General features: G+C 34.0%; 2 protein-coding genes and 1 non-coding gene across 3 annotated transcripts; 2 read left to right on the top strand and 1 right to left on the bottom strand.

Annotated features, from left to right (window-relative positions):
• The first annotated feature begins 1,180 nt into the window (after positions 1 to 1,180).
• LOC126779096 (NAD kinase 2, mitochondrial) lies at positions 1,181 to 35,842 on the top strand. Its single transcript, XM_050502933.1, has 11 exons — positions 1,181 to 1,457; positions 14,726 to 14,858; positions 15,319 to 15,483; positions 16,816 to 16,917; positions 17,463 to 17,571; positions 20,851 to 20,960; positions 21,309 to 21,429; positions 21,922 to 22,055; positions 29,863 to 30,002; positions 31,285 to 31,410; positions 33,207 to 35,842. The coding sequence occupies exons 1-11, from the start codon at positions 1,409 to 1,411 to the stop codon at positions 33,323 to 33,325; spliced, it is 1,308 nt and encodes a 435-aa protein (XP_050358890.1). The 5' UTR covers positions 1,181 to 1,408; the 3' UTR covers positions 33,326 to 35,842.
• On the top strand, positions 9,046 to 9,150 carry LOC126779325 (U6 spliceosomal RNA). The gene has a single exon (XR_007670300.1). It is a non-coding gene; the product is annotated as a U6 spliceosomal RNA (small nuclear RNA).
• A 1,037-nt stretch (positions 35,843 to 36,879) lies between the features above and the next one.
• On the bottom strand, positions 36,880 to 92,478 carry LOC126779098 (uncharacterized). Its single transcript, XM_050502936.1, has 10 exons — positions 92,153 to 92,478; positions 61,203 to 61,280; positions 57,281 to 57,431; positions 55,517 to 55,658; positions 42,720 to 42,898; positions 41,641 to 41,719; positions 40,399 to 40,541; positions 39,603 to 39,759; positions 38,728 to 38,862; positions 36,880 to 38,414 (listed from the first exon to the last, which is right to left on the bottom strand). Exons 2-10 carry the CDS (start codon positions 61,270 to 61,272, stop codon positions 38,217 to 38,219), a joined length of 1,254 nt encoding a protein of 417 aa, XP_050358893.1. The 5' UTR covers positions 61,273 to 61,280; positions 92,153 to 92,478; the 3' UTR covers positions 36,880 to 38,216.
• Positions 92,479 to 103,455: the final 10,977 nt, after the last annotated feature.

Below are 103,455 nucleotides of genomic sequence, written 5' to 3'. Positions count from 1 at the left end.
GAACTAATTTCAAACTAAATATCTATAAAATTACTTTCTTATCACATCTGTTTTGCATTTAAATAGAAAATTATAGATAGTGTGGAGCCTACGGCTATCTCTAGTCATAAATATCATATTTTCTTTAATATTTAAGCTAAAAAAGTATAATATCGATTTTTAGAAAATATTTATTATTTTTCTATACAATTAAATGAATTAATGAACGTAGAGAAATAACTTCGACGAGCCGGTTGACGTGATGCTTGCTATTCACGCCGCAAGTTGTGGGTTCGATTCCCACCCAGGACAGCTATTTGTGTGCATGAACACGTCTGTTTGTCCTGAGTCCGTGTGTTATTATCTGTATAAGTATGTATTTACAAAAGAAAAATAGTATATGTAGTATATCAATTGTCTGGTTTCCATAGTAACTTCAAGCTCTGTACAAGCTTAATTTGGGATCAGATGGCTGTATGTGAAAAATATCCCAGAATATTATTATTATTAACTTTTAGAAGGTTCATTTTGCTATAAACAATCATTCTCACTGGTGCTTGTGTTACTTCAAATTCTAAACGATTTGACCGATTAAGGGCATATTCATAGCATGTTTGTTTTTTCTATTAAAGTATATGCTTTTATACCGTTGCGTTACGTGTGCCACTTGGTGAACTGGATGGTAGGGTTTGCAGGTACCACTAATTTAACACGAATTATACCGCCAAACATCAATTGTTGTGGTTCGTTTAGAAGGGTGAGTCAGCCAGTGTAATTATAGGCACAAGAAAATATAACATCTTAATTCCTGAGGTTGAAATTAAGAAATATTGTCGGTCAGGTAGCCCGTCACGTCCGTATTACGTCATTAAAGTAGGTAAAAATTAATTTCAAAAAATAATCCCATGGGCATTGTATTCGTGTGGCATTGTACGAAGTATTAGACTAGACTATTATAGACTATTATATTGTTTGCCTTTAACGAACCTTAGCCTGTTATATATAAATATAACTAACAACTTCGTAATTATCCGACTTCATGATAAGCACATGTGACTTTGATGAAATTTTAATATTCGTGTAGCGCTGTGTTAAAAAAATGGTAATGGAGCTTTTAGCTTAGACTTTAGAACGAAAAATATCTGTCAAAGTCAAAATGATTACTTATTAATCTGTAGGTACTAGGTATTCTGTTGGAATTAATTCGCTATCATATTTCACAAGGTCGTGCAAAATATTTTAGGTTTTATAAAAGTTTATCACACACTTTATTATCAATAATAACTGATTAATTATATCTGGAAATAATTTATCTGTCGGTCACGCCTCTAATTGACAGTTCATTCACAGTGGTGAAGGCGTGTACATGTATATTGGAGTAGTGAAAAACTTATATTTATATATTATTTACGTTTAGAAAGTGTTTAAAATGTCAGTGTTAAATAATTTTACAGTGTCAATAGCTAAGGGCATCAGACGTAAGTATATATATTTATTTTTTTAATATAAATATTTTTTGTTGAACAAAATAACACTTGTGATTACGGTAAATCTGCAAAATTTTCGTACATGTACATTCCGGCTTAATTTTTTTTCAATTTATAATATAAAATATGTATAATAATTATTTTTGTATAAATGGACAGAAATTATGTTTACCTTTGTAGTGTTAATTAGATTATTGATAAAATAAAAATTTGTATACATTTTAAAATTTAGATAATAAACGAAACATATTTATGAAATACCAGTATCATTGTGTAAGTAATTTAAAGAGCTAAATAAAAAATATATTAGATTATATTTGTAAACATTATTTCTACAAGGTGAAATTTATTTATCTGTTAAGTATACTTTAAACATTAGCAAGCAATGTTTGAAACACTGCTCAAATAGCATAGATAAACGCCAGGAAACAACAAAAAAAATATGTTTGAAACAAAACAAAAAAAAAACGTCATCAAGAAGCTAATATTTTAAAAACAATTTTTATTTACCTTTAAAATAAATTATAAATTGATGTATCAAATTATTCTAGAAATATTCAGTGCTATATAAAATTGTATAACAGTACGGAAATATATATCTAGCTGCTATCTTTTGTCTACTTTGAATGTGCAAAAGGTTTTATTTGTAACTTTGGAATAAACATGATATAAATTGAGAAATGTATTATATCTTAATGTTTTATTTTTGTCCATATAAGCTAAATAAGTGTAAGTCATTTCATAAAGTATGAATATTAAATCATTTATACAATATTTTTGACAAATAATAATGAAATTAGTCTTTAAATTAATCAATTAACCTTTTAACTTTGAAATTCATATGTTAATTGCATAATATCTTAAAGAAGGACATTATCAAGATCATTCTATTTATTATTATGTCCATGTTATCTTTCCGCATATAGATAATAAACCAAAATGGCTATAATTACCATAATATTATGATAATTAGTTGATTACTTTGCTACTCCTAGGGTTAAGGTTGAAACAATACTTCTAATACTCACGATTATGCTACGAATGTCTTTATATTACAATTTTTTTTTTGTTTATAATAAGAAGGTAGAAGTACAAATGGGTCTCCAGATAGTTTGTAACACAATATATATGAATATAAATACTGCAAGTCCATTGAATTGTATACAAAATAAGGATCAATCAATTTTTGTGTACCTACTATGACATCATAAGAACAATTATTACAAAACAACAATTAAAAAAATCTGTTAAAAATTAAATTTTTCCATACTATATATCCATGGTCTACTTATTAGATTGTAATATGTGACTATCTCTTTATTTATAAATTGCTATAACAATAAATTGGAAAGAGTTCCTTATTTTCTAAATCTAGAATGAAATCAAAACAAAACATTGGTCAGTTATGAGTAAGGCCATAGGTCAGTACGGTTACACATGTTTTTAAACTATGCATGTTATAATTGCACATGTTTAATAACTATATATAAAAGAACAAACACTTTAGATAACACTGTTTATTATAGAATCATGAATAGATGAATCAATATTATTCTCACTTAATAATAACTTGCTAGTCTAAAATTAACTACCATATTTTCCACTTAGATTTTTTAAAATTAAAATAGGTCGGCAGAGTGACAAATAGGCCCAATGATAAGTGATCCTCTGTCCATAGACATAGACAATTTAATAGATATTAACCATCTCATACATAGCCAATACCATACCGACCATATTCTTTACTGGTGGTAGGGCTTTGTGCAAGCTCGTCTGGGTAGGTACCACCCACTCATCAGATATTCTACCGCAAAACAGCAATACTTGATATTGCTGTGTTCCGGTTTGAAGGGTGAGTGAGCCAGTGTAATTACAGGCACAAGGGACATAAAATCTTAGTTCCCAAGGTTGGTGGCGCATTGGATATGTAAGCGATGGTTGACATTTCTTACAATGCCAATGTCTAAGAGCGTTGGTGACCACTTACCATCAGGTGGCCCATATGCTCGTCCGCCTTCCTATTCTATAAAAAAAAAAAAAAAATTCTACCAATCTTGGAACTATTATTTATGTTCCCTGTGCCTGTTTCATTTCACTGTCTGCTGAATCCGGAAATAGACAGCTAAACAAAGATTTATATAATATTACTATGAATAATATATAGCTCAGTGTTTTCTCAAGCTAGTATATATAGTTGAAGAGCCTTACGGAATATGCTCCGATTTTTAGCGAAATAATCGGTCATTACTTATATGTGTGGCTGCATTATTTATTTAAAGATAAACTTAATGAATGCGATGCTATCTAATAATTAAGGTCCCACATAGCTTCGTGAATATCACGAGAAACAGCGCGACCACGAATGTGAATTGTTGCCGAACGTGTTCAGGCCTTTCACGCGTCTTGTTTTTCGTTATGAGTCGTATATGTGCACGCTTGAAGAGTTCTCAGGATTTTTTATATATATTGTACTAACTCTTTTGATAGCCGTATGTAAATAAAGCCAAATCAGCTTCGAGAAGTTTTTGCGTTTGTTATAGTGTACCGTTAGCGGATAAATAAATAAACAAATACTTTTTTATTTCGTATTTTTCATCCGATAAATCATGTTAATGTTTCTTCAATACCCTGAAATTACTTTTCCTCTTCAACAGTATGTAGATACACATTTCTCCATTACTCTACAGTTGTCATTGAGTTTTTCTCAACTACTGCCATTAAACCAGTCATATTTATTTATCTGTGTGCTGTATAGATGATTCTAAACTGCTTGTATGATTTTACTCGAAAATCTATGCTAATATATAAAGATGAGTTTGTTTGTTTGAACGTGTTTATTAAAGAATCTAGCACCACCATAAAAAAATATGCGTTATGTAGCCTATTTATTGAGAAAGGTAGGCTATATAACAGCTATATACAGCTACGGTCCACGAGATAGCTAGTAATATATAATATAATCAGTATCTTCTACTCTCTTAAAACATAAAAAAACCTGTTTCATAATTTTTAGTTCATTCCACTGCATCATTAATTATATTTTTATTAAAACAGTTGCTGATAAAATTAAGCTGCTGTCTAATTATAGAATAGAAATAAACAAAGATGTGATAAAAATAATATATTTAATTATTTTTAAGAGATAGTAAGAATTAAATATAATTACATATATGTCTTTGTAAAATGAGCAATGTTGCATAATCTTGAACTATATTTTACTTTAGTATGTTTAAGATAAACTTTTTTTTTTAAATAAACCGGAAAGCAAATGACTCTACTCTACCTGAAGTCGAGAAGTCGGGATGGCCCAGTGGTAAGAACGCGCGATGAACGTGGGTTCTAACCCGGGCAAGCACCTCTGAATTTTCATGTGCTTAATTTCTGTTTATAATTCATCTCGTGCTTTTTGGTGAAGGAAAACATCGTGAGGAAACCTGCATGCGTCTAATTTCATCGAAATTCTGCCAAATGTGTATTCCACCAACCCGCATTAAAGCAGCGTGGTGGAATAAGCTCCAAACCTTCTCCTCAAAAAGGGAGAGAAGGCCTTAGCCCAGCAGGGGGACATTTACAGGCTGTTGCTTACTTTACTACCTGAAGTGGTAGTGGAGCCCAAATACTTTATTACAGGTATACACGCAGTGACTTAGCTAGGTGGACAAGGACCCCGGTCCATAAGGAAAGAATGGAGCCCTCACCCCCTCTATCCGCGTAGCTTAAACTTATATTGTGCTTCAAAATTATGGATAGGAACAAGAATAGGAAATAGTGAGTTCAACTTATCCCTAGTAGGCTAAATCCATACGTCGTCTCTATGAGGGGTAAAAATTTATGTGTTTAATAGAAGAAAATGGGAGTAAATAAACAATGCACATGACAATACAGAATATTTATTATACAGATGATATCAATAAAGGGAAATAAAACGATTTTGGAAAAAAAAATTGAAAATTCTTTGGAGGACTTACTGAGATTTTTCTACATTAATTGTTGATGTTTAGTAAAGATTACAGGAAGTTCAACAAAAAAACCTCAAAACAGTTTGTTTGGTAATGATGGTATGGTATGGTAGAGAGTAAAGTTCGTCGGTAATCCTATACTAATACTGTTATAAAATCAATATTAATTCATAATAACATATTATAGTTTATATAGTAGCTCATTTGTCAATTTGAACTTGAGTTCTTCTCCTCTTTCTTGAGTAGAAAAACGTTCTTTATTTTTCGTTGTCGATCAAGTTGAGAGTTATTATAGATTATATACGGTTACTGTTGTGCTGCAACCTGTATCATGCGTTTTGTCATCGGAATTTTTTAGGGGAAATGAGTTCTAGCAGAATATGGTGCCAGATGGATGAATTTGCGGAATAGAAATAATTATTGGTGATACTTGATGGAATAAGGCTGCTAGTAGGGAATTACGAATCACAACGTTCAGCGACACACCTAGCGTCAACTATTATAATGCGTCCCAGACCCCAGAAAGTTGAAAACATCGAAAACATCGCAAATATCATAAATGAGAACTGATGCAAGGCAAGGGCGAATGAAAACTTGACTAAAAAGTTGATGGGTGGAATTGTCGAATTAATATCACGACTGTCAAGCACGTGAGATTATCGCTTATGGCAAACTAACTACCAAATAACTGAAATAACGATAACAAACAGCACATACTTATAGAGGACGCTTGGTGCATGTGCTAAAAATTATAAAAGGGATTCTGTTATTGTTGATATTCATTTAAAAACATTAGAAAAAGAAAAAAAAATCTTAAGATTTTTCAATGCTGAGGTTAGTGGGCACCCTGAGCTCCAGGGCCCTGGTGCACTGCACCACCTAGCCCTACGATAGCTACGTCACTGCATACACGGATCCCCTAGGGCTTTCTTTCCCTCTGGCTCTCTCATTTGTTATAAAACTAAAGTCCCTGCTGTGCTACAGCCTTCTCTTCCTTTGAAGAAATGATAGTCAAGTCAAGAGAGGTAATCGTTCTCTCTGTTTAATCATACAGCTATAAACATGCAATTCCGATACATTCCGATACATTTACGAATACTAACTAGGATAAACATTTTAAAAGGATTGTAAACAGTGGAGAAAATAAAATAATTGCTAAATTGCCACAAGTTTATTTATTTTTTCCAATGTTTTGAACGAACAAAAAAAATAAAATAAAGTAGAGTAACAGCCTGTGAATGTCCCACTGCTGGGCTAAGGCCTTCTCTCCATTTTTGAGGAGAAGGTATGGAGCTTATTCCACCACGCTGCTCTAAAGCGGGTTGGTGGAATACACATGTGGCAGAATTTCAGTGAAATTAGACACATGCAGATTTCCTCACAATGTATTCCTTCGCCGTAAAGCACGAGATGAATTATAATAACAAATTAAGCACATGAAAACTCAGTGGTGCTTGCCCGGGTTTGAACCCTCGATCATCGGCTAAGATTTACGCGTTCTTACCACTGGGCCGTCTCGGTTATAAAAAAATGTATGTAAATATAAGCGTGATTGTCACGTGCATATGTTTGTATCATGTGGTTATATAATTTATTAATGACGACTTGTACATTACGTAATAGTAGCAAAAAATAATTGAATATAATTTGATAAGAAATCGTTACACACATTCGCGAAATCATTTAAATTCCACCTAGATACTTCTGCTTTAGATAATATAACTGTTGATAAACAAATTTTTTTAGATAAAATAGTTTTTGACGTAATGATTTACGTGCGAAATGTACGAGGTCTCTGGGTTTAGGAGGCCCCGAGTGCGACTTACCTCCGAGGTGACCAGGGTGAAGATGTGGCACCCTTTAAATTAAGTAATTTTTTTTATAGATTATTTGTATGGTTATCAATACTAATATTATAAATGTGAAAGTAACTCTGCCTGTCTGTTATGCTTTCACGGCTAGAACACTGAACCGATTTTGATGAAATTTGATATGAAACAAGTTGAAGCTCAAGGAAGGACACATGCTACTTTTTTCCTTAGGCAGGTATGCCTAACACGTTGGCGAAGCCGCAACCGAAAACTAGTTATATAGAAAGCGATTAAAATTCGAACTGATTTTCCGATATTTGGTCTACTGATCATTTTAAGTATACTGCACTACCGCAGACCTAAATGGCGCCACCAAGTATGACGTCACTTTCAGTTGTGCTTTTAAGTGTTATCGCATCTTCTAAGATAGGTAAACTTGTAAAAAATCTTCCGATATATAAAATAAAATATTTAGAATAGCTTAGCCTAATTAATTCGCTCCATTAAAAAGAAGATATTTTTTTAAATATTATTTTAAATTACCGAATATATGAATGACTCATTTCTTTAAAGTTTTATAAGTGGTTAAAAATCTAGTTTTAATTTAGTTGGTACAATACACATGTGGCAGTGTTTCAATTTCAGTGAACTTAGACACAGTGAACATAAAACAGAGATGGCCCAGTGGTAAAATCGCGTGTATCTTAACCGATGATCGTGGGTTCAAACCCGGGCAAGCGTCACTGAATTTTCATGTGGTTAATTAGTAATTATAATTCATCTCGTGCTTGACGGGGAAGGAAAACATCGTGAGGAAACCTGCATGTGTGTCTAATTTCACTGAAATTCTTATAAACTAATGGGACGGCAATCCGACACGAGCGGAAAGAGTTCAGGCGCAGGACCAACTGCTTTACGTGCTTTCCGAGGCACGGGAGTGCACACACTTCGAACTTCCAGACTCCGGACTGCTACTGAGAATTTTCGACAGAAAAACTCAATAACTTTTTATTGGTTCGACCTGGGATTTGCACCCAGGACCTCCGGGTCTGCGGCCATACATGTAGCAACTAGACCAACGAGGCAGTCTACGAATATTCAAGCTATGAATATTCGGGTATTTGCTGTGTTTATTTGACCTTTGCAATCAATTATGATTAACGCTGATATTGCATAGATTAGATAAAACGACCACCTGAAGCGCAGTATCTTATATTATTCGCTATCTTAAAGAACAAGTTGACGTCGAGTTGTTTACAATATTTCAAAACGAGGAAGTCTTTGTTTAAGTAGGAAGCTTTATATTATTTTACAATAGAAAATAAACGGCACAAAAGGCGAGTTTATTGCTAAAACTAAAATGCATTTCAGAAAGATCTTTTGTAAAGCGGCGGTTCCTGAACTATTAAAGATTGGTACCATATGATTTCATGGCTACTTCTCTTTAGACTCTATGAATGTTATGTGTTATATAAATATATATAATCAGATATTCTACGATAAAACAGCAGTACTTGGTATTGTTGTGTTCCGGTTTGAAGGGTGAGTGAGTCAGTGTAATTACAGGCACAAGGGACATAACATCTTAGTTCCCAAGGTTCGTGGCGCATTGGCGACGTAAGCGGTGGTTAACATTTCTTACAACGCAAATGTCTATGGGCGTTGGTGACCACTAAATTTATCATTAGGTGGCCCATAAGCTCGTCAGCCTACTACACTATATATTATATAGTGTAGTAGGCGGTATATAAAAATAAAAATATATAAAAATAAAAATTAAGTTGTTGAAAAGAATAGGTTTCTAAGTTTGATTTTTAAGTTAGTAAGTTATCTTGTTTGTACTCAATACAGAGAAGATTAGGATGGCCCCTGCGCAAGGATGACACGCAAAATCGTGAAGCGTTCCACATTTTTTGATAAATATTAATTTGGTTAAGAAACATAATTATTTGTTATAAAGAACTTTCTACTGGTATGGTCGTTAGGGTAGGGTTTTATGTAAGCTCACCTACCTGGGGTATTACCTACCCGGTACTACCCGCTCATCATATTCTACCGCTAAAAACAGCAATCTTTAGTATTGTTTTATTTACATTATTTAACTACATTCACAATTGACTTAACTTAGTTCCCAAGTAAGAGTTAGTTTGTCAAGTTGGTGCGTCGACGATGTAAGGAATGGTATATTTCTTTCAGGGCAATTTTTGGGTGGTAGTGATCACTTTCCATCTGGTAGCATTTTTGTCAGCCTACCCACCTATCTAAAAAATAATACTCAAAAAAATCTTATTATTTACGTAGCTATTGCATAAAGCGGATACGTGACTTATTTTCTAATGAAATGACCCAAATAAATATGATATAATGTTTAGCACTAAAAGTAAATATGTAACATTAAGCAATAATACGATAAATCGTTAGTTAATTGATAGACGATAGAATTACTTATTTATTCTCAATTACTTTTTAATCCGTTTAAAAAAAAGGGAATTTAGAAAAAAAAACATACATATGGCATGCTTAAATTATTCTAGAAAATATTTTATTATATAAAATGTATCGTTACCGTGTTGCCCGAGAGAGCCTACTGCAATCGAGGAGGAGCAAAGGGTACCGTATATTATGTATTAAAACCGTTCTTGATGAATTTTGTATTGTTTATTATACAACACTATTCCTCTAAAATACTTATATCGACATTAATTTCACTTCCTGTTCATAATCAAAATACATAATGGCAAATGTCATTTTAATTTAGCTTTTCATTAATAGATGGCGTTAGATATATTTTACATCGCGCTATAATATTGTTTTTTTGTAAGTACTTAATAAGTTTCAGCCAATTTATAATGAGAGAGAATAATTACACTATTGACCATATACACATATATTTGACCAGCAGTACATACTCGGTGGTTTTATTTTAAAGTCTCACAGTACCAATACTACCGGGTAACCACAAATGCTTCCAAAGTTCCGATACTTCGCCGATATTCAAAACAACATTTTTTCGCGATTCCCTAATGAATAATACCATAGATTATTAAAGATCTCGATTCTTGACCAATGATATCGCATTGATTCAATTTCAAATCTATTTATTTGCTATATATAGTATGCTTTATGATCTGAACGTAATAAAAGGTATTTGATTAATATAAAACAATCTACTGGTTGTAGAGCTTTGTGCGAACTCGTCAGGGTACCACCCACTCATCAGATATTCTACCGCTAAACAGTACTTGTTATTGTTTTGTTCCGGTTTGAAGGGTGAGTGAGCCAGTGTAATTACAAGCACAAGGGACATAACATCTTAGTTCCCAAGGTTGGCGGCGCATTGGTGATGTTAGCGATGGTCCATATACTCGTCCGCCTTTCTTACCTATAAAAAAAAATCAAAAATTTGTTTGAATTAAAAGCAGTCGTGATATGCGCTTCGTTTAATGCCATACAGTTTCAACTGCGTGTATAATTTGCGATTATGATAATGTTGATTTAAATTGTACGTCCATATAGATAGGTTATCTCTCTTTTATTTAAAATATTCGCAACGAATTCAGCCAAATAATTTTATTTTTTTATCCGTCTTCAAAAATGTAGGTTTTCCATACGACCCGTATGTATTTTTGTATGTTCGAATGTCTGTACAATGACTTATCTGAAAGATACCGATTATAAAATGCATAATTTTAGGAAAGGTTATAGTATGTACAATAATTTGGAAATTAGCAATGTTTACTTCCATGCCTCGTAAAGCAAGTGTAGTCGTCCTGAACTTTTTCCATTAGTTTAGGATTTTTTGTTACTTAATCTCATAATAAATTGCGAGAACTTCCGTGATATGACGTAGTCTTGACCGAATTCGGCGCCAGCTATTTACATAAGCAATAACAATGTCATAATTCAGTCTATGCTTTGAGAGTTTCTCGACGGAAAGGTCTTCCTTAATTAAAAAATATTTAAATAGTATAATAATAAATGTTATCAGCCTAGGCGTTCCCGTGACTTCTGCAATTATTTTATTGGTCCACGCCGGCATGTTATCAGGCAAATGTCCCAAAGCTGGGTAGAGGCCTCTTTTTCTGATAGAGTTACGCATGTAACGGATTTCATCCGTCAGAAGCTCATGTTTAGCGTTATAGTACCTAGATTTTCTGCATATCATCATAATATTAACGATAAATTATTTCGTTATCGTAAATATTATGAGGATAAATAGAAATTCCGCGATAATTTTAAACGCGTTTTACGTGTTATCGATATTTCTATCGTATTTTTTTTTGCTTGTACGAAATTAAAAGCTCGTAAATAATCGACAGCTGGGCAAACGCTTGATGGCTCGAAGATGTTATTGGCCCGACCCAGGATTGAAATCTGGGTTTAACTCAGTATATGCCTTATAACCAATGAGCCAGTATAAAGAGTCAATACTGGTAAATATAAAACAACGCAATTCACCAACTTGACGCATTATTAAGCGTTATCTCTGTACTCGTGCAGAAAACTGAATCACATGCGTTATTTGCTTTAACGAAACAGATAAAAACGAATCCTCTACGTGTTAATTGATAAAAAAAGATTAATATCGACCCAATAAATGCATGATATGTTTATCTCAACTTGGTAATTTTCCAATGATTACTATATTTAGCGGGCACCGGAAAGAATTGGTTCGCACGAACAGACCGGACAAAGGGCAGAGGGTACGCGATAAACACTGGAATTGTTCGGAAAGCAATCGAAGAGAAACTTCGTGAAGCGGTTTCGTCCTTTTACTTAACGAACATATAATATGTACAATTTTATATGCATTACTTAATTCGTTTTTTTTTAATTTAGTTAAATTTCAGATGATTTTAAAATAACAGTATGCTACAAAAAAGTAAGTAACCTCTTTTAATGTAAGCTGGTCCAACAAACTAGTTGTTTTAAGCCTTTTAAAGAGTTAATTATAATAACAGCGGATCAAGATTATTTGGGCCTGATGTTAAAAACATTTCATATGGCACCAGTTGTTTGTCTAAGGATTAGGAAGAGATATAAAATTGATTAGTAAATAATAGGCAATAAAATGATTTTATTCATAACAAACAAATATGAAAAGAAAAAAATATATTTCTTTCTCTCTCTTTTAAACCTAATTTTTAATGATTGATAATTTTATCCGCGGCATCTAACCCTCGTACTTAAGTGTTAGTCAATCATTGGAAAATTTTATTGATAATGATTTGTTAACATTTGATATTTGTGAAATTTATTTTGTACTGTTTGTTTCCATAAAAATACAAATAAATATTATGACTTTTTAGAGCCGTGATATCTCAGTGAAAAGAATTGATGTATTTTTACCCAAGATCACGGGTTCAAACCGAGTATTAATTTGCATAATTTGTAATATGCTATAGAGAATCCTCGTTAAATGAAAACGTCGGAGTTGCATGTGTTGGACGAAAATTAACATGTATACCGACCAGCACTGGAGCAACATGATGAAAGAACCTTCAGACTTTCGTAAACAGCTTTCGCCCAAAAGTGGGAAAAATAAATGTATTAAAATGACGTTTAATATATCTATGAAACGTATCACGTTTTAAATTACCGAAGAATTTATATTTATCGTCATAGTGTACACGATAAGCTTTGTTTACGACGAAGCGAAATATGTTTGTATTGTTGTTTTCGTCAATTAATTACGATTGGAAACTTTATACGACCATTACCGTTGACCGTGCCCTCAATTAATGAAACTTGTCAAATGAATTACATTGCTCAAATAAATATCCCTTATTCAATACAAGAACATCTCATCTCTAAATCATTTTAAAACTTAGCCAAGATTTTTAATTATATCAGCCATGAACTAAATCTCAGCCATATTTTACAGTTATAGAACTGAAGTTCCAGCTTTTGTCATTAAGTAACAATATGTTAATGTCTTGATTGATTCTCTGTTTCTATCAACACGATTCCGCAGCTTCTCCGATCCGTGCCGAGGACGGCCATCGCAGTGGTTTTAGTGGGTAAGAATCCCACATAACCTGGTCCCCAGTATGGCTCCTCATCCCCCCCTCTATAGGAGCTGGTTAAATTTTTTCAAAAAAAATCTCTTGTTATTTTGGAGTTTTGAAATTTTGGAGCTTCTTCAACCAGTCTTCTCCATCGAGTGTGGATTGGTCATTGTCGATTTGTATGTACATTTTTTTGAAATTATTACAAACTATCAGGTGTGTTACGAAGCACTGGGAGAGGGTGTCATATAATTTATTATTAAGCATCATATGCGAAATAGTACCACAAAATTAAAGAGTATTTTTTCTTAGCACAGTACAGTACAGAAACATTTCATCCTGTTGTATGTTATTATTAGCAAAAATTAGCAGAATGTAGTCCTGCCTGTGCGATATACCAATTTTATGGCGATCGGTTTAACGATATTCCATTCGATGTTTTGCAACGCCATCTAGCGGTGTGTTACAACTAGGGAATAGTCTAAAAACTTTAGACTAAGAAAAAAATACACATATTGTCAACTTTCATGTTGATCAGTCAAACGAATTCTAATTAATCTCAAATATATATACCAATATCCCTATTAATATGTATAGATATATCAATTGTGGGTATATATTTGAATTTCTACATAAATAAAAATACTTTTATAAATATTAAAATATTCATTTTTATGATGATCATCATGAAATAATCTTGATTAATTCTATAGATTATGAACTAGTGAAAAATACTTTATCAGATATTATTATCCGACTTTGAAATGTCATAGGAATTTGTTTTGAAATGAAATTTATATTTTAGATAAGTATTATATTTAATGATCGTTTAAAAAGTAATCAATAACAAAATGTCTTATGTCCAACGAGGATGCTATGTAGTTATGACAACTATCTATTAGCTTAACATCGAACTAAATCTATTAGCTTAACTTGTCGAAAATTTACTGTACTAATTAAGTATCATTTTTACTGGATTAAATGGGAGCAGCAAACAATTATACTCATATTTTTATTACAATACGACGAGCCGTTTGGCGTGGTTGGTAGGTACCTGCCTTTCACGCCGAAGGTTGTGGGTTCGATTCCCACCCAGGACAGACATTTGTGTGCATGAACATGTCTGTTTGTCCCGAGTCTGGGTGTAATTATCTATATAAGTATGTATTTACAAAAGAAAAGTAGTATATGTAATATATCAGTTGTCTGGTTTCCATGGCACAAGCTCTGCTTAATTTGGGATCAGATGGCCGTGTGTGAATAAAGTCCCAGGATATTATTATTTATACTGATAGATGTTGTTGTATTGCGGTAGAATATTTGATGTATGGTAATTATCCAGACGGGCTTGTACAAAGCCCTAATAAACCTCCACCATAAAAAATAAAGATAAAATTTAGGATAAATCATTGCTTTAAAAAATGTTACGTTACATTACAATACCTTTTGTTGCATAATTAAACGCCGTAAATTATTTCTAGGTCTTCGTCAAAGTAAGGAGCTGTGCGACCGGGGCTCGGGTCTCACACGAAAGCAGCACGGCTCTAATGAACATCGTCTGAAGATGCAGAAATGTCTCATCGTCTCCAAAGTGACCAGATATGAATATGAAAAGTATAATTTATCATAAAGAAATTTAAACTGTTGATATGTATAATTAGTTTTTATTAGTAAATTAAAAAGTGCATCACGTATTTCCCACCACTGGTAATAAACTGTCCTATTAAATTGTGCCAGGCTAATCTGGACTCTAATATGGGTCGGGGGTAGTATCACATGCGGCAGAATTTCTGTGTTATGTAAGTTTCCTCTCGATGTTTTCCTTTACTGTCAAGCATAAGATGAATTATAAATAAAAATTAAGATCATGATAACGGATCTACGTGTTCTATCCACTGGGCCATCTTGTATGACATTTCCTCTTTATACTTGTTTTTATTAAAAACCTTACAAAACATTTTTGCTTTGTGAAATATGTTTACACATTTAAAACGTAACAGTTGATTCAAGTTGTTACTGATTTTCAAAAAAAAATTTACAATTTTCTACTTACAGTTACAAAATTCTTTCCCAGGCACAGCCATGATAATATAGAAGATTCAAAGCTGGAGAAGATCTTAAGGAAGCGTGGGTCAGATTATGACGCCATGATCAGCACTCATCGGGAGCAGAAAGCGTTTGAGGCGAGTGTTGCCCGAAATCTTAAGGATATGGGACTCGAAGTGGAAATGGCTAGTAGGTAAGGTATTTTAATAATATTGACAAAAATAAATGATAAATCTTATATGTCACACAGATAAAAAATCGCATAAACATATATTATTATTAATTGATTACAATTAAATGGAACTGATTAAGATAATGATTTAAACAGTGATATTTAAAAAAGAATTACTAAATCGCGTTTTTCGAAAGTTATCGTATGTGCATATTATCGTTAAAAAAAGTATCAGAAGTACTTATATCGTAATGTGCACCTTTTGACTCACGGCGTAAGGTCGGTATTACAAATTAAACAAAATGTACTATATTTATCAGCTCGATATGCACACACACCGTCTTCAATTCGCGCCAATTCCAATAAGTATTCTATTTTCCCGCGCTCCGCGTTGTGTGTAATCCGAGATGGCAGATTGATAGATACACAGATAATATATAGTCATCATAGTACGCTATATATATAATTTACGGGAAATCTGACGGTAAAATAGTTTGATAAGATATATTAACAAAATAATATTATTTGTAGAAAATTCTGCATAAAATAAATAAACCAATATCAATAGCGATAATCTCGAAACATGTTTGATTTGAAAGAAAAACCGTTTTCACGATTGGATTTCCCATAAAATCAATAATACAGACATCTCAAGAACTGCCTGACTATGATTAGATATGATGATTCCTTCTTGGATAATTTATTCTGCCTGTCATATTTACTCTTTTACGCCATTGTCAAAACTCACCAATGAGAAGCACATGCACAAAATTAATTAAAAAAAAAATTTTTTTTTTTTTTTATATATTACTCTAAATTAAAGGCATGCACAACATTTTATAAGTATATATCATTTTTAAAGGTTAAGTATTAGTGGTATTTGGTAAATACGCTTTTATGATAGTAAAGTACTTTTTATTAAGCTTCAAGATTTCTTTGAGGATTTAAAAAAAAAAATATAATTCTATTACAGAGACCTCGGTATTTATTGAAATTACGACGTACTTTCATAAAAACCTTTATTTAATCCCTTAAATAATTTTAAAAACTATAAACTTAATTTTCGAAATAAAAACGCTTCAAAAATTCTTACCTACCAACTGTTCAATTATATATACATATATAACATATATATATCATCAAATAATTTATAAATTTCAATTTAACATACACACACACACCTATATATATAATATTCATTAAGGAACGCCGCCAAAGCAAGGTAGAATGCGACTAGTTGGTTGGACGTCATCGAATCACAATTATTTATAAAATGACAAATCGTTTGCCTCTGTTCGTAAAGCGTTTGGATATAAGATGGTTGTTTGATGTTAATGTATTATTTTGTTTTAGATTAACATACAACGAAGAATTAATAAATTGGTGCGATGTGGTGGTACCGTGTGGCGGGGATGGGACTTTTCTCTTGGCAGCTTCGAGAGTTCGAGATGCAAAGTGAGTTTTGTATGAGTAATTACATGCCACCTAAAATTATTTATGTGGATGACACATTTTAAAGGATCTTGGTTTTCTTTTCTAAGCATACAGGCTACCGGGCGAAAAACCACCTAGTGTCACTTAACATAAGGTTCACAATTATCTCACGGAAGCATGCCAAAGCGATCCCGTGGCGCTCCTCGTTAAGACGGAAAGGGTACCGCTGGTTTTTTAGTGGGTATTCCGATGTTCGGGGCGCACTCGGCGCTTTGGACACCGGCGAGCCCCACATACCCGGGGAGGGACCGTTCCCGTGGGGGAAACGCGTAACGCGATTTTCTAGCGATAAAAATTTTTTTGAAAAAAAAAGGTTCACAATTATACTTTATTGGCATTATAGAATACCTTTAAGCTGGAAAGTCCTGTCTGGAAAGTTTTGACTTAGAAATAATTGCTAAAGCCAAAAATATATGCCCATAATAAAAATTCATAAAAAATATAATTCAGTTTTAGTGTTCAGTCAGATGGATAAAATAATGTGTAACGTATATTTTTTATTTTAGCAAACCAGTCATCGGCTTCAACAGCGCGCCGCACAAGTCGGTCGGTCGTCTTTGCTTGCCAACTTGGTGTTCAAATGACGTCAAGGGTGCGCTACAAGCGTTAAAAGAGGTAATACATCCTACTAATACATTATCTATATAATAATAATAATAATAAAGCCTTTATTTGCCATAACACTACATGATAATATATATATGTATATTTTTTTATTTCTTTGCGGTATGGGCCCCTCCGCGGGTAAAGGCCTCCTCTAACTTTTTCCAACTTTCCCTGTGAACTGCTACCTTCCGCCATTCGCTCCCTGCTATTTCCGCGAGGTCATCAGCCTATCTTCTTAGTTTGCCTACTCTTCTTTTCCCTAGTGGGCCTTTCCACTCTGTAGTTTTAGCTGTCAACTACCGTCTTTATATCGTGGTACGTGACCAGCCCATTGCCATTTTAATTTTAGAGCTTGCGTAAGGGCATCGGTTATTTTGGTTTTTTGTCTAATGACTTCACTTCTAATTTTGTGTATTTTTCTTATATTCAGTATACTTCTCTCCATGGCTCTTTGTGTTGTTTCGATTTTTTGTTTCGCTCTTTTAGTAAATAGCCAAGTTTGGCAACTGTACAGAAGGCAGGGCAGTAAGCAGGCATCTATTACAGTTTTTTTTTATGTTTATCGTGTAGTCTTCTTTTAATATTTCCTTAAGTGACCAGAATTTCTTCCATGTTATATTTGATCTTCTTGTGACTTCGTCTTCATTGTTGGTTTTGTTAAATGAGACTTGTTTGCTTAAGTAGATGTAGCTGTCGACATATTCTATTGTGTTTGAGTTTACGTTAATAGGGGTTTTATTGCTGTTTGTCATAATTTTGGTTTTAGTAGCGTTCATTTAGGCCTACTTTCGAGCTTTCTTGATACATACATTCCTGAGCATAGCATTTCTTGTAGTTCATTTGGTGTCTCTGATAGTATGACTATATCATCAGCGAATCTTAGATGGTTTAGATAACAATTGTTTATTTTTAAAACTTTTGTTTTCCAGTCTAGTTTTTGGAATATGTTTTCTAAAACAGCGATAAACAGCTTAGGTTACAAGGGGTCTCCTTGCCTGACTCCTTTTTCTATTTTTATATCCTCACCTCTTGATTCTAATTTGACATTGCTTATATATATATATATATATATATATATATATATATATATATATATATATATTATAATGTTATACATATATTTTTATATTATATATACTTTGAATTAATATTTAGAGTATTCAATGTTTCCCATATAGAACTGTGACTGATGCTGTCAAACGCTTTGCTGTAGTCTATAAAAGCTAGATATAGAGACTTGTTAAATTCAGTTAAATTCACCATACTTTTCAATAACTTGTTCTTCTGACTGTATATGGTCTAGTGTGCTGAATCCGGAACGGAAACCGGCTTGTTCTATAGGCTGTGCAGTATCAAAGTCTTGTGTAATGCGTTTTTGAAGTGTTGATGAAAATACTTTATATATGTTTGCTAGTAAGCTGATTGGTCTATAATTATTGTAATCCAGTAAATTGCCCTTTTTATGTAACAATATAATCTCCGATGTGCACCATTGAATTGGCACTGTTTCAGTTTCTAGTGTAAGGTTGAATAATTTTGTAATTTTTACTAGGCCATTATCTATATATATATATATATATATAATATAAGCGAAATACAACCACGAGATCTCCTAAACTATCCGCCCGATTGACTTGAAATTTGTCACAGTTTCTTCTTCCCCGGCGTAGACGCTCACTAAGAACGGATTTTACGCAAATCCTATACAAAATACATTTTATCTACCGTGCGAAGCCGGGACGATTAGCTAGTACAAACATAAAGCCGAGGCATTTATTTATAAATAGTTACAAATATCAAACTATGACTGTTTAAACTGAAGCAGTAAATATTATTTATATAAAGTAACAGCCCTACCACCAGTAAAGTATACTGGTGGTAGGGCTTTGTGCAAGCTCGTCTGGGTAGGTACCACCCACTCATCAGATATTCTACCGCAAAACAGCAATACTTGATATTGTTGTGTTCCGGTTTGAAGGGTGAGTGAGCCAGTGTAATTACAGGCACAAGGGACATAAAATCTTAGTTCCCAAAGTTGGTGGCGCATTGGCTATAAGCGATGGTTGACATTTCTTACAATGCCAATGTCTAAGGGCGTTTGGTGACCACTTACCATCAGGTGGCCCATATGCTCGTCCACCTTCCTATTCTATATAAAAAAAACAGCCTGGATATGTCTCACTGAAAGGCAAGTGTCTCTCCTCTTGACGAAAAAGCTTGGAGTTTATTCCACTACGCTGTTCCATTGCGTTGAAACAAATGTGGCTGAAATTCATGCAGGTTTCGTCAATATATGTTTTCCTAAAGCGCCGAAAACGTGGTTATATATAAACACAAGTTGAACTATAATTAACGAATATATTATTTGGTCCCGATGATTATATTCTCAACTAGATGAGGAGTAAAGTAATGGAGAGTGTTACGTAAGCTACTGTTAGTGATTTGTGGACAAAAGGCCTGGCAGTATACATATCGTACCCGGTAGCATGCGAAACCGATCCCGTGGCGCTCCTCGTTAAGACGGAAAGGGTCTCGCTGGTTTTTAAGTGGGTATTCCGATGTTCGGGGCGCACTCGGCGTCTTGGACACCGGCGAACCCCACATACGCTACTGTTCCCGTAGGGGAAACGTGTAACGCGTATTTCCAGCGTTAAAGAAAAAAGTACACATGTCGTAGCTATCACGGACATATTTTGTTTTTCTTGTTAATTTTTTGTTAGCGATTGCTATGGTAGCGATTATTGAGGGGGGGCAATATTAGACAGTTTAATTATCGATGTGATTTATAAATCATTTTTATCGCATAATCAACTAATTTGAATTGTTTACGTGTCTTGATAAAATGTCCTTAAATTCGTAATTTTGTAATTGATTGCTTGTTTTAATCGATATTTAATTTCTGTACTATAAATATCCGCAAAGACTGTTTCAGACTTGCATTACGTTGTTAATTGACATTTCGTACTTATGACATATTATGTAATAAATATAATATCCTGGGACATTATTCACATACGGCCATTTGATCCCAAATTAAGCAGAGCTTAGTACTATGGAAAGACAGACAACTGATATACTAGATATACTACTTTTCTTTTTGTAAATACTTACTTATATAGATAATTACACCAAGGCTCAGGGCAAACAGACATGTTCATGCACATAAATGTCTGTCCTGGATGGGAATCGAATCCGCAACCTTCAGCGTGAAAGGCCAACTTCCAACTACGCCAACCGGCTCGTCAATGTATAATGTATTTGATAAACTACAAAACTATATTACTTTAGGGCAGGTTCACATGGATGAGGCGTTCCAGGATAAGGACAACGATCACATCTGAGCCGAAACTTCTGGATACCATAACACCCGTCGACTTGCACACTTTGCACTATTGCAGGTACGAAATATTTTAGCATTTATCATATTGGTTGTGTAGATAATAAATGAGTTTTATACAATCTGTTATTTTAAATATTACTATAATAATTGCTGATTTTTTTAAATTTCGGTAGCTGTCATATGTAATGTGACCCAGGTTTGTGCATTCAGTTTTAGTTTTTATTATCAAGTTCGAAAGGTCGAGTGTAATAATACTTGGCATAGAAGTCGATTAAGTCATGAAAAAGTTTTAAGAAAATTTTAATTTCACGTATAATGTTATGGCAAAATGAGTAAGTTCAATATAGCTGAGTCGAAAAACAGTACTACTTTACAGCTGGTTGAATATGGTTAAAATTCGTTCTAGATATCCTCCAGTATCAAATCCACACGATAGTCCAGATACTTCAAAAAGTTCGAACTTCAGTACGGAGGAGTCAAATTCGACGCTAGCGACTAAAGTTCTGCCGTTTCTAGCTTTAAATGAGGTAAGTACTTTCTCATGAACGCTTTAATAATATAAAAACAATATTCACTTCATATAATTCAAACTTAACAAACTACAGCGCGATTTAACTGACTACTAACGCCATCTATTATCACGTATCAAAAATACTATTAACATATAATAAAACTTTTTACTTATAAATTATAATAAGCACCTTGAAAGTAAGGACTTACTAATTGGACACTGCATAGACGTGCAGAATAAGAAATGTTAACCATCCCGCATCACTAATGCGCCACCATATTGGGATCTTAGATGCACCTTGTGTCTATAGTTACTATGACTCACACAACCGTCCAACCGAAACACCACAGCACTACGTGTTGCTGTTTGGTGGTAGAATATGTAATGAATGAGTGGTACCCATACGGACTTGTACAAAGCCTTACCACCAAGTAAACGTTTTGAAAGTTATCATGTATATATATCAACAAAATACAAAATCTGAGAAGTGTTTGTATATATTTTCTAGGTGTTTATAGGTGAGAGTGTGACGTCCCGAGTTTCTCTGCTCCGGCTGCAAATCGACAACGGTCAGTGGACGCACACGAAGAGCTCCGGCCTGTGCGTCACCACCGGCACGGGCAGCACGTCCTGGCATTATAGGTACACACGTTTTTACCGCTAATCCTAACTTATATTATAAATGGGAGAGTACGTCTATTTGTTTGTTATGCTTTCACGTCTGAACTACACAAGCGATCATCAGGAACTTTAAACACACCTAACAACACCCCCCCTCCCCCCTCACACGCGGGCTAAGCCGCGGTCGGAAAGTAGTAATATTACATACTAAAGCCTTCTCCGAAACGCGTTGCAACTTCTAATATAAGTTTTATGTATATAGCTATTTAGTAGTTTTTTTTAGTTAGCTATTAAAAAATATATCTTTTTAGTAATTACAGTAACAGCCTGTTAATGTCCCACTGCTGGGCTAAGCCCTCCTCTTCCTTTTTGAGGAGAAGGTTTGGAACTTATTCCACCACGCTGTTCCAATACGGGTTGATGGAATATCCATGTGGCAGAATTTCGGTGCAATTAGACACATGCAGGTTTCCTCGCGATGTTTTCCTTCACCGTCAAGCAATAATAATAATAATAATAAAACAAGGTTAACCATCTATACCACCTTCTACCCCTTTAGGGAGATACCAAATTTACAGTCACTTACATTACATCTGACACAAAAACTTACACCTTCCTTTGCGGTCGCTACCCGGAGGGCGCCGGGGCACATCTGGAGCCGATGCTGGATGTGACAGCATGCGATCCATCGGCGATGAGAAGTTGGCGAACAGGTGGGCTTCCATCGTAAAGTCTACTACAGCCGATGTCAGTTCCTCAGGAACACCTTATCGAACCCCACCTTCCACTACGAGTAATACATCGCATACGAGTGTTGCACAAGAGACGCTTAATGTCGAACAACTTGTGCCCACCGTTAGCGTGAAGCGCAAAAAATGGACGCAAGACATGAATGAGTTCATACTGCGCACTTATTTCTATCTTACCACCATGGAAACAGATATTGCAGCCTATTTATCACCATTACGTACAAAATTTCGCGAAAAATATCCTCATATGCAAGTAACCCACGTGTTGGTAATCAACGACGTGCAATTATGCGTAACAAATTGTTGCCTCAGGATACTATTGAAAATATATATGAAGAAGTAAGATCCGATTTACAGACACTTAACGAAGAATTGCAATCTACTCAAAATTATCATTCCACTCAAAACAACACACCCTTAACACAAACACCAGTACAAACTCGTATGGAGTAAGGAACATAATGAAGCTATTATTAATATATACAATCGAGTCACATTAATGGAAACTAATTTAACAACATATAGGAAGCAATTGCATACGAATTTTATCGAGATATTTCCAGATCTTTTGCACTTATCCGAACAAAGAATAGCAAATCAACGAAGGGCTATTATTAATAATAAATATTTTATTAATAAATATATTAATAATGAGCGTCTTGAACAGATAAAACAAAATGTAGCTAAAGATTTACAATTAACAATTAGTACAATAGATTCAACGGTCAATACTAATTTAACAGAAAATAATTCCGAGTTAAGTAATACCAATTTAAATAATAATCACACTACAATCCATCATGCGGATACGCTGTCACCTTTACAACAGCCACAAATAATAAATGACGATATAGAGAAAATATTTAAACAAACATTAGAGTATTATACTAACACAAATCCTACTAATCGGTCCTTTATACCAAAACAAAAGTCATCAAGGAAATTAGCGGTAATAGTAAATTATTTTAATCGAAAAATTTTACCCGAGTACATAAATAAAAAAACAGAATTTAAATCACTGCAAACAATTATCTACTGTGCTGCATGGACGGCAGCAAAAGTTAATGGAGCTAAAATTCAAATTCCACATGTAGAACGCGTCTGCCAGCATCAGGAAAGAAAGCTAAAGTGGCAAATAAGACTCGAAAGAAACGTAAAAGACTTAAGGAGTAAAATTGGAAGACTAACGCAATACATGGACGGTATTAGAAATAGAAAATTAACAAAACATGACAAAGCCATCCTTGAACAATATAAAATTCATTCCACACACGAAAACATTAATACTACTCTATTGCAATTTTTAGACATACTTAAACAAAAACTCACAGTAACCAGTAGTCGTCTAGCCAGATATAACAAATGCACTCTTCGTAAAACACAAAAACTAAATTTAAAAATAATGAAAAACAATTTTACCGTGACCTAAAGAATATCAGTACTAATCAGGCGTCTACAAACTCAACTAATTCAGAAAATTCTGTCGATCCTACCTACTATAACCTACCTACCTACTGGAGGCCTTGGACCGGTTGCAGCGACGTGCAGTACGCATTATTGGCGACGTAAAGGTCACAAACACCCTTGAACCTTTACAATTGCGTCGCGAGATAGCAGCACTGAGCTCTTTCTATCGACTGTATCACGGCGAGTGCTCTGAGGAATTATTCTCTCTAATTCCTGCTTCCCCCTTCCTTCTTAAGTCCACGCGAGCTGGTTCTCGATGTCACCGCCTAACTGTGACATCAATTCCATCGCGCACAAAGAAATTTGGCAACTCCTTTCTTTGTCGCACTACCAAAAAATGGAATTCCTTACCAGCTCGCGTGTTCCCCTCCTCTTACAACCCGGGTTCCTTCAAACGAGGTGTGAAGAGGCATCTTGCGGGCCGGCAAGGCGGTGACGGCTAGTACAGAACATTCTTCCCGACTATACTGGCCGTCGTCGCGTTTGGACTCTACTACCACTTACCATCTGGTGGAGTAGTGTCATTTGCCATCCCGGACATATATAAAAAAAAAAGATCCGGAAGTATTACGGAGTTACTGGGCAAATATTTGGGAAAACCCAGTAAGACATAATAATAATAATGAATGTATTAATAGCGAACAAAGTAGATATAAGGAGACACAGCAAATGGTATTTGAATTCATTTTATTAGAGACTTTTAACGAAGTTATTAGAAAATTGCATAACTGGAAAACGCCAGGTTCTGATAATATTCATAATTTACATTCGTCCATCCATAGTTATACAATGTCATTAATAGTTTTATTAAAAACTCAGAATCAATGCATAATTATATAACAGCCGGAACAACATATATGATACCAAAAGATAGATCCGATTATACCAATCCATCAAAATATAGACCTATAACCTGCTTACAGACAATATATAAAATCATATCTTCATGTTTGAGCCATGAAATATATAATCATATTGAAAAAAATAAAATTATTACAGAACAACAAAAAGGTTGCCGAAAATTTAGCCAAGGTTGTAAAGAACAATTGACAATTGATTCAGTAGTATTGAAACAAGTTCAAGAAAAAAGATATACATACCATGTAAATAGATTACAAAAAAGCGTTTGATTCAGTACCACATTCCTGGCTAGTAGAAGTACTAAATATTTAAAAAATACATCCACAAATAATATCTTTTTTACAAAATACGATGCTCAATTGGATTACTAGACTCAGAATTAATAAACAACAACGAAAGGGTTAATCGAAACCAAACCTATAAAAATTCAACGAGGCATATTCCAAGGTGACGCTCTAAGCCCTCTTTGGTTCTGCCTTGCTCTCAACCCACTATCTAATTCATTAAATACAATGCATGAAGGATACCAGTTACATATACCTACAGACAGACAAAATATTACACTAAATCACTTATTTTATATGGATGACATAAAACTTTACACTTCTACTCAAAAAGATTTAGAAATTATAACAAAAACTATTGAACGATTTTCACAGGACATTTGTTTGGAATTTAGTGTAAATAAGTGTAAAATCAGTTCAGTAAAAGCAGGTCAATTTGAGAGATACACTTATTTAATAGAAAATGGCACATAAATCGATCCATTAGATGAAAATGAATACAAACACTTAGCTTACAAATACTTAGGCTATGATCAATCAAAGCAAATTTTACAAAAGGAAACAAAAATAAAAGTAACGCAAGAATTTAGGCATAAAATAAACTCTGTATTAAATCTAATTTAAATTCAAGAAATTTTATAAAAGCCATCAACACCTACGCCATAGCCACATTGACATATTCGTTTGGTATCATTAATTGGACAAAATCTGATTTAAAGAAACTGCAACGTACAATAAACACTACAATGACAAAGTATAGAAAACACCATCCCCGCTCGTGTATTCAACGCACAACACTTCCTAGAAAGGACGGAGGAAGAGGCCTTATTGATATTGTGAATCTTCATAATAAGCAAATAGCCACATTACGAGAATTTTTCTACCACAAAGCTACATCATCAACTTTACATAAAGCTATAGTAGAAAACGATAACAAATTCACACCATTAAACTTAAAAGACACTAGAATACAGAGAAATGAAACTTTAACTGACAAACAAACAAAAATAAACGATTGGGCCCGAAAGTCACTACATGGAAGACTATCAGGATTTGAGCCAACCCAACGTCGACAAACTTGCGTCCAACGAATGGCTCAGTCGTGGTGTGCTCTTCCCTGAGACAGAAGGCTTTATTATAGCAATACAAGATCAGGTTATTGAGACACGCAACTATCAAAAATATATAATAGAAAATTCCACCTTACCGACGGACATGTGTAGGCGATGCAATAGCTCTTCTGAAACCATATGAAAGCTGCTAAAATCGTTGATTTGTTTTTTTGAAATCCATTTTGATCTTATTTTATTATGTTATTTCTATGTAAAAAATCCGTTAATCTATTGTGAATGACTTTTTCGAAAATTTTTGAAAACACTGGAATTAATGTAATTGGCCTATAATTATTTATATCATTGCGATCACCTTTTTATATATTGGATTTATGATAAATATTTTTAATTTATCTGGAAAAATTCCTTTTGAAAAAGAGGGATTCTTTAAATGCGATAGAATAGGTGCTATAATATATTTGCATTTTTCAGGACGCTCGTACATATATTGTCATAGCCTACAGGTTTAGAGTTTTTTTGTTTACCTATTATATTCACTACTTCCACATTTGATGTTGGATACAAGTATATGCTAGAACCAACTTTCTTTTAAAGTCTTTTATTGCAAAATAATACTTTGGTTTATTATTTGCTAAATTTCTTTTTTTTTTGTGATATCTATAAAGTGCTCATTAAATATTTTTGCGATTTCCAATGCATCATCAATTTTCTTGTTATTAAAGATAATGTCGGTAAATTCATTACAAATATTTTTACAATCTTTTTTTATTTTTTATTATGTCCCATGTCGCTTTACTTTTGTTATTTGCAGTTTGTATATATTTATTATTAACTTTTGTTTTTGAACAATTGATGCATGATTTTAGTATTTTAGAATATCTATCATATGTCTTTTTTAGATCTGCTGATTTTTGTTTATAGGATAAGAATCTTAACTTTCTTTTATTACAAGAATTTCTAATACCCTTTGTTATCCACTTTAATTTTGCAACGTTAGAATTAATTTTAATTTTTTGTAAGGGAAAACACAGAAAGTAAAACATGCTAAATATCTCATCGAAATTGTTAAAAGCTAAGTTCACATTATCATCTGCTTCAAAAACCTCCGATCAAGCCATACTTTGTAATGAATTTTCAAATTTTAGAATATTTTCTTTACAATAATGGCATCTAAATATGTACCAAGAATTATTTATTTGAATTGTATTGTTTAAAGATATTTGTATTATTTGGCATGTATCATGATCTGAAAGATAAGACTGTTTCAAGATTCTGTTCCAGCTTTGGTAATATTCGTTGCAATATTATCTATACAAGATTTTTGTCGTATTGGCTCATTTATGCTTAATCTAAGATTATATTATAATAGAATGTTTTAAAATTCTTCTGTGATTTTATTATTTTTTAATATATCCATGATAAAATCACCTGCTAAAATTATAGATTTTTTATTTTGTTTGGTAAGCCTACTTAAAAATGAGTTAAGTTTATTAAATAATATATTTATGTTTGAGTTAGGTGTTCTCTATAAGCAAATAATTTGGTAGACTCCCTAGATTTTGACAGACTCCCCCACGCTTTTCCAGTTTTATACAATAACGTGATGCGATATTATGGTTACGTAGACTAATATTGTGTTCCTCACCTTCTTTTATAATCGTTTCAGTAAAACAAAGTGCATTGACATGAAAATTGCTATCGTATAATTCATTTAAATATAATTCAATCAAATCTAGTTTATTTAATAGCCCGGCTATGTTTTGATGTACTACAGGAAATATATTATTAGTTGTTGTCTGTTTCGATACGAAAAAAAATCTTTATTGTTATTATTATTATTCAAAAAAGTCGTATCATTCGTAATAATTTTTTCAATCTTAAATAAGTAATATGGGATAGTTCCCTTTTTGACGCCATTGATTTTACTAGTAACAGTACTATCCTTATACAAATTATGTATTGTGTTTATAATTTTATCATTTTGTAAGCCATTAAAATGTGCTTTAAGTGGCCAATTTTTTAGTCTAAATACTTATCTTTTTAGTAATGTAATCTAAGATATGAATTATAATCACAAATTAAGCACATGAAAATTCAGTGGCGCTTGCCCGGGTTTGAACCCACGATCATCGGTTAAGATTCACGAGTTCTAACCACTAGGCCATTTTGCCTTAATGAGTATTATAGATAGATTATATCATATTTATGTTAATTTTACATAAAGTAGGGAACCTGCCTGCCAGTATATTTATCTATTAGTCAAATATTTACATCCCCGTTTTCATACTAACACTTTATTATATTACTATTTAACTTTAAACACGGAATCCTAAACAAACAGTTTTAAAAAAGTGACATTCGAAATTTAAAACATTCGAAAATTAAATATAAACATTTGTTCGTATTGTGTCGTTACAATGTTATCAGCATTTTAACACATTTCTTTGACGTATATTGTCTTATATCTTTTTTGCTTATGAACCGATTTTAAAAATTACATGCAAAAATATATATTCCTTAATTTTCAGCCTCCTTTTCTTGTTTTTTTGTAATCAATATGTTTTCACCATACAATCTCTCATTGGTTAAAAATATATATCGCGTTAAAAGCTTCTACTGGTGGTAGAGCTTTGTGCAAGCTCGTCTGGGTAGGTACCACCTACTCATCAGATATTCTACCGCAAAACAGCAGTACCTGGTATTGTTGTGTTCCGGTTTGAAGGGTGAGTGAGCCAGTGTAATTACAGGCACAAGGGACATAACATCCCAAGTTTGGTGACGCATTGGTGAAGTAAGAGATGGTTAACATTTCTTACAATGCCAATGTCTAGGGGCGTTGATGACCACTTATCATCAGGTGGCCCATATACTCGTCCACCTTCCTATTCTATAAAAAAAGGGGGGCCGCGTCGCTACTTAAACATTAAATTATTGTAATTTTTTGACATTAAACGTCTTATCAATAAAGTAACCTATGGAAAAAAATACAAGAATTTTAGAATTAGAATCAAATTTTCGCGTCATCATAATTATTTTGAAACCAAATTGTCAAATTTACTTCGATGTGTCTCAGAATCTCTTAATAATCACAAGCCATTTGCTGCACCGTCTGTCATGTGGGTACCTGATGTACAGGATCAATTATTTTAGGTACCGGTCTCCGCATACATGATACTATACATAGCTGATAAAACTTACTTTTGTAATCTACCGAGTAAAATAAATAAATTCATTCAATCATTCATTCATTCAGATTATAATCTGCCATGTTCTTCCGTCAACAATTTTCATATTGTTTTCGGTATTTAATGCGGTCTTCATACTATTCTACAATTATAAATGTTTAAAAATAAAATGGTTATTGATCAATATATTAGTTTAATTTGTTTTCCAGTATAAATTGTCTCAGAACTCATTCGGTCCTGGAGCTGATGAAGATTCTCGGCGAGGAGTTCAACGTAAAGATGGACAGCTCCTTGGAGAAGGCGAGAGAAGTGACCGAGAGATATAACCAGAAACTGATGTTCCCAGCAGGTATGTCATAAATAGTTTAAAGTTGTATCCAGATTTTTTTATTTCAAATAAGTTAGAAAATAGGCAAACGGGTCACCTGGTAGTAAGTGGTCGGCATCGCCCAATTTAAGAAACCTTTTCATTACAATACCTTTGCTTTGAACTAAGATTTCATGTCTCTTGTGCGTGTAGCTGACTGACTCACACTTATAAATGGAACACAATACCGTAGTAAGTATTGCTACTTTCAGTTCAAAGCTCTACCACTGAGTTTCTGGATATTTAAATTGCCATCAAAATTACCAAAAAAACCGACCCGTTGGTAGTTTGATATCACGTGGTATCGCTATGCAAACGATTTGTTTTTTGCTTGAAAGTTTGCAGTAGTAGTAGTGTACTAGTAGGGCTTTGTGCAAGCTCGTCTGGGAAGGTACCATCCACTCATCAGATATTCTACCGCAAAATAGCAGTACTTGGTATTGTTGTGTTCCGGTTTGAGGGGTGAGAGAGCTCTAGCGTAATTACAGGTACAAGGGACACAACATCTTAGTTCCCAAAGTTAGTGACGCATTGGCGATGTAAGTGATGGTTAACATTTATTACAGTGCCAATGTCTATGGGCGTTGGTGACCACTTACCATCAGGTGGCCCATTTGCTCGTCCTCCTACCTATACTATAAAAAAAAATTGTGATTAAACAATTAAAAAAAATTAAATTTATACTTGATTTAACATCCATACTATAAACGCGAATGTAACTTTGTCTGACGGTATATTTGTTACTCCTTCACGGCTAAATCACTAAGCCGATTTTGATAACATGTAGTATGAAGAAAGCTTGAACTCTAAGGACTACCTTTTTGCACCTTCCACCCACATAACACGCGGGCGAAAACTTGTTACTTAAATAATAATAAATAACATGCGAATTTTGAAATATGATTATATATATGGAGATTATGTTCATGATGTAATTCGTTTAATATGTTTCGATCACAGAGTAAATAAATATATGAGATTGCTATAATGAGACTCGAATGAAAATTGCACATTGAAAGTAATTATTGATATTGAATAAAAAAGCAATATTTGAAATACTGCTTTTTTATTTTGCGTTGGGCATACACATTTGGCATATTTTCATCCGACACATGATTTTCTCAGATTTTTTGCTATTACTGCCGGCCACATAGAATTCAGTGGCGCTTGCACGCTAATTTTACGTGTTCTATCCGCTGGGCCATCTCGCCTCTGTATAAGATGTGGTGCCCAGCAAGCGTCACAAATGGGGTGTTGGTTCCAGACTCGGAGCACCTGGCGTACTCGGTGCGCGAGTACATCACGTTCGAGGAGTGGCCCGCGCCGCGCGGCCTTCGCGTGCGCGACCGAGCCGCTGCCGTGCGCGTGCGCTCGCACTGCAGCGACGCGGGTGAGCGCGCACTACTGACACACGTACACATACACACCGCGCCGCCGCCGTGCGCGTGCGCTCGCACTGCAGCGACGCGGGTGAGCGCGCACTACCGACACACGTACATATACACACCGCGCCGCCGCCGTGCGCGTGCGCTCGCACTGCATCGACGCGGGTGAGCGCGCACTACCGACACACGTACACATACACACCGCGCCGCCGCCGTGCGCGTGCGCTCGCACTGCAGCGACGCGGGTGAGCGCGCACTACCGACACACGTACATATACACACCGCGCCGCCGCCGTGCGCGTGCGCTCGCACTGCAGCGACGCGGGTGAGCGCGCACTACCGACACACGTACACATACACACCGCGCCGCCGCCGTGCGCGTGCGCTCGCACTGCAGCGACGCGGGTGAGCGCGCACTACCGACACACGTACATATACACACCGCGCCGCCGCCGTGCGCGTGCGCTCGCACTGCAGCGACGCGGGTGAGCGCGCACTACTGACACACGTACACATACACACCGCGCCGCCGCCGTGCGCGTGCGCTCGCACTGCAGCGACGCGGGTGAGCGCGCACTACCGACACACGTACATATACACACCGCGCCGCCGCCGTGCGCGTGCGCTCGCACTGCAGCGACGCGGGTGAGCGCGCACTACCGACACACGTACACATACACACCGCGCCGCCGCCGTGCGCGTGCGCTCGCACTGCAGCGACGCGGGTGAGCGCGCACTACCGACACACGTACACATACACACCGCGCCGCCGCCGTGCGCGTGCGCTCGCACTGCAGCGACGCGGGTGAGCGCGCACTACCGACACACGTACATATACACACCGCGCCGCCGCCGTGCGCGTGCGCTCGCACTGCAGCGACGCGGGTGAGCGCGCACTACCGACACACGTACACATACACACCGCGCCGCCGCCGTGCGCGTGCGCTCGCACTGCAGCGACGCGGGTGAGCGCGCACTACCGACACACGTACACATACACACCGCGCCGCCGCCGTGCGCGTGCGCTCGCACTGCATCGACGCGGGTGAGCGCGCACTACCGACACACGTACACATACACACCGCGCCGCCGCCGTGCGCGTGCGCTCGCACTGCAGCGACGCGGGTGAGCGCGCACTACCGACACACGTACATATACACACCGCGCCGCCGCCGTGCGCGTGCGCTCGCACTGCAGCGACGCGGGTGAGCGCGCACTACCGACACACGTACATATACACACCGCGCCGCCGCCGTGCGCGTGCGCTCGCACTGCAGCGACGCGGGTGAGCGCGCACTACCGACACACGTACACATACACACCGCGCCGCCGCCGTGCGCGTGCGCTCGCACTGCAGCGACGCGGGTGAGCGCGCACTACCGACACACGTACACATACACACCGCGCCGCCGCCGTGCGCGTGCGCTCGCACTGCATCGACGCGGGTGAGCGCGCACTACCGACACATACACCGAACACTACACCTAAAGATTATTTAACCGTACACCTTATACACCTATTAGATATAATTTAAATCGTAGCTGTTCTAATTAAAGTTATATACAAATTAACACTTGACCTTGAATATTTCATTTGTATTAACTTGACACGAGATGATTTTTAATATTAAAATTTTAATTTCCAATTTAAACTACATAATATGATAAATGTTGCCATAAAAGCGTGTTTTCTTAAAATTGATTATCGAATCTGTTTCTTGAAAATAACCTACACTATACACTACACCTGTCTAGCTTTGCATATAAATAAAAACGATTTAAAATGAACATTTTTCTTCCAGGCTTGGTAGTTGATGGCAGTGTATCATTTCCTTTCAATGACGGAACAGAAGCGTTGCTCGAAATCCACCCGGAGGATTCCCTCATGACAGTGCACATGGATGACACACTGCCGTATTAATGCAACATATATGTATTCGTATTTTCCCAAACTATCCAATGGGTAATCGTTAATTGCCGCTATAAAAATATCTTTAATGGTAACCCAGAATGATGATTTCCATCTCAATGCCGTGTCCTTTTATCATATGATGCACAAATATATATCTTTTATTGCATTTATGTTTTGGGTCACCAGTCATAAAACAGCTTAGCTAATACGATTCGTTTGTCTAGCCGTGAGTTTGAGTCTTTTAGTCTGCGTGATGCATAGATAGACGATAGTTAAGAAAACTGTGTTTTTGGTGTGTATTGAGTTGTTTGTGTCTATATATATTTGTGGTCCTACGCCTATGTTCTTTCCGATGGAGAGTGCACTTGTGTTTACGCGCACACTCGACAATTATAATATTCTGCTCAGTTTCCTATTCTCTCTTGAGAATGGTCGCCCTGAACGCAGTCAGTCAGGAGAAGGTCGTCAGTGACATAGTTAAAAAGTAGATCTAAAACTAAGGTTGTAGGTTCAATTACAGATAGTGGGCATTTACAATACGACTGAATCAATATCTACGTACACTTGCTTTCATATATATTTATAATATAATAAATTGAGTTGATTGAGTCCAACCCGCAATGGAGCAGCGTGGTAGAATAAGCTCCAAACCATCTCATCAAAAGGGAGAGGAGGCCTTAGTCCAGCAGTGGGACATTAACAGGCTGTTACTGTACTGAGTTGATAAACCTCATTATGCTATGATTGATGAAATACGATACGATTCGCAATGGGATGAGAGATGGGTGCTAACATAGTAAATTTAAGTGCTGTCTGTAAGACGTAAATTAAAAAAAAAACGATACCTTTTTTAACTCGATGTATTTTCGCTCGATATAAGAATTTCATAATCCACTTTAGCTGCATGTAGTCGTTTAAAATATACGTCAAAACAAGCCTTAGCAATTTCGCGTAATTTCTTAAAATCGATTTAGTTTTGACTATATTTATATGCAAAAAGATTATTAAATGCGATGTCTTCATTTAAGGTAAAAAGGTTCGTTAATGTTCAATAGTAATTCGAAAATATGTTTATATGAATTTATAATGGAAATAATTACGAACTTTGAATATGAAATTTCATTTTTGTGTAATGTTGAATTGGTTGATTGATCGATTTCAATGACAGGAGTAAAGATAAAGAAGTTTGACCTTAAACTGACGTCATCGTTGGTCGATATTTAAATGATCTGTGGTGTTCACTATGGATTCGTGCAAAAATTTAAATTTATATGGGATAATATTGCATTATAATTAATAATGATGTAATAATAAAGAACTGTTTGTACATAAGTGAGTACATAATACAGCAGAGCTATTAGTAAATCTTATGGAATGTAAATCTATGCTTTGTTTGTCTTTGGTACTGTCATTGGATTATAGTATAGTATAAGACTGAATTTATATAAGAACAACTTGCCTTATGTAGACAATTGTGCATCCTATGTGATAATTATATATAAGTGTACATTTTTCCAAGTGATTGTTTTGATTTCGTTGTCTCGTCGCATTAACGTACTGGGGCAAAATGTCACAACTTGAAAATTGTATGTTTTCAAATATATCTTTTTTTATATTTCTCGGTTGCCATTGTTTAGGTGAACTTTTGTGTATTCTCTTTTTTACACATAACACATGAAAAACGTTCACCAACGCGGATTTATTTTAAAAGGGTATCTTTGAGAATTATAAATTCTTATTAAATCTATGAAAGGATATATCGATACAGAGTCAAAAGATTGGATATAAAACATTATGAGTGAAGTGAATGCGACAAAATAACGAAATCTTACTTATGTTACAGTGAGTTCGGAATATATTTATATAATATATAATATTGTTCTAGTTTGTTAAACATATAATTTGGTATATACTTAATATATTTACATAATTTATTGTTTCAAGAGATAAATTATTGTTAAGTATAATCATTAGGATTGTGATAACCCAAAAAAATAAATAAATTATATTTATTTTTACACGTTGTATCATAATTGGTTAAAATATTTAAAATAAAAATTGTGTATCTGTATTTATTTATTTTTTAATTTATTAAATGTAATTAAATTTTGAAATATCTTCGTATATTTATCTATCTATGTATTAAGTTTCGAGAACATCCCTGAAAGTCCGCTTACTATATTTAAAAAACGATTCGTTTTATTGCCGTCTTAATTTATCCGATAGTAATTCGTAGCCTTCTCATATATATAGGCAATGGTTGCTTATAAATCAAGCTTAGACATTTCTACAATCCGTAGGCAAAATTGTTTCTTGAATATAGTAACCGTTCATAAGATAATTACGTTTTATATGAATTATATTTTACATTTGTGTATATTTGATGTCAGAAAAGATTCGGTTCTTACTACTATTACTGTATATATCATTACTTAAAACTAAACTACGTACTTATCACAATATAATTAATGAAATCAATTTATGTATTCTTATCAAGGAGTTATTAAAGACATTTTATTATTGCTATATTTTTTTTTATTTTTTTATGTACTGTACAATACCCCGTGTAACTCTGATCTCTGCGGCGAGTTTCGAGTTTTTTAAAAGTAGCAGCTTATAAATGTCCCATGCTGGGCATAGCCCTTTCTTGAGGAGTAGGTTTGGAGCTTATTCCCCCACGCTGCTCCAATCCTGATCGGTGGATACGTGTGGCAAAATTTCATCCATCATCTACAGGTCTCCTCACGACGTTATTCTTATTGCCAAGAACAAGATGAATTATAATATCCTCCGGACTGATTTAGGCTACGGCGGCCAATCTCAAGAGAGAATAGCCAACTGCCCAGAACATATTATAGTGCGCAAACACAGATGCACTCTATTCCCTAACTATCATAACCCGATTGGACGGCAATTCGATACGACCGGAAAGAGTTCAGGTGCAGGAATAACGGGTTTGCGTGCTTTCCGATGTACAGGCATGTACACACTTCCAAATTCCATACTCGGGCCTACTGAGAATTTTCGACAGAAAAACTCTATAACTTTTTTCTTGGAACGACCTGGGATTTGAACCCAGGGCCTCAGTCGTAACTGTAAAATGACAGACGTGCGGAGTGTTGTTCATTCAGATGTTGTTGATTTAGACAAACTCAATTTAAAGAATAGGAGTGCATATGTGCGTAGAAGATTATTCTCTCTATGAGAATCCATTCTTATAAATAAACCCCGCCTCCAAAGTCTCGTTCAGAAACAACTAGCAAATTTTCGAAGTTTCTGCACGAGTTTTCGTTTCTAAGGATGCTTTTATGTCCATAAATATATTTTTCTTTTCTGTATATCTAGCTAATAGACTAAAGGGGCAACGAGGAAATTAAGCACATAAAACACTGTTGTGTTTATATAGAGCTGAGATGAGATAGTCCTATAGTGAAAAATCATCCTTAACTTATATCCACAGAATTGCTTCACAATTATTGGCTGCAAATTAGATTCGTTTGTAATATACCTCTATTCCATAAGAATGCTTAGGGGATGAAGGTTGTATCTAAAATAAAAAAGCATAATTTTCAAGTCAGTATATTTGTTAAAAAAAATCATACACATACAATTTAAGCCTACGTATTACGCTTCGATATGGTTCCAGAACTCCATTGTAACTAAAAAAAACACACTAGGTAAATTAGTCATAACTAAACAACAATGGAGTAGGTATGAAACACGTATCAAAATTCGTTGTTACAACATTATAGGAAGCAAAAAGCATTTAAAAAGCTAATAGTATAAAAATAGCACCTATAATTGGACGGAATATTGGCTACTAAGAAGGTTTATTAATTAAATATGGCATCGATTCAGATTATATTACAAAAAATATAATGAATACAGATTAGTTTTTTTAAACGCTGAAATTATCCAAGATGGTATTCACTAAACTATACTGATAACCAAATAAAGAAATAATAATAATGCGTAAAATTAACGCCATCTAGTGGTATATATAATAAATATTTTTGTATTTAACTGTCAAAAAACATGCATATCACAGACTATATAAAAATTTATGTAGTCATTTTATTGTTTATAAAAAGAGGGACCTCTAACCATGGACAGATTTCCCGCCACCGAAAACATAAAAATAAGGTCCCGTGCAAACTATCAAGAAAAAAATTGAGAATGTCATTTGTTATTGTTAGTGATTGTAGTGTTTTACATAGATTTATTTCAATAGCTTACACGGGTTCAAAATAAAATTAAACTAAAATCACATAAAATATTGATATTGAAGAATTTATACATTCTTATAAATGAAGCTTCATTATTTTTAAATTTATTACGTAATGCAAGGCAACCATTTAACGTAACTTACAAGTAAAATTGTTTAAAGGACGGATACATTAATGCACGAATTATCACAAACGATGTATTAAGTATATAATATCCCCGTTGTTTTAAGACTTAAGATTAATTTAATTGGTAATACTTAAATAAAATTGACTGAATCGTTGTGGTTTCTGAACACAACATTCTATTTTTAAATAATACACGGACCTAAATTACAAATAGAAATCGACATATCGATTAAGACGTCGAATTAATTGTTATCCCATTAAGGTGTTATGACTGAACCTTAAAAAGTATTAAGACGTTAAGATAATAGTATTTAAAAAAAATTACGCGACTCAAACATGTATCGAAGACAAACAGATATCCAAACATACTAACAAAATGTTTTCTAAATTGTCATTTTTATTCGTTGTAATATTTTAAAACCAATTTATTATATCCTAAATTACTACGACATAGTCACATTTACCCTATAATTTGTCTCTTTCTGGTTACAAATTCAATATATAATGCAACCTTGTACGTAGGGTAAAGCGGCTTATTAAAGGCAGTATTAGCTTGTGTGTGAATATCCGGTGTTAGTATAAGGTCCACTGTAGAGGGAGCTTCCGGTTCTAGAATATGTTTTAGGGTTTCGTCTTCTTGCGAGTATAAACGCAATGGCCGCGATCACGCATATCATCAAAATGACTCCAGCAACGCATATACCAATGGCGAAGTTGCGTTGAGATATGCAGATTTCATCTTCTTTCTGTAATATAAAAATAAATAAAAATTGGTTTTGATTTCTGTCACTTCGTTTGATGATGATGATAGAGCCTGAGGATAAAATTTATTATTTTCCCCAAGTTTCTCCATTTAATTTACCTAAAATAAAAATTGTGATTAAAGATATTTGTTTAGTTGTTCAGACCTTTGTCTATTTTATTGTTATATTAAACATTAATTTGTTTTTCGGAACAAAATCAACGAAAACGGTTATTTTTTATCTCTAACTGGGTTCACATACTTTAATGAAAAATAAAAAAACGTTTTACTTTTTGGATCATTCAAACATGACCTACCTTTTCGCTAGTAACCTCATCGTTATCGGGCGAGTCAGCTTCATTGACGTATAACCCTGAGAACACTTCCACTGTAGCTGGTGATCCTTCGTCAGATTGGCGACGTACACGGTTCTTCTTATGGGAACATGGCTCCTGGAATTTTGTTAAAACCAATTAATATTACTAGTCTTATTAATATTTAGTAAAATATTTTTTGGGTCGATGACTATAATTGGTATGTTTAACGTGTGTTATATCCTAATAAAATAAAATATTAAAAAATAAATATTTTAAAATTGGACCTAGAATTGAGACAGGCAAACGGATTATCTAACAAAAATGATTAAAATAAACACCACTAACGTGTTACAAAATAATAACTCAAATAAAATAATTTAAACAACAAAAAATCAATAAAATATTTTCTAGTATTGGAAGCATTAAAAGTTACCAGGGCGAAAAACCTTAATTTTTAATACCATTACATGTCAAGTAATTCTCTTCATAGAAAATATTAAGTCCAAAACCTATCGATAACTAAGAAAGTGGTTAAACTAAACCGATTTTGATGAATTTTAATATGGAACAAGCTTGAACCTAAGAAAGTACAAACATTTTTTATACTTAACACCTGTCCCCTTCACTAACACGCTAGTGAACTCGCGGGTGAATATTAGTATAGTGTAAGTGAACGACGGTTTTGGGAATGTCCACTCATTTGTCTCACTTTATGACACTATATAACTTAATCTTCATATCATATACCTACCACCACACAATTATTTCATATTGCGGTATCAAAGGTAGCGGAAAGCTTACACCTAGAATAGTGAACCACGATTTGTAGATTATATCTCCAAGTCGCAATGTTAAAGAGTTGTAATGTAACTTACGCAATCAGTCGGGTGATTTAGATCACAGAGCTTAACTTCGCACGTGTAGTAGACACTGGCAGTGTAGGGGAATTTGTGAGCGGGGAAGGATACACGAGCCTCTTGCTTCTCGCGAGAATATTGGAACAATCCCATAATTTCTCCATCCAGTGGACACCTGGAATAAATATATTATTCGTCGATGATTATATATATTTTTTTATTAATTTTATGAAGGCAAACGTGCAAATAGTCCATTTGATTCGTGTTACATCTAATAATAATTTCCTATATGTTATGCAAGTCGTGATTCTTTTGCTCGATTTTTCTTTATACTGATCTAATTCAATAATAACAAATTGCTATTTCAGGACTATCTATATCAAATGTTAATCAAACCCAATAGTTTTACTAAAATGCTGAATAAATGTGAGTAAAGAAAATTATTTGATTGAAAACAACATAGAAATGGTTCCTCTGATGAATTGAAATATGTATAAAGTTGATTGAGTCATGGTACCAATCTCAACGCTCTGGTGCATGGCTGGGTTCGATGTACATTTATGTGCCATTAGCGATGCACTTGTCTTTCTGTAGTCGTGATGGATTGTCGTTCCAACAGACTAATGGAGTAGGGAATAGAGTGTACCAGTGTTGTGTTATGTATAATATCTCCTGCTTTTAAAATCTTCGATTCAATGATGATTTTTCAATCAATTATTGTATCATCATACAGTAATTACTTAACAAAACTAAAACCAAGTTCAACTTCGAAATATCCATAAGGATCAATATGTGTTTTCTAAAGACATCTTACCCATCATCCGCTATAAGACTCTGTTCAGCCCACCCCAAACCATCTCTTACGGAACACTCGGAGACAAGAAGACCATATTGGCGTTGCTTCTCCAACGAAACGACCAGGGTCAGAATGTCACCAATTTTAACATTTGACGCCACCTATAAATGGGTTAAAGAAACTTTATTCTCATCAAGAAACACATTCACTAATATGAGAACATAATATTATTACAACAATTGCCAAGCAGCGCGGCAAAGCATTATGTATACATGATATTATTAAATGATAGAAAAATACAATTTCGAAGAGGGTATCTGTGAAAACTTTGCATTATTTTCGATAGACTGGTCTTATCGCAAATACACGAATTAAGTACAGCTAGGAAGTGGTATGAGTGAGTGAGAATTTATTATTATTTATTTTATTTTATATTTAATAAATGTAATATATGTATTAATAATGGACACATAATGTAGCACACAGACTTATTTCATAACTAATTTAATTTCCGTTTTACAGTAATTATATTGGGCCCGATTTTTCGGAAAGGAAAGGAAGAGAAAGAAACAGAGGTATATTGGACAAAATGCGATATCCAATGTTGTCCCTATATTTCTTTCTCTTTGTGCTTCTTATATATTCTATATATATATAACAACAAATATCAAAAAATATAATAATAAATAGTTTACCTAAGATCATTTTGACGAATTGAGAATTTTTAGGTGTCTTTTCTATAAAATGAATGATGTTTAGTGTTGACAGATCAAATAATATTAAAACTACTCTCATTATTATTTTATTGCTAACAAAATAGTTATAAGGGAACAGTAACAGTCTGTTAATGTCCCACACTGGGTTAAGGCCTCCTTCTTTTGAGGAGAAGGTTTGGAGCTTATTCCACAACGCTGCACCAATGCGGGTTGGTAGAATACACATGTGCCATAATTTCAATGAAATTAGACACATGCAAGTTTCCTCACGATGTTTTCCTTCACCGTCAAGCACGAGATGATGAATGATCATCGGTTAAGATTCACGCGTTCTAACCACTAGACCATCGCGACTCTTAGTTATAAGGAAAAGTAAGGATTAATCATGGCGTTATTTAAAAAACACGTATTTGGTAATAACAAGTAAGAACACACTGTATAATATGATATGATAACCGTACTGTACCTGCTTTTGCTTTATTTATTCATTTGCCTCTTTTATTAATTAAATTAAATTAAAGGAACATAACAAATTAATCATTACCTCTTTATCTTCCGGGTCTCCTTTGTATATCTTCATTGTGACTGATGGTAACAATCCTGAGTCTTCATCGTATTCGTCGCTATTAAAAAAATAATATAGAAAATATACTTTTTTTATTTTTTTAGCGTACTGTCGATCTGAGGTAGCCTGACTTTTGTATGATAGTTATATAATTTAATAATGAAATAGAAGAGTGAGCATCAATTAGTTTACAATAAACAACAAAATGTTTTGGTTGTCCTGCCATATGTGTTCAATGATGCCAGCGATGTGCTATATTTTTACTGGTGGTAGAGCTTTGTGCAAGCTCGTCTGAGTAGGTACCGCCCACTCATCAGATATTCTACCGCAAAACAGCAGCACTTGATATTGTTGTGTTCCGGTTTGAAGGGTGAGTGAGCCAGTGTAATTACAGGCACAAGGGACATAACATTTAGTTCCCAAGGTTGGTGGCGCATTGGTGATGTAAGCTATGGTTAAAATTTCTTACAATGCCAATGTCTATGGGCGTTGGTGACCATTTACCATTTGGTGGACCATATGCTCCTCAGCGTTCTTAATCTATAAAAAAATATATTTACATATGCTTCACTGTGATATCTAATTAATTTTCTCTTTAAAGATAATGAGGCTTTTGTTCAGATATGGGATAAATACGAGCAATTATTGTCATACTTATTTAAGTCCTCATTGCAAATATTTTTTAATTAATTAAGTTCTTTATCTATTGTATATTAGTTTGAAGAAAGTGGCTGAGTTTCACTTTGCTATAACTTGTGCGCAATTTATCTGATTCAAAAATAATTATCAGAAAGAAGTTTTATTATTATAATTTTCATAATAACAATTTTTAACATAGATGTTGCTGGAAAGGAGATATTCTCGAAAAACTGGTATGTACCATTTCTCCAAGACTGCAGCCCCAGCGGCGATCGCTCAAGGTCACAATCTAGACTTATTAATAAAGTGTGAAAACTATACTAACTTACTAAACTTGAGCTTTCTTTGACCTTAAGTAAGTCTGAGCCTATAGAATGACTGGATTAATAGTTTGATTAAATCTAAAACCAAAAACTTACTTATTATAGTTATCCCTGGTGTTAGTCAAACGGTCAGCATGTGGTCGATGTAGGTGGTAAAGGGTGAGGTCACGGCGACGGTAGCGGCAGCGAACGTGGTACCCTCGTCCTTGTCCGGTAACAAGCCGAAGGTGTGGCTGTACGATGATGTTATTGTAGTATTCTACAGTACCATCGTCCTGGAATCAACAAAGTTAATGGTTTAGTTATTTATTTGTTTGTGTGTCAACAGCTAGAGTCTAAACAGCTTCATTGGTATTGGTAAACGTCAACATAAAATCCTGGGCATATTGTATTTGCCATATTTAAACACCTACATGTTTTAGTTACGTATATATGACTGGTTTACTTGATTAAATAACAATTAGATTAAGAAATATAAGATTCTTAGGCTAGAAACATTTTAAAGCTAAAATTACGTCAAAATCAAATAAATTGTTTTTGAATTTTCTGTTCGTATAGTAATTTTATTACACGTATAAAGTCCAGCGTTGCAATGCTTCTTTAAAATTGTAAGCATTATATTCGATGTACCTTTCGTGGGATTAAATAATAAAAAAAAACTTTAACGCCAACGGTGCAACAAAGATGAGTGAGTCAGTGTAACTATAGGTACATCAAGTACATACACAAATACAGGTTCCCAAGGTTGGTGGTGTATTGGCAATGTAAAGGATGGTTAATATTCCTTACAATCCCAATACGTGTAATGGTAGTCGTGACCACTTATCATTGAGTGGCTCATTGCCCAGTGTGCCTACCTGTTTTCAATAATAATAATAATAATAATAATATAGGTGTGGTGGAAGCAACCGGTTGAAACAAAGTTTCTTTCGTTATATACATGTATTATATGTTAAAAAAACTTTAATTCTCGGAAATATAACTTTTAAAACATTGTTATATAAGTAAGTAGTGTTTTGCCAGTCCTGACCTAATCTGAAACATTCTTTCAGATTTCAGCCGAAAATATTGTATATTTATTTCAATTACAAACAAAAGTTACAAGAATATATTTTAAAATAATAACTTGCATTGTTTAAATATTATTCATAACTTAATTTTACCCATGCAAAATCAAATAACAGATAAGCACTTTAGTTTTATATCCTCTATTATATTTAGAATTTGTTTAAAAATTTACATCGTGTTGAACATTTGATAAATTGAGGAAATACTTTGTTTTAGATTGTACTCCAATGCCAACTCAACATTAATGTACAATTATTTGGAATTTATAATAAAAGTTAAGACTTATAGTCTTAAGCTAAGATTGTTTTTACTTAATGGCTGAGAATACAGCTTTGCTTTGTTATTGAAACAAATGTTATAGGACTTGCTATCTTTTTTGACTCCACCCATAAGAAAGATATAGCTATATTTGTATTTCTATCAAATAATTTTACTTTACAACGGAATCGATGCCACAAAATGATTGTTAATAGTTTTAAGCTCAAATATATATTGACGCAATAAATACATGCAACAATAAAAATAAAATATATATAAACTTACATACTCATTACACAAATAAATATTTGTAGCGGACGAAGAAGTAGCGAGAGAAGAAGATCGGGGTTTGAAAAATTGCCAGACTATCCTAGCCGTGTATAAGAGCATCGCGTTACACATTTTGGCTTCGGGTGAACTGTCGCAGAATCCCAGGAGCTTCAGAAGATGAGCGAGGCTGACTTGGTTTTGATGTAAAAATGGGGTTGATTTTATTGACTGTTGTTTGGCAAAGTCATGAACCAGATTGAGATTCTTTTGTTTTCTCAGTTCTCATCATACGGATGTCCACACTCGATAAGAAGCCGGTCCAAAACTACGATGACAGATTTATTTGCCTGAATCGTTGACGATGATGACTTGATCCGAACTGAGTCGGATACCGTGGCTCTCAAGTACAAACTGGCGTGGACTTCCAATTCGACAACCTCGAATTCTTGACTGTGTAAGACTTATTAATAGCTTTAAAAAACCGTGCAGCTCCCTCTCATTATTATTTTGAAATACTGCGTAAGTATGTACTAATCGAATATTTCACTAGATTATAAATCTACATACCGATGTTCAAACAAAACATTTCTCAATAAAGTCTGCAACATTATACCACGCATATTGAAATCATTATTTTTGTTTCTCCATTATATGTCTAGTATGATTAAGGTCACTGAAGATTAATTTAATGTTCTACAATTTTTGTCCCGATCGAATTTCGGGCACGCCAGCTGTTTGACCACCATTAAGGGCACTCGTTAATCACAACTAGTTACTCACATAGTTTCAACTTCGTAGACACATTTCCAAAACAAGACTAAGAATAAATTTGAATTGGAAACTTGATCCAATATTCGGCAAAATCTCTGACTGATATTTGATCAAAGTATTCCTACCGAATACTTTTATCAAATATTTGTTGCTTATGCGAATTATTCAAGCGGAAGTTTTCGAAATTATGCCCTGTGATTAGTTCATACATTCGTTTTATTTATTTTTGTTTGTATGATTTAATTAAATATGAATATATCCTGCTTTTAAAATATATTGTAGCTTGTTATGATTGATCGAATAGTAGGAGCAGTTGACATTCAGTCAAAAGGAAGAATACATCAAATACAAGACAGTCACTGAATATTCGTTGCAAAGGTAGTATTTTTAAATTTTTATGATTTGCGAACTTCATTTTTTCCATGGATCCAGATAATATCAATGCATTGTTTAGTCACTTACAAATTCCCACCGCATGTGTCCGTTTCCTTCCGACAGCTGTAGGACCGGATGTGACGTCAACTCCCCCTTCGTCGTGGTCACTGAGCGTAGTTCTAACGATATTTATTTTGGGAGATTAACAGTGTTTTACTAATTTTATCCTACTAATATTATAAGCGCGAAAGTTTGTGAAAATAGATTGATGAATATTTATTTCTCTTATAAGCAAAAAACTTCTACACTGACTCGGATGAAAATAGAGATAACTTATACTCTTAAGATATCATATATATGTTATCTTAGGATAACAGCGGGTTGAAGTAATTATTACTTTTTAGACAAATAAATTTCCCTCAGATAAAGTAGCGGCGAACAGCTAGCTGTGACACGACTAGCGTTCTTTTTATAAAACGACATTAAGCCGGACTTACACATGCCGCGGTATACTTTGTGTCATTAAATATTCATAAGTGGTCCAAGCCGCCTCCTCACAGCAAGGCCAACAAAAGGTCTCTTGCTTCTTGCTTTAGCATATTTGTAATTTTTATGCATATAACGAAAATTTACAAATTATGTTAAACGTAAAACTACATATATTTAACCCAAATTTGTACAATGTTGCCGATATTGATTTATTTATTATTTATTTTAATTATTATTAAGTAATAAATAAATAAATATCTCATTTAAATGCTACCCAAATGATAACAGTAATGATAAGAAGGACAACGTGTTTATATTATTTGCATATGACAACACCTTGAAACGTCTTAAATTTAATGCTAAGTTCAAAAATAATCAAATAAAATTTAAACAATGCTGTGTCTTCTTCTTTCGAATGTCAAATCAAAAATGACAGAAAGAGAGAAATCAGCGTTTAACTATACATTTGATAAACATCGTTTATACGTAAGTTAGTTTTGCCTACTTACAAATGTTTTTAGCGGGTGATTAGTGAAACAACGCTGTGTCTTCTTCTTTCAAATTTCAAATCAATAATGACAGACAGAGCGATCAAATCATTGTTAACTAAGCAAAGTTTATAAGGACGTAAGCGACATTTTATATAAAATTGTAGTAATTATGTGGTAGGTTAAGACGGGTCGTTTGATTGTAAACAAGATGGCTAGAACAATGCGATGAGATAAGATAATTGTGAGGTTAAACATATTAACAAGTATATTTTTAGTATTTACATTTAATCGATTGTTTTGTTCCGCTGTTCGTAACGATACACTCAACCTCCGTTAATAATGTACTTAAGAATTGCCTCGTTGTTCTAGTGGTTTGATGTAATGCCGCAGACGGAGGTCCTAGGTTCAATTCCCAGGTCGGGCTAATAAAAAGTTATTGGGTTTTTCTGTCAGAAATTTCTCAGCAGCAGCCCGGAGTCTGGAAGTCGGAAGTATGTTCACTCCCTTGCCTCGGAAAGCGCGTGAGCCGTTGGTCCTGGGCCTGAACTCTTTCCGGTCGTATCGGATTGCCGTCCCATTGGATTATGAGAGTTAGGGAATAGAGAGTACACCTGTGTTTGCGCACACACTTGTGCACTATAAAATTTCCTGCGTAGTTGGCTAATCTCTCTTGCGATTGGCCGCCGTGGCCAATCGATCTGGAGGACATTATAATTATTATTATTACTTAAAAACTCATCGAATTGAGTTTTTTACCGGTAATTAAGTTTCTTGTCAGTTCTTCTCGGTATAATCCATTACTGGTGGTAGCGCTTGACAATTCATAAATATTTGTAAAAGTTTATTTCAATAATAATATTTTGATTTTGAATACGTATACGAAACCTATAACGTTAACCTTAAAGGTAAAAGTTGCGATTGTTGACCACTGTCTAAGTTTTCTTTGTTTTATTTTATTTATATAGGTTTAAAAATCTTTATTTTCCATAAAAGACACGACTTTACTTACATGGAAATAGTAAATTAAAGTAAAGCTATGTAATCGTAAACTATTACAAGTTATTTACCCATTTGACGTATTTATTTACAGTAACAGTCTATGAATGTTACTGCTGGGCTAAGGCCTCCTCCCCCTTTTTGAGGAGAAGGTTTGGAGCTTATTCTCGCTGCTCCAATGCGGGTTGAAATACACATGTGACAAAATTTCAGTGAAATACGACACATGCAGGTTTCACTGTCAAAAAAGAGATGAATTATAATAACAAATTAAGCACATGAAAATTCAGTGGTGCTTGCCCGGGTTAGAACCCACGATCATCAGTTAAGATTCACGCGTTCTTACCACTGGGCCTGATATATGTAAATTTTTCTTTTTGTAAATACATACTTATATAGATAATTACACCCAGACTCAGGACAAACAGACATGTTCATGCACACAAATATCTGTCCTGGGTGGGAATCGAACCCACAACCGTCGGCGTGAAAGGCAAGCATCCACCAATCACGCCAACCGGCTCGTCAAATTGTTAAATTAATTTAAATTGTTGTCAAATTGATTGTTATTCATATAATGTGACGTTATTTCTTAAAATTGTATGAAAAGGTATTTGGGTTTATAAGGGATTTTACTTCATACGGTTAAAGGGTATCGACCTCTATTATTAACTTTTTTATTTTAACGAATTTTAAATATATTTATTACGCAATAAGAAATCTTATTAGGTCAATAATATAAAAGTAAATAATGGTTAGTTTTTTTATACACCTATTCAAACTAGACGGAAAATAATAAGGTATTTTACCCTACAATCCTAAAATAATTTAAGAAAATAGTTTCTATTAATTATTGCAATTATGAAACGCAATCTAAATACTTTAACGCTTAAGTACAGAGGACGTCTAAAGCTATTTAAGGCGACATTCTTGTTCATACGTACTTGGTGTATACGTACCATAGTTGGTAATGAGTAGGCGCTACTGGTTATTTGCATAAATAATCGTGTTATTCTTATAGCATGCGCAAGATTATGAAATGTAATGACTTTTAAAAAGCAAAAGTGTAAAGGAAATATCTGTTTATCTTTTTTTTATCTTTATTGAAATAAGGTAAGTGGTCGCGTCGCCCATTTGATTGGCCCTGTAAGAATTATTAACAATCACTTACATTGCCAATCCACCGTTATCTTGGGAACTAGGATGTTATGCCGCCTATGCTTGCAGTTACACTGGCTCATTCACCTAGCAAACCGGAAGACAACAATATTATGTATTACTTATTAATGATTGACGGTAGAATATGTGATGAAGGCCGTAGGATAAAGCCCTGTCACTAAATTATCAGTAGAAAATTCCTTATTTTTCAAAAGCTTAAAATACTCAATGATATCAGATATACATTAAATCCCTTTGACTTTTATCATATTTTGATGTAATTATATATACAGATAAATAAAATTGAAGTCTGTCTGTAATTTCCAAATAACTGCTGTTTAAATATTTTATATCTTAATTTCAAAAAGGCGTTATTGTAAAAAATGGAATATTAAATAGCTAAAATGGCAGATTTTGAAAGATTTTCGCCGTAAACTGAATTACACATTATTTTTATTACTGCCCGACCCGACTACGTAAAGTTACAATTAGGATTTAATAATGACATTTTTCACACACGGCCATCTGATCCCAAATTAAGCTTGTACAGAGCTTGTACTATGGAAACAAGACAACTGATATTCTACATATACTATTTGTCTTTTTGTAAATACATACTTATATAGATAATTACACCCAGATTCAGGACGAACAGACATGTTCAGGCACACAAATATCTGTCCTGGGTGGGAATCAAACACAACCTTCGGCGTGAAAGGAAAGCATCCACCAATCATTTTTTTTAAGCCCTGGAAAAACGCATTACGCGTTATACATACCCCCCGTATGTGGGGCTCGCCGGTGTCCAAGGCACCGAGTGCGCCCCGAACTCGGAATACCCACTAAAACACCAGCGGTACCCTTACCGTCTTAAGTATCCACCAACCACGCCAACCGGCTGTCTTTCGTTTTATCCCGATATACATTTTTTTACCTATGAGAGCTTTTGCTGTTGTTCAAAAATATATTGATTTAAAACTATTAAGAGATGCTGGGAGGGAATTAAGGAGTACCTATATGTGTTTACGTGTGAGATTTTTTTTCCCGCTTCAAATAAAATTGAAACAATGAACAAAAAAGATATAAGACACATAAAAAAAAGTGTTAAAATGCTGATAACATTGTAACGACACAATACGAACAAATGTTTATATTTAATTTTCGAATGTTTTAAATTTCGAATGTCACTTTTTTTAAACTGTTTATTTAGGATTCCTTGTTTAAAGTTAAATAGTAATATAATAGAAGTGTTAGTATGAAAACAGGAATGTAAATATTTGACTAATATAAATACACTGACAGCCGGATTTACCTTATGTAAACTATAAATATATATATAAATATGAAATTATCTATCTATACTCATAAATGAAGAGACATTATTTATAATGCGTAACTGAAAAAAAAAATTACATTATATGTACATAAAATTTATACTAGAAGATGCACCGCGTATTGGAGAAGGTTTTAGTGTATAATAATAGTAACGGGTGAGAGGGGAGCGGGGTTTTTAGGTACCCGATGTCCTTTTCTGTATTCCTGACAACGTGTATGCAAAATTTCATTAAGAACAGTTGAGTAGTTCAAACGTGCGAGCGTTACAAACAAACTCACTTTCGCATTTATTAAATACTAGCGTTTTGCTCGCGGTTTCACCCGCGTAGTTTCCGTTTCCGTGGGAATCCGGGGACGAAATGTAGCCTATGTTACTCGCTGATAATGTAGCTTTCCATTAGCGAAAGAATTTTTAAAATAGGTTTAGTGGTTTAGGTGTGAACAAACAAACTAACATTCGCATTTATTAGTTATGATATAGTAAGGGATTAAATAAGCTAAGCTTCGCAGTTTCACTCGCTTTAAATTTACATTATTTAGTGACAAGCGCAAAGCGTTGGTAGGTCTTAGATACAAGTTTCATCTAAGTAGGTAACAGACAGTTATTTTCATATTTATAATATTGATATAGAGGTGAACGAAACATATGACAAAGCTAAGAGGAATTCATACAAATATGCTAACTTTTAAATAAACTTAAGTGTGTTTTGTTAATAGAAGTTTTTCTTACTGTTTCGTTATACGAACTTTGTCAATAACTTGCCAGTACGATTTATTTATTTTACGTAATATCAATACAGTTTAAAGTAACGAGACTCTATGATTACGTTATCGTGATCTTTGCGTTACTGACGGTGTAAGTTATGAAGTCAAGTCACCAAGTCATACCATGAGCATATATAACGTGTTTTTAGCTGACGTTAAAAAATATAATTTTTTTTTTAGGTTTCAAGGCATGCCCGTCTGAGTGGATCCCACTCACTCATTAGACATTCTACCGCAATAGCAATACTTATTATTATTGTGTAAAGCACGTAAAGCCCTTGGTCCTTCACCTGAACTCATTCCGGTCGTGTCGGATTGCCGTCACATCGGATTATGAGAGCTAAGGAATAGAGAGTGCACCTGTGTTTGCGCACACACTTGTGCACTATAATATCTCCTGCGCGGTTCGCTAATCTGTCTTGAGATTGGCCGCCGTGGCCGAAATTGGTCTGGGGGACATTATTGTCGTGTTCCGGTTTGAGAAGGTTGAGTGCCAGTGTAACAATAGGAATAAGTACATTATATAAAGCTTAATAACAAATATCGCTTTATAAGTTAATTATGTTTTAATAAAAAGTTTAATGAAATGACTTTTTTTTTATCTTTTTTTATCAGAAATATTGGCTTTTAAGAAACGAATTTTATTTGTGGTTGTATTTGTGCATCTCTATTGAAGTAAATAGCTAATTCACTGCTAATTGACAATATTTAATATTCCGTTTTAAGGGAACCAGTATAATAATAATATCCTGGGACATTTTTTCACACAAGGCCATCTGATCCCAAATTAAGCTTGTACAGAGCTTGTACTATGGAAACCAGACAACTGATATACTACATATACTATTTTTCTTTTGTAAATACTCGTCAAACTTTCTTTATCTTAAGTGTCCCGTTCTGCCCCGGTAATACAAAAAATACCGTTAGTTACGTCAGTCAATATGGTATTAATATTTGTGATTGTATTGTAAAATAGCGTCATTTTATGGAACCCGTGACTTACGACTTCATAGTCGTGATATCCGCGAGCTTTTCGTCACGAAATATGAACAATATATTGTTTGTTTCACATGTTAGTACCAATCATGACATTTCCTGTTTCACGTTGGCTAGCGTGGGGTGAAACCCACTCAACGTTGAATGCTGTTTATATGCATTATTATATATTGGTAGGGGTCTTGTTATTTTGGTCATTTAAGGTACTGTAAGGTAAGCCATTGCTGTTAAAAAGTCACGCCTCTATCGTTATAAATTTATTTCCTCACAGGCTTCAAATATTTTTGATTGTCTGGTCTAGTGGCGAGGTCCTGGTTTTAAACTCCTGGTCGGGCCAATGATAAGTTATTGGGTTCAGATCTATAGTTTACGATATCTCGTAATGAGCCAGTCAGTCAATCAGTTGCATAGTCATGGCGTTTGGTTATTCAGAAGTTGATGTACTGCAGCGCCAACTAGCGGCCATTTATAACAAAGTGTATAGTATAAGATTTTATACTACAACAACTATATTCTTATAATAGAATAATTTTAATCAATTAATTCATGAATATAACGACTCAGCTATTACTAATTGTTATAAAATGCGAAGGTCCGTTAAACTAAACGATATGACAAACGTATCCTTCGAATAGATCGTAAGAGATGCATCGATTCATATCACGTGCTTCCTCTTGCGTGCGCTTGCGCAACTCCACGCACACATTTGCATGGTAGTGACTTTGATGATATGTAACGTGTTACATTACCTGTGAATTCGAGGAAGACCAAATAAACGAAAGCCAAGTACGAGCCGATGTCGATGTTAAATAGTTTCCGTACATTAATGAAGGCGTAACATATAACAGTCGGTTTTATACTTTAATTTTGTATAAGCGGATTTTTATCATGTATCCATTGTAAGAAATATTAAACATCCCTTACATTGCCAGTGCGCCACCAACTTTGAGATATAAGATGTTATGTCTCTTGTGCCTGTTGTTACACTTGCTAAAACACCCTTCAAACTGGAACACAACAAATATTGTCTTGCGGTAGAATATCTAATAAGTGGGTGGTACCTACCCGGACGAGACAAGGCCCTACCACCGAGTGGTGTGTGTTTAACTAAGTTAAGTGTTTTCTGTAAATAAATTACAGAATATTAATTTCCTTAAACTTAAGCTCGACTTGAAATAATTAATAATTAATAACTGGAATTTATATAATGTTTTTTAAATAAAATCGACACATAAAAATGTTATAATTATAACTTTTTAAACGTTATCATGAAACAGTGACTCAGGAATAACGAATACTTAGACTGATTATTTTCGTGGAACTGTATGGCTATTCTGTCAGACAGTGATATGCGATATTGACCATAATAATCATAACATTTCAAGGAAACACGCATCAAAATAGTATATCACCATAAGTCGGTTGTTAACATTTCACGGGTGAATAATGAATGATTTGATACTTAAAATATTGTTTATAAATCATCTCGTGATTCATTTTTTAATGCTGCGTGAGAGACCGTGAGGATTATTGCCTGTTTATTCGTCAATTCGCAATGGATTATCATGAATAACCTTCGATTCATCATTGAAATAGCAATCTTTACTTCCTTCCGAAATATAAATAAAGATAAGTCGGTTGACAATATTTCACGAGTGAGTAATGAAGCGAGTTCTTGCACATACCACTATCGAACGAAAATGAATAGCTATTGTGTTTTCAATACGTGTTTTTGTACAATAAAAACAATTTCAGTAGAAATAAACGCACTATAAATAAATTATTTTTATATTTCTTTTGTCGCATGTTAATTAAATATGGTTTATTTATTATTTTTGTAAGAAGTAATTATACTTTTTTAATATAACTTAACACCGCTTAAACGTCTTTGACAAATACAAAAAGATGCAAAAAAACAAACAATATTACGCAAGGAACTAAACTACATGCGTTAAAAAAATACCTTTAAATTTTACACAAGATTCCTTTATAATCGCAATATCTTAAGTAAGGTATTGCTGTTATACCACTACTGGTATCTTTTATCAATTTTTTAAAATATTATTGATTGTTTCATTAGACTATTGACTATAAGGCCGTATACCCCGAGGTTTTGGTTTCAAACCCCAAATCGTCTTAATAAAAAGTTATTGGACTGTCTATTCGTGTTCTTTGACAACTTCATAACACTACACAAAAAAAAAAAAATGATAAAAAGGAGAACTAAACTACACGCAGTTTAAAAAAAATTGAATTACTTTATAATTTTACGCAAGATTCCTTTACAATTAACACTATTACTTTTTATTACGACACGGTATATAACTTTTTGGATGGACCCCGTTAATTATATTGCGTTAAATGTGAAAGTTTACGAACATTTTGTAACGCACAGTGATATTTTTGTAATTCCATGTGTGACGTCAGCTGATGACCAAGTAGAACATCTTACTCATTTTATTGCACATAAATATAGAAGAACATAACCAGAGCACACGGTAAATAAGAGGCTAAAAGCGGGTAGTGACGATATCTTCCAGGCAACCTTTGTGAAGGAAAATTAAGTAGATAGATATAATCTATATATATATATATATATATTTGAAGTATAAAATTTGACACATCGCCATTTTGATTTAGAATTCATTTCGTTATTGGATTCGAATATTTTTTTTATATTTTGATGTTTTATATAAATTATATTCAGATTTAATAATTATACTTATTTATTGATAGTTAAAGTTAAAACTGTTAACCGTTCGGAAATGCAATCACACTGGCTTGAAAGGAACCGTCGAATCGGCTTTTTTTACAATGTAATACGGATTTTTCAATGTAATCAAAGAAAAGCCATTTTGTGTAAATATTATTAAACAAAGTCGCTGAATTCCTGTCTATATCTCCGCTTAGTTCTTCCAAACCACGCAACGAATTTCGAAACGATGAAAAACATTTTTATATTATAGTAAAAAATAAGCATATTTATTTATGTCCAATTATGTTTATGTTTGTGTTTGTTACAGTATCTGTGGGTGTGTGCGTGTGGATTGTACGAACATTCTTATATGTTTCTTTCACACATGCTCTGACGGCAAATAAAGATTATATCTTTAAAGAACCAACGCGATATTGCATTATGAGTATCTGTTTACAGTATCATTAAGTTAGAATTGTTTTTATATTAAAAAATACACGTTGTAGATAATAATGTAACGTAACAAAATCCCACACTGAATATTTATATAATCTATACAAATTCTCTGGCAGATAGAATCCGAAATGAGGACATTCGCCAGAGAACTAAAGTCACCGACATCGCGCGTAGAACTAGCACGCTGAAATGGAAGTGGGCTGGTCATGTCTCCAGACGCAACGATGGCCGATGGAGCCGATACGTGTTAGAGTGGATACCACGTTTAGTCAAATGTAGTGTAGGACGCCCTTTGGCAAGGTGGACCGACGATTTGAAAAAGGTGGCAGGTACGGGATGGATGCGGGCTGACCAAGATCGGGTATGTTGGCGTTCCATGGGGGAGGCTTTCCTCCAGCAGTGGACGGCGATAAGCTAATATTATTATTATTATATTATTATTATACCAATAAATCAAATTGGAGTGAATTCCTGTGATTTCAAAATAACTTTAGTCTTTTGTAAAGTTAATATGTCTATTTTGAGTTATCAATACCAAACAATGGATATTTTGATTTTTGTCAGTCTGTATATCGCAGTTAATTTTTAAAACAGATAAAATTACAAATTTAATTTATTAGATTCATCAATCATTTGAGTACCAAAAGTTATACAAATTAATATTTTACGTACATATATGCTTAAAATGTATTTAATTTTAGGGATTTCTTAAAATAGGATAAATATATAATATTGTTAATGAATTTGGTTAATAATAAAAACAGACTTACATTATCATTGGACATCGTATTGCAACCCTTTAGAGGAAGGGTGTACTGCAAATCCCCTCTCGCCGATACGTATTCCCGGAGACACGTTGAGTTGCTGCCCAGGCCCGCTGGGTATACAATACCGTTGAATGTGTCATATATACTGGAAATCGTTTACACGTCAGTAACAGTTTTAAATTAAAAGGGGACTATCGCTGGGGGCTCTACAAACCTTACTGGTTAAAAAAAACAGTAAAGCTTGTAAATGTTCCAAGCCACATTCCACCAGGATGCTCCATTGCGGGTTGGTGTATACACATGTGGCAGAATTTCATTACACACATGCATGCTTCCTCACGATTTAATCCTTTAACACCGAGCACGAGGTGAGAATTATTGTACATACAAATTAAGCATATGATAACTCGGTGCTCGCTTGTTTTGAACCCGTAATCTTCGTTTGTCATGAATTACAAGTTCTAGCTATCATAGCCAAAAACCTCATCCACTTAATTCATAATCTCAAATATAACATGAAATTGAAGTGATTATAAATTCGGATAGCGAGATGGCCTAGTGGTAGGAATACGTGAATCTTAACCGATGATCGTGAGTTCAAACCTCCGGGTTTGAACTCACGAATGAAATGAAAGCACAACTGAATTTTCATGTGCTTAATTTGTGATTATAATTAATCTCGGGTTTGACGGTAAAGGAAAGCATCATGAGGAAACCTGCATATGTCTAATTTCACTGAAATTCTGTCACATGTGTATTCCACCAACTCGCATTGGAGCAGCGTGGTAGAATAAGTTCCAAACCTTCTCCTCAAAAAGGGAGAGGAGGTTTAGCCCAGCAGTGGGACATTCACAGGCTGTTACTGTATAAATAATTAAATGAAATAGTGTTGTATTATAATTATAAATAAAGATATTTGAATCAATAACTGTTTATAGTGCAAATTGCATGGAATATATAAATATAAGATTTGTTTATCTACTTTTATTGGAATAGTTAATATATGTTTTTGATTGGGCGTAAATATAGTAAGGAATGCTAAGTAATATGAGGCGTGTGGTTGTGTGTGTGTCTTCGTCTTCGTGGTTAGACTACTTAAACAAACCAGTATACGTATAAAAATGTCGGGAAATATTTTCTATAAAAATTTAAAAGATTTTATTATAAATAATATTTTGATGAAAAATTTGTAGTAATTTGTAGATTTTTTTTAAGAATACTTTCTAGTTATGCTTGTGTTAATGGTATTACTAATTTTTCTTGTTTTTTTTCTTTTAAGTAAGCGTTGTACAAGGAGCGTAGACGATAATAGAACGATGGGTCAGTCAAGAATCAGCGATTTTGAATCCGTTAGTTGGCCGTTAACCATTGATTGTAAAGCTGTTGAGACAAAAAATGCAAAAAAAAAAATTGTGTGCAAAATTAAAATAGAAAGAAAGTTTATTTAAAAAAAATATATTTTCTGATTGAAAAGCTACGTATCTACTTTAATTGATTATTAGTGTACTAGTGTGTATATTTAACACATAGTTACTTTAACTTAACTATAAATCACAGTGCAAGTAATAAGTTTAACTTAAAATTAAAATGTAAAAAATATGTTATTAATTATATTAAATTTTGTTGATAGTATTTAAAAAAAAAAACAAACTAAATATTTAAACTTTATAAATTCTATTTTAGTAATATTTTTTTGAATAGACTTTTTTCATATCCTTTTGAGTGTATTCTGTGGAAATTATCTCGGTGACAACTTTTGCATATTACCTGTTTGGATGTGACTGGATATGTGCGAGAGAGATGGTCACATGCATGTTCTCTTTCTCGCAAGCAACTGCAAGAGTGTCGAGGGGCGCTAATGCTCCGGGCCATTCTGAGACCGGCTCCGTGGCCGTCGCTACAGTCGTCGTAGCTATTTCTGCGAACAAACATTTATATAATTGTAGCTGTGAAAACATAGTAAGGCAATCACTTAATCCTAACTAATATTATAAATGTGAGTTTGTTTGTTTGTTACGCTTTCACGCCTAAACCACTAAATTGATTTTAAAAATTCTTTCACCAATGAAAAGGTTAATTATCAGCGAGTAACATAGGCTATATTTTGTCCCCGTATTCCCACGGGAACGGGAACTACGCGGGTGAAACCGCGGGCAAAGCGTTAGTCTATGTATAAATAGGAAAAACGAAACAGTTCAGTACCCTTTTCTCCCGTGTCTGTTAACCGTTTTTTTATAGACGTTGCCCGGGCTTGAACCCACGATCATCGCTTAAGATTCACGCGTTCTTACCACTGGGCCATCACGGCTTTTTAGTAGTAGTAAGTAAGTAGACTAAGCTATGCAGTAATAATAAAATGAGACTGTTGACTGATATAAATACGGCTCGCCTAGTTTACTTCAGTTATATCTACAGTACATTATCATATTGAATTTCACTCTGAGATAATCAAATCGATATTTGTACGATTTCTATACGACAAAAGATTGGTGCAGTTAATAATTTTATTTAAGACATTTTTTTTAATATATTATACTTGTATATCTACAGATGTGTTGTCTGTCTTTTCGTGTATCGTATTTTTATTTTATATTTGTTATTTTAATGTGTTTACATGTGTTCACTGCGTCACGATCAAAGTTTTATGGTTATGACAAAAATATAGCATTCACGTGCAATATGCTGTGTATTCTACCAACCCGCATTGGAGCAGCTTGGTGGAATAAGCTGCAAAACTTTCTCCTCAAAAGGGAGAGGAGACCTTAACCCAGTAGTGGGACATTTACAGGCTGTTACTTACTTATTATTTGGGCCTTATGCAGATTTTTTATTTAAATAGGTATATACTGACAAATAGTCCTCAAGATGGGAAGTTGACACGACCTCCCATAGACATTGGTACTGTAAGGAATATTAAATATTAAAACCCTTACATATTACTTACGTACTGGTGGTTAAGCTTTGTGCAAGCTCGTCTGGGTAGGTACCACCCATTCATCAGATATTCTACCGCAAAACAGCAGTACTTGTTATAGTTGTGTTCCGGTTTGAAGGGTGAGTGAGCCAGTGTAATTACAGGCACAAGGAACATAACATCTTAGTTCCCGAGGTTGGTCGCGCATTGGCAATGTAAGCGATGTTTAACATTACTTACAACGCGTCTATGGGCGTTGAAGACCACTTACTATCAGTTAGCCCATACGCTCGTCCGCCTACCTATTCAATAAAAAAAAACAACGCAGATGCGCCTGCTGCCTCGGGAACGAATGTCTATGGGAGGTCGTGTCAACTTCCCATATTGAGGACTATTTGTCAGTCTCTACCTATTTAAATAAAAAATCTGCATAAGGTCCAAATAATAAGTAAGTAAAAGTAAGTAAGTAACAGCCTGTAAATGTCCCACTGCTGGACTAAGGCCTCCTCTCTCGTTTGAGGAAAAGGTTTTGGAGCGTATTCCACCACGCTGCTCCAATGCGGGTTGGTAGAATACACATGTGGCAGAATTTTAGTGGAATTAGACACATGCAGGTTTCTTCACGATGTTTTCCTTCACCGTCAAGCACGAAATGAATTATAAACACAACTTAAGCACAAAAAAATTAAGTGTTACTTGCCCGGGTTTGAACCTACAATCGATTAAAATTCACGCGTTCTAACCACTAGGCTATCTCAGCTCAAAATAATACGACATATTATATTATAAATCATATGGGTCTTATTTTCCTACTGCAAAAGAACATAACCCATATAGAGGTTATAAGTCACTGCTCACTAATCGTCTTACAATCAAAATATAATAGTTTTACAATTATTTAATTAGTTACGGATCTCTAACTCATGTAACTTCTAGTATATCGCATGTCCGGAACCGAGTGCATGGATGCGGAACTTACACTTGACTAATTTATACTTCCTTCGGGAGTACTGGACCAAATCGGTCGTGTTTTCTATTTATATGTTTTATTATTATTAAGATAATGAAAAAAAATCTTAAATATATATTTAAATTTTAGCTAGTTATTATTTTAATAACATTTATAATTTCATTTTATATTTATTTATAATGTTGATGACGTGGACGTATGGTGCAATACCTTATACATTTCGAAGCACAAAATTAAATTTAAAAAAAAATCTATGACATTAACGCGTTTCGCAATGTATGCAACTAAATACTTCTTTAGTTCATCATTCATACTTTCATTTTTTTAATAGACAGGTGACAGGCAATTGGCCCATCTGATAGTTAATGGTTACCACCGCTCATAGATGTTGGCGATGTAAAAAATATTAACCATACCTAACATCGCCAATGCGCCACCAACCTTGGGAACTAAGATGTTATGTCCCTTGTGCCTGCAATTATACTGGCGTCCTTTAAACTGGAACACAACAATACTAAATACTGCTCTTTGCGGTAGAAATTCCAATGAGTGGGCGGTATCTACCCAGACGGGCTTGCACAAAGCTGTACTACAATAAAACTGGTAGAATCAAATAAGTATTTCGTCCCTAACTTAGCGACCAAATCCCGTAAAGAGTGCCAACCGTAAACCGTCATCAGTTCAACAGTAAATTTCTCAAGGATCGTTATAATCATGAAGGATGCGTCGCTGGCCGGTCATTGACCCGGTCGAACACCCCGGCTGTTAAATATAGCTGTACTTTTGGTCATCGAGCGGTAGAAATGACGTTTTATAAGCCACTAAGTTGTAAAAATGTACAACAAACCAAATAATAATAAAAAGGGTACTGTTTATCACACGAATAATATTTAGATTTTATCAATGTTTGAGATAAAATCTGCTCCAATATTTTAATCTACTGTTATATTTAAAATTAAATATAAAAATATATTTAACTTATTGTATTGACAGGAAACGGTTTACTGGGCCCGGGTTAACGCTAATTTTTATGTTTTTTTTGTTTTTAAAATTAATCTCGTGTATGACACTGATGGAAATCATAAGGAATCCGGCACGCTTCTAATGAAATTTTGACACAAGTCAGACACTCAAACCGCACGCAGCGTGGTTCTTTCTTTTTTTATAAATAAAGAAAGGAGGATCGGCAAATGTGCCACCTGATGTTAAGTGGTCACCATCGCCCATATACAGTATCGGTCTAAGGAATATTAACCATTCCTTACAGTCCTTTGTGCCTGTGCCTCACTCATCGTTCAAACCGGAGCAGAACAATACTAATAATTGATGTTTGACGGTAGAAAAGCCGAGATGGCCCTGTGGTAAGAACGCGTGAATCTTAACCGATGATCGTGGGTTCAAACCCGGGCAAGCACCACTGAATTTTTATGTGCTTAATTTGTGATTATAATTCATCTCGTGCTTTACGGTGAAGGAAAACATCGTGAGGAAACCTGCATGTGTCTAATTTCACTGAAGTTCTGCCACATGTGAATTCTACCAACCCGCATTGGAGCAGCGTGGTGGAATAAGCTCCAAACCTTCTCCTCAAAAAGAGGAGAGGAAGCCTTTAGCCCAGCAGTGGGACATTCACAGGCTGTTACGGTTACGGTACGGTTACGGTTACGGTAGAATATGTAATGTACTGTTTGTACCTACCCAGCTTGCACAGTCCTACCACAAAGTAAAGCAGAAAATTCCAGCAGTCACACACAGGCTATTAAAATTACTTGTAAATAATAATTAATTAATTAATGTACTCTCACCGGTGTTGGAGGGTATTTGTTTAGAACGCGCGGTCGCGAACAGCGCTGCTACCATAAGTATGCTCCACATATTTCAGTCTGAAAAGAAACAAAATTCCTTTAAAATAATCGCTAAATAAGATTATCACAAATAATTTTATTAAATGCAAAAAATTATTTTCGTTAACAATTATTTTAATTTGTGATTACAATTATTATTGCCCGTGGAATATACCATTTGAACACCAAAGCGACAAAACCTTGACAAAACCAACAATTGGTATGCACAAATATATAACGTAGGAAATAAAAATATTTGCCATACGATAATATCTCATGAATATAATACTAAAATACACGTGCTTGTTACATTTCATTTTAGCGTCAGAGTTGAAGGATCGGATGAAATTTTGCCGTCCTGCGCCACCCTGGTGCGAAGAGGCCGGATAAGGTCAAACTTGCTATTGAACCAACTAAATACCTCTAATTATTTAATATTTTAATAAGTATACTTTTTTTAAATTTAGTTGCGTTCTTATTTTAATTCTATAATCCAAATAAATTTATTTAATCCAAATAAAAAAAATAGTTTTCGTTTCTTTTGTGTTTGTGTTTAAAATGGTTCTGTAACTCTTTTGGTGTACAATAAAGCATATTCTATTCTAAACTTATTTAATGAAATAAGATTAGATATTAAATAACTTTGAATATAATACATGAATTTTCAATAAATAAACTTAATAGATATGTACAATAATAAAAACCATATGATAGGTATAATATAAGCAATTTTTATAAGCATATTTGGAAAAGAATAAATATTTTTGAATATAATAATTTGTATTTTTACAAAAATTAATCTAATAAAGTAATTTTTCTGTTATAAAATTTAGTTTAAAAAACTATTAATAGAATTAATAAAAAAAAATTAAATGTCTAAATTAGGTCATACATTATGAATATATTATATTAATAAATGCAGAATTTTCAAATCTATACAAAGTAATAACGAAATATGGCTTAAGTAATATAAATATTGTTTCAACAATTTCATAATACATATCATTATTTTCTACGTAACAGTTGGTCAAATATGTCGACAGATGCTTTTGTCTTATGTTGCATGAAATAGCAATTGTTTAAATACGAAATATACATAATTAAACAATAACGAAACGATTCGTATAGAATAAGAATATTCTTTCTTTGAAATTTTATTTTTATTCATCAAATAAAATAATAGTAATTATTTTATTTGCAACAATATGGTGCACATATTTGATCGTAATTTATTAATATTTATCAGTATATTGTACCGCTTTATGATTAATTACGAATTATCGGGAAGGTTGTGGGTTCGATTCCCACCCAGGACTGACATTTGTATGCATGAACATGTCTGTTTGTCCTGGGTCTAGGTGTAATTATCTATATAAGTATGTATTTACAAAAGAAAACTAGTATATGTAGTATATCAGTTGTCTGGCTTCCATAGTACAAGCTCTGCTTAATTTGGGATCAGATGGCCGTGTGTGAATAATGTCCCAGGATATTATATTATATATATATATATATATATATATATATATATATATATATATATATATATATAAAACTATTTCACTACATTAAGTGTTTGACATAAGTCACCGATAGACACTCATAATTTTGTCTGAGCTTCTTAGTTGGAGTTCCGTCTGTTTTCTGTGTGTGAGCTCATCGTGCATTCGTGCCATGTAATGAGACATCATTAAGTTTTTTTTTTATTATAATGGTTAGGCAGACTTGCGAAAGGATTTTTTTTAATATAGCTCACGACACTCGCTCATAATATTGCTTTCTGTTGGTGAAAGAATTATGAAAAACTGCTTAGTAGTTTTTTAGTTTAACCATTACAAACGAACATACAAATAATCAAATTTTACCTCTTTCTTTATTATCATATAGATAACTATATAATATGATAAAAGAATTAAAAAATACAAACAATTAAATAGATAAATATAAAAAAAATCATTAGCATTATAATATAATTTATTTAGAAGGAGATCAAAATTAAGAGACATTTTGAACAAAGTGAACGGCATATAATTTTGCTATACAAGAAACATTTTTTTATATAACGTTCGGAAATCTCGTAAGAAAAAAAAATATGTTTGAATGAGCACTTTTTCGTGATAAAAATTGAATTTAAAAAAAAAACAGCCGAATTAATACTACAACTAATTTAGATTAGGGCTAGAGAACGGATGGAGTTTCCAAACTTAATATTAAGGACTTCAAGTTGCTTGATAACTACAGATTAACATATCGATACATAATGGTTTATTAAATTGTGAGTTGTATGTTAGTTACCTCTTTAAAAATTATTTAATTCCCTTCCCTGTTTATTACTTTGTAAAAGTCAAGATATTTTTTATGATATTATCATAATATTTGAAGCGTTTACATTCTAAGTGATCTATTTAACAGGTACGTTTAATTTAATGTCCTCGGAGAGAAAGTTATACCTAGGCACCGTCTAAACCTAGGTGTTACGCAATATACGTATGTTCCGTTCACTTAGGCGCAGACTACGCCTACTTCGAAATAATCCTTAGAACAAATTAATAAGAAGTGATACCAACAACGTCAAACTGAAGCTAGAATTGCTATTCTGTAAGAACTCACTTCATTACTCACCCTTGAAATGTTGACAACCGACTTATGGTGATATACAATTTTATTGCGTGTATTCTTGAAATGTTATAATTATTATGGTCAGCGTCGCGTATCACTTCACGACATTTATATTTCATGACCGTTCTCTGCAGTGATTTTCGAGTTTGTTCTTACAGAATAGCCATACTATGTATATAAATTCCAATGCATTGCATTTTTAAAATATACAAAACTTTATGATTAATTGGACTAGGACATTATTTAATATTTAAATTAAGTCAAGAATTAATAGTACATTACGCACGTAAATAATTTTGTTGTTTTAATTTAACGAATTATATATTATTTAACTGTATTGGGATATTCCATTTCTGTTGATCATAATTAATTATTGGAATAAGGTTATTTTAAAATGTTAATCTTTATAATTTTATGTAATTTACACAGTGTGTGTGTGTTTTTTTTAAATGACATTAACAGTAAATTATCTATACTATATATATAAAACTACATTTATAAAAGAATAACAGACTGATTGATTTACTGATATATCAATACACAGTCCAAAGTACTGAGTCATGAAAATTTGCATACGGGGTTTTCACAGTAGGCTAGCAATAAGCTTCGATTCGATAAGAATTTTTCAGGAGATTTTATAAAATTGTACATGCTCAAATTGTACATCTATAATAATTTTATGGTTTTTTTTTTAATAATCGGTAGTACGGTGAGCAGTCATGGTAAGTAGTCACTATCGCTCAGATACTGTGTACAATAAGATATTTGATATACTGTACATCACAAATGCGCCGCCGACCTTGGGAACTAATGATCTCCCTTGGCTTTTGTTGCACTGGCTCACTCTAAAGTACATTTACAGGATATAACTTTGTTTTAGGTATTAAGCTTATGAAAAACATTAAAAACAGTGAATTCACATAGTAAAGCTGACGTGAGTTATCGCATATACTGCTATTACTGACACCTACAATTATTTTGATTCTTAGACCATTATTTTTGTCTGAATGTCATGCTTCGTGGAGTATGACCTCTTCCGCGTTTTAATGGATGTACAGATGGCCGTTTGTTAAATCATACATACGTATAATACAATATTTGTTTTTTTTTTTGTAATAACAATGTCAAAATTCGCGGTAATAAAACAAAGACAGAATGTCAAAAAATCGCTGTGAATGTCAATATATTTTTTTAATACGAATTGTCACACGATCACGGTGATACAGCCATTAATTAACTTAGAATTATTATTAATTTAATTTTATGGTTTATGTTTTGGGGTCATTAAACTTGTAAAGTTATAAAGTCATTCTATAGTATATCCGGTGCAAATTTTATGAATTTAAGTTCTTTATTCGAAACTCTTCTGTTATCTTTTTTAATTATAATAATCAGAAGGTAAAGAAACGATGGTTTCAACTCATAGCGCCTACATCTATGAACGTAATATTGTAAGAGTATTTGCCCTTTGTTACACCGTCAATGCGTTACCAAAAATGACATCTATGACATCGTATCTTTTGTATAAACTGGCTCACTCACCCTTCTAATCAAATAGTGATACCAAGAGAAAAGTGAAGTGAATTATATTAATAAAATTAAAATAAATTAGTTCTTGTATTACGAAAATTTTAATTTTTGTTATCTTTTAGGATTGCAATATTTTTATTATTTGAATTTATCTTACACATCTATATTATAAAATGTAATTTTTTTTTTTTTTTTATAGAATAGGAAGGCGGACGAGCATATGGGCCACCTGATGGTAAGTGATCACCAACGCTCTTAGACATTGGCATTGTAAGAAATGTCAACCATCGCTTACATATCCAATGCGCCACCAACCTTGGGAACTAAGATTTTATGTCCCTTGTGCCTGTAATTACACTGGCTCACTCACCCTTCAAACCGGAACACAACAATATCAAGTATTGCTGTTTTGCGGTAGAATATCTGATGAGTGGGTGGTACCTACCAGACGAGCTTGCACAAAGCCCTACCACCAGTAAATAATTTTTAATAATTATTTGCTAAATTCTTGCCAGTTTGATAAGCATGTATTGTAGGTGTGTGCGCAAACGCAAGTGGACTCTCTAATCCTTCAATCTCATAATCCGATGGGACGGCAAACATTACGAGCGCTTCCGTCTTGAAGAACGAGAGTGTAAATACTACCTATTTCTAGACTCATATTATTAAAAACATCTGGACAGTAAAACTTTTTATTCGTCCGATCCGGATTTGAACCTAGGACATCTCTATCTGCGACCTAATAACTGTTTCCGAGAGTGTAAATACTACCTATTTCTAGACTCATATTATTAAAAACATCTGGACAGTAAAACTTTTTATTCGTCCGATCCGGATTTGAACCTAGGACATCTCTATCTGCGACCTAATAACTGTTTCCAGACCAATAAGAAAGATTAATTTATGTAATATTAATTCTAGAACTCATATACCTTTGCTTTGAAGAAAAAAGTTATATAAGAAATTATGGCATGACCCAATCGTTAAAATTATGTTATTGTAATTACAAAAGGTCACTTGCATCAAAAATGATGAATTAAAAAAAGGTTATTCATATTAAGGCGATGTCAGTGGTTGTGAAAGGAGGTCGCTTATATAACTAAGGACGCGTATATGTGTCATCCGTAAAAAAAGTAATATTTATTATCTGTGTTTGTTGTAAGTCTTGAAACATCATTTAACATGATAATAGAGTCGCGCTACTTCTGTGTTACATGCAGGAATGGATCTTGGAATATATTAATATAACAATATGTATGTTTAAGCCGTGCTAAATTTTGCTATAGTATGTACTGAAATATTGTTTCGGAGTTAAAACCACCACGCAACTCCAATGCGGTTTAGTTTCAACGTTGTATGCTTAGACTATTCATATCGAATATGGAGTAAAGATAAACAAACCTATTTTCATATTCCATTCAAAAAAAAAAAATGTTCAATAACAACTACAAACAATTCTTGATTAACGTTTTTTTTTATTTACCACTACTGCACTTAACTACTTATATCCACTTTAATTTTAGAACAACCTGTCATGCCGCCATTTTTTCACGAATCCATAATGAAAATCATTAATTATTCAAGATTTAATGTCAAAGTTGTATATTTGTCCACACTCTCACCGTGTCTGTTTGTTATGCTTTCACGGCTAAACCGATTGAACTGATTTTGATAACATTTGGTAGGAAGCAAGCTTAAGCTTCAAGGAAGGACATAGGGTATCTTTTTACCTAATATAAAGTTATTTTCTCTTTATAGACGGACGAAGCCGCGGGTAAATACTAGTAATATATACGCTACAAGCATTAGCGTGTATAAAATCATTTAAGCTATATCGGTTAGTCAGAGTCAATATTTCATAACGCAAATAAGAAAGTAAATTTATGAAAACACAGACCAATGCCATTAGTACAGTAGAAAGAACGCACCAATCTGTATTGGTTTTAAAAGTACTGTACGCAAAAAAATATTTTATGCTACAATCAATTATGTATTAATGAATTAATTAATCGTTTCTTGGGATTGTTTTGTCTTGAGGGAAATCGTTTACCTGCGGGTAATTTCCAGGTCGTTCTAAAAAAATTATGACGTGAGTTTATATAAAGTGCGGAATATCTAAACGCTTGGATCACGACTTAATTGTAAAAATACTAATTTTTCTGTTCTTTTTATATTTATAATTTATTTGTTTCATGCTTGATGAATAAATCTTAAAACATATTTTAAAAGCTAATGAGATTAACCGACAATATCTGAAACGATGATCAAAATCATATTAACATATTTGACTAAATCTGAATGATCATTGGTCTGACAGCTGATGACGTAATGTGACCAATAGACTTTCAGTATTTTAGACTTTGCTCATAATTTCCGATGGCATGATATAAATGATGTTGTAAATGATTTCTACATGAAGCTTACTATGATACGGCCGTCCTTTTTAAAACCGTACCTAAGAAAGAGATAGCAGTATTTTAATAAATATGAGAAAAGTATATAAACGTATATCATGTCGTGTGGATTTTCCCAGAGTACCAGGAAAAACTCATTCACTAACTACATGATATATTGTATCATCTCGTTTTTATTGAGTAACAGCCACGCCTTGTTTGATTCATAAATACAAAAAAAATACCCTTGACGTTTTTAAGCTTGAGTTTCACGAGGTCGATTACGTAACATACGCTTCTTTAAGGCGTCGGAGGGTTAAATACTACAATAGTTTATTTATTGTAATAAATTTCGTAATATGAAATTAGAAAAAAATATATTTGTATCATATTTAGTCTTTGAACATTGCTTATGACAATAAAGTAGCTTTTAAATGTCACACTGCTGGGCTAAGGCCTTCTTTTATTTGGGGAGAAGTTTTGGAGCTTATTTCAGTACGCTACTCCAATGCGGGTTAGTACTATATAATATGATTAACATGATACAAATAAAGCTGCATTCATCCGAAATATGCACTTTTTCTCAGGATGTTTTCCTTCGCGAACGAGCACGAGATGAATTATAAACACAAGTTAAGCATATAAAATTTAGTGACCGGGTTGGAACCCGTAAACTTGTCTTCTCTCATAAGATTCACCGTTTCTACGGAGCCCTCTCAGTATTGAACCATGTGGACTTGATTAGTTTTTATTAAAATGTTTTGACGACTTATCAATGAATTATATCGAATGTAATATTTAATTAACACAGATATTGTGTTGACTAAAATAAACACTGCATATTTTTAATTGTTAATATTATATAATACTATTGTTTTGTTAACTCTACTGCAGAGCCGGTTGCACAAGGTTACTTACGTCAGATTTCGGGGCGAGTGGTCGCCACTCGAGAGTATCAGATCAATGCTATGTGCCGTTACTCGACGTTATTTTGTTATTATGTTCAAAAAGGTCTTAAATGTCTTCATATAGTTCTTATCGTATCTTTATTGATAAATTTAAGAGATAAATAGAATTACAAAATAAATAATTTATCTTCCAATTAACATAGTTTTTGAAATAAGTGCTTTCCGAGGCCCATTTAAAAACCAATATCAATAACCAAACTTTGGACTACTATTGAAAATTTACTAACAGTATCCGTTAATGACTCCACTCGAGGTTCGAACCCATGATCTCGAGACCTACAAAACTTTATCAACAAAACAAGTCAAAGTTAAACATTACTTGAGAAGTAAAGTTGTTGATCATTAAAAAACCAACGTTTAGACAACTTTGTAACACAATTACAAATAACAATGGCCCAATAATGCTTGAATTAATAAAATGTAACGTTGCTAAAAGCTGTTTGTTCAAACTTTTATTAAAATCAATAATTTAAATATAAGCACTATTATATATATATATATATATATATATATATATATGTATATATGTATATATATATATATTAAATATTATATATATATATATATATATATATATATATATATATATATATATATATATATATATATATAATATTTAACATGAAACCTATTAGCCGGATAGATAGCAGAATATCGATATTTCACTTCATTTGGTTACTAAATATTAATAAATTAATTTTGTCATTTTGTTTTGTTTTAATTAAAAATAACTCAATAAAAATAATCATAATTACATAAATATATATTATTCACGAAACCATACGGTCTGTTTTTTTCTTGTGCTTTTGTACTTTTTTTTTTAAATATATAGGCTTGTTTGTTATAACACCTGATGGAAAGTGAGATACAGTCTAAGATGGAGCGCGCTTGCCTAGAAGATGCCTATTCACTCTAGACTTGAAGGTACCCATATTGTAGGTGGTGGGGAAAACGGAGGTCGGGAGGCTATTCCATACCTTGGCGGTGCGTATCAGAATCGATGAGTGTACTATCACATATATGTAAGTATTTTAGACTTTGATTATAATTTCGAATGATATGCGACTGCTGAATCTGTTATTAATAAATTCTACACGAATCTGACTAAAATACTTCTTATCCTTTTTTAATTCGTAGAATAAGAAGGAGATAGTAATTGTTTCAACTACCAACAACAGTACATATATTAATAAATAATTTATATAGTTATTAAGAAGTATTGCAGCTAATCAATTAGAAAAAGTAAGTAAAGTAGTAACAGACTGTGATGTATGTTATGGGTTAAGGCCTCCTCTCCTTTTAAGCAGGTTTAGGTATATTCCACCAAGCTTTACCAATTCGAATGGGTAGATAGACATGTGGCCTTTTGTCTACAGACACGTGTAAATTTCCACAATATATTTTCGAACACGAAATTATAAACGCAAATTAAGTAAGTCAGCCTTGAACTAATAATCTTCGGTTGAGATCGACGTGCTCTATTTATATATATATATATATATATATATATATATATATATATATATATATAGATTTTTGCGTGTGCTTTTTTGAGTTTCTTTATGATTTACATTTTCATTGATATATATATATAGATATATATATATATCAATGAAAATATATATATATATATATATATAAATATATATCAATGAAAATATATATATATATATATATATATATATAAATATATATATATATATCTATATATATATATCAATGAAAATGTAAATCATAAAGAAACTCAAAAAAGCACACGCAAAAATCTGGAAAGAAAAACAAAACTACAAACGGAACAAAGAATTGCAAAATAATATTTGTAGTTATTCTGATGTTATCTTAAACGAAAAGGTATTAAGTTTCTTGTGTTATCGTATATTTCATAATCATTTTTTATTCTGACTAGACAAACTCCAATCCGATACACAACAAGTTCGTCCGGTATTGCGGTGGTCAGTTGGCAATCGGCTCAAGTTCTCAAATTCGAATTGATATAACATAATATATTGAGATAAAGTACCGTTACCGTCTTAATATATATTTTCGATGTTGAGATTAAAAAAAACTCTTATGACATCACACACAAATAAATGTTATACATATATACATAAATATTTATATTTTTAAAAGCTGTAATACTTGGTGTTGGTGGTAGGACTTTACCGTCTGGGTATATACCATCAGATATTCATCTATCAAATAGCAATACTTAATAGGGTGAGTGAGCCAGTGTAATTACAGGCACAAGGGACATAAAATCTTAGTTCCCAAGGTTGTTGGCGCATTGGCTATGTAAGCGATGGTTTACATTTCCTACAATGCCAATGTCTAAGGGCGTTTGGTGACCACTTACCATTAGGTGGCCCATATGCTCGTCCGCCTTCCTATTCTATAAAAAAAAACGCATTTTGCTCTGGTTTGAAGGGTGAGTGGGTCAATGAAAGGCACGAGGAACAAAAACATCTTAGTTACCAAGATTAGTGGTGCCTTGCCTATGTTAAGAATTTTTAATTTTAAAATGTGTTTGAGCTTTGGTGACCACATACCATCATATTTATAATATCTCATCTTAATGCCTTTACTGGTGACATAATGGTTCACCTTTAGCTCAGAGAATCCCATTTTCGATAGGACGGGAATGTTTTAGCGTTCATGCCACCAGTCGACGTGGACATGATTTGTACAACCGCTATTTAAATTTGTATATAACTACAAATTAAAAAATAAAATAATCAAATAATAAAAATTTGTATATACTACTAATTTAAATAATTCTAATATAAATATAAAGGTAAAATTGGGATGAGCTGTGTATACCGGGTAGGGTGTTGAGCTACTCAGGATGGAAGGAAGCTCTTATAGATCTACACTTGGTATAAAAAGGATTACGTCATATAATTTTTGGTACTGATTTGCAATAAAACCACGGGCTGTAACTAGTTTTTTTTTCTAGTATGTTATGTTAAAGAAGGTCAATACCGATATGCATCAGCGACAGTGCGTGCGCGCAGCCAATCAGTGATCGAGTTATGTAACTAAATCACTTGTTGCTTGACTTTGCATTCAATATTAGTTTTGTTGCTTTGCACGATTTAATATTTACAATTTAATTATACAATTATTCAAGGACGTTGGATATATTCATTTATCATTGGATTTTTTTTTTTATAGAATAGGAAGGCATATGGGCCACCTGAAGGTAAGTGGTCACCAACGCTCTTAGACATTGGCATTGTAAGAAATGTCAACCATCGCTTACATATCCAATGCGCCACCAACCTTGGGAACTAAGATTTTATGTCCCTTGTGCCTGTAATTACACTGGCTCACTCACCCTTCAAACCGGAACACAACAATATCAAGTATTGCTGTTTTGCGGTAGAATATCTGATGAGTGGGTGGTACCTACCCAGACGAGATTGCACAAAGCCCTACCACCAGTTATATATATCATATGCTGGGATAAAATGTATCGCATTTGGGGATATATGGTATAAGTTATTATTATGTATCCCATGTTTGACTGCCTCGTTGGTCTAGTGGCTTGATGTAAGGCCGCAGACCCGGAGGACCTGGGTTCAATTCCCAGGTCGGGCCAATAAAAAGTTATTGGGATTTGGAAGTTGGAAGTGTGTACATTCCCGTGCCTCGGAAAGAACGTAAAGCCGTTGGTCCTGCCTATGAACTTTTTTCCGGTCGTGTCGGATTGACGTACCATCGGATTATGAGAGTTAGGGAATTGAGAGTGCACCTGTGTTTGCATATACACTTGTGTACTATAATATCTCCTGCGTAGTGGCTAATCTCTCTTGAGCGGTGGCCGAAATCGGTCTGGAGGACATTATTATCCCATGTTTACCCAGTATAATTAATAATAACCTGTTACCAGACCACGTTTTAATAAAATCTTTTTGGACTTCTAGATGACGATTATTAATGATTTTATTGTGACCATGTTAGTGGTGTAGTATAATAATTATATTTATATATTAGTGTTCGACTAGTTGTTGCAATTTATAACCATTATTGAAAATGAGGAAATCGTAATTTACGAATTTGCATGATTCGATTTGTTTGACGAGCCGGTTGGCGTGGTTGGTGGATGCTTGCCTTTCACGTCGAAGGTTGTGGGTTCGATTCCCACCCAGGACAGATATTTGTGTGCATGAACATATCTGTTTGTCCTGAGTCTGGGTGTAATTATCTATATAAGTATGTATTTACAAAAAGAAAAATAGTATATGTAGTATATCAGTTGCCTGGTTTCCATAACACAAGCTCTGTACAAGCTTAATTTGGGATCAGATGGCCATGTGTGAAAAATGTCCCAGGATATTATTATTATGTTTTTCTACGCTTATTTTCTTAGACCTTATCCTCAAAAACGGAGAGGAGTTCTTAGTCCAGCAGTGGAACATTCACAAGCTGTTACTAGCTACTGCCTATTTTCATAGCTCGTCAATAGCAACCAAACGAAAAGAAAAGAAAAATATCACTACATATTAAAATAAAAATTTTTCACCAATGGACGAAGTGATTTATAAGGAAAGTTTAAGTTGTTTGAAGGGTGAGTGAGCCAGTGTAATTACAGGCACAAGGGACATAACATCTTAGTTCCCAAGGTTGGTGGCGGATTGGTGATGTAAGAGATGGTTAACATTTCTTACATTGCAAATATCTCTGGGCGTTGGTGACCACCATGTGTTCATATGTTCGTCCGCTTACCAATACTATAAAAAAAACGATATAAACGTTTTATCTACATCCTTATTCAACCGGTGCGATGCCGAGTCGGATAGCTAGTGTATATATAGAAAATAAAAATAAAAAACATATAGAAATTTAAAACAAAAATAATTATACACATTTCAATATTCAAATGAACTGTTTTTGTAGCTCAATCGTCGATTGTGCCGCGCTATGGTATATTTTTTTTCAAGTGTTCCGTTGCCAGCCTTCGTTTGCGAAAACGTTCGTTTCTCATAGGCCTTTGTTCGCTGGGAAAATTGTGAAATTGGAGTTGGTAATATTTTGTAACAGTCACACACAGGTGTTGGAAGTGAATTGAGGAATTATAAGCGAATTATGTATAAACAGGCTCCCAGATACGGCGGATTAACCTATAGGCCAAGGCCGAGGGCAAAAAAATCGACGAGATTTATTTTAGTAATTGCGCCCACTGGGAACATTTAAGCAATATATTAATGTAACAGTAACAGTAACAGCCTGTTAATGTCCCACTGCTGGACTAAGGCCTCCTCTCCCTTTTGAGGAGAAGGTTTGGAGCTTATTCCACCACGCTGTTCCAATGCGGGTTGGTAGAATACAAATGTGGCAGAATTTCAATGAAATTAGACACCTGCAGGTTTCCTCACGATGTTTTCCTTCACCGTTAAGCACGAGATGAATTATAAACACAAATTAAGCACATGAAAATTCATGAAAATATTAATGTGTCAATATAAAATAACTAGGTAATCATTGCAGCTTCGCGGGGGGTAGATAAGAAGAAAAATTTTGAATAGGATTTGTTCTTGGTGAGAATCTACGTTGGGGAAGGAGTAACTGTGACATAATTCAAGTCAATCGAGCGGATAGTTTAGGAGATCTCGTGATGACTGGTATTTCGCTTATATATATAAACCGCTAAACTGTTGATTAGTTAGTGGTTGATTTCTCTCTTTCTGTCATAATTGATTTGACATTCGAAAGAAGAAGACAGGGCTTTGTTAAATAGTCACTCGCTAAGCAACGTTTATAACGGCGTAATAGGTTTTACTAATTATAGGTTTTTACTGGTGGTAGGGCTTTGTGCAAGCTCGTCTGGGCCACCCACTCATCAGATATTCTACCGCAAAACAGCAATACTTAATATTGTTGTGTTCCGGTTTGAAGGGTGAGTGAGCCAGTGTAATTACAGGCACAAGGGACATAAAATCTTAGTTCCCAAGGTTGGTGGCGCATTGGTGATGTAAGCAATGGTTAACATTTCTTACAATGCTAATGTCTAAGGGCGTTTGGTGACCACTTACCATCAGGTGGCCCATATGCTCGTCCGCCTTCATATTCTATATAAAAAAAAAGTTATCATATCGAACGTTATATAACATTAAAAAAATCAATGTTTAAAACATATTTAAACCAGTTATATTGATATATGTAATAATAATTACAAATTTTTCAAGTGATATTGATATTAAGAGTGCAAATTAAAAACATGCAAATCTTCAAGAGACAAGATATAATAATTTATACTTTCATAAGTCCAACCTTGATTTTAAAAGGTAATGTAAAACGTGATACAGCCGCTCTATATTGTCCATGGTGTTACAACATTGTAATAACGTTGTTTAAGCTCCAGTAGCTCAATGACAAAAGAGCCGGTAACGAGGTGAATATCGTAGGTTCCATCTGCAACTTAACTAATAAAAACATTATTTGCGTTAAGCGGCTCATTTATTACAAATGTATATTGACATATGTCATAACGGTATAACTCGTGGAGGCAGAGCTGTAATGTTTATGGCGAAAACGCCCGAAATATATATTTAAATAAATGTTAGTATATCTTTTTAAGATTATTTACTAATTAAGACTTTTTTTTTTAAATTATAACAATGACATTATTTATTATTCGAAACTACCGTAGAAAACGGTCGCGAAATGTCAGAAATTGATATGCGACATTGACCATTATAATCATAGCATTTCAAGAATACACGCATCAAAATAGTATATGTCGGTTGTCAACATTTCATGGGTGAGTAATGAAGTGAGTAACAGAATAGCACTGTAAATTCTTAAAGTATTGTGTATAAATCATGTCGTAATTTTTTTTTTAATGCTGCACTGGAGAGACCGCGAGGATATTTACGTGTTTTGGAATAAATACCGAGACGTGTTTCGTCGATTCGCAATGGATCATCGTGAATAACCTTCGATTTATCATTGAAATAGAAGCCATCTTTACTTCCTTCTGAAATATTATCATAATTAATTTGTATGAATGATATGAATATAAAAAAGTAATTTTTAAAAAAAATCTGGTTTTAACTGGATTGGTCCAATAATTATTATTTGAAATAACTTTTATTTACTTTGAATTATATTTAGAAGCACTTATACATTATCTAATTACTGATCGGATTTCATCAATTTGAACGTTTAAAAAAAAAGCGGAGATGGCCTAGTGGTAAGATCGCGTCAATCTTAACCGATGATCGTGGGTTCGAATTGTGTTTATAATTCATCTCGTGCTTGACGGCGAAGGAAAACATCGTGAGGAAACCTGCATGTGTCTAATTTCATTGAAATTATGTCACATGTGTGTTCTACTAACCCGCATTGGAGCAGCGTGGTGAAATAAGCTCTAAAACCTCCTCCTCAAAAAGGGACAGGAGGCTAAGGCCTCCCAGCAGTGGTACATTAACAGGCTCTTACTATACATACATCAGGTGGCCCATATGCTCGTCCGCCTTCCTATTCAATAAAAAAAAACACACACAGATTTATTCATACATCACACATCCATAACGACGAGACGTAAAAACGAATCGAAATAATGTTCATATATATAATAAATATTATATAACAAAATAAGGAAGACTACAAGGTAAGACGTTACTATTATATTAAGAACCATATACTAAAACGTTTTTAAGGATGTAACGTGTCAATTTAAAATTGACGTTCCTTTAAATTTAACCTCGAAAATGACCTTAGTGTGTCAATTGTTATACAAGTATGCTTATGTAACGTTTAGCGAATGTGTATGAAGTCCAATTTTCAACCTAGGTTATAATTATAGCTAATACTATATGCAAATTATGTATAGGAATTAAATACAGCGGGAGTTATTATTTTTATAAATCATTCGATCTTCCTTATTACGACTTGTAATAGTAATTAATAAACATTTATTTAGTTATTAAATACTTCATAGTAATGTGAGCCTTCGATCCCTAATAAGAACGTGAGCAAACATACTATATTTCTTCACTCACTTAATTTAATGGGACATCGAAATGGAACAGCGAAAGAAAAATCCAGTATCTTCTTATTGGCCCGAAATAAACTCGAGAATTTGAGCTCTGTTGACTTATAAGCTACCAAAACCGCAAGAATTTCTTGCGGTTAAGTGTTCTGTAGAAATTCTTTTATATAATATTTTTTTAAATATATTATTTAAATACGGGAAGACTTCACTACATCAGATAAAAGTATATTAGGTAAATATACAATACAATAAAAATTAAAGCTTGGCAAGCGGGGAGAGATTGTCGACGCTTCTCAATTGGTTATTTAAAGATTTTTTTGGTAATATCATAATTGTACTCATATACCAAGTCGAGCATTGAGCTTGTCTTTATCATATCTCGAAACAAAAATTTCAAAGAAAACCACGAGCTTAATAAAATTTTCCATGTGGATACATCAATTTCATTCAAGTAACACGACAAAGAACTATATTCCCTAGTTAAGAGGAGAGGTCTGTTATTTCCGTAACAGCCTGTGAATGTCCCACTGCTGGGCTAAAGGCCTCCTCTCCCCTTTTGAGGAGAAGGTTAGGAGCTTATTCCACCACGCTGCTCCAGTGCGGGTTGGTGGAATACACATGTGGCAGAATTTCAATGAAATTAGACAAATGCAGGTTTCCTCACGATGTGTCACTTCAGTGGTGCATGCCCGGGTTTGAACCCACGATCATCGGTTAAGATTTACGCGTTCTTACCACAGGGCCATCTCAGCTCTTATTACTGTCTGTCTGTTATTTACTGTATGACAAACATTGGAACGTATCTTGCATTTATGATTATTAAAATGCGAATATCTTAAAGAATCGCTGATAAATTCTAGCAATATTGAGTCAGTGTGCATATTGATGAAGGTTATAAAAACTGGTAATGTTTAGGTGAATACAGTCATTTTATAATACAAGATTTCAATCGACTTTGGTCGCCATTTATGTTTCAAATGGTTGCGCTGACTATGAAGATAATAATAATAATATCCTGGGAAATTATTCACACATGGCCAATCAGATCCCAAACTAAGCAGACCTTGTACTATGGAAACCTGACAACTGATATACTACATATACTACTTGTCTTCTGTAAATACATACTTATATAGATAATTACACCCAGACTCAGGACAAACAGACATGTTCATGCAAACAAATGTCTGTCACGGGTGGGAATCGAACCCACAACCTTCGACGTGAAAGGTAAGTATCTACCAACCAATCCGACCGGCCCGTCGATAGTTTTCTCGTTTTAATTTTAACCTGGATAATAACTTATAAGCGAAAAAGTGTAATTCTTCCATTAATGTTCGCAATAGAACAAACTGATAATTTGATGAACGGTCGGTATCGATAACAATGCATATATACTTTTGTTTATATTTATTTTAATAACACAGACACCGCAGTTACAATATTTAATTATGTGTATATATTTTCTTCCGCGTAATGTTTACATAAATCACGTCATTAATAAAAATATAAGTCATTGAAAATTATTCCTCCCTAGCTAGTATGCTTTTCTAGCGCGTTAGTCAATGAGGATGATTTGAGAAGTAAGGTGTTTATACCGGTTGGAGCGGGCAAGCCTCGCTGGGGCTAGGCGGTTTCTGTACGTCGGCAATCCCTTTAGTTATTGGATACCCGTATAAGCTAGCCAACCGTCAGGGCGTCACGGTAGCACGCGCAAGCGATTTCTTGACGAACCCTGAAGAGACGGAGTTGGTTCCGCTGGTTTTTTTTTGAGTGAACTCTGGCGCACTTGTCATCAGTGAGACCCACACACACAGTGACAAATAAAAAAGTGATGTCCTCTATTGATGGGAGCAAGATCTCGGATCTGAAATTTTGACTCTGAGACTTTGCCGTTAGAATGCACTTCGTTTGCGGTACAAAATAACATAACGTAGCAATACCTCTAGTTTGTAAAATATAATTCGACATGGCTTGTGCTTAAATACAAATATAAATATATAAATATCAATTACAACTTTATCTTTAGATTCTTATCCGAACTTGAATCCAGTTCAAGTGTGTTCATGTGCTTAATTTTTGGTTGCAAATATTTATGTTTTTTTTAAATTATTTTTATAGAGTAGGAAGGCGGACAAGCATATGAGCCACCTGATGGTAAGGTCACCAACGCCCATAGACATTAGCATTGTAAGAAATGTTAACCATCGCTTACATCACCAATGCGCCACCAACCTTGGGAACTAAGATGTTATGTCCCTTGTGCCTGTAATTACACTGGCTCACTCACCCTTCAAACCGAAACACAACAATACCAAGTACTGCTGTTCTGTTCTGCGGTGACAGTAAATATCGTTAGCAAATCAAGTATCGGATGAAGATTTGCTACTTAATTATGGCACCAAGCATAATGCAGGCTACACACCTTCTCTAGAGTAGAAAACCTGAGTTTACTTCTTAGATCAAAATCTTCTAATTCAGCTCGCATGACATATTCTGTTACTATCTGTTCAATATTTAATCTTCATAAGGTAAGAAAGAGACAGAGTAGTTATTTCTTAATTTATAATATTAGTATGATGATTGTCAGATAAACGGAAGTTATAAAATTATATTTCGTATCATTGACGATGCACTTCAAAGCTTGACCTTGACAGTTTATATGATATTTGACAATTTATAAAGCTTATAAGTTTTTTTTTTAATTTTTCGATAAAATCTACGGAATTATATTAAACTGGTGCTCGCGACTTCGTATCCTTGTAAGTTAATTTAATGTCGCATCCTTTGAACGATTATAACTATTTTCATTGTTATCCGATTTCGATAAAACAATAATGTTACTCTAGGCTGAGCTTCTACCTATTAGAAAATCTGTTAAGTAGTTTCGGAGATTATTGTGACATACCGACAGATATAAATAAGAAATAAAGCTTTTTGTGTTCTGTCACTCTATTTTCATGGACGATACTCATTTTTTCGATAGACTTATTCAATGTACAGACACACCGTGCGCTTTATTATATGTATATATTATTAATCGATTTTTAAATATTCTAACTCCTATCGCGAGTTGACATTCGTATATCTGCCCACATGTAAAATGACGTAAGCTTATGTGACATCATTCTGTTTTAAGGTTGGTGTACACTGTATTTATTTTTAATAAAAATTGTAGTAAAACGTCTGGGAACACAGTGGGAGTCAATTTTTGTGGTGTATATTCTATATTTCACGAGTAAGTGAGTGTCTAATGAGGTTTTATTACAGTAAAAATAATAAGGTTAAAAAAAACCTTATCAGAAATTGCAGTTTTGATTCGACTTGGACAGACGACATCGGTAGGGATGACCTAAGGCTTTCTCCAGTGAAAAAATTTTGAAAAAATTTTGTCCAGTTACTGCTGAACGTCCTCGGCTTTAGCAGAGAGATCTGTTTTCTCAGAAAAAACTGCACGTCCTCAGCTTTAGCAGTTGATAATAGAAGATAAAAATAATGTATTACTCGTAATTACTAAAAGGGTATCTCATTTTAAATACAAAAATAAAAAAAAAGTCTGTCAAACGACATTGACATGTCCAACTTGTATGCTATAACCATATTTGGCTGGTATGTGTCTCTTTGTCGACCTTTTTTGTTTTGGAGGTCTTCGGAGTTAATAAGACTATTTATGTATTTTTTTCGGCAGTTCATTACTGAAAGATATTAAAATAACGGGACTTTAAACAAATTGGAACTCTATGGTATTAATAAGAATTATAAAATATACATATGTACATATATACACGTATAGTGTGAACCAATCTTTGTCAGGCAGAAGTCACAGGTGATTACGACCGACCTCGACTCGAGGACGCACAAACAAACATATATATGCCATTAATCTGTGCCTTATCTCTAACTATTTATAGTTCGTTTTCCCTTGGAAATTATGTTGAATAGTTTTGTTATGTGGATTACATATTCAAATGAGTTTAACAGAAAATCAACCTTATCATTTCGAGATAAATGTCATTTCGCAATGTAATGGCGATTACAATATATTCGTGTACTTTTTAGGCAAATAATCTGTTATTTAGTTTAATGCGTTTGTTGATTTTTTGCGCCTCTGCTTAAGTGCTATTAGGTAAAATTGTAAAAGATACATTAGTATAAATACATAAGACGCTTAAATGATTAACAGATGAACATATAATTACATAAAGTATAATCTAGAAGTAAACAGCTTGATTCATAAACTTTGTTTAGCGGTGTTTAGTTAAACACAGATTTCTCTCTTTCTGTCATCATTGATTTGACATTCGAAAGAAGAAGACAGTATTGTATTACCAATCACCTCCTAAACGGCATTTATAGCTTAAGCCGTCATAGGTTAACATACGTATATATACCTACAAAATATCGCCAATTACATCATCGAACTTTAATTAAGTAAGTTCTTACGAGCAATTTTGAATCTTATTTTACAATACTATCATGACAGTAAGAGTAATGCTCCAAGCGGTTACTACATTCTAATCGGCAAAAAAGAAATGATTATTCTTTTATCGAATTGTCGGGCTCTCAATAATGGATCGGAGTTAGAAAATGGCCTTTTTTTAACGCTGGAAAAACGCGTTACGCGTTCCCCCACGGGAACAGTGGGGGTATGTGGGGCTCGCCGGTGTCCAAGGCGCCGAGTGCGCTCCGAACATCGGAATACCCACTTAAAAACCACCGGAACCCTTTCCGTCTTAACGAGGAGCGCCACGGGATTGCTTTCCCATGTTGCCGTGACAAAAGTTAAAAAATGTCCTATATTAAGCTCATGTGCTCGGACAGAACGTAAACGACAGCTTAAGCTGCTTTCTAAGGCACATCCTTCGCTTTATCTCATACCGGTCGTCGAATATTAGTATTCGACGACCGGGTGATAGAGATTGTGCCTGTGTGAAGCGAATAATAAGGAGATAGCGATTGCATCTGTACAAAGTGAATAATAAGGGTTGAATTGTACGTATGGTAAGCGAAAAGTAAGAGGAGAACGATTGCACCTGTGCTAAGTGATTAGTAAGGGGATAGTGATTGCACCTGAGTTTGCTCACAAACTTAGGTATTTTAATATATCCGGCGGTGATGGCTGTTTGTAGTTGTGATTGGCTGCAATGGCCAGAATCGATCAAAAGGATTACATAAATTTCAGTATCACTTATAATATTAGTAAGAAAGTTTCGGTGGAGAATGAATTTGTTATAAGAATTACATTTAAGAAATCGAATATCTACTACCTCCACGCCTTTGTTATCGCTAATCTTTGTTATAACATTTACATAAAAAAAAATTGAAATTTTGAAATAATTGACTTAATAACATTAATATTTTGTTGTTAAAATGAAAATATATTATATATGTGTTGTATGTAATAATGTAAGGGAACCACAAAATAAAAGGAAATGACAAAGACACGCGAAAGTCAATCAGGAAACAAAAAAAACGGTAAAATATTGATACGATTTCTAAAACTCTCAACGGAAATTAGTGACAAAAAATACTTTAAAAAATGATATTTGATTGTGATATGTGTAAGGGAAATCTAATTATTATTATCATTTATTAAAGTTATATGCAAATGAATATGTTAACTCACCTAGAATATTTACCCGCAAATCATACTGGTTAACTCTATTCAATTTGTAGTTTAATGACTTTGAGTTGTGCGATTCTGAAAGAACTGACTTCATTAATCACCCGTGAAACGTTGACAACCGATTTATGGTATACAATTTTGATGCGTGTATTCATGAAATGTTATAATTATTATGGTCAATGTCGTATATCACTTTCCGACTGTTTTCTTCGGTGAGTTTCGAGTTTGTTATTGCAGAATGGCCCTATTGATCCTACATTATTTTACGTCGACATGTTTTTTATTTATTTTATTTATTTATTTTGGGAAACATACAGCATAATATAACACATAAACATTTGATAACAAAATAAGTTACACATAAGCCAACAAAACCAACACAAGCCAACTTGTGTTGATTTTGAATTACTTCTACTATGACTTACTTCAACAACACTTAAGCAAATTCTTTTATTAGAAATATACATATTTTTGTCATATAATTATTGCATCACCTAATCCAGTATTGCTTAATAGAATGGCCTTAAAGATAAATTCGTATTTGGCGATAAAACATTTCTATATGCTAATGTGCGAATGAATCATGTGAGGTAAATACATTATAACTATTTTTGGTCAACAGTGGGTAGATTTTGACAGTAGGCGGTATTGTCATATATGTACAAACCCATATAACATTATTTGCGCTTATTTGAAATAAGTGATTTGGGTTTATTAAATAATTAATATCTAGTAATTCAATTTAAATGGTAAATTATGAAATGCTTAAAAAAATCGTGTTGATATGCTTTTAAGGCGATCTCGGTCACGGTCATCCTTAAGAGATCCGTCAACAAATGTCAGAGTAATGTAGTTCGAAACGATGTGATATCAGGCGCAGAGTTAACAAAGTTCACTACCTAAAAAAAGTTGTAAAATTTACTACCAAACAAAAAAATACAGCTGTCAAAACTATATCAAGATTAAATTTTGAATTAAGAACGAATGGATTGAAACGAACGTAAAATTGCTCAACATTGCAAATAGTTATTCAAGTGGAAGACGCGGGCTGTATTCGAACCCGTTACGGTCGCAAGGGCGTGCGCGGGCGTGTTAGTTACCTTGCTGAAACCTTCCTATCTACTTTGTTTAAATGGCAGCAGTAGTTACAAGTAAATAATTATCATGACAATATTATGTTACTTTGAAATTAATGGTTAAGTCAAATTTAACCGTAGACGTGGATTATAAAGACGAGATGGCCTAGTGGTTAGAACGCGTGAATCTAAACCGATGATCGTGGGTTCAAACCCGGGCAAGCACCACTGAATTTTCATGTGCTTATTTTGTGTTTATAATTCATCTCGTGCTTGACGGTGAAGGAAAACATCGTGAGGAAACCTGCATGTGTCTAATTTCATTGAAATTATGCCACTTGTGTATTCTACCAACCCGCATTGGAGCAGCGTGGTGGAATAAGCTCCAAAACCTTCTCCTCAATAGGGAGAGGAGGCCTTAGCCCAGCAGTGGGACATGAACAGGCTGTTACTGTACTGTTTGTACTGTACTGTACTGTGGATTATAAGAAGATGTCGTTTATGACTGTGAGAATAACAAATATATAAGTACTATATACAAATTATAATTTATTCAATTATAATTTTGACGGGCTGGTTGGCGTGGTTGGTAGATACTCGCCTTTCACGACGAAGGTTGTGGGTTCGATTCCCACCCAGGACAAACAAATTTGTGAGCATGAACATGTCTGTTTGTCCTGAGTCTGGGTGTAATTCTCTATATATTTATTTATTTACAAAAGAAAAGTAGTATATGTAGTATATCAGTTGTCTGGTTTCCTTAGTACAAGCTCTGCTTAGTTTGGGATCAAATGGCCGTGTGTCAATAATGTCCCAGAATATTATTATTATTATTATTCAAGTTGGTTCTTATAAGTAGTTTTCAATCAGTTCGAATAGATTTTACCGAGAACAGACCCAAAACTCTGTTGCTACTCTTTTTACCGATTAATTAATCATTTTAAAACAAATTAAAAAATATGTTTTGATCTGTGAAATTTAAGGATCAACCATCACTGGTCTTGTGGTTTAAAATATAATTTTTATTATTGTAAACAACTGTTCAACCTTTTCAAATATACAATCACCAAATAATCTGAACTTTGATGTACCAAAATGTACATAAGTGTCCAATCAATAATAAAATTACAAAATTGATATTTGTAATGTTATAGACATTTCGCAATACTCCCACGATGCCCGTCTTCGGCGAACGTGGACTTACTAAAATTCGTAACATCAAGTGCGTTACGTGGGAATTATATTTCTGAAGTTTAAAACTTAATAAACGTAGATTAGTGATGGCTCAGCGGGCAAAATACGAGGATCTGACCGAATATCGCAGGTTCAAAACCGTGTATTACTGAATTTCTATGTGTTTAATTTTTATTGCTTATAATTCATCGTTCACGTAGTGATGGAAGTCTTTTCGAAACTTACATTTGACAGATGATTGTAGCTTCTAATTAATCTTTTAAAATTACGATTTAAAAGTTTAAAGAACCAAAATTATATTTATCAACGGTCATGTACAACGTATATATTTTTAAGTAAAAAGAGCAATTAATTATAACAAGCTTTGTGCAAGCTTTTTACCTAAAACCAGAAACGAGAAGAATACTATCAAAATTATCTAAATATTTGATTTTTAGCAATTTTATTCATTCATGGCAATAGAGAATACATAATATAAGTAATAAAAGGTTAAAGAAACCAGGCCGTGTCGTCAGCCAAATATAAAGCAAGATATTTCAATCATGTTATTCGTATACAGATTAGGTTATGTAAGAGTTGTTCGACCTTATATATAGTGAGGCCGTCCTTTATTGGTATCTTTGAATGCCTTAGTTTAGTGGCTAGATTACAAGTCAGTAAGCTTCGGAGCTTTGTGTACGAGTCCCGTGTCGGACTTATATAATATTATTAAGTTTTCCGATCGAGAAATTCTCAATAGCAGTCACATTTAAGCTTCCGTGCTTTGGAAGGCACGTAAACGCGTTGGTCTCGCGAATGAACTTTTTATCATCTCATCTCATCCCATTATAGGTGGGATAAGGATATACAACTGCTTCTATCTAGTGGATATCTTAATATAGCAATAAGCTTTTACAGGTGGCTACATACAGGCTATGAGACTACATTTACACACATTATAAATGTGACACTTTGAAAAACAAAGAGAAAGACATTTTATAATAATATCCACACACATTATTCACACACGGCCATCTGAACCCTAACTAAGCAGAGCTCATACTATAGAAACCAGACAACTGATATACTACATATACTACTTTTCTTTTGTAAATACATACTTATATAGATAATTATACTCAGACTCATATCAAACAGACATGTTCATGCACACAAATATCTGTCCTGGGTGGGAATCGAACCCTCAACCTTCGGTGTGAAAGTATCTACCAACCGGCCCGTCAATGTCCGGCCGTTTTCATGTTACATGGTTATTTATAATATTATATATACATATAAACATAAATGCATATACAGACATCATTAGCGCCTGGGAATCTCGAAATGGGGGCACTACAATAACCACCATATAAATAGATTAGAATACTATACATCGTACACGTGACATTGAAAATTTGATACAACAAAGAAACATCAGGCCAACCTTCCCAGCAAATATGGCAGAACAACAATTATTCTATCTCGTGAACCATGATATTGTTAAGGCAAGTTTATATGGTACAAATGATGATAGACAATATATATATATATATATATATATATATATATATATATATATATATAATCGGTTATACTTTGTCCTGACTGACTATCAACGCACAGAGAAAACTATTCTAGTCTCCAGCCTAGAAAGCTGAAATTTGGAACGTAGGTTGTTTTACCGCTAGCATCCACTACAAGAGATTTAGAAAAAAAATCAAAAAGGGGTCAGTTAGTACCCCATAGATTGAAAATGGTTAGCTTTAGCGTGAGCTTATATATATATATAACGGAAAAGTTTGTTTATTTGAACGCGATCATCTCATTATCTACCGGTCTCCACCAATTTGGCCATCGCCACCAAAATTGGTCAAAGAGATCTGGAGCAGAATCAAGTCATGCATACAATAGAAATACATTATCATCGAAATTGAACCAACATGCAATATTTCAACATCGTATCATAAAATAAGTAGTACTTCTAATTCCGTTTGCAAGATTTGACAAATAACAAACATTGCAAATTAAATAAAATCAAATCAAATAACTCTTTATTCATGTAGGCTCTCCAAGGCACTTTTGGAACTCAGCAATTTCTCTGTCTCGCCATTTTTATTACAGATTCTATTTGTATTTGATTGACTAAATTGTTTACTTACCTTAGCTGCATGCAAAACTAAATTGCATGTTTACTGCGATATATGAATTAGTTTTAAGTCGAAACTTGATTGGTTTATTAACAAGTTAATTAATTTATAATGTTACTACCTCGCTGGTCTAGTGGCTTGATGTAAGGGTTCAATTCCCAGGTCGGGTCAATGAAAAATTACTGGGTTTTTCTGTCAGAAAATTCTCAGTAGCAGCCCGGAGTCTGGAAGTTGTAATTATATACACTCCCGTACCTCGGAAAGCACGTAAAGTCGTTGGTCCTGCGCCTGTCCTCTTTCCGATCGTGTCGGATTTCCTTCCCATCTGATTATGAGAGTTAGGGAATAAAGAGTGAACCTGTGTTTGCGCACGTATGTGCGCTCGCACAAGTATTTGTGCACTATAATATCTCCTGCGTAGTTGGCTAATCTCTCTTGGGATTGGCATTAGTGTATAATATATGTAATATTTATTGTATGTTTCCCTAATAAAAATAAAATAAATTTATACATAATATCCTACTTGGAAATCAATATATGTATTAACTCTACGCTTTTTTATCATTGGTATACATCTTACTTATTTATCAGTTTTTTTTTTGTTTAAAATTTATTAAATCTCAAAAATTATATAAAGACGATAAAAGTTTAATGTTGACGAATAGAAATTGTGTATTCAACGCGAGCGGAACTCCCAGCTAGCCCGCGACTGACAGGTGCTACTCAAAATGACGGAAAAAATTAAAAAAAGGTTCGATTGGCGGCCAACATAGAAAAGTTTTTTTGTCGCCTCATATCTGTTATCTTTTTTTAATAGATTACATAACTTAGCACTTTCTAGGAAAGTAAACGTTAGGCATATAAAAATATTCATTCTCATTCTCTCAACTCAAATCACATTATACCTAATTTTATATACTTTTAATTACTTATATTATAAATGAAAATTAATACGTAAAAGTAAAAAAACTCGCAACCAAAGAATTTCAAAATATAAAGAATCATTAGTAAACGAACTAACCCTATAGATATATATGTTATATTACATATATAAATTTTCTATAAAGACTTTCAAGGTGTAAGTTCGAAACGAAGGAACTTATCAACGATTAACAGCATCAATAGCATATCATATATTTATCTTAAAGGTAGGCGGAAAAGCTAATGGGCCACCTGATGGTGGTCACACCACCACATTCAAAAACAGTCATAGACATTATCGAGATAAGAAATAATAACAATTCCTTACATCACCAATGCGCCACCAACCTTGGGAACTGAGATGTTATGTCCCTTGTGCCTGTAGTTACACTGGCTCACTCACCCTTCAAAGCGGAACGCAATAGTACTAACTATTGCTGCTTAGCGGCAGAATATCTGATGAGTGGGTCACCCAGACGGGCCTGCAAAAAGTTCTACCACTATGTAAATGTTTGTATTTACTTATCATTTATTTTGGATATTGAATAAACCACCAGCACTCATAGTGTTATTATGTAATTACGTTTCAAAAACGTTATTTATCGACAAATACTTAAGAAGTAGGACGACTGGTTTCATTTTTATGGCGTGTAATATATCATTGATTCCTCGATTACAAAACATAAGTATAGACGGATTAACTAATTTTGATTAGTCTTATGATAATTTATTAAACTATAATCTTGTTTAATTAGTTTAATATTCAAATATAAAATAAAAAGATCGATCAGTTGAACATATCATAGTAATTATTTTATTATATTTATTTAGAATTAATGAAGCTGTCAAAACTTTATTGGTATTTAAGCGTCAATAGCGTTTGATTTACTCCCAGAGATGTTAAAGTCTCAGGTTCGATCCCAATACCTTGGGACATTGTTGTCCCCACTCCTAACATAAGCTGTGAGGGGTAAATGGGAGGATTGGTAATTCCTTAAAAACGAGTTGACGTTTTGAGTTGATTATTTTTTTTTAAATACGGGGTATTATACGCTTAATGCTTAATTTTTCATGTCTTTTAATTAATAAATTAAATTAATTAACTAAATTCATTTTTGCATTCTTTTATCTGCTCGCTTCATAATAATTATAGGTTATAATTATTTGCTCTTAGCTTTTTATTACAAAGTAATTACAAGAAGTGCTTAAGTTATGAATTATAAGTCAAGGTTATATCACCCACCGACAGCCCACGCTGTGACGTCACAGCCGGAACTCGATTGCAGGAGTGACTTAATGTTAACTTTCCTAAGTTTATGTTTAACGATTCGAGAATTTGTAACTTAATATTTAAATATTTGCAAGAGTGGATTTGGGTGATAGTCTAAAATAGTCAATCAATTAAGCTTAACAAAAAATAGAATAAGTTTGAAAGAAGATCAAGTCCAATTTTTTAAATATTTTAATCAGATAAGGCAGGGCAAAGGCAATTGAATTTTAAGTCCTGTTAAGAAATAATTAACAAAGCGTACTCTATAAAGGATTATACAGATGACATAAAAGTGAAGTTTGTATTCTGTTATTTCCATGCAGGATAAATAATAATTCAATTTTATTTAATTACCTATGGAAGTAGAGGCATAATTTATCGTTATATTTCAGCCAATTTTCACACAAACCTAATAAATTATACTCTAAAACCTTTCTAATGAATCAGTCCGGTCATTGGTGAAAATGTATGAAAATCCGTTCAGTTGTTTTTGAGTTTATCGCAGTCAGACAGACAGACGCGGGGGTGACTTAATTTTATATGTATTCAAAATTATATTTAAATTTTTGGACTTAAATTTGTCTCTGAAATGAATATTTTAAGAAAAAAAATAATAATATTAATCATTAAGATAATTAAACATCCTTGACATAAAAATATATTAAATAAAAAAAAATGTCAGCATTGACAAATTATTTTAAGTTTTTTTTTAGATAATTATTAAGAACAAAATAAGTATATCCTATTAACTTTACCGCTTTTTTAACTCTACGTGTTTCCGAAAGTGAAAATTATTAAATTACAAATCATCTTGGTGGTATAACATTCCATCACAGTGGTAACGTCCAGCAACTGTACCTTTAACTATACACTTATTATTTATATTATATCTCGGCTCTACCGTAACAGCCTGTGAATGTCCCACTGCTGGGCTAAAGGCCTCCACACCTCTTTTTGAGGAGAAGGCTTGGAGCTTATTCCACCACGCTGCTCCAATGCGGGTTGGTGGAATAAGCTCGGCTCTTATATATATTATATTAGAGTCGAGATGGCCCAGTGGTAAGAACGCGTGAATCTTAACCGATGATCGTGGGTTCAAACCCGGACAAGCGCCACTGAATTTTCATGCGCTTAATTCGTGATTATAATTCATCTCGTACTTTACGGTGAAGGAAAACATCGTGAGGAAACTTGTATGTGTCTAATTTCACTGAAATTCTGCCACATGTGTATTCCATCAATCCGCATTGGAGCAGCGTGGTGGAATAAGCTCCAAACCTCCTCCTCAAAAAACAAAAGAAGAGAGGAGGCCTTTATCTTTTATTAGATATTACACGTCTGAACTCTGAATATTGTGATCATGACATGTTATGTAATTTCTAATAAGCTTAGTTTAGTTGCACACATAGAGAGGAATTAGATAAATAATAAGACCAAAAAACAATAACATAATTGCATAATACTCTAACTCGTTTTACAGCGAACGTAGCCGATGATGACGAGGTCAGAATAATCATGGGCGGCTTGGAATTAATCTTATAAAAGTAGGTTATAACGTTATTCATTAATTCGCTAAAATTCGTTTATTAAAATAGTTTCTATTTACTTAACTAGGGCTAATAGTTAAAATGTATAACACTAGCCGAACGCGTCTCCGTCCGGGTTGAACAATTATCTTTTTTATGCCAAAAATGTCATTTATAGGAAAAAAATTATACCCTGGTTTTTATTAAAGCAAATTTTGTAGGGATTTTTTTTTAAATAAAATTGTACCTTTATTACTCACTGATAATGTAGCTTTCGGTTGGTGAAAGAGTTTTTAAAATCGGTTCAGTAGTTTTTAGTTTATTCTTTACAAACAAACATATACAATTTTTAAATGTTATCTCTTTATAACATTAGTATAGACTAGGTGACAAGGCTTTGTGCCCGTCTGGGTAGATACCGCCTAGTAGTAGCAATACTAAGTATCGTTGCATACCGGTTTGAAGTGTGAGTAAGCCAGTGTAAATACAGGCCCACGGGATATAACATCTTATCCCTAGATCCCAAAGTTGGTGGCGCATTGGCGATGTAAGGAATGGTTAATATTTCTTACGTAGTCAATGTCTGGGTGGTGGTGACGACTGCCTATTAAAAAACTGTTAATGGTAAGTCCTTTATAGGAGTCTTTTAAAAATAGTAAAAGGAAATTATAAAGAGCCGAGTTGGCTCATTTGTTTTAAAACGAGAAAATGAATCGATCAAGCACTTATTTTAACTCACTGCTTGGCGTAGAAGAAAAAAATCTTAAGGAAATCCACGAGTGACGTCTTATTCTGCCACATTGTGTATCCGCATTGAGGCTGCGTAATTATACACTCTCGAAAATCTTCTCCTCAAGAGGAAATGCTGTCTTAACTTAGTAACGGGGAATAAACAGGCTATAACTTACTATAAAATATAAACACTAAAACTAAAAATATATACAATGATGATGATGTACTCCTGGCCGATTTCGGCCATGGTGGCCAATCTCAGAGTGATAAGCCAATTTTGCAGGACATATAGTGCACAAGTCTGTGCGCAAACACACATGCACTCTCAATTCTCTCATGCTGGTAATCCGAATCGACAAAGATTTTAATATACAATAAAAATGTTGAATCGTAACTTAACTCAACTTTTTTTTCTTAAATTCTTAGCAATGCCATCCAGTTACAAGACAGACGAACTGTTGCTTAACCTTTGTATCTTAAACTTTCAAGTAAGTCATAACATAACACTGATGTAATGAGCAAGTACTGAATAAACTAAGATAAGTTGTCTGGGTTGAGTAATAACTACTTATTGACCTAGGTTTTTATACACGCTGTAACCACATTTATAAACCTAGGTATTACACGAAATCGAGAAATACAAAGATGAAAAAAGTTTTTAGGCTTTTTCGTAAATCTCTTGGTACCACAAAGTTAGTATATAGTTTTTTTGTTTTGTTTTAAATAAAAGACATTTCATTCATTGATTTGTAAATTAAACATTATATGTAGTACGTGATTTCAATAATTTTAAATTTAGAGTCAATGTCTATGGCTTAGTAAAAATTTAAATGCTTATGTATATCATGAAAGACAAAGAAAATTAATGTATGCTGGACTATAACCGCATTTGGCGCATGGTCAAGAAGTCAACAAGAATAAAACAAAGCCTTACCTTTTAAAACTTATTTTTAAACACAAAACTCAAATCGCAACCACACATACACACAACACACGTCCTTATGTGCATCGACACTAAAACCACATTCCTTTGCGACAACACTATTTAAAAATAAAAAATAAATCACATCCTTGGAGCCATATGCTTTGGAACAATCAAATTTTCTTCGTTCAAAACTCGAGGATAAGTTTTAAAAACATTTAGTTAGTAGATTTGATTTTTTCAAATTTGGAATGTTTCAATTTGAATTATGTTCGTTTTTCGTTAAATATCGTTTTTATTAATCGCATGGCGACCGCGCGCTCGAGAATCGAGTTGGGTACTGGCTTCGAACCGGTTTGTATGGGCGAGAAGGTCGTATGTATCGATTTTTTGCTGAACGAAAATCGATTTAAGGAGATGATGTCAGAAAAGGATTTAAAAACTCGTTGTGCCATAACGGGAACGTTTTATGTTGAAGTCGAGGTTGAGAATGAATTTTAAGAAGGCAATTATTATGTGCATTATTTTCTTCTTTACGTTTTTGTTCTATTTAAATTGTTTTGTAGTTCTTTTTCTATAATATAGGAACGCCGATGGGGAAATGGTAGGCACTATGAAGGGTGGTAAGTGGTCACCATCGCCCTAGATATTGGCGCTGTAAGAAATATTATCCACTTCTTACATCGTCAATGCGCCACCAACCTTGGCTCATCCACCCTTCAAACCCAAACAACAATACGTATTGCTATTTGGCGGTAGAATATCTGATGAGTGGTTGGTACCTACCCAGACGAGCTTGTACAAGGCCCTAGCACAAAGTATAGTTCATAAACATATTGCACCAAAGGCGGCGACGTTTTACAAATGAATATACATAGATGCACGTTTTTGTTATCTTATGGAAAATATTAATCTTATTAATTAAAGTATTTTTCATAACTAAGCAAAAAATCCGCTAAAAATAGTTTCGCCAAATGGCGATTAATACTGATGAAGGTTATTAATTAAAATTTAAATAAAAATATGTACATAGTTCCCTTAACAGTGTAAGAAATGGTATAAAATTCACAAACCGCGAGTCTCTATTTAATGAAAGTCTAATATTCTATATCAGGATATTATCTGACGTCCATAAACCAGTAGCTTTAGAACAATGAAATATTGCACGGAAATTCTTTATGCAACGTCGGCGAGCACTAAGAAAGGTGTTCTGAGAATTCGTCCCCTAAAGGGGTTAAATATTATATATGAGAGTTTATATGGAAACTTGTAACAGATTAAAAACTATGAAATGAATTTAAATTAATTAATTTGGATTTTTTTAATTGTTGTATAATTATCTTTATTTTTATTTATTTAATTATATATTTAACCCCCATCAAAGAGTTACTATTGAACATTCAAAATCACGTGTAAAAGTGTTTTAAATTAAAATATTATGATTTAATTTGATGTGTGTCGTAGAAAAATTAAATGCAAGAAGTGGCTATTTCGCAAAAAAAATATCTTGAAAATTCTTGACAAATATACATATCAACATATTAGTCTACAGAGCAAATTAATCAAGGTAAACTTTTAAATGATTGCAATTGCTTTAAAACGCCTTTATTCGAATTTAACTAATACACTATTGCGTGTTTGCAACAGTCTTGAATTCCTTCAGCGATATTTACTAAGATGGATTAAAGTCGCAACTCTATTTGGTCAGCTCCTCGAGTAGTGCGATGTCTGTCCTTTATAACTAACCAGATTCACCCGCGTGTATAGCTTAGGTGATAACAAGCTTGCAATTTTTCATGTTGATAAAGACGTGAAAGCTCGTTTTCGTATATTAATTAGGATTATTTACCAAGTTCAAGTTATAATTTTTTATCGCGTCGTTTAAAGCAATCTAAGCCTTCCGGATATAAATACGGGATCATTCTTGAAATAAATCGTCACGAAATTAATCCTTGTTTATTGTAGTGCTATGTCATGTTGTTTCATTCCTCTAGAGTCAGCCCTTTGAGTATTATTATTACATTAATTAATATTGTGTACTTATACAAAAAATATTTAACATATAAATAAATATGTACATCTTTAATATATATGTGTATTTGATTTTTGTTCACTGCTCGAATCCAGTTAGATATAAATAGAAGACCTAAATCAGATCTCATAATTAAAAGGTCGTTGAACCCTCTAATCACATCCTAATGGTCTAACTGATATAGTCATTTATAGAAATACTGTTTTGTTTTAATTGGTGGTTCCCATATAAAGTTGTTTTTGATTGATTTATAATTTTTAACTCGCTTTAGGATTCGTGTTATGACGTTTATAAATTTTACACACAGATTATATTTTATCTTGAAAATTGAGATGTGATAAATATGACTAAGGATTTATTTTATATTTATTATATCTATATTATTAGTATCAACATATACATATACATGAGACCTAAGCTGGTTATGTTATGTTAAGCTGGTGAATGTTACCAATGACATATTAAAATTCTCGAGGGTATCGGTAAGACCAGAAGATATCGCTTACTCATCATGATAAGCAATATGATGAAACAAATCATGGCTGCGAAACATTTAGGAGTGGATAGGAATCCCATCTCCAGAAATACTGTTAAACATCTATCGTACGGCTCAGAATGGAGAAGAATTCACAAAGCTGAAGACCAATCTCCAGCAATGATGAAAGAAATATATTTGGATTACTGGTATCAGAAATCGATCAATTGAGTCAGCCATTTCCAAGAGAGACTAGCATATACCGGAAATGTAGATTCTACCGAAAACAACTCAAGAAACTCAGTTTAATACCAACCACCAACTAATTAACATATATGTATTTATCACATAATACTTATCTACTAATCAAATAATACTTTGACTTCGATTAAGCGTCATACTCGTCATACGCTTGCTACTCACTCCGTAAAAACACTTGTTTTTTAGTAGTAAAATATTAGTTATTTCATTGAAAAAGTTGTCAAAATAAAGATAAAGTGTAATTGAAGTGTTTGAACCAAGTTTAAAACTTTAAATTTTGTTAGAAGTGATAAAATCAAAGTTAAAACTTATTGATGTGCAAGTGTTAATTCAGTACTACCCATCATTATAGGAGGCGCAACGGCGTTGATGCGGACTTGGAGGGACAGCTATATAAATATAGCTTATCGTCAGCTGAAAAAAGACCTACAGCTGGCGATAAGTCAGGCCAAGGAGAAAGCTAGGGAAGAACTACTAGCGGGCCTGAACCGGGATACCTGGGGGCGTCCGTTCCGCGGTGTACGTGGAAAATTACCGCACCCAGGGTGCCCCCGTGACAGAGACAATGTCGCCGGATCTCCTCCTGCACTGTCGGGGAACTCTTCCCCCATCCAGTTGAGCATGTCCCTCCACAAATGGTCCCTCGCTCCATGATTGACGACACAGTGACTCCACCACTGATCACGGAGCGGGAGATGGAGGTGGCCTTCGACCGCTTGAGGGCCAAAAACACTGCGCCGGGCCCAGACGGGATTCCAGGGCGTGTTCTATGTGACGCTCTGGAATACCTAGGCGTAAGGCTTCGGGAGCTGTTCGACCAATGTCTGTGCAGCGGGCAGTTTCCGAAGCCTTGGAAAGACCGAAAGTTGGTCCTGTTGCCAAAGCAAGGTCGACCGCCAGATTCTTCCTCGGCATACAGGCCGATTGTGCTGCTGAACGAGACGGGCAAATTCTTCGAAAAAATTCTCGCTGCCCGTCTTATTCAGCACCTCGACGAGGTGGGGCCGGGTGTGTCAGAGGCTCAGAACAGGTTCAGGGCGGGTCGATCGACGCCCTGGACGCCCTGAAAACCCGGACCACGAATGCGGTGGCCCGAGGGGACGTAGTTCTGGCAGTATCGATAGATGTTGCGAACGCCTTCAATAGTCTTCCTTTCGAGACTATTGGGGAGGCACTCCGATACCACGGGTTGCCTTCCTATCTCAGGAGGCTGTTAGTGGCATACCTCCAGGACCGGGTAGTCCTCTGGGAGGAGGGCGATGGGCGTCTTGTCCAGCGTCGGGTAGGCTGTGGCGTTCCACAGGGGTCAGTTGTCGGCCCAATTCTGTGGAACGTTGGCTCCTGCGGACATCCGTTCTTCCCAGAATGGGGGTGTTGTGCTATGCGGACGACACTCTCATCACGGTGACAGGGTGGAAATTTCAGGAGGCGGCTCGCCTGGCCGAAGTCGGTACGTCGCTCACAGTGGACCGCATAGGAATGTTGGGCTTGAGGGTCTCCATCTCAAAAACGGAGGCCCTCTTATTCCACGGTCCACGTCGAGGCCCCCCTCGAGGGGCGTGTATCACCATCCAGGGGACGGTGATTAAGGTGCAGGCCCACGTGTATCATCAACACAAGTATCTGGGCCTGACCCTGGACGGAAGATGGAGCTTCGGGCAGCATTTTGTCCAACTTGGCCCGAAGCGCATCAACGCTGTTGCTGCCTTAAGTCGGCTCCTACCAAATGTAGGAGGGCCGGAAACGCCATGCCGGCGATTATACGCCGATGTTGTGCGGTCCATGGCTCTGTACGGTGCTCCCATCTGGGTGGACGCTCTCACCGCTCGGAACAAGGTTCTCTTGCGAAGGCCGCAGAGAATCATAGCGGTGAGGGTGATACGCGGATATCGTACGGTGTCGTGGACGGCGGCAACACTTCTCGCGGGCTATTCGCCTTGGGAGCTCCAGGCGGAGGTGCTCGCGGAAGTGTACCGGTTCTGGGCGGAAGTGAGGTCGCGTGGCGACCGTCCAGGTTTGGAGGAGGTGCTGCGAATCAGAACTCTCGTTCAGCAAGCCCTGATTCGCAGGTGGGAGGTGGATCTGAGGTCCCCATCAGCAGGCCTGGCGACAGTGGAGGCGACCCGTCCCCACTTGAGTCGCTGGGTAACGAGAAAAGGCGGCACACTGACCTTCAGACTGACTCAGGTGCTTACTGGACATGGGTGCTTCGGTAAGTACCTGCACCGAATAGTCAGGCGGGAGGTAACGCCCTCCTGCCACGAGTGTGGTGCGCCTACGGACACGGCATGCCACACTCTGATGGAGAGCTTGGGGGCCTCGGCGCCTTTCCCTGGCGACTTTAATCGGCGTAGACCTTTCGCTGCCGAGCGTGATAAATGCCATGCTTGGTAGCGAAAGATGCTGGATGGAGATGGTCTCCTTCTGAGAAAATGTCATTGCAATTTCATTTAGAATGTGTGTCCTCGAATAATAACATAGCGATATCTCGAGTACACTGGGTTTGTTCGATCTGAATTACAACTACACGTAAAGATGGTAAAAGCGTAAATACGCCCAACGCAGTTAACAAAGCAGTCCTGACAATAAAACAGTTTCTCCCGTACCGGCGGTTTCTCCGACGCCTCATTCATTAATTAGCGCGGAAGAAGAATCATCCATCTGTAATAATCAGGACTTTTTTTGTCGGCCATAAGAAAAGAAGTTAAAAATATAATTACCGACAGAGTAAGTACCGAATTAAAGAAAATAAGAGAGGAATTAAATAGTTTACAATCGATCAAGGAGTCTATAGAGTTCTTTTCAAATCTATACGATACTATAAAAAAAGAATTAGAAGAGGCCGAAAGTGACATTTGCTATCTGAAGAAGAGTAACAGTGAGTTAAGAGAGATCATCAAAAATTGTAGTAGTACAATTAACATATTGGAGAAAGAAGCAAGAGCAAGTAACATCGAACTACACTGCGTACCAGGGTTTAGAAATGAAAATGTGATTAAAACAGTGGAACAGATAAGCAAGGTGATAAATTTACCACTTAAAGAAGGTAGTATCAGTAAATGTATTCGTGTGGCTAAAATAAACAATAATTCTAAGCGTCCGAGGACAATATAAGTCAAATTATCATCGCCTATTTTGAGAAATCGATTTTTTGTAGGTGTACTGAATTTCAATAGATCTAACTCTGAGGTCAAAATAAATACATCACACTTGGGAATAGCAGGAGAAAAATCACCTGTCTATATTTCTGAAAATCTAACCTCCGCATCCAAAGATATTTATATTTGCAGCAGCTCGAATATTCGCAAAAGAAAGGAACTATCGATTCGTGTAGTCTCTTAACGGAAATATATTTCTGAGAAAAGCAATTGCAAGTGACGTAATACGTGTAAAATCCAAAGACTTTTTAAAAACGATAGATTGAGCGTATATAATAGCTTCGTGCAGTTTTTTTATTATTTATATTCGTTTTTATTTTATCGTGTTTATATATTTTGGTTATCTTTTATTTTTAATGTTTAATAGTTTAAATATTTTTTATCAAAACGTAAGAGGTATAAGGACTAAAACTAAATATATTTATTGTGCTATACTTAATACGGAATTTGATATAATAGTATTTACAGAAACGTGGCTAAATAGACACATAAGTAATAATGAATTTATAGTTGACAGGTAAAACGTATACAGACGGGACAAAGAAACAACTAAAGTGGATGGGGGGGGGGGGGGGGTTTTATTGGCGGTATCAAAAAAATTAAAAGTTATAGGGTTCACTCGTGGGAAACGAAGTATGAGGATCTTTGGGTAAACGTAATTATAGGAAATAACGATGTATCAATTTGTGCACTCTATTTACCTTCTCCTTTAAAATTGGAAATATTTGATGTTTTTATTCAAAATATAGAAAAAGTAATTCTAAGAAAAAATGCATTAATAATTATTGACTTTAATATACCATCTATACAGTGGGTTACTAATGAAAACAATTCAAAAAAAATTATATGTACATAACACAAACTCATCAACTAATGCTATTGTCAAGGATTTTATGAATTTAACCGGCCTATCACAAATAAACAAAGTTATTAACGTTTACGGAAAAGTTTTAGACCTAGTTTTTACTAATATTATTAAGATCAGTGTTCAAGATAGTATCACACATGTTTGCTCTATTGATAAATATCATCCTCCAATGGAAATTAATTTTGAGGTAGATCGGAAACTCTATTTTTACCTGGGGATATAGTTAAATTTATGTATATTAATGCAGATTACGATGTGATAAGCAACAAATTTGAAGAAATAAATTCGATAGGACTATTTAATGCGTGTACAGATGTTGATGATATGGTTGATTTGTTTTGTATAGAATTACGACGAATCATAGAAAATTATATACCAAAAAGGTCTATTAAGCACCAAATAAAATATCCAGTATGGTAATCCTGCCAGCTCAAAAAAAGGTTAAAAGAAAAAAGCAAGTATAGGATATTATTTAAAAAATATGGTAACCCACTGGATGGATATGAATTCTAAACACTTAGGGATAGGTGTAGAGAGCTTATTAACTTAGACTATTTGAAAAATAATTAAAACATAGAAAACAATATTAAAAGAAATCCAAAGTTTTATTACTCTCATATAAAGAATCTTCGTGATGAAAAATGTGATTATCCGGCATTAATGACAATGGATAACCGTAATTTTACTAACGGAAAAGCCATATGCGATCAATTTGTTGTTTGCAACTCTCAGATAAGTAACGTAATTATAACCGACAAGGAAATACCGTCGCAACTAAAGAGCCTAACGTTTCAGTATTGTTTGTTATTTTCATTAACGATGCGGCTAATTATTTTAAATATAGTAAATTTAGTTTTTACTTGAAAATTTATATGAATCCAATCATTCATATGAAATACAATCCAAGATAACCATTTATATGAAATACAATCCAAGATTCTAAATGTTTGCAAAGTGATCATCGCAACAAATTAAATGATAAAAATGTCATAGTATTTATTACGTTTTGTAGAAAAATATCAGAAATTAATTATGATTATAACATAAATAATTGCATTCTAAAGAAAATAAACCAAATAAAATATTTAGGAATAATAATTGATTCAAAAATGAATTTTAACCCGCATATTGATCACATTATATGTAAGTCATTGATTGTGTTAGGGTTTATTAAAAGAAACACAAAAAAATTAAGAAATCAAACTCAATGGTTACTTTATATAATTCATTCATGAGAAGTAAGTTAGAATACTGCATGGAATCCGTTTTATCAAATTCATAAGATATACTATAAATTATATAATTTTATATAAATTCATAAAATAGACTGCCCCGATCTTCTTAGTAAAATAAAATTAGTTATACCGAGACAGAGTTCAAGATTTGTGAACATACCGACTTTTAAATGTCGGTTTTCATGAACAAATATAGACATAACAGCGCTTTTCCACAGGGCCCTTAAAACGTATAATAATGTTTATAAAGAGGCGGATTTAGATTTGTTTGGTGATGGCATGGGAGCATACAAATTTATTAATAAAAGAATAGATGACAGATTTCATATTTAAATTTAAATATCAAAGTACTGTCACGAATGGCTCATTAATTAACTCTTTTTTGTTTTTTCTTTTTGCGTTTTTGTGTATAATTTTTTTATCATAATATGTCAGACACGTAAAAGTATTGTACATTGTGTTGACTTTCTATAAAATAAAAAAAATCACAATTAATTATTTATATTATTTCAGGTGTAAAACATACATAACTAGTATATTTACTTAATATTTATAGTTTAAATTGATAATTGTAATTGCCAGCCTTCTAAACGACATCTAATAGTACACTTACATTTTTCCTCTACCCAAAATTAAATAAACAAAATATTAGATAAATGTAACTTAGTATATATTTTGTAGCATATTATATTTGTATGTATGTATATTTTTGTGTCCATATATTTGTATTGTTAATGATATAATTTACTAATCGCCTTCACGGATTTCTGTTTAGCCTAAAGGTTGACTGGCAGAGAGTGCCTTCAGGCATTAAGTCTGTCTTTTGTTCCAACTGCTTATTGTGGTGGTCAATAAAGTTTTTTTAAATAAAACTAAATGTAATTTATTGTTTCCTAGTACCCACCTAATCCGTAAATTGATTTAATGTATTGATTAAATGAATTAAATCCTTTTTATGTAATAAATAATTTTGACCTTAATTCTTCAATAAGTATTTTTTAATTTAACTAATCATATCTAAGACATTTTCTTAAATTATTTAGGATTGATGAATTATAAAGCGCCACTTCACGGGTCATTTGATGAACCTTAGCCTAGCAATGAAATATATACAGGATTTACTTATTTAAAATGTATATTAAAATGAGGTCTTAGCCTTGAGACGTATACGCGCTACGTTATTTTTTAAGAATTAATATTCTTTCGATGGCACCATCTATCCGTCTTATTCGGACTCTCCTTAGTGTTTACGTAATAATCTCTTGTCTGTTGGCACAAACAACAGCGATTAACCCGAAAATTGACTATTCTTGCCAATATTTCACAGCATCGTGACTTGAACAATAATTGTACGACTGCTCAACAAAGAAGTGTAATATTTTCAGCTCTCGTATATATGTATATATATATATATATATGAGTTTCTTTATTTCACAACAATTTAATATCAACCTGTAAATGTCCTCCTGTTGAAAGGTTCTTATCCACCACGATGCTCGAATGCAGATTGGTGGATACACACGTGGCTGAATTTATACGATTGTAAATTACCCCACGACGTTTTTTTTCACCTTTGAAGCAAAAGATGGCCTATAAATATAAATTAAATACATTAAAAAAAATTGTGATTAATTTGAACCCGCGATCTTTGACTAAGATGTCACGTGTAGCCACAGGGCTATCTCAGTTCCACTTTGATGTACTTAACATTAATTCCTGAGACGTTCGACCCACATGTTACAACATATGACATCGTTAAGCCTTGCGCAAGGCTTGATGAAAACATTTTCAATTAACTTAAAATGAAATAACCATGACGAAAATTGATGAAACAGTATTAACTGATTTATATATTTAATTATATAAGAATTATTTACATTAAGGGCGTAAATAAATTCACATATTATGAATATTACAAATAGCTTATGTAAAAATCCTAACAGAGTGGAATTCTTCAAGAACGCATTTTCCAGTTGAATCGCAATTCCAATTATTTGGTAGAAAATAAAACGAACCTTCAGTTACCAGCGGAGCAATAAGATGGAGTCTTTTATGTAACCACTTGTTGGTGTGAGCCCGTCTGAGTACCACCCACCAAATATTCTACCGCCAAGTAATTATGTTTAGTTTTGTTGTATTCCGGTTCAAAGGGCGAATGAGCCAGTGTAACTACAGGCACAAAAGACATAACATCTTATATCTCAAAGTTGGTGGCGTAATGGCGATGTAAGGGACGGTTAATATTTCTTACAATACCATTTTAGGATGCCCATTACCAATCAGGTGTGATTGCCAGTCTGCCTATCTAATAAAATAAAAAAATGACAATAAATAAACTAGACAGATTATAACTTGAATAATCAAAATAATATATTATTATTATTTATAATAATAATAATTTATTTATTCAAGTAACAAGACACATATACAAAATTACAAAAAAATAAAATAAAATAAACACTACTATCTACTACCATACCATACATAAACCATTTACTTGTCCAGCCGAAACTTTACAACAGCGGTTTATAAATATACAGTCTAGTCTGTTAGCTACCATGATTAGAATATTGTTTGAGCTGGCCCGCACCCTGTGAACCAAGGATGCACACTTTTTTCGCATTAATGCGTAAAAACAGTCTACATTCGCTTCTGCAAAAGGCCATACTACAAAAATCGTCAATGAAATTATATTCAATTTATAATATTTTTCATAAAAGTTTATCAAATACAAATCGCTTGTCATTTATTGTAAAAATTCGTTGTTAGTTAAATTGCCCAGAAACTTTCATGTAAGTGGTAGCAATAATTGCATAGAATTATAATTCGATCGAATAAACGATACACAAAATAATAACAAAAGAAAATTATAATTTTCCGCTTGCGGCTTTGCCCGCGTGTTGTTTGGATAAATAAGTGTTGCATTTAAAAAAAAAAACCATTAAGGTAGCCTATATCCTTCAATGGGACTCAAGCTTAGTTCATAGCAAATTTTATCAAAATCAGTTCAGTGTTTAGCCGTAATAGCGTAACAGACATATAGCGTTACTTTCGAATTTATTATATTAGTATAGCTATAATAATACTTTACTTACAATAAACAGATATATTGAAATTGTACGTAAAGCAATTCTTTAGTAGTAATCTATAGATCATGTGCCGAGGCAATTTTCTCGGAATTGTTTTTTTGCAATGCAAATATTATTTTTAGTTCTGGTAAATCAAGCTTAAGCCTAGCCGCTATGAAATATATCGTGATGTTGGAATAACAACGTTATGTGTTCTA

Source organism: Nymphalis io, chromosome 28 (genome assembly GCF_905147045.1).
Source record: "Nymphalis io chromosome 28, ilAglIoxx1.1, whole genome shotgun sequence".
NCBI classification, from domain to species: domain Eukaryota; kingdom Metazoa; phylum Arthropoda; class Insecta; order Lepidoptera; family Nymphalidae; genus Nymphalis; species Nymphalis io.
The sequence above is the reverse complement of the archived record's forward strand: the minus strand, read 5'-3'. Positions and strand labels throughout refer to the sequence as shown.

Coding starts and splice junctions, on each gene's coding strand:
- LOC126779096 (XM_050502933.1), top strand. CDS start 1,409: ATGTCAGTGTTAAATAATTTTACAGTGTCAATAGCTAAGGGCATCAGA. Junction 17,572..20,850: donor CGCTACAAGCGTTAAAAGAG/GTAATACATCCT, acceptor ATATTACTTTAG/GGCAGGTTCACATGGATGAG. Junction 31,411..33,206: donor CTCGCACTGCAGCGACGCGG/GTGAGCGCGCAC, acceptor TTTTTCTTCCAG/GCTTGGTAGTTGATGGCAGT.
- LOC126779098 (XM_050502936.1), bottom strand. CDS start 61,272: ATGTGGAGCATACTTATGGTAGCAGCGCTGTTCGCGACCGCGCGTTCT. Junction 57,432..61,202: donor ACAAATACCCTCCAACACCG/GTGAGAGTACAT, acceptor GTTTGTTCGCAG/AAATAGCTACGACGACTGTA. Junction 42,899..55,516: donor ATACGATGTCCAATGATAAT/GTAAGTCTGTTT, acceptor TGTTGATTCCAG/GACGATGGTACTGTAGAATA.